At 57.7% G+C, this 123631-nt stretch overlaps 8 protein-coding genes and 1 long non-coding RNA gene across 15 annotated transcripts; 6 read left to right on the top strand and 3 right to left on the bottom strand.

Moving 5' to 3' along the window:
* Window positions 1–1228: 1228 nt before the first annotated feature.
* Window positions 1229–10096, bottom strand: CCDC137 (coiled-coil domain containing 137). Of its 2 annotated transcripts, XM_032456560.1 has the most exons (7): window positions 9908–10096; window positions 9416–9549; window positions 7815–8037; window positions 6343–6425; window positions 6123–6202; window positions 5747–6003; window positions 1229–3801 (listed from the first exon to the last, which is right to left on the bottom strand). In XM_032456560.1, coding segments are annotated over exons 1-7 (915 nt in total). In that variant the 5' UTR covers window positions 10045–10096; the 3' UTR covers window positions 1229–3800. The 2 variants fall into 2 exon arrangements, with proteins under 2 accessions (XP_032312451.1, XP_032312450.1); XM_032456559.1 differs by having other exon boundaries at window positions 1236–6003; window positions 9908–10095.
* Window positions 10097–10157: 61 nt separating this feature from the next.
* On the top strand, window positions 10158–16375 carry OXLD1 (oxidoreductase like domain containing 1). Its single transcript, XM_032456564.1, has 4 exons — window positions 10158–10310; window positions 11166–12310; window positions 15337–15377; window positions 15805–16375. Exons 1-2 carry the CDS (start codon window positions 10251–10253, stop codon window positions 11565–11567), a joined length of 462 nt encoding a protein of 153 aa, XP_032312455.1. The 5' UTR covers window positions 10158–10250; the 3' UTR covers window positions 11568–12310; window positions 15337–15377; window positions 15805–16375.
* PDE6G (phosphodiesterase 6G) lies at window positions 12169–16375 on the top strand. Of its 2 annotated transcripts, none has more exons than XM_006173155.3 (4): window positions 12169–12310; window positions 14700–14905; window positions 15337–15377; window positions 15805–16375. In XM_006173155.3, the coding sequence occupies exons 2-4, from the start codon at window positions 14760–14762 to the stop codon at window positions 15879–15881; spliced, it is 264 nt and encodes an 87-aa protein (XP_006173217.1). In that variant the 5' UTR covers window positions 12169–12310; window positions 14700–14759; the 3' UTR covers window positions 15882–16375. The 2 variants fall into 2 exon arrangements, with proteins under 2 accessions (XP_006173217.1, XP_032312456.1); XM_032456565.1 differs by having other exon boundaries at window positions 12310–13325.
* Window positions 16376–16867: 492 nt separating this feature from the next.
* Window positions 16868–21184, bottom strand: TSPAN10 (tetraspanin 10). Of its 2 annotated transcripts, none has more exons than XM_032456569.1 (3): window positions 20606–21184; window positions 19097–19677; window positions 16868–18200 (listed from the first exon to the last, which is right to left on the bottom strand). In XM_032456569.1, exons 1-3 carry the CDS (start codon window positions 20771–20773, stop codon window positions 17084–17086), a joined length of 1866 nt encoding a protein of 621 aa, XP_032312460.1. In that variant the 5' UTR covers window positions 20774–21184; the 3' UTR covers window positions 16868–17083. The 2 variants fall into 2 exon arrangements, with proteins under 2 accessions (XP_032312460.1, XP_006173223.2); XM_006173161.2 differs by having other exon boundaries at window positions 17236–17841.
* Window positions 21185–24560: 3376 nt separating this feature from the next.
* Window positions 24561–67903, top strand: NPLOC4 (NPL4 homolog, ubiquitin recognition factor). 2 transcript variants are annotated; one of them, XM_032456570.1, is made up of 18 exons: window positions 24561–24774; window positions 28107–28187; window positions 32803–32915; window positions 36189–36365; window positions 37803–37851; window positions 39219–39313; window positions 40969–41092; window positions 41963–42142; window positions 44395–44481; window positions 46357–46428; window positions 46824–46950; window positions 51113–51273; window positions 57861–57932; window positions 58845–58979; window positions 60396–60491; window positions 61578–61694; window positions 62900–63002; window positions 65602–67903. In XM_032456570.1, exons 1-18 carry the CDS (start codon window positions 24760–24762, stop codon window positions 65757–65759), a joined length of 1962 nt encoding a protein of 653 aa, XP_032312461.1. In that variant the 5' UTR covers window positions 24561–24759; the 3' UTR covers window positions 65760–67903. The 2 variants fall into 2 exon arrangements, with proteins under 2 accessions (XP_032312461.1, XP_032312463.1); XM_032456572.1 differs by lacking the exon at window positions 58845–58979 and having other exon boundaries at window positions 24563–24774.
* Window positions 67904–70564: 2661 nt separating this feature from the next.
* On the top strand, window positions 70565–80180 carry FAAP100 (FA core complex associated protein 100). 3 transcript variants are annotated; one of them, XM_032456566.1, is made up of 10 exons: window positions 70568–70832; window positions 70969–71087; window positions 71846–72795; window positions 73892–74048; window positions 74639–75411; window positions 75505–75641; window positions 76825–76941; window positions 78802–78888; window positions 79300–79437; window positions 79733–80180. In XM_032456566.1, exons 1-9 carry the CDS (start codon window positions 70668–70670, stop codon window positions 79429–79431), a joined length of 2637 nt encoding a protein of 878 aa, XP_032312457.1. In that variant the 5' UTR covers window positions 70568–70667; the 3' UTR covers window positions 79432–79437; window positions 79733–80180. The 3 variants fall into 3 exon arrangements, with proteins under 3 accessions (XP_032312459.1, XP_032312458.1, XP_032312457.1); XM_032456568.1 differs by lacking the exons at window positions 78802–78888; window positions 79300–79437; window positions 79733–80180 and adding an exon at window positions 76369–76484 and having other exon boundaries at window positions 70565–70832; XM_032456567.1 differs by lacking the exons at window positions 78802–78888; window positions 79300–79437; window positions 79733–80180 and adding an exon at window positions 77137–78794 and having other exon boundaries at window positions 70566–70832.
* Window positions 80181–82037: 1857 nt separating this feature from the next.
* FSCN2 (fascin actin-bundling protein 2, retinal) lies at window positions 82038–88995 on the bottom strand. The gene is given in 6 exon segments (XM_032456573.1): window positions 82038–82281; window positions 82397–82564; window positions 82934–83055; window positions 83330–83486; window positions 86715–87105; window positions 87107–88995. Coding segments are annotated over 6 exon segments (1479 nt in total). The 5' UTR covers window positions 87542–88995; the 3' UTR covers window positions 82038–82075.
* LOC116656695 lies at window positions 88443–94054 on the top strand. The gene is made up of 3 exons (XR_004311580.1): window positions 88443–88524; window positions 93181–93240; window positions 93869–94054. It is a non-coding gene; the product is annotated as an uncharacterized LOC116656695 (long non-coding RNA).
* Window positions 94055–102033: 7979 nt separating this feature from the next.
* On the top strand, window positions 102034–104862 carry ACTG1 (actin gamma 1). Its single transcript, XM_032456574.1, has 5 exons — window positions 102034–102188; window positions 102549–102917; window positions 103193–103631; window positions 103719–103900; window positions 103989–104862. The coding sequence occupies exons 2-5, from the start codon at window positions 102555–102557 to the stop codon at window positions 104130–104132; spliced, it is 1128 nt and encodes a 375-aa protein (XP_032312465.1). The 5' UTR covers window positions 102034–102188; window positions 102549–102554; the 3' UTR covers window positions 104133–104862.
* The last annotated feature ends 18769 nt before the right edge of the window (window positions 104863–123631 follow it).

A 123631-nucleotide genomic window follows, 5' to 3' on the forward strand; every position in this document is an offset into this window, starting at 1 on the left:
CTGGCCGGCGTGGGCTGCTGTAAACCACGTCCACTGCCATCTGTGCATGGGACAGCTCTGAGCACCGCTGTCCCCGTTAGAGCGTTTCTCTGACACCGTCCCAGACACTGTAGCCTTCTCAGCGTTGAAGATCGTTTCACAGCCTTCAGCCATCGGGGCGGCGTTAACTTGGGTCAGGGAGCAAGGCAGCAGACACCCCCCGAGTGGAAGCTCCCTCATCCAAGGTCCCAGCAGCCCTCGTGGCAGGTGCTCACGGGCTCTTGCCATGAGCCCCAGTCCAGACTCCGCCCAGGGCCAGCACCCCAGCTCCTACTGAGCCAGCCTCACTGGTCCCCACTTAGCATGTCCTGAAGGGCAGAGCTACACGCCCTGTTTTACAAGACCAGGTGTGGGAACGTCCCCCAGCCAGTCAGGTACAAGCTTCACCTTGGTTGATTGACTTAACTGTCACCCCAAGCGGCTGCTGGTTGGGTTTCTCAGTGCAGTCTCTGCCTTCTGGCCTTTAAATTTCTCCAAAATGGGGTAAACGGAGTGGACTTGTTTGGGGCCCTTTAATGTTGGGGGCCAGCAGAAGGCCCCTTTGGCTGCCCAGCCTAGGCAGCACTCTATAAGAAGCTTTGCTTTAACCCTGTCAATGTCTGTTGTATTCATCACGTTTCTTAACAACCGCCCAAACATTCCCACCCTGCCCCGAGTCCCGTGCCCTCCCGCCCCCTCTCCGTGCTTTGTCCGTCTCATGTCTCGACAGCCCTGTAAAGTTTTCTACTGTGTTGAGACAAGTCCCTGGACTCTCCCCTGGGCCTCTCCATCCTCCTGTTCATTAATGCCCTGTTTTTATTAGCATCTGTGAGACCCAGGAGGGGAAGCTGAGACAGCAAATTCCTTAAGGCTTCCCAAACTGTTCTTCCATTTTGCAACAAAAAGGGGCTGACCATGTGAAAGGAGCCCCTTAAAACACAGCATTGACACTGTGACCCAGGTAACAGGCATGTCTGGTGGCTGAATATCCTGGGCATCACAAAGCCAGTCCCCTGGGCGGCACACAAGTCTGCCAACAGCTCCACCTGGGCCGTGGCAGGTGGCGCCCACAGGGGAGTGATGTTTGGATATGAAACACAAACATGTATGTCATTGTTTCTACTGATTTTTCTTTTATGGCCACTGACCTCCCCCCCATTAAAATCAGTTTTCCTAGGCCAAATGTTATAGGCTTTAAAAATTTCAAGAACATTTAATTTTTTGTTTTGTTGGCTCTTGAGGGTTTTATTTTCATTTCATTTTTTGTATTTCTTTTTTGGTTCTCAGGCAAGATTTTGTACTTTCCAGGATTCCCCACAGGACAGGATGCCCCCCGTGGCCTGGGGTTGGCTGTTTCTGGCGGCACCCCGCCCCCCTGCGTTGGGTAAATGCTGACAGCATGTAACGTCGCTGATGACCCATGAGAAGTCGGGGACAGCTTTCATCGTCAGGGAGACCTGTTCCGCCCAGTGCCCCATGGGGTCAGGTGTTACCTGTGCTGAAAAACCAGCCACAAATCAGCTTCCCCCGACCCCTCCTCAGGTCAAATGTACTTGCTAGAGCAGCCCACAGAACTCAGGGAGGCGTGTTCCTTACTAGATCCCTGGTTTATTACAGAGCACGACTCAGCCAGGTGGAAGGATACACAGGGCAACACACAGCAACAGGGCAGAGCCCCAGGCCCTCTCCAGTGCACTCCTCTCCCCAGACCTCCATGTCCGCCAACCCGGAGCTCTCCAAACCCTGTCCTTTAGGGTCTTACGATTGAGTAAACCACTAATCCGACCTCCAGGCCCTCTCCCCTCCCTGGAGGCTGGGTGGTGGGGAGAAGCTGGGACTGGAAAGTTCAGACCCTCTAATCACCTGGTTGGTCCTCCTGGCAGCCAGCCCCCATCCTTAGGTGGAGTCCAAAAGCAACCCATTCACCCAACAAGAGACACCTTTGTTGCTCCCATCACAGAAAATTCCAGGGGTTTTAGGAGCTCTAGGCCAGAAATGGGGATGAAAACCAAATATATACCTACTATACATCACAATATCACAGGCCAACTCGACTGTTTTTCAGAATTCTGGTCTCCCAGTGGATGTGGAACCCACCAGGGCAGCCTTCAACTCCACGTTCATTAACAAGGATCAGAACAGAACGGAAAACTAGGCGCACTCCAGACTTAGCTATTCTGGCACACCAATTAGCCTGCACTCCAGATGATTCCAAGAAAATATCCAGCTTCCCCAGAGTCACCTCAGCAGTTCTCCCAGCCTGTCACTGCTGTACGAGGCCAGCACACTGGGAGAAAGACTGCTAGAACCCAGGACGCTGCAGGCACCTTCAGTCACCCAATGTCCTCCCACCTCCCAGGGCCGGGACTCCAAGGAATGAGGAGCTTTTCCAAGCTCCCCTCTTCATTGGCGCTGAGAAACAACCCTCCAGACTGGGGATGAATTTCTCTCCGTCTCTGTAGGTCCTGATGCCACTCTCGGGGCTCAGCCCCACTACTATACAACGGCCCTGCCTCGGGGCACAGAGACGATGCCAGCAGCTGGATCTCCAACCAAGCTCGGCAAGCCACGGACAAAGAGCCTGGATCGGCGATGCTCGGTGCCCTTCCCACAGGGCGAACAGGCCATGCCCTCCTGCCCAGACTGCGGGGGACATGAGGGGCAGGTGGACACGCTGCTGCTGTGAATTTCAGCACCAGTGTGCAGACGTCCATGCTGCTTTCCCAAGTAATGGATTCTCAGCAGATGACATCAGATAAACATCATGCAGCATTGTTGGATCCAGGGTTGGTGTCATGTTTCCAAAATACAATCCAGAAAAACAGTCCACACTGCTCCCTCCCAGGCACTCCAAATTGCCCGGTGGGCCATTTGAGGTTTGGCAAGTGGGTTTCACAGAGCTGCCCACCATCCCGTGGGTATAAGCATGTCTTGGCAATGGTTGGCGTGTTTTCTCACTGAACGCTTTTCCATCTGAAGCTTTTCCAGAGACAGGCCACTGCCGCCTCCGTGGCTAAGATCCCACGGGAAAGGAACACTCCCTGAGCTTCAGAGCTGTCAGGAAACGCACTGTATCGGTCAAGTGTTTCAAGTCTATGTCGTTTGGCCAGTTCTCATCAAAACCCAGCTGGCCTTTCCCGCTTGGGTCAGAGTAAGCGCCAATGAGCACATCAGAAATCTCCCCCTAGCGTCAGGGAGCTCTGCAGCCAACAACCTGCACCCGACTCACTGGCTGACGCAGTTTCAGACACCCACGCAGCCCGACTTCCTGCCTGCCGAACAAGGGGGCATTTGCGCGATCGCAAACACCACCCGGACAAACACCTTTGGAGAAGCAGAAACCCAGTTACACAAGATGACTCTCCCTGGTCCCGTGATTCGTCCAGCTGGCTACCTTCAGGTCCAGCGCCACGGTTTGGAACCATCACACAAATTGGGTGTCCTATTACTTTTCATTCTGCTTTGCCCAGTTATTTTAAAATTTGTACCTGTTGCTTCTCAACCCCCTGCAGAAAGGACACTGCTGAAGAGAGTGCCGGCTCGATGCCCTCAGATGGCTGCTGATGCCTGGACCTTCACAAGGCAGGACTTTCAGAGTGAAAGTTGCTGAAAGCCCCCTTTCTGCCTTCCTTGTTACTCAAACGTGGCTTCATGTGGCTTCCAATCACCATGCGCTTCCCTCTGACGTGGGACATGCCATCCAGGAAAGGTCCTTCCTGGCTGGCGCTGAGGGACGAAACTCAGTTCTACTAAAACTGATCAGGGATGCTCTCCAAGAAATATCTTGATCCAAGGGGAGCAATGTGGAAATGAACAAAGGAAAGTTAAATCAGAATGGGGTCGGGAAGCCTCGAAGGGAGGGCTCTGGCACCCCTCGCCACAGCTCACAGACCCAGCAGCAAAAAAGATTTCCTTCAAGCCAGCAACAAGCTGCCCGCTGACTGTAGCTGATGGAAAACCGCCACAGCCCTCCAACTTCCTCCAAAAACCTAATAAAGGCTGACCCTCCCTTTGTCTTCAACTTGCCAGTTTGCTTGTTCCAAACTGCAATTTCTCTCATTCCAAACAGACTCATTTTCGCTGAAGAGCTCATTTAATTTTTAAGGTCAACACCGTTAATCTGGGCTGGGCGTCGTGAATGGTTGATCCCACCTGGGCTCTGTCTCGGAGTAACCCTAGTCTGGGCTCCATTTCTGAGCGGTGACATCCAGCCTGGGGTCCAGCTCTGAAGGGTGACCCTGGCCTGGTGACGTCTCCAATGGAAAAGCCAGCCTGGGCTGAGCTGGCCAGTTTTAGGGACACTCTCGCAGGGGCCTGAGGTGACATAATTCCCCTATTTCACGTAACCAGAGGCAAACTTCCCTCACCAAAACCTGCTTCCTCACCCCCACAACCACAGCACACCTGCAACGCGTCCAGGAAGCAGAGGCGTTTCTCAGCGACCCCCCTCACCCCTTGCTCTGGCTGCCCTGCCCACCTTGGAGCCCTAAAAAGGATGCCAGCACCAAGCAAGAGGCGTGCCGCCCACCCCAGCTGCCACGTGACGGGGGCGAGTCCTGGGCACTGCATGGTAGCCAGCGCCTGGCCACCCCAGGCAGGGGCCAGGACCACCTGCCACCAGGAAATACACCCCTGAGAGGGCGACGGTCCTGATTCTAGGCACCGCTTCACAATTAAATCTTTGAATTAGAAAATAAACTCCACTGCATAGAACGCAAACTCGGGGAAGGGTAAGAGCCCACAGAGCTCCACACTCATCACGCAGGGTTGCCCCGGCCAGCGCCGTGGCCTGGCCCTGACCCAGCTGTCTGCGCCCCTCTGCCAGCCGGAGGAGCCCGAGCTGTTGCGAGCGGGGAGGGAGCCCGGGGGCTGTTCTTCTCCAGCGGGGTTAAGCACAGCCCAACTCCATCCCTCGATGCTGGACTGCCTGAAAGCCTCACCTCTGCTCTCTTGCCGGCACCCACATCTGGGCAGGATGCTGAGCCCAGGCGCGCCCTCCTCTGGCATCAGGGGGAGAAGCACACCTCAGCAGGCCTTGCCCTTGGCAGGGCCTCACGTGGCCCTCCAACCACAGGGAGTCCCAGGCCGGGTTCCCGTCCTCGCGGACGGGCCCGCCACCCTCCCCAGACCTCGGTGTGGCTGGCGTCAGTCTCCACACGGAACAGAAGCTGGTGTGGCTCCAGCTGCCTCCGCAGGGGCTGTGACGGCAAGCGCCTGTGAGCAGGTGGAGGCGGGGCAGGTGCTGCCCCAGCCCCGTGGGTGCACGCTGCCTGCCTGGCCCGGCCCGGCCCTAGGCCAGCTGCTCTGCCAAGTCCAGCAGAGCCTCAGCTGCTGATTTAGTCAGCCTGCGTCAGCAGTGCCTACAGCTAACTGGCGTTTAAGGGACAGGACTGTGGGACTAGCGCTCCCTAAAGCGGCCCTGGGTTGTCTCAGCCTGGACCTGTGTGTTCAGAACAAAGCTGTGAGCGACGCTAGGCTCAGGAGAACGATGCTGGCTACATCCCGCCTCAGCACCGTCCCCACCTACAGGGGCTCAGGGGACAGACAACACCCGATGTGAGACATGGGCCTGACAGATGGTCACTCACGAAATAGGAATCTTTACGGAGAAAAAAACAGGAGCCCTCTCCCCAGCTTGAGGGCCAGGATGTGTTCCAGGGAACGGACACTCGACCACAGGCACCTGCCTGTCTCGCCCGACCCAGGGGCAGCAGCTCTGGCCCCTCACCACCGCAGGCGTGCCTCTGGCGTCTTCCTGGAAGCGGGCCGGGGCGACCCCGATGGCTGAGGCCCCTGCTGCTGCCGCTGCAGCCGCTTTAGCGCCCTGTAGGCCTGCACGGCCCGCTCTCGCTCCTGCACGACGATCCGCTGCCGGGCTGGCGAGGTGCTCTGGGGCTGGGACGCGGTGCCAGGGCTCAGGGACTTCTCCAGCATCAGCACTCTCCCGCCAGGCTGAGAAGCAGAGCCAGGGAGGTGGAGGCACAGCTGCAGGAGGGAGGGGAGACAGCAAAGGCCCTGAGCCCAGGGACAATGCGGCCCAGGTCCTGTGCCCTGGGCCACGCAGCACTAGGGGGCAAACAGGCCAGCACCCCGCCCCTGCTTACCTGGCCCCTGCTCATGCTCATCCTGGGCTTGGCAGTCAGCTCTGGGGGCTGCAGCACGACCTCACCAAACTTCACCATATCTGGAGGGGCAGAGACAACCACTGCAGTCCTGGCACCTGGCGCCACTGTCTGCCCAGCCACCAACCCCGGGGAGACACAGGCACCTGCGCCCCACCCCGGCCCCCAGAACCAGGGCTGACTATTGCCTCGGGAAGAGCACCTTGGAGCAGCTCCTGCTCCAGCCTCTCTGCGGCCTTTTCCTCCCTCCTCTGCCGGGCCTTCTCCAGCCGCCGCTTCTGGAACCTGGGAAGAGAGCAGGGCTGTTCACACTCCTCTCATCTCACTGGACTCAGGAGGAGGCAGAGATCACCCCTGCCCACAAGGGACGCCCCACAGCAGAGCCCAGGTGGCTGCCTCCAAAGCCCATCCCACTACCACCCCACAACCCACAGAGAGGGCACTGAACCCAGCAGGACCCTCCAAGGTTCCAAGTCAGGAATCCTCAGTGGGGACAACTATGTCCCCAGGGCCCATCTGATAATGTCTGGAGACATTTTGGGGTGTCACAAAGCAGGGGGTTGGAGAGGGACTCCTGGCCCCCCACAGGTGGAGGCCAGGAATGCTGCCCAGTGCATAAGATGGCCCCTGCTCCAGTGTCACCTGTGTTGCTGCGTCTAAAGGGCCCCCGCACGTGGCACATGTGATATGGCCCCTTAATGTGACTGGAATCAACGTTCAATGACAGTTTTGGAGATCACTGTGGCTTTGGGTGGTACCCGGGATGCATCTGCTGTGCTGGAGTTTTCATTGGCTAATGTGACTACACGTATGATTCAGACACAGGGAGAATCCACAAAGCTGAAAACAATCCAATGTTCACAAGTTTTACAGAAATTTCTGGTGAAAGCTTGGTCTGGTTCATGTCAAAAGTTGCAGTGAGTGGGGGGCGGGTAACAACTCAGTGGCAGAGCACACGTGTAACATGCAGGCAATCCTGGGCTCAATCCCGGGTACCTCCATCACAAAAAAAGAGGAAAAAATGTTGCAGAAAAGATAAAAATGCATCTCCAAAAGCACTTGTTTGCTGAGACCACCACCCCAGCCACCACCCGCAGGCTCAGGGAGGTGGAGACTGGGTTGAGGGCAGAGGTGGGCCGGGGAGCTGCAGCTCGCGGAGGGCTTCCTCCTGGTTCCGACCTCCGTGAGCCCCCAGGTGCAGGTGCCAGTGTCTCCACTTCTCCCACCAGCCGAGTCTGAGAGGTCACAGAACGTGTGCACATGACACAGCTATAGGCTTTCAACGCTCTTTAAGGTGAAACGTGAACCCTGGAAACCGACATCCCCCCGTGGCCAGCAGGCCCTCCCGGGAGGGCACCAAGCCCCACCTGCTACTGGTTCCCTGTACCCGGCCTGCGTGGACAGCAGCCCTCGGCCTCTCTCAGCTCGTAGACCCCTGATGCTTTCCAGAGAAAGGCACAGACAAAACCAGGCCTTTGGAGTTCCGTGGGTTCAGAGCCTTGCTGGAGCTGAGATTAAGCAGGTCCCGTGCAGAGAGAAACGCTGCTGACTGCCAGGTCTGTGCTTTCCCTGAATCACGTGGTGGAGAAGGGTGCCCACCCACAACAAGATGCTGTCACTGCAGGAGACAGTCGTGCACGCGGCTGGACCCCCAACCTCTCCAGCCCCACTCACGCCTTCTTCCGCTCTGACTTCTCCTTCCGGGGAGCCGCCCGCGCCTCGGGCTGCCGGCTGGCCTGGTTCTTGCTGAGGAACAGCACGTGCTGGGCCTCCTGCTCCATGCGCCGCACGTAGGCGCCGTCGGACTCCCACTTCCTCTGCGTGAACTTCGGGACGGCGATGTCCGGCTCCTCTCCCTTTGCTTCCTTCTCCAACGTCTTCCTAAAGGCCACCTGGGCTGAGGACACAGGGAGACTTCAGAAGGGCGGGTCGTAGGGGAGGAGGGAGCAGGTGGTGCCAGGCTGGCTGCCCAGGCTCACCTCCCCTCCCGGGGCGACAGGAAGGGCAGACTAGGCTCAAGAGGGAGCTAAAAAGCATCCGAGCCGCCAGCCCGGGGCCCCCGACAGGCCATAGGTGTCCCCCGCAGCTCGGCTGGAAAAGGAAGCAAGAAACAACCTAAGTGTTCATCAATAGGTGGCTGAATGAGTGAATTCCCGTGTTCACCCAGAGACGTCACCGCTCCGCTGCCAAGGAGCAGGGCAGAGCTGGGGAAGGGATGTGGAGGGATCTACAAAATCCACTGGAAGCGAAAACCCAGGACACCAAACAACGCACAGAACTAAGGTGCAGCTTTTACACAGTGAATGTGTGAAAATACACACTATTTCCTCTGGGACGGCTCACAAGAAGACAGACGGGGAGGGAGCAAGACTCAGAGACAGGGCCGGAGGCTACCCCTCACCTCATACCGCTCAGAACTGTTTAATTTTACCAAGTGTGTAAGCCTTTATCTTTTAAGTAACTTAACCAGGAAAAGGGCTGATTCAGTAGAGTGCGATTCAGAATGTCCCCCTCCCACCTGGGCCAGCGACCTCCTCTATCCCTCCCCGTCCTCAACTCTTCATTTCACTATCCCTTTGGCAGCCATCTAACCCTCAACGGAAAGCCTAAGGTTTACAGAGACATTACAAAACCCCACTGTTGCAAAATCAGCCCTACATTTGGGAAAACAAACACCTATACATGTACACAAAACGCAAACACGCTGGACTCCATTCCGCAGCAGCCAGGGTGTTACCCCTGGCAGAGGCCGACAGGTGGGCACCCTGCCTGGCCTTGGGGGAAGGGGGCACTTCTCAGGGCGTCTGCTCAATTCCCTCCATAACCTCTGGAAACCATCCACTTCTCTCCACCATCGTTTCTGCCCTCTGGTCCATGGGACCACCATTTCTCACTTGCAAGAGCCTCATCGACCTGCAGTGTCCAACCTCACTCCCTCACTTGTTACACAGCGATTTTTTTTTTTTTTTTCTACTAAGTCTGAATCTACCATCCCCTCTGATGGCTCTCCAGCACTCCTGGGAAGGAGAGGGGAGGGGAGTCAACACTCCCACCTCTGCCCATGAGGCCAGGGGCTCCTTTTGGAGCCTGACCTGAAACCACACTGCCACCTGCCGCCAGCCCTGACACCAGCCTTCCCTCAGTCCTCCGCAGGCTCCTCGGATTGCTGGGGCCTGGCCGACTTCCTCTGCCTGAAATGCCGTTGAACACTTGGGCAATTAAATGGATTCGAACACATAAGGCTTTATTACCCCCGGCACGGGCCTGAACATTACCCTCTTTCTTCCTCTTCTTGTTACTGATGGGGTTTTTCATCTCCTGGCGGATCCTCATAATCTCCCGGAGCCGGAAAGGGATTTCCTGTTCGTCCTGGTTCTTGGGTTTGCAATCCACTTTCTTCTTCTCTTCGCTGGGAAGGAGAACACGAGGGTGAGACACATCCCAAGTCAAGCAAAAGCAGAACCAGAGAAGCCGAAGCTGGGCCTAGACAAAGAAACTTCACAGGCCACCCTGGCCGCTGTGGTGCGTGCGGGTCAAAGGAGCACGACCTCTGCTCTCGTCCTCACCAGCCCGGAGGCTGTCCCTGAACTGGTTCCTCGCAGGACCCTGGGCGAGGCGCTCCCGGACCTCGTCCAGGACGGCACTGACGGCACCTGGAAGGTGGCAAGCGCCACCCCGTAGACTCCCTCGCACCTCCGCTCACCCGGCTGCCGCCGGCCGCGGGAAAGGCCCCGGGGAGTCTTCAGTGCGCTGAGACCTGCACCCACCTGCGCGGCCCCGGCCGCGGCGCCGAGCGTCGCTTCCCCAGCTGCTGCTGCAGCCGGCCCTGCCGTCGCCCCCGGGTCCCATGCCCCGCCGTCCCGGCGGGCGCCGCCGCTTCGCGCCGGGCTCGCGCCATTTCCATGCCCGACACCCCGCGGCGAAGCCACTTCCGCACTCCCGCACAGTCCCGCCCGGCCCCCGTCACTTCCGCTTCCTGCGCTCCGCCTCGCGCCCTTTGAGGGGGGCGGTGCAGATCCCGGAGGGTCAGGATTGGCCAAGGCGGCCACCGTTGACGGCTTGGGCGGGGCCGACTGGGGCGCGCACGCGCTATGGGCCGCGCCTCAGGCGATGCTGCTACGGAGCTTGGCCCTGGGAGGCCGGGCGGCGGCCGCTGCTGCGCGGGGCCCGGCAAGTACCAGCAGGAGCAGGGCAGGGGCCGGGGTTGCGTTCGGGAGGCCGGGCCCCACAGGGACCGAGTAGTCCCGGCCGCCTGCAGGGACCGCCCCCTGCCCTTTGTGTCCGCGCCTGGGGTGCAGGAGGGGCGCTCGGCCGCTGGGCAGAGCCAGGGTGGTACCGGCGGGTTCTGAGCTCGTTCTCTCGTGCGGCAGTACCTGTTGAGCGCCTGCTGTGCGCGAGCCCTTTGGGGGAGCCGCAGTGAACAAGGAGCTGACGCTCCTCACAGGAGGAGTTAGAGAAATAAGTGTGGGCTGTGTCAACTAGTGTTCAGTTCCCTGGAGACAGTGCAGGGAAGGGGGCCGGGGCTGGAGCGGTGAGAGGGCTGCCCACGGGACCTTCATGGGTAGACTGGGAAGGGCTGCCCACGGGGCCCTTGAGGATGACCTGGGGGCCTGGGCTCCTCGTGTTACAGAGGGAAACAGGGATGAAGGGGTGATGTGATTAGTCAGGACGGTTAGCGAGCAGGGGTGCGACCATAGTGGCTGGCCAGAGAGGCGGCTGTGAGAGCTGGATCTCCTAGGCTTCCACCACCACGCAACTGCAGGAGTGCACCCCCAGTGCCAGGCCCCGAACCCAGAGCTCCCCATGAATCCTACATCACCTTGTACCAACAGGCACTTCCATTTTACAGATGAGAACCTGAGTCTCGAGGTGAAGTAACTAGTCTAAGGTCGCACAGGAACTGAGGGAGTAGAAAAGGCCATGGAGCCCCCTGCCAGTGTCAGGAGGCTGAAACTTCCCCAGAGCTGGAGACAGGCCGGGCCTCCCCAGCTTCCTGGAGACTCATGTGCTTATCTGCATCCTTAGGGGCCATCCTCCAGCTGGGACTGGTGCCAAAGGCTGCTTAGGGGCGGCAGCATTCTTCACAGGATTGGAGTACATGAAGGCCCCAGAGAGTTCGGGAAGGACTGTACGGAGGTGGGCTCCCAAGCAGGTGCAGCAGACACTGGGCAGCCGAAGTCCTCCCTGCCTGGCGGGGGCCCCTCTGAGCCCCGGTACCCACCGCCGCCTGAGCTCCAGCCCCCCACAAACTGCTGCATGAGCGGCTGCCCCAACTGTGTGTGGGTAGAGTACGCAGACGCGCTGCTGCAGCACTACCAGGACGGCGGGAAGCGGGCCCTGGCTGCCCTGGAGGAGCACGTGGCTGACGAGAACCTCAAGGCCTTCATCCGGATGGAAATCCAGCTCCGCGTGAGGAGTGGAGGCTGAGCCCTTACCCGGACAGCCTCCTCCCAGGGACGCAGCACGGCCTCCTTCTTCCGCGGCCCCTTTGTGAGGGAACGGGAAGAAGTGTTTGTGGACTTTCCGTGGGAGTAATTAAGTTCTCTGAGGTGGTTAGACAGGAGGCTTCCGTGTCGTCCTCTGTAGGGCTTGTGTCACCTCATTGGGGAAGGCAGGCACACTGTCATTGTCAGCCCACCGGGCACCTGTGAGGGTGAAGCTGGACCCATTTCCTTGACTATTCATGTGACAGTTACCCCAGGGGTCCCTTCCATGGCCCAGCATCCCAGCAGTCCTGCCCAAAGGCCAGCTCTGGTTACTCTCAGTGGTGCAGCAGAGGGAGGACCATCTGGCCCGGTGAAGTTGCCGTTGGCGAAACCCTTGGCAGACAGCCTGGGAGGCGCCCCATTCATCCAGCTGCAGGCAGTCCCTCCCCACCCACCGGCCCTTCCAACCCACTTAGCAGCTCCCAAGGCAGTTGGCCGGGGCCAAGGGACCGGGAGGCCTCAGGCGTTAGCCCTGGAACCAGCCTTCTAGCACCAGACTGGTCTGGTCCTTGACTGCTGACTGGGCCACTTAGACCATTGGTTGGAGTAGGACTTTTTCTTAGGGCCCTCACTGCCCAACCCCATCTCCTGCTCACCCTCAGCCATGGAAATTTTCCCACTTCATCTGCCTCCACCACCCCGGCACCCAACAATTCCAAGCTCTGATACTGGTGGCCTGGACAGGTAGGGGTTAAAGGAATTTATGCTTGTTTTATTTCCTCCCATTTAAGGGAAATGACTTCACAAGGGATTTGAGCTGATAAACAGGCCTTCCCAGGTAGAGACCTTCAATATACAGCCAGCGTTTCCCACGGAGACAGATCTGTGGACAAGGGAACGAAACCACACGGCCACGAGATGTGCCACCGTGCTAATGCCTGAGGACAGACACACCCAGCAGCACAGGCTGTCACCTTGGCTAGTTAGTGGGTATCACCCAGAAGGAGAGTTTTGATTGGTTCTGAAAAATGTGATTCTGGTGACAAGTTGATTAGACCCGAATTCAGAGCGTCTGCTATCCTCCAACAGATTTGAAAATGACCCAGGAAGGGAAAGGTTTTCCCCACAGACAAAAGCACAGCCAAGCTTGGTGCACTTAGGGCCCCAGAAAGAATCTGCAACATAGAGGTGGTTTATCTCAGAGCTGGGCAGATTTCTGAAGTCCCAGGAGAAGGGAGCTAGGGGAAAGGGGAGAGGTGTACAAAATGTAGCATGTGGGAGCAGCAGGTGCAAAGGCCCTGGGGTGGAAGGGGCTTGCTGGAGCACAGCAAGAGGGAGGGATGAGAAGTGAGGCCAGAGAAGTGGATTGGACGAGGCCATGCAGGGCTTTGGGGGCCACAAAGGCAAGTCGCTCAGCAGTCAGGACTGAAAGGGGGGAGGTCCAGCACAGCGGCCAGTGCTGTTTTGTCTTCACTCAGAGATGAGAGCTCTTCCTTTCATCCGTCCATGATCCCATGTCCCTTGCCTGCCCTGGCCGTGTCCCTGGCTCGTCCTTCCTTCAGGCCCTTGACCTCACTCGAGCCCCTCCCCCTGTCTCAGGGAGTCCTCTGTGGGGGTGCCCACCCCACAGTCTCATTAGTGTGGTGTCAGGGCACAGCCCTAATCAGCTTACCCAGCAGCAAGATAAATGCCCTGCCGGCAGCTTGCCGAGGGAAGCCTGTCACACACCTGTGGCCCCCGAGACCTGCCTCAGTACCTGGTGAGTAGTGCCTTTCCCAGGTTGTCCTGACGGCCACTTACCCAAGGGCCTCTGCCCAGTGGGTGGGAAGCTGGCGGGCTTTTTTCCGTCATTCTGAGGTCAGGCTCTGTGGGAGTCCAGCTACTGCCCTGTTCAGAGACGATGCCCAGCCTGTCACCTCCTCTGTTCCCCATGTTGAACAGTGCTGCTGCAGGCTGTCCCCCAGACCAGCAATGGTCTTGGGGCCTCGGGCCACACACGCTCAAGCAACTTGAGTGGGCTGAGACCTGGGCCAGGGATAGGTCAGGCAGCGGTTTCCATGGGGATGGGTTTCCATGGGGACAGCATCTAATAGTTGGAGCTTCATCAGGGCCCAGAACTGTCCATACCAGGCCCATAGCCTGGGGCTGGGGAAGGGGTCCAGCTGGGCCTGCACTGTCTGGGTTACAAGGAGTGGGTGTCATGGGTTTTGAGCCGCCAGAACCACCAGGCCTGCTGCCGTCCCCCTTGGACACCTGTGCAGATCCAGCTCCCCACCCCTGGTTCCTTCCCGGCTTCTGTTGGTCCTGGCACAGAGGCTGAACCTTAGTGGGGGAAGGACCGTGGGGGCCTCCTGGTTGGTCTCAGCCCTGATGCTCCAGCGGGCAGCTGGCTGTGGCCCAAGGCTGGAGTCAGGCATTGCAGCCCACAAACCACAGGCAAGAAAGGGGACCCAAGGGGTGGAGCCTGGGGCATCCAGTGCTGGGGCGGCAGCTCGTGTCCGTGTCACGTAAGTAGCCCTAGAACCTGCTGGGCTCCCAGTGGCCCCTGAGGGATTAGTCTCCCTCTGCTGCTAATAGGCTTAGAGGAGTCTGAGCTATCCCTGCAAGGGTCACTGGGGCTTAGGGCATCCGGGCAGAGGCGCTAGGGGAGCGGGGCGGGGGTCACCCTGTGTGGCAGGTGCAAGGACAGTAGCAGGTGACTCTGGCACCCAGAGCTAGCTCTGAGCACAGTGAGCGGCAGGGGGTGGGAATCTACCAGCAGAGGGAAGACACTGCTCCTGCAGCCTCGGCTGTGAGCCTCATCCTGACACAGGCCCCTCCCCTGCCCAGGCTCCCCACCCTCCTGTCTCTCAAGTCACTCTTACTGTTACCACTGGGTGAGACCTAGTGTCCCACCCCAGGGATGGGGTGGGGGATGCAGAAGGGGAGACTGTGGGGAGGGGTGCACCTGAGGGCCACCCAGCATTCTCTCCTGTGCCTGGCTCCAAGTGGAGCCCCACGTGGAGAAGGCAGGGGCTCCCCAGGGCTGGGGTCTTACGGGGGTTCAGGGGGGTCTCATGTTTCAGGGCTTCCTCTGCTCTGGTGGGTCGGAAGCAGGAGGGCTGACTGGGACCCCGGCCTGGTCTGCACGCAGCCCACAGCGTGAGGGAGTCCAGAAGCCAAAGGTCACTGCGGCGTCTCTGCCAACCTGGCCATGAACCTGGAGCCACCCAAGGCCGAGATCCGGTCGGCCACCAGGGTGATTGGGGGGCCCGTCACTCCCAGGAAAGGGCCTCCCAAATTTAAGCAGCGGCAAACCAGGCAGTTCAAGAGCAAGCCCCCCAAGAAAGGCGTCCAAGGGTAAGCAGGGCTGTGGGCGGGGCGCCTGGGGGTGCACCGCAGGGAGCGCGGCTGGCTGCGGGTAGGGACCGGTAGGGACCGGGCTGGGCTCAGCCATCCTCTCCTGGCTGAAAGTGGTCTCCTCCTCCTGAGTGGGGGTCGGTTCCTAGGGGCCTGAGCCGGGCCTGTCTCCGGGCGGGGGTCGTGGGAGAGGAGGCCCTTTGCTGTTCCTGCCAACAGGTCTAGAAAGCACACCTACCCACTGCCACCCGGAGACTCAGCCGCGGCCCCGCTGACCGCCTTGCGTCCCGCACTCACAGGCACAGGCCCCCGTGGACACACCCAGGGCACACTCAGACACTCCACATTGTCGGGAGCCTGCACTCAAGTGCCCGCAAGGCCCCGCTCGGCTCCCTTCCCAGCCACTGTCCCTGACTGCTCTGTCCTTGCAGGTTTGGGGACGACATCCCTGGAATGGAAGGCCTGGGAACAGGTATGATGGCCACGGGGGTCCGCCTAGGTCCCCCCCCCCTCCACCCGCTGCCCTGCTCTCTCCAGCAGAGGCTCATATAGGGTCCTGCCCTCAGCCTCTCTTTCCTTTTCTCCCCCGTCAAGCTCAGACACCACAGAAGCGGGTGGTTCCTACGCAGCGGGTCCACCACGTGCTTGGGGGCTGGGAAGGAGCAAAGCTCTTGCTGTGCCCCCACCCCAGCAGCAGGAGCCCCCTTCCTTCCCCCGCGCCCGGCCTGCTGCACCCACTCTCTTCCTGGGCAGGGCACCCCCCAACACCCCCCCAGCTGGTGTGTCCTGGTGGAGGGGCTCTGCACTGGGACTTGTACTCTCACCGCTGGGTCGGCAGGCCCCGAGGGGATGGTAGACCAGGGGACACCCCGGGACCCACTGGCCCCCTCACCCTGCAGACATCACGGTCATCTGCCCGTGGGAAGCCTTCAATCACCTGGAGCTGCACGAGCTGGCCCAGTACGGGATCATCTAGCCCTGGATCCTAACCTGGGCCCCTACCCTCCGCCGCCGCCCGCTGTGACCGACCCCTGCTTCCTGCAAAGAGGCCTGCCCCCCAGTGTCCAGATGACCCTGTGTCTGGAGACCCTTGCAGGGCGGTGGCTTTAGGCCCCAGGAGCCCACCCCCTCCACACAGGACGCCCTCTTGGGGTGGCCAGGCCCTGCTTAGCTCCGCGGACCCTCTCCCCCCATGGAAAGGGAAAGTGAGGACAGGGCCTCCCAGGAGTGTCTCCCACACCCTGGCCCCTGTCCTGCCTGTCTGGGGGTGAGGACAAGCTGCCCCCACTGACCCTGTCGGCTGAGGCCCTTGGGCCAGCTTGGCGGGAGGTGGGTGGCAGGAGTCCTGTGGGCATCAATGGGAGAGCGAGGCCTCTCCAGACGCATCGCACCAGCAGGAAGCTTGACCTTTCCAGCTCAGCCCGTGCTTGCTGTCCTTGTTTCAAATAAAATTAGTGTCCTACTTCCCCACGGACTCGTCTGGGGCCTGTTGTCTGGCGGGGCAGGGCCCGAGGGTGGGGTCTCTTCAGCAGGAGTGGCCAGGTGAAGGCGCGGATTGGCAGGGGCTGCGGGGCCTGGCCGGCTGAGAGGGGAGGAAACCATGGGGCGCTGAGCCTGGGCCGGTGACGGCTGGACCCAGGCAAGGCGGGCAGCACTGCACACACACCTGTGTGAAACTGTCCCCAGCAGCAGTCATCTTCTGGGAGCTTCCCAAGAGCACGTCCACCTGGACGTAGGGGTCTGTTCACACAGCAGTGACCAGAGTGATTCTTGGGACGGGGCCTCTGGGATCTTGTTTATGTGAAGGCCAGAAAAAGCCGTAGTAGCCAAAGGCAATGAAGGCCGAGCAGCAGTGGCCGAGGGAGGGGTCAAAGGACCTGCTGGGGCCGGATCTAGACCTGGTGGCGGGTCCGCAGGCGTGCAGATAGGTGAGAACGCCTCGTGCTGCTGCTCCGGGTTGGTGCAATTTATTGTATGAGTAACACGTCTCAGTAAACCTCACTCCCCCCAACACACACACACAAACACTAGAAGGAGAAGCCTGGGCCTCGCCCCGGACCACCACCGTGGACAGGAGAGGGGAGCTGCCCCGGGCGAAGGCAGGTGCCAGGCTGTGGTGAGGACGTGGGGCCTCAGAGGCTGGGCTTGTGAGTGGGACTCCGAGGTGGCTAGAAGTGATCAGGGGTGAGGGTGGGAAGCGAGGATTGCGGTGGGGGTCAGGTGGCAGCATCTCACCCAGTCCCCCTCGCCCCCAGCTCTCCTTGCTGGCCAGGTGGCTTTGCCGGGCACCCTGTGTGGAAGGCAAACACTGACCAGGAAGTCGTCAGGTGGGGGCTTACACTCGGACAACAGACCCCAGCAGCGCTTGCAAGTGAGCAGGCAGTGCAGGGGAAAGGGGACCCTGGGGAGCTGGGGCCGGCAGGTGGAGGAGGCCTGGGGGTCCAAGGTGGGCATCCCCAAGTGCCCAGGCAGGTTACTCTGACACCTTCCCCGAGAGGGGCAAGGAGGCCTGCAGCCCCAGACTCCGTTCCAGTGTCCTGGTCTTTCGTCCCATCCACCAGTCAACTGGGGGCCCATTTGGCAGAGGGTGGGGTACCAGGCCTGGGGGTCTAGAGGGCAGGCCCGCCCTCCCAGCTGCCCCCTTGTGGACAGCCAGGGCCCGCACCAGCTGGATGGCCAGCAGGAGCTCTGCCCCCTGGACCACCACGACCACGATGGCATATTTGCCCGCGGTCCAGACGTGGCTGCGCAGCCACTGGCGGAGTGGGGGGCCACAGCCCTGCAGGTGCACCACTCTCTGGGCCGCGTCCTCGTCCAGGCCCAGCGCCCTGAAGCCACACTGGTCGTTGACAGAGGCTCCATCTTTCCAGGGGTCGATGCAGCAGGAGGCAGGAAGGCTGCAGGCCTGGACTCCAGGGGAGCTGCAGTTAAAGTGCCTACCAGGGCCCAGGGGGCGTCAGTCCAGAGGGCAGGGCTGCGGGCCTGGGACCCCAGTGCCGTGCCGAACGTCTCCCACCCGCCTTCAGACCTCCCAGGGCACACATGCTGTCTGTGCACACGCTCACATGCACGCGTGCACGCACATGTGACGCACACCGCATGACTCCACACCGGCACGCAGGCACCCACGCACACGTGCACACACCTGTGCACACACATACACACACATACGCACGCCTCTGGGCTAGAAGGGGTGTACTGCGTGGGACGCTGGAAGGCGGCAGGCATTTGATGGGGGCTGGAAGCAGGAAGGCCTGGCCCCACGGACGCTGCTGAGTTGGCCTGAGCAGCAGGGCTGGAGTGGGAGAAAGTGGCAGAGGCTTTGGTAGGGTCAGCGGGTCGCGCCGGGGCATGAGGGGCAGCGCTGGGCAGCGACGGGAGGCGGGAGGCTTGGGAAGGGCTCCCAGGACCTCGAGGGGGTGCTGCTCTTGTCACCCACCTCAGGGAGCCCCCAGGCGCGCCTGGCCTTTGGCACCCAGGGCCCTGCGACCTGCAGGCTTTCCCCTCGCCTTGCCCTCGCGCAGCCTCATCTCCTGGAAGGGTGGGCCTCCCTACAGCAGGGGCTCAGAGGCCAGCAGGCTGGGCGGCATCACGGCCCCAGAGGGGCTGCCACCGGCCCAAGTCCCCCGCGGCCACCAAATGAGAACAAGCTCCTACAGTGCTTGGGGCATGGAAGGAAGGGCCAGCACGTCTCTTGGACCACTGGGGACAAATGGCTGGTTTTCAAGAGTCTCCCTGTGACTCTAAACACACACGTACAGAAACGTACAACACGTACACACACACACACTGCACACACGTATACGTACACACACATGCACGGGTACACACATGCACACACGTACACAGTGGCGGGAGAACGGTGACGTCATAGTTCAGGACGGTGTCTGAATTAATCTATACGTCATTTTCACTTGACACTGAGGCGTCTTGTACAATGTCCTTACCGAACCAACCCCACCCAGAGCGACTTTCTACGTCTGCTGGCTGAGCTGCTCTGTTAAGACCGCTGCCTGACCACCAGGTGTGTACATGTGCAAGTGTGTGCCCCTGAGTGTGTGCACACAGGTGAGTGTGTGTACCAGTGAGTGTGCGCGTGCGGAGGTGTGTGTGGCCTGCCTCCCCTCCAGCCCCAGAGAGCCTGCCGGCCACCGCGGGGCTGGCCGCCTCACCCTGGGCCCCAGGACTCACAGGTTGTGCTGCCAGTCCTGGTAGGAGGCCGCCCCGCAGCACTGCAGCCCCAGCTGGACTTGGTCGATGAGGAAGCACAGGTCGGGGTCGTCCTGGTAGTGGGTGATGGCCGCACGCAGGACGTGCTCCAGGCCATCCTGCAGCCGGCCCCAGAGGGCCACCAGCAGGGCCCCGGCCATGGCCTCCAGCACCAGAAAGGCGAGGACGCCCCCAGAGAAGCAGTGCAGCAGAAAGGCGTTCTCGCAGAGGGCACCCAGGCAGCCCGCCAAGCTCACCACGCTGACCGCCAGCCCGCCCAGCACCAGCCCCAGCATCAGGTCTGCAGGCAGGGGGCCCCCCCAACTAGTCCCCAGAGATCCCTTAACGGCCAGGCCCCAGAGCCCGACAGCCAGGGCCAGCAGGCTGAGCAGAGAGAAGAGGAAATTGGACAGAAAGATCAGGCCCTTGAGGCAGGGGAGGGAGTGGGCCAGGACTCCCCCCAGGCCTTCCCCCCGGGCCTGGTCCTCCCATGGCGCTGGCCCCGGGGGAACTGGAGTGAGCGGGCTGCTCCTGGTGAGGGCTGGCTCCTGATCCCTGGCATCCTGCAGAAAAAGGAGGAGCAGAGAGGTCTCACCAGTGAACCCTATTCACTCAGACCATGTGACAGTCATCAGGGAGGAGACCTCATGGAGGGATGTCAGAGTCTGTTGGGGAGGAAGCTGGAATGGACGGTGGAGGCGGAGGGGGCGCTCAGAGACTCTGGACAGCCAGGGTCATGGCAGCCTATAGGCCAGGCAGCAGAGGGGATGGTGAGGGCCCTAGCTCCCTTACAACAGGGGTCAACAGCTGCCTGCAAGTCTGTGGTAGGAAAAAGGACTACCACAAAGGCACACCTCTCCCTCCTGCTGTGTGATGGAGGGTGCGGGTCAGGGCCCCCGACTATCCTGCAGGACAGTCATAAGGCAGGTGGGGCCTGCTGCCCCTGAGTTTGGGAGTTTGGAACTGCATCTGTGTGGGTCGGTCTGCACACATCGTCACGAGAGGGGCTTCTGCATGCGGGCCAGGAGGGGGGGCCCACCAGGAAGAGGGGCCAGCCCAGGGGCCTGCCCTTTCTGCCTCCTCCTGTGATCCAGCCCAATGTCCCAGGAGCAGGTCAGCCCTACTAAGTGAGTGTAGATCTGTGCTGGGCCAGGCAGTGAGGGGGTCCTGGGATAGGGGAGGAGCAGCCAGACCTGGGTCTGGGGTGCAGGGCCTTCCAAGGGACTTAGCCCAGGCTCGGGGTCCCTGGCCTTACCAAGGAGAAGAGTAAGGGGGCTGAATGTTGGGGGGCCCACCCTCCCTCTAGGCTCCCGACAGAAGAGTGGCTCACTGATCGTGAGGTTTGGAGAAGCTTTAAGCCCTTTCCACTTGCCCCCTTGAGGGACAGTCTCAACATCAGATCTGCCTCCAGCCCCTCCACCCTGCCCCAGGCCTCCTCCCACAGCCTTCTGAGCTGCCTAGAGAGCCCTCCAGGGCCCTGGCACTGCTTACCTGGGACAGCAGGGGCCTCCTCTCCCCCTCGTCCATCCTCTGCCAGGACAGGTGCACGGGTGCCAGGACAGGTGTGTGGGTGCCCCGCTGGCCTCTGTGGCTGGGACACAGGGGCTGGTGCTGCCCGTGCTCTGGGAGCTGTGAGCCCCACCGGGACGCCACAGTCATGACCCGATCATGTGAGGAGTTGTATTTTAGGGCTTAAGAGGACAAGCCTCTGCTGGCGAGATGCAGGATCCTCCTTCGGGAGCCCGGATTCGGCCCGGCTCTGTGCAGGCTCGACGTGGGTGAGGCTGGTGGGGGGCTGGCCTTGTGGCCAGTGTGGGCCTCAGCCTGGCAGGTCCAGAGGATCAGACCCCTGCGAACTGGCTCTGGTTCCCATAACCATCCTGGGAGACCTGCCCACAGCTAAATGTGTTTATCCCGACTTGTCCACGGCAAGAAGGAAATCCTATGCATATATGTATATTTGAAGTGCCTTTCTTTTTCACAAACCACTGGCTACTAACCACTATATATAAAAATAGATGAAAAACAAATCTCTTCTGTACAGCACAAGGAACCATATTCAACATCTTGTAATAACTTTCAGTGAAAAAGAATATGAAAACAAGTATGTGTATATGTATGCATGACTGGGACATTATGCTGTGCACCAGAAACTGACACACTGTAACCGACTGTGCTTCAATTAAAAAAAAAAATTACAATGGGGGAAGGTATACCTCAGTGGTAGAGCACAAGCTTAGCAGGTACTAGGTCCTGGGTTCAATCCCCAGTACCTCCATCAAACAAACAAACAAATAAATAAATCTCATTACCCTCCCATCTGTAAATAAATAGATGAATAAATAAATAAAGGACCACACAGACTGCTGGGCTGTGGGCAGAAGGTCAGGGCCAGGCCTTGTGCAGCCACATGGTGGCTCACCTCTTTGTCTGAGAGGACACACCCAGCCCTGTCAGTTACTGCATTGGGCTCCCAAGGTGGCTCTCAGGGAGACAGTGGTCACCTCTCTGGCTCCATCGCAGCCCTATTCTGATACTGGGTAGCCTTTACCAGCACTGTTAGGGGCTGAACTGTGTCCCCTGCAAATTTATATTTGAAGTCCCAGCCCCAGCACCTCGGAGGTAGGACCTTTAAAGAATAATTAACTTAAAATCAGGCCTTTATACACAAAAAAATGCTCAAAATCACTGACTATCAGAGAAATGCAAATCAAAACTATAATGAGGTATCATGTCACACCAGCCAGGATGGCCATCATTCAAAAGTCCACAAATGACAAATGCTGGAGAGGCTGTGGAGAAAAGGGAACCCTTCTACACTGCCTGTGGGAATGCAGTTTGGTGCAGCCACTGTGGAAAACAGTATGGAGATTCCTCAAAAGACTAGGAATAGACTTACCATATGAACCAGGAATCCCGCTCCTGGGCATATATCCAGAAGGAACCCCATTTCAAAATGACACCTGCACCCCAATGTTCATAGCAGCACTATTTACAATAGCCAAGACGTGGAGACAGCCTAAATGTCCATCAACAGATGACTGGATAAAGAAGAGGTGGTATATTTATACAATGGAATACCACTCAGCCATAAAAACTGACAACACAATGCCATTTGCAGCAACATGGATGCTCCTGGAGAATGTCATTCTAAGTGAAGTAAGCCAGAAAGAGAAAGAAAAATATGTGAGATCGCACATATGTAGAATCTAAAAAAAAACAAAACATAAATACAAAACATAAACAGACTCACAGACATAGAATACAAACTTGTGGTTGCCAGGGGGGCGGGGGGTGGGAAGGGACAGACTGGGATTTCAAAATGTAGAACAGATAAACAAGATTGTACCGTGTAGCACAGGGAAATATATACAAGATCCAGCGAAAAAAATGTGACAATGAATATATGTATGTTCACGTATACCTGAAAAATCGTGCTCTACACTGGAGTTTGACACAACATTGTAAAATGACTATAACTCAATAAAAAAATGTTAAAAAAATAAAATAAAACCAGGCCTTTAGGGTGGGCCCTCTGCAGTGTCCTTGTAAAAAGAGGAAACCGGGATGCAGAGAGACACTAGGGATGCACCTGCAGAGAGAACAGACACAGGAAGAAGGCAGCTGTCCGACTGCAAGCCTCAGAAGAAGCTAAACTCTGTCACCTGAACTTGGTCGCACTTCCAGGCTCCAGAACTGTGAGAAAATGGATTTAAGCCACCTGGCCTGTGGTGTGTTGCTACAGCAGCCCCAGAAGACAAACGCAACTACTCATATAGCTTCACAGAATCAACATCATACCTTCACAGTCACGTGACGGAGATGAAGAGGAAAGTGGGGTTCGGCAGGACCGCACGCCTGTTGTCAAGCAACGCTCACACATAACTCCACTGGGAGACAGACGTGGCCAGAAGATGCAGCCCTGCGCTTCCATGAAGGGATACACGTGCTGATAGGAGAAGCAGAAAGAGTCCGTTCTGTACGGGAAGAATGTGACAAGGTGAGAGCAGGATGTGTCAGCAGAATGAAAGCCGTACACCAGTCCTGGGAGCAAACCTCACAGCTCTTCCTCCGTTTGTCCAGGATCCAGCCACCTCTCGGCCTTGGCTGCCCTCTGGACTATTGCATCAGCCTCCCCAGGGGTCTTCCTGCTTCTCCCCTGGCCCTTTCCCCACTGTCAGTTCTCTGTTCAGCCTCCAGAAGAAGCCTAAAATGTAACAGAGAGCCTGCCTCCTCCACCTCACCTTTCCAAAGGCCTCCTAACACACTTAGACTAGAATCCAAAGGCCTTTCCCTTTGTGGCAGGGTTCTTCATGACCCAGCCCTCCCCACCTTCTCTCTTTGCACTCTCTTTGCAGACTGGCCCCCTCAGCACCTCTCAGTCCCCTGGACCTTTGCACTTGCTTTCCCCTCATCCTATTCCACCCCTGTCTCAGGTATCTGCATAGCTCACCTCATCTGGGACCTGCTCAGACCTCACCTCCTCAGAGATCTTTCTTGACCATCCTACTCAAAACTGCGTCTACCACTCTCTGTTCCTCTCCCCTGCTTTGGCACTTGTCACCCCCTCCCATGTTACATATTTACATGTTTATCTCTGTAATCTGCCTCCTGCTGGCAGCTTCCCCCAGGGTAGGGGGTCTCTCATTCTTGCTCTGTCCCCATACCACACACAAAGTAGACCCTTAATAAATATGTACTGATGTAATAATGAATAAGCCAAGTTCAAATAATTGCTGAAACAGGGGTTAGAGAACAGAATGGTTTAGAAACTGACGTTGGAACAGTAATAACAAAATCAGTGAAATTAAGATAGCGGGAAAGGGAGGAAGTGAGAGTAACGACTTCCCACCTGTTTTCAGCACAGGAGATAAACACAATCCGAAATTGAACCAAGGGCTTAAAAAAACATAGGTTAGCCTCATGGAGGTTTTCGTAACGTTTCCCCCACAGTCCCGGGCAAGGTCAGGTCCAAAATGTGCAAGGTGAAAATGGGGAGCTCCTTGTTGAAAAGCATTAAAGATGTCAAGCCAGAGATGGCGGAGCGTTGCACTCGGCGGGCGCCCATGGAGCTGGCCCTGGGGGCATATTCCAGGATATTACATCTCTGCAGCAAAGAAGCGTTTATCTAAAATGCAGCCTAAATTCATTTGTTCCTTTTGTGTTAGATTCAGGGGAAATGCCTTATTTAAAAAAATGTACCACGAAGCTCTGATGTTACCTTCCTGAAACTATTTCTCTACTTCTGTGCGACCAGCGAGGTGCCTGGGACGCGCGCTCCCCGGCTGCTCCGCTCGGCCTCCCTCCGCTCGGGCTCTCGCGTCTCGCCACCGCGTGGCCAGAGGGGGCGCCAGTCCGCGCGCACTGCCGCGAGGTCGCCTGCGCATGCGCGGGCCGTTGTCAGACCGGAACCTAGTTGCGCGGCCGGAACCCGGTTGCGCGGCCTCGCGGCCCGGGGGGAGCGCGTCGGGGGAGGCACCGCACGTCGCGGCGGTGGCGGCAGGGCGGCGAAGCTGGAGCGGCGGTGGCGGCGGCGGCGGGAGGCCGGGGCTGAGGCCGAGGCCGAGGCCGGGGCTGCGAGGCCCGCAGGGCGGCAGGCGGCGGCGGCGGCCCGGGGCTTGAGTCCGGAGACGGGAGCGGCCGCCATGGCCGAGAGTATCGTGAGTGGGGCGGCCGGGCGGGAGGGCGCCGGGATGAGGCAGCAGATTTGCCGGCGCGGCCTGCGGGGAGGGAGGCGCCGCGGCCCGCCCGCCTCCGTCGGAGCTGGCCCGGCCGTCTGGGCTCCCGACCTCCCCTCCCCCGGCTCCTTTCGGCCCCTGGCCGGCGGGGGAGGCCGGGCGGCTCGCGGGGGAGTAGGCTGTCGCGGGGGGCTCGCCGGGCGTTCTTGAAGGGCTCCGGTCTCCCCTCCTCATCTCCTGTCGGCCTTTCCTGCCTCCTCCCGTCGCCTCAGTAAGTGCCTTGTCATGAGTCACCAGAAGGAGAGCACTTTCTGCAAACAGGGACCTTGCGGGACCCCCTCCCCGCAGAGGGAGCAGCGAAGAAGGGAAGCGGCGGCCTGGGGACGGCAAGGAGCGTTTGACAGTTATGTGTCTGTAAAGGAATGTTGTGAAGGTTGACTTCACTTGGTACCTGACGTTAGGGATTGACACACTCCCTTTTACCCACCTTGAAGTTAAAAAAAAAAAAAAAAGCCAATGAAAATCAGAAAAAACCGGCCAGGCGTTAACTTATGGAAAGCTTCCTCTCAAAAGTCAACGTGAGGGGGGAAAAAAGTCTATGTGGCAGGAAGAAAACCCAACAGACCAGTTGCACAGAGGAATTTTGGTCAACATTACGGAATAATTGGGATTTCCTGGGGGAAGGGAAAGCAGTACCCAGTGGCAAGTGATGTTCCGAACCTGGCTGTGCAGTGGCCTCTGCGGTTTTGCCCGGTGTCCAGAATGGCGTTCATACTGCTCTCTGGATGTCCTGGGGCTGCAAGACCTCCAGCTGTGGCCTTTCAAGTTTTCTTCTAACGACTTCTCCTTACTCAGCTCTCCATTCAAGGGCCCTGCAGCCCCCTCCTTGGTTCCCATCCTGCAGATGAGCAAAAGGAGTAAATGCCCTGGAAAAATGTGCCATCATCTTTTAAAATAAGATTTGCTAGGGGGAGGTATAGCTCAGGGGTGGAGCGCGTGCTTAGCATGCACGAGGTCCTGGGTTCAATCCCCAGTACCTCTGTTAAAATAAGCAAATTAAATAAAAACCTAATTACTCTCCCCACCAAGAAAAAGACTGATTGAAAATAAATAAATAAAATTTAAAAAATCAAAATAAGAGTTACAAATCAATTGGTGACTCATCCTAGAGTTAGCACTCAGATCTGCTTTCAGACTTTCTCTTCACTGATGTGTTTAACTGAGTTGAAGTAACCGTGGACAGCAGAGTTGTTTTGGAGAAGGCTGTGTTTTTCCCAGTGTGTGTATCAGGCTGTGCTCTCATTGATAGCATGACTGCTTTGGCGAATTTCTCAGATTGTGAGGAATTAAAACATCCTTCTTCTGAAATTTATTATTTATTAAGAAAGAGGTCTTCTAAAGATTTCTGTGGGCTAACTGGTTTTTTAATTTTCACTTTTTTGGTGGGGGAGGGAGAGAGTGTGGGCTAATTGATTTTTATCTCACCAGTTGTTCGATTCCCCCAGGAAGTATTCTGGGCTTATTTTCTTATAAATAGGGAAACCTAAGTTACCAAGAAGTTGTGTGTCCTTGTTGCCAGGCCAGTCTCTTCTTGGGTATTTTATTTTATAGCTCATGTCAGAGGCCAAGCCAGAACTTCCTTCAGTATGAGTTCTGTTTGTCTCTTGGAGTTAAATACTGATCTTGTCTTGGAAACCTGGACTGCCATGCCCTGTTGTAAATAAACGAGGAGAATTACCTCTTAAGCTTTAGAACTCTCCAGACCGTTAGCTCCTCAAGGAGCGGAGTATCATGCTCATGGTTCTGAGTGAACAAAGGAATGATCACAGAACCCCTCAAAGAGAAGGAGATCTCTTTACTTCTTAACCTGCCTCAGTGTTGGAGACAGATTTCAGAAACAAATAAATGGAAATTTCTTAATGCCCAGGAGGCTGATTTCTAGGTGTTGAATCCAGAGTAAAGTGTAGCAGAAACCAAAAGTCAAAAGACTTTGTGTCTGCAGTGCATACAGATGAGTGAGAAAGCTTAACAGATGATATTGAGAAGCAAAAAAAAAAAAAAAAAAATTATCCTTTTAACAATTGGGATATCATGAGGATTATTTTAAAAAATCTTAAAAATTGAGAAAATTATGAGGGTAAAGCCTTTCCAGTCAAGTGAAAGTTATTAGTAAATGAGACAGAGTCAAGCCAGGAAAATCTAGACTGTTCTGAATTTGTGTGATAAAAGTGGACAGATCAAAAGCCATTGTGGCATTTTGTCATGTGTGTCAGTAAAAGCCTTTTCAAAGACAACTGCTTGTGCAGTTTCCATCTGTGTAGTTTTGTTTTAAATACAACGTACAGCGCACTAACTGCTGAGAGGAGAAATTACAGCCTGAGAACTTTGTGGCACTTTCTGTCCATCATTCCATCCCTGTGGCAGGCGGAGCATCTTGTGTCTAGTTGGTGACAGGGCTTGCTGCCCCATGCTCCCTGGCTGAAGCAGGACCTTGTGCAGCTGGCCAGGCAGACCAGCTCACCTTCAGCAGGGCTGTGACCAGCCTAAAAGTCAGGTCTAGAAAGTGGCGCTCTTTGTCCAGTGTCTTTAGGCCTGGCACCTGTTTCAGGCTTGCTGTGAAAGTATTTTTTTTAAATCCTGCCAAGTTTGACCATGGTATTGAACACTTTTATTTCTTTTCTTTTAATCTTTCTGTTGACAGTAAATAAACTAGAAGATGTCCTGTGATTCTTTTAAATTAGTCTAACCTATGTGTGGATCCTAGAACAAAGTGAGATCTTTTCTAATGAACTTGGTCATTCATGACTCATGGTGGGTTTTTCCTGATTTTTTTTCCTTTTGGTACATCTGAAGAGAAAGATGCTAGTGTTTCAGATATACTCACTTTTTAAAAAATACATATTCATTTATTTATACTGAAGTATAATCAGCTTACAACGTTGTGTCGGTTTCTGGTACATAGCACAATACTTCAGGCACATAGGAACATACATGTATTCATTTTCACATTCTTTTTCAGATGTACTCTTAATAAATGAATAAATAAGGGTTAAAAATTGAAGTTGTATTTTCCTGAGTGAGACAATGGGAGTTGAGAATCGGGCTGTACTCTTAGGATGTCCTCCCATATGCTGGTGACTGTACCTCTGCTTCATCTTCTAGAAACCTTGGGTTGGGTGTTGCGAGGGGGAAGGGTAAATTTTGGCGTTAAGTCTCTGACCCAAACGCTGAAGGACTGCAGGTGCTAGTTTCAGAGATAGGTCGGGAGGACCTCACTAGTCTGCACAGTAACCATCTCGTTTCATTTACGACAGATAATTCGTGTCCAGTCCCCAGACGGGGTGAAGAGGATCACAGCAACGAAGAGGGAGACAGCTGCAGCGTTTCTGAAGAAGGTACCTGTGGGCTGTCCACCTTCCCGCCCCACTGTCGTCGCCTTCCTGCTCTGTGCTTGTCTCTTGTCCTCACCTCCTGGTTCCACCCCCTCCCAAGTTCAGCCTCTTGCATTGCTTTTCTCTCATGATTGGTGGGGTCAGATGTGTCACAGCTGACCACTGCTGCCCTTGTAGGACCAAGAGCCCAAGGGTAAGTAGAAGAGGATTCCACAGGAGTAATATTTATAAGCATGAATAATCAGAGAGTGGAGAACTTGAATTGTCCATCAAAGGGGAGTTAAAAATGCGATTCCAGTTCGTTCTAGAAAATATTAGAGCCGTGTGCAGCACATCTATTGTGGGAGCACAGAATATGATTTGAAAGAGCACAAGCGAGGTTCAAAAGGGGGAACACCTGGAAGGAAGGCCAAAGCGAGGAGAGCGGCTTTCGCTCTATGCCTCGTAGCACAGGTCAGCGCGCCGCGGCGGGGGCCTGGCCTGCTGTTTCTGTTGGGATGCGGCCACGAGTGCTGCTGTAGGTGCTGTCTGGCTGCTTTTGAGCGCCAGGGCAGGGCTGAGTAGCTTGACAGACCCCGTGGCCTGCAAAGCTGAAAATATTTACTGCCTGGCCCTTCACAGAAAGAGTCTGCCAACCTCTATGCATTCTTGATTATTTGAATTTATTGCAAGCAGGTGTTATCTTTGTAATGATAAAAATTAGTGTTCTTCATTTTTCATGCTTTCCCCGGTCATTTAGCATTTTATTTTATTCTTACATGAAGTGCTTTTTAAGGCTGATTTGGAATCGTGTATGATACAAACATAAGGAGGAGAATCCAAATTGAATTAAGTGGGTAGGATCCCTTTGTGACACTTCGTTCAGAGTCCAGCCTTCCTGAACCATTTTTTGCCTCAGCTGTCAATGTCCTGTCTTGAAGGGGTCCTCATCTGCCCTCTCAGGAGAGTCAGCGTGCCAGCCGCCGACACCTGTTCTGCAGGTGCTGCTGCTGGGTTCCCTGCATCTCACCCGTGGAGCTCAGCAGCCGAGATCGCCATTCCTTCCGTGACTGATCATTAAATGGCTTGTTTGGTAGAAATATTGAGGGGTGACAGTTGTTCAGCTTCTTGGGTGACAGGTCTGCGTGAGTCCAGGCAGTGACCGGTGTGTCAGCCCTGCTAAGATGCTGTTGCTGTAAGAGGAACCCATTTCAGAGATGTGAGATCTTACCTGTGATCGTTCGTAACCCGCTTTTTTTCACTTGATGATCGGTTATGGACATGGTTCTATGTCAACAAGTGTAGGTTTACATCCTTTTTTTTTCCAGTAAGTTATTTCCTTTTTATTTTTGCAATGTCATTCCATATCTTTTTTTAATTGTGATTTTAAAAAAGCATAAAATTTGCCACATAAACCATGTTTCTGCATACCGTTCAGTCGTGTTAAACATACTCACGGTGTTGTGCAGCCGTCACCCCCACCCGTCTCCAGACTTTCTTCATCTTCCCAAACAGAAACTCTCTCCCCATTGCACTGACTCCCCCTCCCCGTGCCGTGGCCCCCACCATTTCTGCTTTCTGTCTTCATGAATTTGGCTCCTCCAGGGACCTCATGTAAGTGGACTTATGCTGATTTATAATGACTAATAATGTGGCTGTGCATTTGTGCCCTATCGTTGGACTTTGAAATGGCCTCCCCGTCCCCTCACAAACCTGTCTGCAAAGTGTGTGCTGGCCTCTGTGACATTGTTGTCTCTCGGTTGCTACCCCCATACTTGACAGCCTTTACCCTGCTTTAATGTGTGGCTTTATGCCCTCTAAGGAAGTTGGTTCTGCAAGTGTGATGAGATGGCTTGTGTCAAAACTGTCTCATACAATTTTGATTTACTGATTCCTTTGAGACCATCTAATGCTTCCTAGTCAAGAATTCCTTCTCTGTGCATCATCGGACCACAGACCCCTCCCAGACAGGCTGTCTGTCGCTCGAGGGCACCTTCCCTCTCCTCCAAGACCCAAGGCTCTGCTTCTGCTGTCGTCCCTCCCATGAAATGGCCCTCTCTGAGTCACCCTGGACCCTACCTGCCCAGGCTGGTGGCCGTGCTCAGTCCTAGCTTGATTGACCTCTCAGCAGCAGGGGACATGGTGCCTTCTCCTTACAGTACTTACACGTTAAAAAAAAAAAATTTTATTAATTATTGTATTATTTAATTACTTTAATTTTAGGGGAGAGGTAATTAGTTTTATTTTTGGAGGAAGTTCTGGGGATTGAACCGAGGACCTCCTGCATGCTAAGCATGCGCTCTACCACTGAGCTATACCCTCCCCCCTTAAACTTTTTTTTTTTTAACAGTGAAGTAAAATACCTTCTAGGAAATGCTTGAAAATGTGAACAGATTGATGATGAAGCAAACACACAGGTCCAGGTGGAGACAGTGCCAGCCTCCAGAAGCCACTGGTCAGCCTTCCCACTCTCTCCCCTGCCTCCACCCTCTCCTGCCCTGTTGGGTTGTGCCCACCTGTCCCATGTTTCGCCACTTCAGTACACGTTCCTAAACCCTGCATTTAGTTTTGCCTGCTTTGGAACTTAAGATAAATGGAACCAGGCCATACCTTCTTTTTTGTTACCTTCAACTATAAACATTTGTATTAATTTTACTCCATACCATGTTTCTGGTTTCGTTATGCTAGTTACACATCAGGATTACCTCAGGTGTGAAATACAGTTCTTAGGATTTTAGTCATGCTCTTGTAAGACTCTGCTGAGGTTTTTAGAAAATGCTTGTCACCTTAGGTTTCTGTACCTTTAGGTAAAGACCTCACGGAGTTTACGGGAGCGGTTAGTTTCACAGCAAAGAACCTAATACATACATTTCTGTGTCTCGCAAAAGTGAGATTCAGTCTATGTGAAGTACTGTTGCTGGTTATCATATTTGAAAAGGTAGCTGCATCTCAGTCCTGATAGAAAGGGCAGAACTGGGTCGTGTGGTCACCGGGGAGTCCCCTTCGTTCACGCGGCGGCCACGCAAGACCGCATGCTGCTCTGGAGGCTGCGTTTCTTTCTTCCCAGGAGTGTTGCAGTAACTCACAGCTAACACTCCTGGAACAGGAGTTCTCGTCCTTGGCAATAGCTTGCCGTGCTTTGTCTACAGAAAAACGTTGTTTTTGCAGAATAGATAAAATGCCACAATTTGTAGTTGGAATTTGACACAACATTGTAAAATGACTATAACTCAATTAAAAAAGTTAAAAAAAGCCACAATTTGTTAATTTCCATTTGTATCTGTTTCAGAAAAAAGTCAAAGAGATTCTTTTTAGTCTCTAGTCTCGCCTCTGTTACTGCACTTGAGAATACAGATTCCATGGTCTTAATTTCCTGGTACTTAATTTTATTAATGCCACTTTTAGCTTGGAGAAAAAAAAATCCCATGCTATCAAATATTTGTAATACATGATACAAAATCTTAACTTTGTCTTAAAGGCTATTTTTTACTGTCATTTTCAGAATTTGAGTAACAAGGTGATTTGGAATTACTTTTAATCCATTTTTTTTAATCAGTAGAAAATAAGGTTAGCGCATCAACTTAATCATCAAATCAACTCTTGTTTTCCTTACAGTAAGTAAACACTAGGCTTTATCAGTAATCCCGTGTTAAAGGACAGATCAGCCGTAGGTGAAAAGCAGCAGGTAGAACCAGGTGTACACTAGGGCTGAGCCGGACGTGGCCTGCTGCCAACCTGTGCCGTCCCTGCCAGGCCCCTCTGTCAGCGGCTGCTGCCCTGCCGCGCGACTCGGAGCTGTTGCTGTCGCGTGTCCCCTGGGTGTGCGCTTCTGCCTGGCGGTCTTCAGCCTGAGCGACGTTGTGGGGGACGCCTGCCGGCAGCGGACACACTCAGGTCTTGTTGACCTGAGAGCCTTTTCACTTTGTCCTTGTATTTGAAGGGAATTTTCTCTGGAGTGAGAGTCCTGAGTTGGCAGGTATTTCTTCCCGCCTCAGTCTTTCCGTTGTCTCTGGTCTCCACTGATCTCTGGCTGATAGTGGTGTGAGGGCAACTTGCCTGACGTAGCTTTCTTTTTATTTATCCTTTGGCTTTGCTGAACTTCCTGGATTTGTTACGCTTATGCTTTGCATCAAATCTCAGGGTTTCGGCCATTCTTTCTTAAAAGGTTTTTCAGTCCTACCCCTGTTCTCTTCTCTTGAGGGTCACTTGATACTGTCCTGGGGTTGATTTTTCTTTCAAATCTCTGTCTTCCGATTGTGTTGTTTATGTTAACTGTCTTTAGGTTAATTGGGTTTGTTTTGTCATCTCGCTTCTGCTGATAAGTCCACCCAATGAATTTTCCACTTCATTTATTGTATTTTCAGCTGTAGAATTTCCCCTTGATTCTATTTGATCGTTTATGTTTCTCTGCCGAGATTCCCTGTCTCTTTTAACTCTGATGACCCTCCAGCTCTGGCCCCTCTCCTGGTCCCAGACTCGTTTCCTCATGAGAGAGCAAAATGACAAGAGAAATTTGATTAATGAGAGTTTCTAAATTTAGTGAGTGTTTGAGTAACGTCTGGTGTATCTGGTGTATGTGGTCTGAGTAGCAATACTTAAATATTTTATTAAATCTCTGTTGTTTTGGGGCTTGTTTTAGGTCGCAAAGGAGTTTGGCTTCCAAAATAATGGCTTCTCAGTTTACATCAATAGAAACAAGACTGGGGAGATCACAGCATCATCCAACAAGTCTCTCAACCTGCTGAAGATCAAGTAAGTGTCCAGGGGGCGGTGGGGTCGGGAGGCCTGAGGCCCCAGTTACCTGCCTGGGGCCGCCCAGCGCTCTCTGAGCTCCTTCTCGTGCCACTGCATTCACGGTCCTGTTTGCCAACCCAGTGTCAGAGACTGTGCTTCTTGCCAGGTGTTTGGCAGCTACACTGAGGCTGCGGGTACTGGTAAGCTGATTTGACTGACTTGCAGAATTCGGGAAGGGTGTTGCCGAGGAGTAGGAATTCCCGTCCTGGGGCGTGTGCAGCTGCACACTCAGCTGCTTCTCTGCAGGGAAGGGCCTTGATCAGAGCTCTGTGCAGAGTTCTGCCTCGGGGCCCACTGGGCAGATGGGGGGGCAGGGGGTGCAGTACAGGGGCCCTTCGCCCATGCCGTATTTCTCACTTGCAGGAGCCCCTGGAGTGCCTTAGAATTGATGGGTAGTGTCAGAAGGAGTTTCTGGGATGCCGGGCCTGCCACCCCACTGTATGTTCTTTTGCTTCTGTTGGCCCACAGCCACGTCCATTCATTTATGTGTTTGCACGCCACGAGGCAGAGCTGAGTGATTGTGACAGGGACTGTATGGTCTGCAAAGGCTCTTTACAGAAAAGGTCTGCTGACCCCTGTCTGAGCTGCCTGGGCCCACATGCCCACAGATCAGTGAGCAGGACCCTTTAAGTCATTTCTGTCCTTGGGGAGCCGGTGGGGAGCCCGCTGCTGTGGCCCCAGCTGAGGGTGGGCCGGTGCCTTTTGCAGTCAGAGTGACGGGCTGTTCTGTCAGTTTGTGTGTTCGTTTTCAGATTCAGGTTTAGTTTACCGAGGGAAAAGGACTGGGTGAAAGTGTCAGTTTGCCTGTCCTGCAGCCTGCTCGCTGCCGCCCCGGGGCCAAGGGGCACCCTTCCTCCAGCTCGTGAAGCGCCTTCGTCCTAAGAGTCACTGCTCGCTGAGTTACACAGGTTTGGGCTCCCACCCCGCTGCTCGCTGGCTGTGTGGCCGGGGAAGCCATGTCACCTGATGGGGCCTCCCGCCCTTGTGCGCAAGGGGGTCGCGGCGCCTCCTTCCCGCGGTTGCCCCGCGGTGACGGGCACCAGGTGATGGACACCGCGAGGGTTCTAGCTGTGTTTCTAAAGCTGTTCCAGTGGCCGGACCAGAAAGGGGCTGCGCAGTGAGACAGCTGGGAGACAGACCTGAGGTGTGCTCACGCTCGGAGGGCACGCCTTTCTGAATTATCCTTGAGCTTGTCTTTCCAGTGATAGTCGTGATGCTTACTGACCAGCATGGGTGTCAACTTGAGAGCCGCCTTCTGTCACTGCCCACGAGTTACTTGGCCCGTCTTTAAGGGGGGCCCCTTTGGAGCTCGAGGTGGGCCTCACTGCACTGTCTCGCTCCCACTGCCGCAGCTCAGCGGTCTGCTCTAGTTCTGCGTTCACGTGTAGGCTCTGTTTTTGGTTCCCCCAGTTGCTTTTAAGCTCTGTTTGTTTTGGGGTCCTGCGGTTTCTGTTTAACCTGTCTAGGTGTGGGTCCCTGGTTGGTTGGTTGAGATGCTACCTAATGTAAGATGTATCTGCAGATCAGGTCTAGAAAATTCATGGCCCTTATCTCTTTAAATATTTCCTCTCCCCCCATTCGATCTATGTTTCAGTGGTTGCATTTTCACTTTTTTCTCTGAGTCTGTCTGATTCCTCCCAACCCTGGCTGTTAGCGCTGGTGCTCAGGGCTCCTTCCGGGCTCCTGGTCTGCACGCACTGGCCCACCAGACTGCCTGTGAGGACTGCTGGTTCCCCTGCCCCAGGTCTTCTGCCCGGGCCGTCACTCACCTGGTGCTGCCCTCCTGAGTCCTGAGGATCCTGTCGCAGTGTTGCCGGTGCTTTCCGTGGGTTCCTGTGTTGTCCAGCCTGTTCATCAGGGGGATTTGGAAGAGCCACTGAGTGTGTGGCCCCGTGCCTGCTCCCCAGAGTCCCCGGACATTTCTGGACGCCTTTTGTTTGCATTCTTCTGATCCATTTCCAGTCAACGTTCCACGCATACGTTTATGTTCTTTGTCCTGAACGCCACAGCTGGAGCCCCTGGTGTCCACACCTGGCAATTGTTGTCTACTGGCTCTTACTTTGGTGGCTGTTTCTCTTGTTCGCTTGGTGAGCTTTTTTTGAGAACTTGCATTTGATAAACTTGGTCTTGGGGGCCCTGAAGGACCTGGGCTTGGTGGCTTGTCCACAGAGAGGCAATTGCTTCTGTCGGCACAAGGGGGCGTCGTGGGCCCAGCCCTCCTTGGGTTAATTTCTGTCTCTGGTCTCCTGAACCAAGGAGCATCCCTGATTCCACCTGGATGCGTGGCAGAGCAGGCCTTTGGTTATTGACTCTCAGAGGTGACTGTTTCCCCGCTGCAGAGTGGATGGAGGCAGGTAGGATTCCTCCCTGGTTCCTGTTTTCAGCCGGTGGATTCTTCCAGCTATTGAGACATCCTTTGGACGTCTGGCTTTGTGTGGAGTTCCGGGCTCAGCAGCCCACCTTGGGCAGGTGGGCTCAAGGCCTCGTCTCCCATGGATCCAGAGACTGGCTGTAAGCCAAGCTCAGGTTCCTGTGAGTGGCCAGCCAGAGGGCAGCTCTGGGCTGTGTTCTCCCACTGTTCTTGTTGAGCTGCTGTGGGTTTCTGGGATCCTCAGGGGATCCTTTCTTTATGGTCCACAGTGCATCTTGGAGCATATCTGTTAGAACTGATGGGCCAAGAGTCCTGTAGCTAGAGGGTGAGCAGCTTTGCTGCGAGACGTCTATTAGATGTAGACCATGTCCAGAGGGGTTTGTAGGGTATTTGTCACCGAAAGAGAAAAAAAAATGCAAAAGGTGTGTCTCTGATCATCTCAGTTTGTGAGTTGTGGATGTCCCTCCATGTCGTGTGCACATTTGTGTGTGAATGGAGAGAAGGAAATGGAAGGATGTGTCCCAGGGAGGTGAGTCGGGGAGCCGGGCAGCCCCACGGTCCATCCTGGGACCGCACGTCTTCTGTGCGGAACCAGACGTGTGTGGACGCGTAGCGTGGACTCTGCCGGGTTCTTGTGGAGAAGTTCTATTACAGTCCAGAGAACCTGCCGCCGGTTCTCTGTGCGGGGAGACGGGAGAGAGAATCCTGGTCTCTTAAAATCACAAGCCTCGATACTCAGGCCTGTGGAGCGGCTGGTGTTTGCAGGTGCCAGAGATTCTCACGTGTCAGCTGCTCTCCTGTGCAGCTCAGGCTGGGAGGGAGGGCGGCCCCGACTCACGGCTGGGCTGTCATTGGAACAGGCACGGAGACTTGCTGTTCCTGTTTCCCTCGAGCCTTGCTGGCCCCTCGGCTGAGATGGAGACATCGGCCCCCGTGGGGCTGAAGGCCTGTGGCGCTCCCCATGTGGTGGAAGACGAGATCGACCAGTACCTGAGCCGGCAGGACGGCAAGATATACAGAAGCCGAGACCCGCAGCTGTGAGTGCCCGGGCGGGGTGGGGGCCACGGGTGGCCGCGGGTGGCCAGAGGAGGCGGCAGGAGCTTTGGGTTGGACCATCTATTTTCAGCTTGCATTTCAGTGCTAGTTACTTTGTGAGCTTTCTCTCATTGTTTGAATCTTAGTGTACGCCCCACGTGGACTTTAAGGTTTCAAATGTTGGAAACTATGAGATTTGAAAGAAGGGAGGGCCTTACACCGAGTCCTCACCACGAGTGCCCCGAGATGCCTGGGTGCACGTGCAGAGTGGGCCTCCCGCACGCGGCGGGACAGGAGGAGGGCGGGTATTCGCCACCTGCTGGTGCCGGGTCTGCGGCCGTGGTGCCTCGTTTGGCGGCGTCTCTGCGCAGCACGTCCTTTCTGCCGAAGATGCTGCTCCTTCCCTGAGTAGCCGCTTTGCTCCTGGTTGTGTGAAATACTTAGGCTTGTGGACATGTGTGTCTTTTAGGTTCTGTGCTGTTCTTTTTAAGGAGACCAGGTAGGAAAGGCTGAGCTCACACTCAGTGACATGAAATCGTCTGAGGGAGGGTGGTTGGTCTCGGCAATGGAGTCTTTGGTGGCTGTATCCGTCTGTGAGGGTGACGGGTGCTGCGTTAGCAGCTCGTACGTCTTAGGTTAGAGCCCTGAGGGGTGCCAGGCTGCAGTTGGCGTGGGGCCACTTCCCGGTCAGGGCCGTGGGCTGGCTCACGGCCTCCATCTGCAGTCCTCCCAGGACCCAGTGACCGTGAGGCTTCACTGGGTGTCCTCCAGAGGGTGCACGTGTGTGCGCGTGTGTGTGCTCGTGCTCCGACCTGTCCCCCGGCGGAGCCTGCCTGTCAGGAGACACAGGCCCTGTCTACCTGGAAATGTAGAACGCGGTGCATCTACGAGTTGTGACTGCATGTGGGAAGTGACCTGATGGAGCCTGCCACCGCCCTTGCCACCTGAGCATCACCTCCCCATTGTCACACTGTGTGTGCGGAGCCGCCGAGGCTCCCTGACCAAAATGTCGGAAACTCACAGAGCCAACCATCTTTTATGCCCTTTTTACTGAAATGTGCACGAAGTGGGTGTTTTCCACACTTGAGTTTCTTATGTATTAGGCTCAGGGTTTTTGCCGTGTTTATGTACCAGCTTAGTCTTTACATAACATTCCTATTTAAATTGGCTTGATACTCACTCACTTTTGTATTTAGTCAGTGTCATTTAAGCAGTTAATACCCATGAGATCACAGGTTTGCTGTGCTGGTCAGCGTTTTCTGGTACACACCAAAATGCTAAACTGCTGAATGAGAACGGTTCACTGGGCACCACTACAGGGAATTTCACGTGCATAGGGAAGCTCTCTTAGTACGACGTGCATTTCAAGTGTCAGCCCGGAGTGGGCAGCACCAGCAGGGCAGGTGTGCTGACGCAACGTTTCTCTCCTGTGCCCTCAGGTGCCGGCACGGGCCCCTGGGGAAGTGTGTGCACTGTGTTCCTCTAGAGGTGAGTCCTCGCTCATGAGTCCCCGTCTGGCGTGACGCACGGCTTTCCGGAGCTGACTAAGCGCTTTTGCTGGGTCCCTGCATTCCCTGGGTCCCTGCTCTCCCTGGGTCCCTGCTCTCCCTGGGTCCCTGCATTCCCTGGGTCCCTGCTCTCCCTGGGTCCCTGCATTCCCTGGGTCCCTGCTCTCCCTGGGTCCCTGCATTCCCTGGGTCCCTGGGTCCCTGCTCTCCCTGGGTCCCTGCATTCCCTGGGTCCCTGCTCTCCCTGGGTCCCTGCATTCCCTGGGTCCCTGCTCTCCCTGGGTCCCTGCTCTCCCTGGGTCCCTGCATTCCCTGGGTCCCTGCTCTCCCTGGGTCCCTGCATTCCCTGGGTCCCTGCTCTCCCTGGGTCCCTGCATTCCCTGGGTCCCTGCTCTCCCTGGGTCCCTGCATTCCCTGGGTCCCTGCATTCCCTGGGTCCCTGCTCTCCCTGGGTCCCTGCATTCCCTGGGTCCCTGCTCTCCCTGGGTCCCTGCTCTCCCTGGGTCCCTGCATTCCCTGGGTCCCTGCTCTCCCTGGGTCCCTGCATTCCCTGGGTCCCTGCTCTCCCTGGGTCCCTGCATTCCCTGGGTCCCTGCTCTCCCTGGGTCCCTGCTCTCCCTGGGTCCCTGCATTCCCTGGGTCCCTGCTCTCCCTGGGTCCCTGCTCTCCCTGGGTCCCTGCTCTCCCTGGGCCCCTGCACTTGGTCTGGGGTTAAAGGACCTGCTTTGTTCCTTGCCCTGGGCCACCTGTCCCCACCATTGCCGGCTGCCCTGAGAGGACAGGCCTTTCTTTATGGGAGCAGGCTTCCTGTGGATAATGGAAGCTGCGGCCTCGGCGCTGCTGTGATGAAGGGCGGCGTTTACCCCGGGCCCCCAGACGATCTTTTGAGCCCCACACGAAGCCAGGCCTGCCGTTTTCCTGCTCGGCACTATTGTGATTTACTTGGCTCTGACTCTCACGTCTCCTGTACCGATTCATTCTGGTGAGACTGAGAGTCACGGTGATAGCGCCGATGCGGTGGGCGAGCAGGGCCAGCCTGGCTTTCTGCTCAGCTCCTCTGGTGCTTTTTTCTTTTTTTGCAAAATGTACCTGACATTGACCTGACTTAGATCCTTTTGTATTTAATAGAGATTCTCTTTGACTTTGAAAAGGTGACTGGTACCCAGAGAACTTGGCTCTGACCTAGAATGATAAGTGGGGACCCAGTGTCTGCTCCCCGACTGTGCGCCACGGCGCTGGCCGGTGAGGCAGTGGCAGCTGCATCTCCCTGTGCGGAGCTGCCCAGTGCCTCCGGCCTCGCGTGCCCAGCAGCAGGTGCTTGACCGCGTCCACTGTGTGTTTTGACAGCCATTTGACGAGGACTACCTGAACCACCTGGAGCCTCCCGTGAAGCACATGTCCTTCCACGCCTATATCCGGAAGCTGACCGGAGGGGCCGACAAGTAAGCAGCTGGCTCGCAGGGGCGGTGCTGACAAGGGTCGGGGCACGGATGTTTGTTCTCTGTCTCTGGCACATGCTGCTCAAGCCCCTGGGCATGTGAGTGAGAGAAGTAAAGATCAGAGTCTGGGCACAAAGCGTTTGAACATGTGAGTTTTGCCCCAAGTCTAGAAATGGGTGGGGACTCTGATGACTGTGCCCAGGCTGGGCAGGGGCCAGGCTGGCGGGGCCGCTCTGGAGGCCCTGGGACACCTCGCCAGCCTTCCCTCGGGCGTGCAGTGCCCTGGCAACTTACTGCCTATGAAGGTGGATGAGATAAAGTGTGGTGGTGGCCAGTCGTATGTCTAGAGTCTGGGCTCCCCCTCTGTTTTGTGGAGAGCCTGAACTAGCCTGTGGTCATCCTGGCTCCGCTTCACAGCCGCCATCAGCCCTTTGCCCTGGAGCCTGCTTCTCCATCCGCTTCATGTTGCAGCCACACGGGGTTGAGTCAGTGGCCTCCCCCAGCCTGGCCTTGCCAGGTCTTGGCATTGCCATCTGTGGTCTCAGCCGGGCGGGCAGCTGGGGCAGCGGGGGCGACTGTCTCCTGGCTGCTTGGGTGCAGGCTGTGACAGTGGCCAGACAGGGTGAGCTGAGAGCATTTGACTTCTTTGGAAGCATGTCACGTCCTCGCCATTGCAGGCCCTTCTGTTGCTGTTCACCTGACATTTCATCCTGTGATTTTATGATCCCATCCATGTAACAAGAGGGGACGGCGGCTGAACCTGAGTCAGCAGCATTTTGTAAAGAATGTCGTGTTGGCCTGCTTGTAGTTTTTCTTGGGCAACCTGCTGACATCCTAAAATAACTTTTAAAAAGTTAGATGGGGAAAAAAACCTCAGCAGAAAACCCATTCTTTCCCATCTGTGGGGTAAGCTCCGAAACATTCTGACCCAGAGAATGAGCTTGCTGGGGTCTCTGGCTTTTTGTTGGTCTAGGTCGAGGCTCACTTGTCGCTGTCAGTGACGTGCAGGCTTGGTAGGCGTGGCCTCCCAGGTGCCCCCCTTCCAGCACGCTGCTGGCTTGGGAAGACAAGACTGAATCGTTGGACCGTTCTGTGAACAGGAAGCTGGCAGAGGGTGAAGTCACTTGTGCACGTTCACCTCAGGTTCAGAGTGGGGCCCAGGGCTTCCTCGCTGGCCATCTTCCGTCAGTGGTTTTTATCTTAGCTGAAGGGAGAGTGAAGGTATCTTTGTTATGTGTCCTAATCAGGATTTTACTACGAATGAGAACTTTATACAGAAGCCTGAGGACTAGACTTCTAACGTCAGTGTTTCTGAGAAGCTGATGAAACGTGGAAAGAGCCCCGTTTTCTCTCAGGGCTCAGGTTGGGTCGGTAGATACTCGGCAGTACCCTGGAAGATCCCTGTGGGTGTTGGTGATGGTGAGGGTTAAAGCTGTTTTGTAGGAAAATCGTTCTGTAGCCCTGTGCAGCCCAGGGGCTGCGGAGAGCAGCTGGAGCCCCAGGAGGACGGGCTTGAGCGTGTCCCGTGCTGCTGCCGCCGCGTGCTTAGCGCCCGAGAACTCCGTCCAGGAGGAGCAAGACATCTGACGTTTTATTTCCTGCCTTCTGCTAACCTTTCACCACTGTAATGTTTAACTAAGTGGCCTTTTCTCGTTCAGGGGTAAGTTTGTTGCCCTGGAAAACATCAGTTGCAAGATCAAATCAGGGTGTGAGGGGCACCTCCCGTGGCCCAGTGGCATCTGTACCAAGTGCCAGCCAAGTGCCATCACGCTGAACAGACAGGTGAGACGCCACCGGGCCTGCCAGCGCGGGAGCAGTGGGTTTGTGTTCACAACTGAGAGGCGCCGCGTGCGTTGCAGGTGGCGGGGTCTCGGGTGTTTTCAGACTGACCAACTGACCCTTCTGTGGAACTCACACACAGAAGGTGTTATTTATAAGATCTCCAGCTCTGCCAAGCGTAGAGGGGAGCCTTCGGTTTTCTGTTTTGTTGCCTTGTGTGGAAGCAGAATTTTCTTGGTGATTTTTTAAGATGCTCGGTGGTTGTGACCTTGCCTTTTAAGAAACCGGGGCTCTGGCAGTTGGTAACAGAACTGTCCTGGGAGCAGCTCAGGGCATCTGTCTGGGGCCAGTTAAGAAAGGGGCTGGGCTTGGGAAGGAGGGAGAGCATGAGGGAGACTTACGTGAGGCTGCTCTGGCCGCTTCCACTCTTAACGCCCGGCTCCCCTCTCCCTGCCGCCCTGCCGCCGCTTAGCTCCTCAGAGAGGGCCACTGCGCCCTTGGCCATCTGAGAACTTCTTCCTCTTCTTCCTCCCGTTCCCTCCATCCATCCCTCTCCTCGTTTTCAACCTCCCTCCCTTCTTCCTTCCTTCCATTTCTTTTACCCTAGAGATTGTGAAAACTTGTATTTTAGGAGAAATTCCACTAAGAATAATCTGAATTAATTTGTTGAGGAATCCCACTCCAACCCCTCCTGCCCTCTGGAATCTGAAGTGGCCTTAAGGGCAGAGCACACTCTTAAGTGTGTGTGTGTGTATTTGTGTGCACACACACACGTGGAGCTAGGTAAAAGGTATTTACGAATGATTTGTGCTAAACTAATTGTATATTTTTGATGGAGTGTTTTAATTTAGCCCATTGTTGTTAACTCTGCAGAAATACAGGCACGTGGACAACATCATGTTTGAGAACCACACGGTGGCCGATCGCTTCCTCGACTTCTGGAGGAAGACGGGGAACCAGCACTTTGGGTACTTGTACGGACGGTACACGGAGCACAAAGACATTCCTCTCGGCATCAGGGCCGAAGTAGCTGCCATTTACGAACCTCCTCAGGTAGCTGTGAGCAGGGTTACAGTTTACGGGCCTCTGGGTTTCTGTGTTTCAAAGGCTCTGCGGGGGGCGGGGGCGCTTCTCAGAGTGCACATTGCTTCCCTTGCTGTGTCCTTTCCCCAGTCTCCATCTCTCTGCACACGTAGACACAGACACAGACACACACACACAGAGACACAGACACACACACACACACACACACACACACACACACACACTTGAAGGGGTTGTTTTGGTGGGAGGTGGAGGTCCCTAGGGTGTGTCCCACTGGGGACCAGCAGTTGGCTACTATGTTTTAAGGTCCCATGGAAGGTCTTCTCTGAGTGTGCCACCAGCGAGTTATGTTTACTGTTTTATTTTCAGTACTTAGGGATTGGTTTTACATATGCGTGCTTTTTAACTTGGTGTACAGTTACGTAAGCTATTTATGTGGTTATATGGTGTATGTCATGTAAAATATTTATTTCATTATATAAGTTTACTACAAAAGTGGAGACCGGAGCCGTGTTGAATGCTGGTTCACGCCGCGCTGAGATAGCTGGGGAGGGGCCTGTGCCTGCGGGTGTGTGTGGATGCAGCAGAACCACGACAGACCGAGGCTGACTGGGGGGCAACCAGAACGTAGTGAATGTTAAACATCTGAGCCTTGGTGGTGGGTTTGTGAACATTCACTGTAGAAGTCTTTAAACTTTGCTGTATGTTTGAAATTTTTCATTTAAAAAACAGCTGGAAAAGAGAAAAACCCTGCACATTTGCAAAGGCAGATGTGCAAACAGTGTGTTCCCCTTCATCCAATTTCCTCTCCCCTCCCGGGGTCCCCCCTTTAAACAGTTTTTGGTTTAGACCTCTAAAGTTTGGTGTTTTAATGTAGGCGGACCCACAGATACTCATACTAGCCCCTCCTTTGCCTGTTCGGGGACCACAGCGCACACACTTGTGTCCCCGGGCGCCGTGTGCACGGGGTCTCGCCGTGACGGGTCTCCTCCCTAAACCAGCCAGGCTCTGGGGCTGTGGGCCTCGTGGCCGTAGCTGGTGCGCAGGCTTGTGGCTCCTGCACAGATGCCTCGTCTTTCCTTCCCTGGCTGTGTTTATGCAGGTTTTGTGTGGTCTGCCCACCTTAGACATCTTCATCGTGTATTGAGAGCTGCAGTTGAAGTGCAGGGCCTTTTGTGATGGTTCAGCTCTTGGAAGCACAGGATGCTCAGTGCGGTTTTGTGAGGGTCCCTCTCGTGAAGAGTCTCAACAGTTCTATGCAGACTGTGATTGAACAAAAAAGTGGGACAGAAAGCTCTGGTGTCCAGGCCACTGACAGTAGCATCAGAGCTTCCAGTCTGGGGATCCTGGAGGTGAAAGGAGTTGACCTCTGATTACCCCCAGCTCGTTAGAGCTCAGCGTGCACGCTGCCACACGTCATGGGACAGAGTCCTGAGGTCTCTCCTGAGTCTGTACTTGGACTGTGCTCTGGAGGTGGTGGTGATCTCCCACGGGTAGTACCCAGAACGTGCAGTTCTTCTGTTGCTTTGCCAGAACTGGACAGATGTCCAGGGATGTGCCCAGTTAGCACAGCTCGACTGGGGATCCCCGTCACTTTCCTGTTCTACCGCTGGGTCTTCGGGTCGGTACAGCGCCAGCCTTAGTGACCACAAGCTGGCTTTGTCCCCTGCAGGAAGGGGTCCCGTGGCCAGTGTAAGTTGCGTGCAGCCAGCCCACGCCTGCCTGCTGCCCTGAGCCCAGCGCTGCGCCCGCCGCTCAGCAGGGCACCGACGTGAGGTGCCTTCAGTTGGCTCAGGGAGTGTGTGTCTGTTGCTCTGCAGCCCTGCTTGCCTGGAAGCTAAGCGCTGTCCCCGCAGGAGCTCATCCAGATTTCCCAGGGCTGTCTTCTGGGCACGAATGTTACCTTACAGCCCTCATGTTGCCTGATCTAGCCAAGCCTATTTGGAGTGAAACTATTTATACAGGGAAGGTTTGAAACTAACTTGTATCCCCGAGGAAGGAATCTTAAGCCTTCCTTAGTCCTGAACGACCCCACGTTTCACACAGAGCTGTCCGACATGAACTAGCCCACATGTCGCCTTTTCATGGCCTCCGGGAATCTTGCTTGAAAGCACAGTGCAGTCCTGGCAGGGAGCAGCTGGAGGGCTTGGCGTGTGTTACTTGGTTGTCTGGGGCCTTTGCTGCTGCCTTCTGGCCCGGGGCAGTGCAGCGTTCTTTCTCTGAGCCCACTCCTCTAAATGCGTCTCTTCCATGCCCAACAGATTGGTACACAGAATAGCTTGGAGCTTCTTGAAGACCCGAAGGCCGAAGTGGTTGATGAAATTGCTGCCAAACTTGGCTTGAGGAAGGTACTGAGCATCCTTGCCTCTGAGGGCGGGTCTGGGCTCCGTACTGGGGACGTCTGGGGGATGGCATGGCCAGGCCTCATCTGGGGCTGAACTTCCAGCTGCACAAGGTCGGGTGCAGACCCGAAGCCTCGCTTGTGTTGATGGGTGCCAAAGAAAAGGGTCCCAGTGCAGGGGCTGTTACTTTCCAGTCCACCAGCCATACTTCATGAGGGCTGTCTCAGAGTGGGAGGGAAAGAAACCGTGGAGGCAAGACCCCTTCCTCCTGCCCGGGGTGGGGACCTGGATGCCAGGCTGTGTGTGCCACCACCCCCCACCAGGGTAGATCCTCCTGGGTCTCTTCACGCTGACCGTTCTCTGTCCCCCACACTGGGAGCTGCTTGTGGTCCCTCTTCAGTCCTCACTCAATCTCCTGTTGATGGTTGAGGCTTCGGAATACGTAAGCCTTCCTAGTTTTACCGGGCAGTTAGAAGTCCGGGGAGAATTTTCATTTTGAACCTGTCGATCTAGTTTATCTGACACCCTTGAAGAAGTTACCAGGAACCTTGCAATTGAATTCTTACAGGTAGCGTTGATCTGGGGATTTGAACGCATCTTAGAAGTTCACTATTAATAGCTGCATAAGTTTCATCTTTCATTTCCCAATCAATTTAGACAATGAAAAATGACTCCCTACAGATAAATGGGGGAACACTGGAGACGTACTTTGTATTTATACCCCAGGAATGCTGTGGAGCAAAGTCATTGTGTCGTTTTAAGAAAACAATTTTAAGAAAAAACAATGTTTTATTGTTCCTAACAAGGAGTAGGCATCTTGATTTAGGGTCATATTTTGGTTTAAATTCTGGAAGTTTCTCTTGTTTGAAAGAGAAAGTGATGTAATTTTTTTAAACCTGTGTTTGCTGTAAATGTTTGGGTCGCGACAGGTGTAGTCACAATAGAGGATCTTCAAGTTACTTAAATGCTTTTCTGCAAACGCTGGTTCCTTAGCCCTTACTTTTCTCACCTTGATTTTGGTTCTGCCTCGTTTGCTGCTTAATTACATTTATCCTTCAAGTCTCATTCTCTCCATCGCCACCCTCCTTGGGGGTTTTATTCATTTGGGCATTTTTAGAGAAGATGAAAGTCTCCACCTTTGTTTGGTCGTCTCTGCAGGAGAGGGAGCTGAAGAGCGGGGCCGAGGCTGTGCTGGGGGGCGGCGGCAGCGCAGCAGGCGGTGTGTGCCTGGACCCCAGCCCGCCCTTACACCTCCCGGCCGGCTTCTGGTTCTGGAAGGCCGACTGGTTACCCCGTGCCCGGGAGGCCGAGCCGCCTTGAGCTCTGGGCCGGACGTTTCCAATCCCAGTACCCTCATGTGCTTCCGTCAGTCTGCGCCTGAGCTCAGAGCGGCTGGGCGAGGGCTCTGTTCTGTCACTCTTCTTTATTTTAAGTAAATGCCTTCTCTAGGGAGTCTGCTTTCCTGTGTCACAGGGAGAGCCCTCGCGTCCGGAGCTGCGTTGTCTTTCTCTGCTTGCTGGTTGTCTGCCTTCCTCTTGGTGTAAATTCCCTTTTCTCTGATGTGCTGCTCCTCTGGTTCACGTGGGCCCTGTGCTGGCATGGAGGTGGTGCCGAGGAGGGTTCCTGAGGAGTAAACAGGCTCTTCCCGTTTGCACTTGTCCCCATCCGGCAGGACTGGGGGTGGTGGCCATTGTCCACGGAGGAGGGTGTGAGAGCCCTGGTGTGGCTGATGCTGGGTTGAGGAGCTGACTCACTTGGGAGGAAGGGACCGGCTCCCAGGGGCCCTGCTGAGGACCGGGGTCTTAGCTCAGGGGCGGAAGCTGGAAGACAGTCATCGTGTGTTTCAGGGAGAGACTCAAGGCATTTTTCTCTTGAATGCAGGTGGGCTGGATATTCACAGATCTGGTCTCGGAGGACACCCGAAAGGGTACAGTTCGATACAGTCGAAATAAGGTGAGATGGGGCGGGGGTGCCCGCCCGGTACCACGCTGCTGTGGCTCACGCTCCCTGCACAGCTCGCCTGGCTTTTAGGCCGCGCTGTTTTCAACACCACGTTCTTGATAAATGAAGGCTGGGTCTGTTCGTTCTGCCTCGTAGATGAAAACCTACCTTGCCTTGGTAAACCAGTGCTTTTTGGAGGTTGGCCTGTGGGGGTGGATTGCCTAGTGCTTCTGGCCTGACTAGTCCCGCGTGCCTGTCTGAGGGGTCTGCAGCAGGCAGGGGGTGCAGGCACTTCTCTCTCCGCAGTTTCCGGCACGTTACGGTTTCGTTCTTACTGTTTCCTGTCGAAGGAGGAGCATATTTTGACGTGGCGCTGTAAACCTGACATGCTGGTTCTCTTGTCTTAGGACACCTATTTCCTGAGCTCAGAGGAGTGTATCACTGCAGGAGACTTCCAAAATAAGCACCCCAACATATGTCGGCTCTCCCCAGATGGACATTTTGGATCCAAGTTTGTTACTGCGGTGGCTACAGGTATACATGGGGGCAGGGCTATATTGTAAATATTACGACCTCGTTAACATGTTTTGTTCCTCTTTCAGTAGCTTTGCTTTCCTAACTTAAGTTACAGTAGGTTTTACTAAAGGACCTGTGAGACATAAGATTCTTCTTTTTCGTTTGTGGCAAAAGTCCTGAATTTCTCAGCATCACGCAGAGTTGTAGCATGGGAGTGTCAGCATCGCCCCGCTCTAGTCCACCCTCTTGTCCTCATACCGAGTTCTCTTGGTTCTGGACCGGAGTTCAGGTCGCCGTTGCCCCTCTCCAGTAACCAAAGGTGACTGTCTGGCTTTGCAGGAGGAGAGCCACTGTTCCTGTTACTTGTTTGTTTATGAGTGGGCGTGTCATTTTAAGAAACCATTTCCATATGGCTTTCTTGGAGTGATGCTTGTGTGTGAGAGATGCTGTATGTCATGTTACATGTTATGCAGGTCATTGTGTGTCATAAATACGCATGTATGTGTATGTATGTCATAGGTAGTAGTAAAGGCTTGTGGCCCGTAAAAAAGTGCCACCAAACTTTTTATAACATATTTGAGATGCTGTCCTGGAAAAAAGCCAGGGAGAGGACCATATGACTGAAAAAGAGTAAGAAATTGAAACTTTGGGAACCAAGTCATAAAAACAGTCTCTGGTCAGTTTTTCAAAGTAAACACTAACCTGGAGCCTGTGAAGACCTGGTTTCTACCGTCCCAGAGATGATAATCTGGTTTGTTCATGGTAACATGCTTCCTCAAGTTGAGAAAACTCCAGTACACAGTCAGCCCAAACATGTCAGCACCTGGAGCCTCGCTGGTCCCAGTTGGCCTGTCCACACTGTCGTGGGGGCCCTGAAGGAGGACACCGTTCGTGCTCTCTCAGTTGTTAAGATCCATTTGATTTGAGAGCCACTTAGAGTGACAGGCAGCTTCTTTTTGAAATGCAGGTACTTTTGGGGCGTGAGAGGCAGCGGCAGCATTGTCCATGAACCAGTGGAGTCAGGTTGATCTTCCCGGGTCGGTGTCGGGTCAGCTGTTTAAGGAAGTGGATAGGAGTTTTGAGTGGGACTAACAGAGGCAGAGTTCCGTAGCATAGAGGCCCTTCTGCAAGGGGAGACCGGGCGGGGCTGCCGAGATGGGAGACTGAACGCTGAGGAGCAGAGCAGAGCCATGTTGTACGTAACTCAGGATTTTGCCAAGCCGGCTTGTGTCTGAGGAAGGGGAGAAAAGTATTCTCTTTCTTGCCCGGTTATCAGCAAGCCTCTGCCCCCCATTGTGGGTACATGCATTTCGACTGGTGGTTCCCAGACCCGTCAGACTGGATGCCCTGTTTAGAACATTTGTGATACCCCTTTCCTGCCCAGAAAATACAGCTCATAGATAATACACTTGCCCACACAGCTGGCTGTGAAGAAGAAGGTTGGGTAGTGGCCTGACTGAGAGAACGGTGGAGAAGCGTGTGTACTAAGACGGGATGTTGCAGCAGGCTGGTGCGTGGGACCCACCCCTGCCGAGGGCCGGCGCGGGGCTGCACTGTGTGGGACGCCCTCCGGGCCTGGTTCTCTCCACGCAGCTTGGAGCCTCAGTTCAGGCCGTGTCACGCTCCTAGGGAGTCCACCGTGTGTTAAAACTGCATGGCTGTTTCTGGGGTTGTGTATAAAATACAGTTGATTCTAATCCCAGGTCGTCACAAATGGGGGTTTTGCCTACACGCATGTGCAGGGGACATTCTTGGCCCCATGGGATGTGTGTCCCCTGAGCACAGCAGGACATCTGGCATCTTCGACTCCAGCTGAGACTGGCAGCTGCCCGCCCCACCCCGTCCACCTTCACTGGGACAACCGAATGTCACCCCTGGAGATTTCCAGAACTGCCCCTCGTGAGAACTTCTCAGTCTTCCATGGGCTCCCGGGGTAACCTAGCCCTTTTAGTTACTGTTTCCACGGGTAGTAATTCAGTGGGCCACAAGAACTGGCCCCAGCAGCGTTTTTAGAATTATCGTTTGTAACTTAGGGGCTGCCTGCACCTTCAGTTAACGAAGGTGCCTCTTCTTGGGAGTTTGGAAATTAGAGATCGTCTGCGGAATTTTTGCCTCTGAAATCGGCACTTTACTGAAAGGTTTTAGAACTATAAGGCAGTAACTAACTTATGGTAAAATCTGCAGTTAGAGTCTTCACGTTGGTGCTGAGTTGTTCCTCTTGGTGATGTGAATCCTCAGACTCATAATCCCTCCTTCTCTGGGGCCGGCGATGGCAGGGCGGCGATCTGAAGTGTTGTGGACATTCCAGCTCCACATGAACTGTGCTCTTCTGCAGCAGGGCTCCCAAATGGGGACCCGTCGTTCCCCTGTGGAGCTGTTTGAGGTGCCCTGGTTGGAGTCCCATCCCTGAGGCCCTGATGGGACAGGAAGGAGCAGGCCTATGTGTGTGTGGCCATCTCCCCGGAGATGGCAGCTGTGTTCCAGGCCTCCTGTGCTCCGCGCCACCTGCTGCCAGCCGCGCCCAGGGCTGCGGCTGCAGCTGCAGGCTCCGTGCTTCCCTCCTGTCTGCGCTCCCTCCCGCCCTGGCCTGGGGCCCCCGGGGGGAGGGCGGCGGTCACGTGTGCTGTTTGCTCAGGTGAACGTGAAGGAGCTTGTGGGAGGAGGCTCGCCACAGCCCCCATCTGAGCTCCCTGCGCCACGCTGGCATCTGTGTCTCGGTCACCTGGCACGGCCACGCCCGCTTCTCGGCTGGAAATGTTACTTTCTGGGGCAGCCTGTCAGCCTCAGTAGCAGCTGAGTTCTTTATCCCGGCCCCTTCCCGCTGCACAGTGGGTTTCCTGATGGGCTGGTCTGGGAAGGGAGCAGTGGCTAAGTTACCTTCGCCGCTGGGCTGGTATTAGGTTTCCAGCACGGTTAACTGAACCCCTCAGGACCTGGATTCTCGCTTTTCCACGTGGAAAAGGGAAGCTTGCGGTTCGTCTGAGTGACTTTGTCTTAAGAGCCTTCTGTTTTACAAACAACGTTTTGATTTTTCTCTGATTCTCACAGGCCAAATTTTCATTGCACGATCAGTCTAAAAACCAGTGCAGGTTCCCAGGGCGCACACGGGCAGCTCCTCCACGGCCCTGCCTCGCCTTCGCCTCTGCTCCTTTGACACCACACGCTCACTGTGGTGTGACATTCGTTCCCGGAACACACTGGCGGTTGACGGTCCTGTGTTGGCTGCCTTGACGTTATTTGGTGGCCACTGCCCAGCATGTGAATTGAGGGCCTGAGAGAAGGTGTGAGGGCTGGTTGTGGACGGGCCTTCGGAGCCCAGCGTGGCTCAGCGTTGGAAGCCAGCTGCTGTTGGCCTCTGGTGTGCGGAGTCACACAGATGGCAGGCCTGGCCTGTCCCTCAGAGGCTGGCCCTGCCCCGCCCTTCACATTTTCAGATGCCTGACCTGCTTTTTGGTAAACGTTTGAAGGCTAGATGGAGCAGACTTAAGCTTTCTGATCAGTAACTTACTCTGATTCTGTCAAAGAAACTAAGACAGATATTGAGGGCTCTTTAAAATCTCAAAAGCTCTGGAAAGTGAGGGTGTTCAGAGGGGTCTGAGTGCTTGCCAGGTTCTGCAGCCCTTCTTCTCTCGTCCACCGCCTCTGCCCTTGTCCCGGCTGTGAGTCCCTTGCAGCTTTTTGTGTGCGGTGGGGAGTGGTGCGTGGTGCTGGGGGCCCCGCCTCCCGAATGTGGCGGCTGTGTAGGCAGCTGAGGTCGGGGCTGCCGTCCACACTGTGCGGCTACTAGTGTTGTTTTTGCCAAAAATGGATTCTGTCTTCTCCCATCCACGGCGGCACGTCTCTTGGCCTCCACAGACGAACTCATCCTGTGTCCTGCACTCGAGAACAGAATTTGTTGGAGTGCAGGCTCACTTAGCACCTGGAGCCCGAGGACTGAGTGGCACCTGGAGGTTAACGGCCTTGCTTCAGATTCTGAGAGAACGTGTGGGTGGTGGGAGCTGTTTGAGGCGCCGCAGTGGCATCTCTGTGCCCTGCGTTCAAGGCCTTGTGCTCAGGGCCCCGTAAAACTGCCACCGGAAGGTTTTCTTACATAGGACATGCTCTGGAGTTTGTCTGTCTTGCTGGCCCAAAGGGAAGAACGTCATTTGGTGGATGCTCGTTGAAGGTCTCTCTCTTGCAGGTGGCCCCGACAACCAGGTCCACTTTGAGGGGTACCAGGTGTCCAATCAGTGCATGGCGCTGGTCCGGGATGAGTGCCTGCTGCCCTGCAAGGACGCCCCCGAGCTCGGCTACGCCAAGGAGTCCAGCAGCGAGCAGTACGTGCCTGACGTGTTCTACAAGGTAACAATGGGAGGGCTCCGAAAGCGCGAGCTGGACGGGGTGCGGTGTGGACACGACCTGTCCTGGATGCCGCTGACTTTGGTGCTCTCTGGCCACGCAGGCTGTCTGTCAGCCGTGCTCGTCCAGAGCCCAGCTTGTGGGTAAAGGAAACCATGAGTTTCCAGGGCTGCTCGTTAGCTGCTCAGGCGTCGTGCTGTTAGGGCCCGTAACCAAGAGACGGTACGTAGCACAGTCCAAACCTGGCAGCACAGACAGCGCCCGCCTCTGACGAGGAGAAATGGTGTCCGCGGGGCCGCGGCTGCAGGTGGGCACGCTGGGCTCCCTGGAGGGGACCCAGTTTAGGCTGACTGCTTAGACAGTCGTCCGTGTCCTGTGGAAGCTGTAAGATGACTTGTGCTGGAGACTGGCATGGTGTGAGCACTTGGGAGTCGGGTGCTTCCCCGTGGCCCAGTGCGGCTTTCGTGCTCAGCTCGGGCCCATCCTGGCCCACTCGGTTCCCATCCGGCGCTGCTCCGCCCGGAGGACTCATTCAGTGTTTCTTGCAGTGTGGAGCTCCTCTTGTTCGTCCAAAAAGTACCTTGTCTTCTTTTCTGAAGGATGTGTTCACTGCGCAGGGTTGCAGGGTGACCGGCCTGCTCCCCTCTTGCCTGCCTCCCAGTGGCCGGCGGGCAGTCAGCTGTCACCCTGCAAGTTCCTCTGTCCGTCATGACAGCGCCTCTCTACCGCTGGCCTCAGCACCTGGTTCTTGACCTGCCTGGTGCCCCGGGTTTGGGGCTTGCCGGGCTCCTTGGTCTGGGGGCTGGCGGGTTGTGTTTGGCTGTTGTGTGTGTTCCTGTTGCTGCCCTGACAAATGGCGCAGGCGCAGTGGCCGCAGGATGGCAGCCCTTTATTGCCTCACAGCTCCGTGGTCAGGAGTCTGGGCAGAGCTCAGCCACGCTCTCTGCTTGGGCCTCTCCGGGCTGCTGCAGTGGTGTCAGCTGGGCTTTGATCTCGTTAGAAGCGTGAGGTTCCAGGCCCCCAGGCCATCCCTGGCCTGGCATCTTCTCCCCGAACCCGCGGGAACATGCCTCTGGCTTCTGCTGCCACCGGCCTGAGCCTCATGAGGGCTTGTGTGCCCCCCCCCCCCCGTGGGCTCTTCTCCCTCATCCTCCTTCCTGGGTTGGTTTCCCTGAAGCAGGTGTCGTGGGTTTACGTGGTGGGCTGGAAACCGTGCTCTTTCTGCCCTCGGAGACTTACCACGTGCACTTACCTTGAGCGGCCCCAGACGCACCTCCCCGGCCGGCCGCGGGCGGAGTCTCGCTGTGCCAGACCTGCACCAACCTGACCCTGAGTGCGGTCAGAGCGCTCTGTCTTTGTTATGGGCCCTCCCTGCCTCCTGTGAAGGCCGGCTCACGTCCGTTCCCGTTCCTCCCTTTTCTGCCTCCTGACCCGGACATTGGTGACAGCTCTGCATGCGGCTCCGGCGGTTGCCTCTTCCTAGGAGGGTCCGTTTCCCTGGGTCAGCTTCTTGACTCGTCTTTGTGGTTTGGTGTCTTGAGTCATGAAGAAAGTCTGTTGTCTTATCTTCCATGAGGTTCATGGCTTTGTCTCGCATGTTGGGGTTCCTGGTCCGCCTGGAATTGTCCTACGTGTGTGGTGTGAAGTAGGGGCCTGGTTTTTCTCGAGTTTTCAGCCGTGTGGATGATCGGCTGAGCACCACTTACTGCAGCTAGCCCTCCTTGGCCTGCTGACCCGTGGCACTCCTTTGTCGTCACTCGTGGCCGTGGTCACGGCTGTGTGTCTGTCCTCTCTTCTGGCTGCTGCCCGGGCTCCGCAGCCGCACCAGCGCCAGAGCGGCGGCGTCCCTGTTACTGTCCCTGTTACTGTCCCGCCCCCGCCCATCAGGGCCCCGCCTGCTTTCCTCAGGAGCCCCGCCCGCTCCAGGCCTGAGGGCGGGCTGTGGGCTGCCCGTATTTTCTGGTCTTTGACATTGCTCAGAAGGTTAGGGGTCTTCTCCTTGAAGGTTTTTCTGCCATTTGCTAGCTTGTTCTGAGGTACCTTATGGTTTCTGCATATCATGAGAAGCATCTTTTTTAAATGACATTTTCAAACTGTTGCTGCTGGAAACTGGTGAACGCTTGGCTTTACTGTTCGCTCCCCTGACTGTGGGCTCCTGGGTCTCTGCACAGACTGCCTGCTGTCCAGGAGCAGGAGCAGGGGCTCTGGCCCTACCCCCCCGTTGGCTCCTTGTGCCAGCGGGGCTTCTGGAACAGGGTCTGGTGGTTCATCGCAGAGGGTGCGCTGTGGGGATTTCATCATTGACTGTGCTTGTTGTGGGGCTTTTGTGTTGTGCAATACCTTTTATCAGGTGAGAAGTTTGTGTGTTATTTCCATGTTTTGTAAGTTTCTTGCACTGAAGGAGAGCTGACTTCTGTCACAGAGCGCGTGTCACGTACTTGCTCTTGCTCCTGCTTCCTCAGTTTGCTTCCCTGCCCGTGAGTGAGAGCCGGCCAGCAGGGCTTCTGAGGATTGTTTGTAGCCCTGTAGGACTTGAGACACTCATCTCTCATGTGTTTCAGGAAAATACCAGTTTGAGCAAAGAGACCTTTGAAACTAAACATTTAAGTAGTCCTTGTAGTCCTCCTGTGGGCTTTGGGGTCGGGTTTAAAATGTGCCTTGTAAACAGGACATGCACCCGTGTTGTCTAAGGCTGTTCATCGTGGTGTGATCCTTGGGAACAGAAACGCAGAGCGACCCAGCAGTCCAGGGACAGGGGCGTGAGGCTGCAACGCATCTGTGCGGGGGGCGTTCTGTGATCGCTGAAGTTGTGGTGTGGAAATTGTTTGAAGACATGAGATAAGACTCACTGTAAAATTTTAAAATGTGCCTGTGCACGCAGCACACTCCCGCCTCTCCTTGCTCTTAAAGGGGCACGTGCACACATGTGTGTGCATGGAGGGCAGGCCTGGGACACGCAAAGGTCCACTCTTGTCTGCCGCTCTGTCTGTCCTGGGGGAGCACCCGCTGTGAAGGTGGGGCGAGGGGCACGTGCCGGCACCCTGACGCTGAGGTGCCTGGAAGCCTCTAGACGTGCTTGCTGTGGGTTGTTTCTGGAAGCCAGTGCTTTCCCTCAGGGCTTCGGTGCCTCGTGGGGCACCTGGGCCTCCAGGTGGTGGGAGGGAGGTCTTCTGCCTTTACTTCTTCCCGCCTGCTCTGCGCCGGCCCCACCTCCAGTGTGGTCCTTCTGTGATGTGAGGCAGGAGCTCCTGGTGCTCACGGTAGCCGAAGGCAAGACGTGAGGAAGACCTGTGCAACGGTAACTGATAACCCAGTAACCACTGCTGGCGGCTGGCATGGTTCCTTCACGTTTCCTCTTCTGTCATGTACAGATGCGGCCTGAATGGGTCCACTCACTGACTACGTGGCTGGATCACGATGTGCTGAGTTTGGCTTCTGCTGGTGGTGTGTCGGTGCGACTCGGGGCCTGGTACCTGCGCCCCTGCCGCCGCCCTGACCAGGGAGCCACGTGGGCCCTGCAGGTGGGAGCTTGGAGGCTCAGTCTGCTCTCAGGAAGCCAAGTTTTTGGCTGAGGGTTAGGCAAGAAGCAGAGGTGCTGGAGGTTTTTGAGGCGAAGGTCTGGGTGAGGGGACGCCTGGGGCTGGGAGCCGGGCCTCATGGTGTGTGGTCACCACTCAAAATCCCGTGTGCGTCAGGAGCCCAGTTTTCCAAACATTAATGTGTAGACTTACTGTTGCGACACGAAATATCTGTTTATTTTGGCAAGTCAGGAATTCTAGGTTAATATGAAAAAGGGAACCCCACACCCACCTTCACCTGCCCTGGCAGCACCTGCCCCCCTGCACACGGATGCCACTGGGTCTGCAGCCCCTGCACTCGGTCCAGACCTGGATGGGGTGCTGCGCCCGTCCTGTCCTCCCAGGCAGTCTGTCTAGGTATCACCCGAAGAGGGTGAGTCATCTGGGTGGGGAGGGAGCCGTCCGAGGGGCCACACGTCTGGAGGGCATGTCCAGGGGGCCCAGGCCCCGGCTAGCTCGAGTGCGCCTGTGATGGGGGTGGTGGGCGGTGGGGAGCCACGGAACAAAGGACAGAAGGTGGTTCTGGAGTGCTCCTGCTGGATGTGGGGTGAAGGGCGGTCTGAGGCAGGAGGCTTTGGCAGCAACCTGAGTGTCAGAGGCCAGTGGCTGAGCCAGGAGGGGCAGCGGGCCTGCTGTCAGGACCTGCAGGGCAGGATGGGGCTGGATCTGCCCGCCCGCAGGCGCGGCTGCCCTGCAGGAGCAGAGGCGCGAGTTCTGATGCCGAGATCCTGAGTCGATGTGCACGGACCGGCGTTGGGCTGTTGGATCTCGGGCAGGGTGACCCCTCGTAGCCCTCTGTGTTCTCCTCTTGTGATGGGGACCCCGTGGTCTTGTGTTCGCAAGGAGTCTGGCCTGGCCCAGGCTCTGCACGGGCCTGAGATGTGTCAGCTGCGGGTGCCCGTGGGCAACCGCCGACCCCGCTGTTTCCCACACGGGGACTCTTTTGTGCCGAGCCGTCTCCCATCAGGCTGCTGGTTTCCCTTGTCGCCTTCTTGCCCTCTCTTTAAGGAGAACAGCGGTACAGGAGGGTCTCGTTTGCCTTTTCCAAAGCAAGTGGCGCCAACCGGTCAGTGCAGTTTGCTGCTGTCATGGCACAGAGCCCACTTGCCGGTGAGATGGATGGACGTTTCCAGACGTGGCTGATAGCGGGTTGAGAGGCCTTGGGGACCTTGAGTCCTGACTCCCAATGTCTTACTCCAGGTGGAGAGAAAACTGCTGACGCTTGGGGGCTGCCAAACGTAGGACTACGGCGCCTTCTCCTCGTGGGTTCTGCCTGACATTTGCTCAGCCCGTAAAAAGTCAGTGCCTTTAAGTGGTGTACGGGGTAGGGGCTGGCTGGCAGGAGCATTTGAGTGAAGGCCTGGGGAGAGAGAGAATTCACCTGCTTGCTCCCCAGGGGAGAGCCGGGACCCAACACCTTTATTATCTTGGGGAGCAGAAGAGTACAGTGGGGTAGTTAAATTTGAAAGAGAATGGCACGACACACACAAAAGAGAGAGGGGGGCATTTAACCAGAAACCTCCCTAGAGGCGAAGATTAAAGCGAACAGGTGCTGGGAAATGTCTCTGCGTGTTAGAGCCTAATTAGAGCTGAAGATGAATTCCAGACGGGCTCATTCCGTGTGAGTTGTTGCAGGGTGTTTCTTGTAAGGCAAGCGTGTATTTTTGGAAATGGTGATTTAGTTTGATTAGATTTGATTCCCACCTCTCACCGAATCTCCTCTGTGGCCCCAGGACCCACTGAGCGGGCCTCACGTCTTGGGCTGCTGCTGTCAAGCTGGTGGGGCCACAGAGAGCCGGGCCCAGCTCACCTGCGGTGGGGACGAGCAGGTGAGGGACGAGGGACCCACTTCAGAGCGGAGCGTTGTTTCCAGGGATGGGCTTGTGCTCCATGTGTGGCGGCTTCACGTGTGTGGACCATTTTCTGAGCGGTAGAGGGGTGGGTTCTTGCTAGTGGCCCTCTGGGTTGTGAACAGAGAAAAGGTAGGGAAGGTGTGAATTATCTGAGATGCGCTGCAGACCAGAGAGTTTACTTTCCGAACTAAAGGAGCAGGGCCACGTGGGGCCCTGGGTGTCCCGTTAGGATCACGGTCTTGGCTCAGCCTGTGAAGGTTTCCCGAAAGACGGCGCGGCCTCTGTCGTCTCCGGAGGGTGCCCTGTGCGGGGGTGGCCTTGCATCACCCTGCGTGCCTTGGGGGAATCTGCTTGGCCTCCATTAGGGTCTGAGAGCTTTAATAAACCTGAACTTTTATGTAAGGCCTCATAATTGGAAATTATGGATGTATAATTTATATACGACTACGACTCAGTGAATGGTTTATATAACGTTAAGTGATGATTTAGATAGAAAATATGACCCCCTTTTGTAGAATCTTTAAAGAAAAGCGTTGGTTCTTAATTTATTTCTAGAGCTCTGTTTGAACTCAGCATGCTTGACATAAATCAGATCTAATTGTCATTTTATGATTAATGAACATATGTTGGCCGTTTTCCCTGTAATTAAACTTTATGTTCCATGCATCTGACAAAGCAAAGCAAGTTCCGACCTCGACAGGTTGGCGGTAGGGGTTTCTGTGTGTGTGTGTGTGTGTGTGTGTGTGTGTGTGTGTGTGTACACGTACGTACGTACTCATTTGTTTGTGTGTTTATTTTACTAATGGACAAGGATTAAGTTTCCAGAAAGTTGAGTTTTCAGACGTGTGAGTGAGGCTCTTCCGAGTCAAGATTCAGATATGAGGCCGAGAGAGCGTGTAGAGGAGGATGGGGCACAGGTGGGTGCCAGGGCGCAGGGGCCCTGGGTCTGTGTCCCACAGCTTCGGCGCCGGGCGGGGCAGAGGGCGGGGCAGAGGGGGAGGCCTGCCAGGGGTGCCGGAGGGTAGAGTCACTCTTCTCTCTGCCTTTCATGCGCCTCAGCAGGAGTTGTAGTTCGGGGGTGACGTGAGCATGTGAAAGGAGACCTGTCACTGCTCAGCTGCCCTGAACTCACGCCCTGGACCACTGTCTCCTGTTTCAGGACGTCGACAAGTTTGGCAATGAGATCACCCAGCTGGCCCGGCCCCTGCCCGTGGAGTACCTGATCATCGACGTAAGTGTGCGTCCTGGGCCGCTGAGCTCAGGATGCTGGGGCCTCCGGCACCCGGAGGTGTTTAAATCACCAGGCTCCTGGCATCCCTGAAAAGCTCAGAATTTTAAGGGCTCTTTCTTTGGTTTTTTATTTCCTTAAAAACAACTGGAAGCACAGCAGAGGCCCACCGCCTGGGCCAGGCAGCCTCTGGGGGTCAGCGAGTCTCTCCCTGGCTCCAGGTGCGGGAGCTGCCGCAGCTGGGCTCCTGGGGCCACTCTGAGTCACTCCCCAGGGATGGGGCTGTGACTCTGTTCTTGAGAGAGGGCTTAGGGTAGCTCTCCAGGAGCCAGGAAGGAACCTGGGACTGACAGACACACCTTCCCCAAGTCTCAGCTCCTCCCAGGAGTGGGCTCTGCTCCCGGAGGTGTGGCCGCAGCGCAGGGGCAGGGAGGGCCAAGGGCCGAGAGCGGCATGTGTGTGCAGCAGTCAGGGCTCTGTCCGGAGGGCACGGGGGGGCTCGTTTCCTAACTGCTGCCTGCCAGGATGAATTCGGGCTGCACCTGGACTCGGGATGGGCATGTGGTTCAGGCTGTAAAATGTGATTGCACTCGGAGCAGTGGGTCCCCGTGAGCCAAGCCCGTCGATGCTGCATTCCGGCTGACAGCTCCCAAGAACGTGTCTGTTACCTTGGCCTTAAAGGCATCTGTTTTTAGACCACCTAGGGTGTCATTAAGATGAGAACAGATTGATGGCACGTGCACTTACGAGGGTCTGCGTGACTGAAAGCCAGCTTCCTAGGTCTTCTCTCCCAGTGGCCTCCCTGCCGTTCCCTCCGCGCAGGAGCTCCCATCTCGCCTGCGGGCTTGCCTCGGTAGCGTTTGGTTGATGAGGGCGCACCCTGCCCTTTGGTACCCATGTGCTGTCTTCCTGCAGAAGGAGGTTGGAGCCGGTGACCACACGGGTGTGCTCAGCTCCTCATCTGGCCCTGGACCCTGCCTGACCAGCAAGTCTGATGGTGTCACACCTTTGACTGGCTGCTTGTTGCAGCTTTTGTGGAGGGCTCTGCAGGTGGCCAGGCGTCAGCTGTTGACCAGACGGACTGGGCTGGGAGAGGGTTTGAGCACAAGACAGGGCGTCCAACGCCCTGCGTCCTGTCCCCCGAGCGTCTGGGGTGTTCACAGACTGCCCTCTGAACTTTAGTCTTGTCGCTCTCCAAGGGGCGGTCGCAGGTCTGCGGGTGCTTCCCTTAAGTCCGTGTTTACTTGCTAGTGGGTATCCTGTTGCTGGGAGTCCGCGGAGCTCTGCCTCTGCAGCGCAGATGGCCCCTCTGCCACCCTGAGAATCCCGACAGCCGCTGGGCCTGCGTCCCACGTGTGCCGCCCGTTCCGAGGGCCCGACGCGTGTGAACGCAAGGCTGCCCTCGCGGCAGCCTCAGGAGGCGCAGGTGCTCTGTCATCCCACCTGTCAGATGAGCAGAGCGAGGCCTTGGGCCGAAGCCGTGGAGGCTGCACAGTAGGACGTGGCCCCACGCTCCAGTCCACGTCCTGTGGCCCGAGACTGCATGGTCTCCCCAGTAACAGCCCGGCGGGGCCCAGCGTGCCATTCGCAGCCCTGGCCCAGTCACAGCGGGTTCTGGGCCAGCCAGCTGGCACAGCTCCTGCCTTCCCTGATGCAGAAAACAGACCAGAGCGACATTTCCATTCCTTAGAAATAGTCCCAAAGGGACCAGAATAGCTGCCCTAAATCTGGGTGAGGTGAATTGCTGCCGCTAGTGTCACATTGCAGAGGAGACACTGCGTCAGCTGAAAGGTGGTTGGTAGCTCACATTTGGGTGCTTTTGTGAGGAGGGGCACCTGCCAGGGAGAAGGGAAATGGTGTTCGTACTGGTTCTTGCACACCTGCCGCTGTCCGGCAGCTCCCATTGGCTGTCGTTGGGTTCAAAATGCCCTGTCGCTACTGAAGCACGTCTGAGCCGGGGGAAGGGCTGAGGCTCCCCTTCGGACTTGATTGAGCTCTTGATTCAGTCGCTTCTGCAGCCCCCGGCTTCCCCTCCTGCCCAGATGTGCCTGCTCTGTGCGTGCATGGTGCCTGGGAGCCCAGAGGGGCCTCAGCCCACTGGAGGGCTGGGCTGCACATGCCCCCAGCCAGGCCCTGAGATGGCGCTGGTGCCCCCGCTCCGCTCCCGTGGCCCCTCTCCAGCTCACCTTGGGCATAGGGAGGGCAGCTGTGTGCGCGGCTGTCCGGGGGCTGGATTTAGGACACTGCCCACCGGCACTGAGATCTCAACCGATATTAAGGATGATCCTTTAGTTTGTCCCGGAGTCAGGGTTTCAGAGTTTTTATCTCGGGGCTGTGCTGGTGGACACGCGGTCCCTCAGCGGGAGCCGGCGTCACGAGTAGCTCGGGGCTCTGGGAGGGGTGTGCTCAGCCCACACCCTTTACAGCACAAGTGATTTACCATGGGTTTGTGTTTCTGTCCATTAGATCACAACAACTTTCCCCAAGGATCCTGTTTATACTTTTTCTATTTCACAAAATCCATTTCCTATTGAAAACCGGGATGTGTTGGGTGAGACACAGGTAAGCTCTTTATCTTTAGAAACATAACTTAAAGTAACTGCTGCTTGTTTGTCTAGTGACACTATTGTTTTCTAGAAAGTCCCAAGGTTTCTGACTCTCCTGACGTGTCCTTGTGACAGAGCCTGGCTGGGCCTTTGTCTGAGACGCTGTTGATCACACGAGCCCCTCTGGGGCGAGGTGGTGCAGGCCGCGGGAGGTGAATCCCCTTAAGTCAGGCCTGGGGCCGGGAGGACCGTTCTCAGGGGCTGCTTCCCTGCGCAGCTCGTGTCCTCTGACAGCTGTGTCGCTGCTCAGTGGTAACGGATGGCCCCGTCTCTGAGGCCGCATGCTCTGCCCCGCCTCGTCACCCCGCCATGTTTCTCCCACCATCGAGCTGTGGGGCCTCAGGCGGCCTGGCCACCTGGGCGCGGGGGCACGCGGCGCCGACCTGCTCCCACCTGCACGCCAGGCCAGGTCAGGGCTGCTGGGACTGCCTTGTGGTGCCACAGCCTGAGCTGTTAACGGGCATCGCAGAGAGGGGCCTGGTGGGAGGACGCGCGGTGAGGTTTCCTTCTGAAGCGGCAGTTGGTCTACGGAAGCTCTCTGGTTTCCTCGCTGCCCCTCCGCCAGGTGCTCGTGGGGGTGCGGAGGCTCTTCCTGGGGGAGGGTCTCGAGTCGCTTGTTTCGGTCCTGCAGAAAGCGCTAGTGTCACACACCCCAGCCCGCCCCTCAGTGCAGCACAGCTAGTCAGCAGCAGCGTCTGGACAGCCGGGTCTGTCCCCGCCCCCAGGCGCCCCCCCGCGGTCTCCCCCACCTGGAGGGAAGTCGGGGCGTGTCTCACAGCTGAGCCAGCTTTATGAACATGCGTGTCTTCCATAAGTCAGGTGTGCGGAGAGCGTTTTCCTGGGAGATGAGGGCAGATTCTGCAGCTCTGGGCTCCTCTGTCTCAGGGTCCCGGCCAGTGGTTCTAGAAGGAGAGGGCAAGGCGGCCGTCAGCACTGAACGTGGTCGGTCTCGTCTTCATAGGACATGGCTCTCCCTCGGGTCTGGCCCTGGGGACTGTCATGGAGTGTTTATGTCTTTCTCCTCCCTCGCCCACCTCTCCAGGACTTCCACAGTCTGGCTACCTACCTGTCCCAGAACACCTCATCTGTGTTCCTGGATACCATCTCGGATTTCCACCTCCTGCTGTTTCTGGTCACCAACGAAGTCATGCCTCTGCAGGTGCGGGCCAGGGTGGGAGCATGGCTGGGAAGCCGGGTCGAGGTCCCCCTTATTAACCTGTCCCCTGGGCAGCAGCTTTGCACAGGGGCCTTGACAGAAAGGTGAATTTTTCACACTTAGCATTTGCACTGAGACAGCTTCTTGGAAGGTGCAGGATGAGGCCGGTTCCTCTGTTAGAATCGTGTGGAATGCAGAGGCCGCTTAGCTCTGTTTCCTTCTAGTGTGGAACATTAGGGATCCAACAATTTAAAAAATTCCTGTCTGAGCAGTTTCAGAATTACAGCCTCTGCTTCATCCTGATATCTCCCCTCCTCCCAAATCAACTCCGGTTTATTGCCTTGGCCCAGAATGTTGGCCAGCATCCAGGCCCCGGTGCACAGCTGCACAGCTAGCGTTTTTAAGACTCACTGTTGTTGGGGGGGAGGACTGGTCTCGGATGGCAGCTGCCCCCTGAGCAGCACAGGGGCAGTGGATCCAGCCAGGAGGCCCCGTGCATGGGCTGTGTCGTGGATGTCCCGTGGATGTTTCCTGAGGTCACAGCGTGGAAAGGAGAGCCCCCACCACTGCTTCCCCGTATCAAGTGGTTCTGTAGCTGCTCTTGTGTCCTGCTGGGCTTGTCTTGTGTCTGTGGTTTGTCCCAAAACTGCCCACTTGTGACATTTGACACCAGGCACCCTGAGTCTTGCCGCTGGCTTTGCCTTCCCTGTTAGGCCCAGAGAGTTGCACCTCCGCCTGGGTTCGAGTGCCGGCTGGTGGGCCAGTGGTGGAAGCGTAGGGCCTCCTCACTGCTAAGTGTGTGCTGTTTCACTTGTTCGGAGGCCTTTTCTGTGGGTGTCGTCTGAGTGTCCCTGGAAGGCTTTCTTCATCTCCATCGTGTGAACTGCTTAGTTCTCTGCACGTGGACCCGGGAGGCCTAGGATGCAGAGAAGACAGGGAGCCTGAGGGGAGCCTGAGGGATGAAGGTGGACTGCACGGCCAGGGCCCCGTCAGCCACCCAGGCCCTCGGGAGGGGGCCGTGGGCCCAGACGCCCCGGGTGACAGTGCTCCTTACAGACCTAAGTGTGGGGGTGATGTCTCACAGTGATAGTCTGGGGTTTTTGAAATTTTCTCTGAATTGTGTCTTGATGTTGGGTGGGGAGAAACTGTGAGCAAGTCTGTTTACTGTCAGTGAAGCGAGTTGAACTTCCTTTTTTGGCTTCTTGTAGGACAGCATCAGCCTGCTGCTGGAGGCCGTGAGGACCCGGAACGAGGAGCTGGCCCAGACGTGGAAGAAGTCTGAGCAGTGGGCCACCATCGAGCAGCTCTGCAGTGAGTGTCCTCCGCCGGGGCCCGGGTCGTGCGGGGCCCGCTCCGCGTGCACAGCAGCTGTGCCGTTCTTCAGGCATCTTGGGGGCAGTCTGGAAGTCAGCGTTTTAGAGAAACGGGAGCTTGAGGTCCACACGCGTGTCGAGTGCAGGCTGTTCTGCCCCCTCTCCCTCTCCGTCCTCGGCTTTCTGGATGGATGAGGAGGAGCAGAGTTAGGGAGTGTGGGCTCTTGTGTCTCCAGGCCCTGAGCCTCCGTGCCGCCCAGCGAGAGCTCGCCCGTCAGCCTGGGGGTGTCCCTCGCTGCCTGCACCGGGGCTGCTGACCCCCCACCCCCGGCTCAAGAGGGCAGGCGGCCGTGGCGGCCCTTCCCTGTGGCCTTGAGAAATACTGGCACACCCCCTAAGGCAACCCTGAAAATACACACAGAGAAGTATTCCGGCCATTTTCTCAATCAAGGGGGAAGATACTTGAGCCAAAATCAGGAAAAACCTGATGGAATCCAGGCCACGAGGGAGCCCAGTAGGCTCTCTCTTGACACGAAGTGCCTGGGAGCTGAGTGGTTGGGTGCTGGGCGGGCATCCTGCTGCTCCCCCCTCTTCAGTTTTCCTTTGCACAGTTCTGACGGCCACGCTGGGAGCGTGGCTGGACGTGCCGCGTGGTCTTCCTGCTCCACGTTCTGAAACAGAGGACACTCTGTTCCCGCCAAAAGCCTTACAGTGAAGCCCATGGCCTCGTGTCCTTGCGTGGACAGTGGTGCGGTGCTGCCAGCAGTCAGCACCTGGTGCAGCTCTCACACCCCCAGCACAGCAGCCCTCCGGCTCAGGTGCTTCCCACGGAAACGCTGCTGGCAGCAGTTTGGAGCCCTGTCTGAGCCCAGAGAGTGTGCACGGGAAGGCTGGGAGGTCGTCCTGGACAGACATGGGCCCGTCAGGGGACAGGAAAACCAGATCAGAGGAAGTTTCAGTCTGAGCATTTGGCTCACTTCTGCCATCCCCACTAGACATGAGGGAAGAGCCAGTGACCTGCAGGAGCTCATGCACAGACGGAGTGAGAAGGAGCCCAGGCCATGGCAGGCATCAGTCCCACGGCAGCAGGGCGACACGGTCTGGGCCCACTGCCTGCAGCCCCTATGGGAGAGGCCCCGGTGGTCCCTGACACTGCTGAGAGGGGCTGCGCGATCATCAGATGCGCTGCGGTTGGTGACACAAGTCAGCGGTAGTGCCACACGCAGAGCGTCGCGGAGCATGAGTGACCTCACGGGTATAGGAAACGGAAGTCACCAGAAAGCTCTTTGTGGGAGGCCAACACTGCAAAGGAAGAGCTAGCAAACAGGAGAGAAATAGCATCGTCCTCGCTCGGAAGACAGTACAGTTCTAAGATGTCAGCTTCCCCCAAATTGATCGGTACAATCAAAAGCCCCATAGGCTTTTTTTTTTTTGTGCAGGGGGAGGGAAGGTAAAAAAAGCTGTAAAATTTGCCCAGGAACACAGAGGGCCCAGAAGGCAGCGTGAGGAGAGAACAAGCCAGAGGATGCGGTGGTGCGTGTGCTTGATGTGTAAGCTGCCGTGAGCAGGCGGCGCTGTCGGCAGGAGGACGTTAGACCGCCGGGCTGGGTGGGGGCCGAGCAGTGACAGGAGGAGGCGCCCTTTTCAGAAAAGTGCAAGGAAACCGCTGGGGATCTGCGTGGGTAGAATGAACCTCGACTTCTATAATACACACCCACGTCAAAAGCAACTCCGGACGGGTCAGAGACCTCGCGGTAAAGGCTGCAACTGTAAAGTAAGACTCATGTGAAAAAACAAAGTTAAATCTATTCAAGACCTTGGGGTAGGACAGAAGAACACTGACCGGAAAAGACTGGTCAGCTGGACTTGATCAGAATGAAACACTTGTGCCCACCCAGGGATGCTGTCAGCACACGAGAAGGCACTTGCCACCCCTTCTGTGACGTGGGACCCACATCTGATAGACACAGCGATCCCAGCACGTTGATGATCAGAACCAAGGGCACGAGTGAAAACTGGGCAAATGGCTTAGACATTCCCCACAGAGAGATACAGGACGGTCACCACCAGTCGTCAGAAAAATGGAAATTAAAGGAGATACCATAACATTGTGAGTGTGAAATGAAATGAAAACCCCAACCTCACAGAGCGACTGGAACCTCACACACGCTGGTGAGAAGGGAGGCCATCTGGCCGTTTCTCAGCCGTTCACTTACCCTAGAACCCAGCAAGCGTGCACCTACGTTTTACCCAAGAGACGTGGAAACATGGATCCACACAGCAATTTGTGCAAGAATATTCATGGCACCTGTGTTGAGAGTCGCTTAGAACTGGAGGGGGAGGGGGGCCACGGTGCAGCTCACAGGAGCACTGCCGCCCACCAGCACAGAGGGGGACCCTGACAGGCGGGCGCGGGCTCAGCAGGCGGACTGATGGCCGCAGGCGACGGCGCCCAGCTCTGCAGACGTGTCTGTCGGGGTTGTGTGTGTGAGCGGGGGGCCAGTGGCGGGGGTCTGGCGCTGAACCTGCCGCTTCTACCCGGGGCGGGCGGCTTCGCTGTGCAGAAATGACACCACTGCTCTCTTCCCGGCCCACAGGCACCGTCGGCGTGCAGCTTCCCGGCCTCCAGGAGTACGGCGCCGTTGGGGGCTCCGTGCACGCCGCCTCGGCCGCCGTGTGGGCCTGCCAGCACTGCACCTTCATGAACCAGCCGGGCACCGGCCACTGCGAGATGTGCAGCCTCCCCCGGACCTAGGGCTCCGCCCCCTGCTGGCGGGACTGGGCCCACCCCAGCCCTCTCTGAAGCCAGGATTGTAACCGTGCCCTACGCCGGCAGCCATGTAGGTGGGGCGGGGGCAGCTGCCCTGGGGTCTCTGGCCCACGAAGCTTCTCGGCACCAGACTTCCCTGGAGGCAGGGAGCCAGACTGGTGCTGTGCAGGCTGCAGTCGGTCTCCTGGTGGGGGCACGGCCCTGCCCCGCGTGGACGCAGTGCAGCAGCTCCCCGCTGCGGTCAAAGGACCAGGTGCCTCTCAGTCACCACCTGGAATCCGGGGGCGGGAGGGCTTTTGCCGCCATCCAGCTTTCTCTCCTTCTTTTTGGATGCTTTTTGTTCCTGCCCCTCCCATGTTTTCGGTTGGGAGCTCTTGGTGGCCTCTGTACCCTGTTGCTCTGGGGCAGACCTGTCCCCTCCCAGTAGCCATCGTCTGCCAGAAATGCGTGGCCACGGGCTCGCTGGCCTCCCGTCCGCTTGGTCTGCAGGCGAACCTGCTGCCCACCCTTCTCTGCTCTCACCCAGCGTCCGGGGGGATTTTAAAGTCTGCATTGGTTATAGTAACAGTTAGCGGCAATTCCTGCCCAGAAGACTTTTATTTATTTTTTTCAGATAAAAACTGCATCAAAAGGGCGTGAGAGAGACTAGTTTTCACTTCCTTCCCTCCAGTGAGGCCCTGCAGGTGTGTGCAGGGTGGGTGAGTGTGGACGGGGGACCCATAGTTGGTCTCCTTGGAAGTAAACCTCAGTGCCTGAGACTTTTCCACCAAGCCGCACAGCTGGGACAGCTGCGGACACAGGTGGTCCGAGCAGGAGCCTCGTGGTGGCTCCCGCCAAGGAGGCAGCCCCTCCGGGCAGCCGAAGCCTCTGACCAGGCCTGCATGGGGTGAACCGGGTAGCCCGGGCAGGACCAGACGCTCCAGTCCCCTCTGGCCCATTCCTTCCTGTTGCCCGGCCCAGGCCCTGGCCTCTGGCTCAGTGACATGGCCACGAGACAGGCCAGGTGAGGGAGCAGGCACTTGGCCTGTTCTGAGGGCCGAGTGGGGCTGCTGTGGGGACCTGTAAAGGTTGACACCGGGCTGAGGTGTGGGCCCAGGCCAACTCTGGACAGAGGCTGTGGTCAGACCTTGCACGTGCCCTGGGGTGCTGGCGTTTCCCTCTGGCCGGCTACAGTCTGGCCCTTCCCCAGGGATTTTGTGGACATCTGATGCCTCTTTGCCTTAACAAGAGCTGTATCTCTGAGCTGCATTGCACCCACCTGCGGGAGAGGCCAGCCCAGACACAGACTGCTTGGGGCCTGTATGTCTCTGTCCTAGGGGCAGGAAGCAAGCCTGTGTGACCGTTCTTTACCTGCGAGCAGAGAACACCTGGGGGTGGCGTTCATCTGTGGCCAGGGCCAGCCTGGCACCTCCAGGTCCACCTGGCGTGGGACACCAAGTGGCCGACGGGGTTGCATCTGGCTACGGCGGAGCTGTCTGTTCTGGGGGCAGGAGGGTGTGGAGCAGCCAGTCTGAAGCACTGGCTCCCCAGCTCACCTGCCGAGGAGCTGGGAAGACGATCTGGTCGTGTTCCTGGCAGCTGCGCTGGCTGGAGCTCTGGCCCCGCGTCGTCTGCGCCTGTGTTCAGATGTGAGGCTGCGGGGGATCCTGGGGAGCCGACCTCGGACTCCGTGGCCCCCCGATTCTGTCCTCGCTCTTGTCTTCATCCACCGAGCTAGTTTCCTTTTCTCCAATCGTATTCTGCTCACTCTGGAGTTCTGGCATCTGCATAGTTTGTTTCCTTTTGTCTTTTAGCTAAAGAAAAAGTGTTGTGATTTCTCTGCTTCTGGTTTTGAGTCACTCTTTGTTCAGTATTGCACTTTATTTTATTGTCCAAAGAGAGTCGGAGCTCAGCAGAAGTGGGGGGACTTGCCAACTGCCTCAGGCACAGGGGGGAGGCCCCCAGCCCCACCTGCATCCTGCCAGCCCCTGAGGGGACTGTAACCCAGTGAGGGTGACTAGGATCCCGGCCTGTGCCCGCCAGGCTTCTGGTGCTCCCGCCTGGGGCTTCCAGGTGTGGCTGTGGGGGCTGCAGCAGCATCGCCTGGACTCCAGCCCTCAGGTGGAACCAATAAAAGCACCTGAAGCGCGGCCAGCTCCCTGTTTGTCCTTCCTGCGCCCGAGGCCGCTCCCTGCCCGGAGCCTTGCACCTACTTTGCCAGGTGACTTGACGACGCCTTCCACGTGGCGCTGTCCTCTGCTGACATGCTTGGACTGTTGGAGGGTAGAGACCCCACGCCCCTGCCCAGGCTCCTCGGCCCTGGGCCCCAGGGGGACGTCCACGTGGAGAGCAGAGCCCGGCTCCTCTGGGCCCCTTCTGCCCCTTTCTTCGCCTGTCAGCCGCGTTGCTGCTCCCGGCCTCTGCTAGGTGGGTCAGGTCTGCTCGGCCAGGCGGCGGCTAAAGGATGAGGCCCGGAAGCCCTTGGATTGCACAGGTGCGGAGGCGGGGTGGGAGCAGTGGGGCCGTAAGTACTGGTCATGTGACAGCCAGGACGCGTCCCTCTGGTGTCAAGGAGTCAGCTTTCACACCCACCTCTCAGCCCACTCTGTGCTCTGGCCCCTGACTCGCTCTTTGATCAACTACATAGCAGCGCCTGCTGATGTCCACAGGGCCCCGGGGTGAGGCAGGCCTGGCCTAGCTTCTGGATGGGGGTGGGCAGGCCCTCAGTGGCCAGCTCCAGTCCTGTCCCTGAGCTGGCCTGCCTTTACCAGCAGTGCCCTGCCCTCTGCGGCTCAGGCTGCTGACTTGTTGGTTCTGTGAAGTGATGAGGTTCTGGAACAGCCCCCACCAAATCAAACAAATGGAATATACTGCTTGGAAACAACTCGGGGTTCTGCCACCCCCTTTCCTGGCACGCTGAACATGTTGGTGGGCCTTGATACCTGCAAAGCACATGACAGTCTGTGGCTTCCCTACATGAACTGTGTCCTGGTCCCCCCACACCCGCCCCATGCACTCTGGTGGTAATTTGTCCTTGGGAAGATGACAGCCTCCACGTGTGGCGTGGAGACCACAGATTATCAGCACCATACTCTGCTGTCTCGCAGGCCTCCACCAACACAAGGGGTCCCCTCATTCCATTTCACCCCTGAACCGTCTAAGCCCTTTGCTCATGTCTGTAATCTCCAGGGCCTCCTCACTGTTTAGATGGACTGTTGATGGTCATAATTTCCTGTATCACTGAGTGTGGGACTTGCCTGGGCTTGGGGCCAGGATCCTGTGAGTCCGTCTGAGCAGAAGGGAGTGGACAGAGGAGTGACCAATGTAACAGTGCCTGGCCAGTCAGGGCTGAACCTGGGAGGTGAGGCCTGCCCAGTTCAGCCCACCTCCTCCCAGCTCCCTTCCCCACGTGGCCATTTCCTCCACGACATTTCTGGTGTAGTTCTGTTGGTGTCGGAGAACAGTCTGGCAGGACCTGATGGGAATCAGTATGGGTGTGTGTCCCACGAGGACCGGTGGTCAGAAGGCCAGCCGAGAACACCCGTGCCCTCGGGGACTTTGGAGGGGTGTCTAGACAGGAGAGTGTTCTCACTCCCGACTGATTCCAAAGGCCAAGTGGAAGCTGGTCTCAGGGCAAAGGACAGAGTGCAAATGCCACACTCGTTCCAGTCCAACCCAGAAACGCTGGGACAGTGGCTGTCCCTTGCCCTGGGGTTGAGTGCCCACCTCAGCTTCAACCACTGTGCTAGTGGTTGTGTTTTGGAAGATACACCAGCCTTGGTGAGGTGAGCTTAACACCCAAGCCCAGAAAACACTTGGCAGCGGGGCCCCTTCAACTTGTCTGTCCAGCCACGACCTCCAGAGGCCACTTCTGTTCACAGGTGTCTGGCCTTGGCGATTTTCTCATTGGTGTCTTACAGGAGAGGGACGTAACAGACCAGCCTGCAGGCCCCTTTCAGGGGTCTCGGAGTCTGTCGTCCGGAGAGCTCTTGGCCTCCCTCTGGTCAGCACCAGTCTCCAGAGCCTTGGAGGGCAGGGATGGAAGCAGCCAAGATGAGGGAGCAGAGGTATCCTGGCCTGGCTTCACCCTGACCCCCAGGCTAACTGCTGGTGAGCTGGCCCCCTTCCTGAGGCCCAGCCAGTCATTTTCTTTGTGGTCCTCTGCCCTCAACCCAGAATTCCTCTGGCTGACTCTGTCCCCATTGTCCAGTCAAACCAACACACTCACGGACAGCTGGTGTTCAGGCATAAAGGGAGGGACACATCTGTCCGCGTTAGGCTCAAACACGGCATGTCCTGGGGACGGTGTAGGCGTGGGGTAGCTCAGAGGAAGGAGACCCGCCTCTGGGCCGAGAGCCCCTCGGCCGTGGAAATGGCCAGACCAGACACTGCCCGCCCCGCTCCCGGACTTCGCGGGTCCAGCCCCTCCCCCAAGCCCTAGCAAGTCGCTTCAGGAGCGGGCCGCGCGCTAGGAGGAGATGCGCTCTGACGGGCCCCCGCTCGGGGGGAGCCCGGGCACTGGCTCGGGTCCCAGCACCGGCCCGACCCTAGGGCGCGCGAGGGGGTCCGATGGAGCCCGAGGGCCCCCGCACGGCGGTGGGGGGCTGCGGGAGCCCCCAGGAAGGCGCCTCGGGCGAGCGGCGAGGCCAGGACCTCGGGCTTCCGGCCTTTGGCTTGAAACACGCTGGCCCTTTGCCAAGCCGCCGAGCCCACCAGCTTCCCCGCCGCGCGCGGCTCTCAGCGAGGCGGCCCGCGCGCCGGCCCGGCCCCGCCCCTGCCGCGCCGCTTTACGGCGGAGGCCGCGAGGCGACCTGGGCCGCCGTAAAGCGCCCCGCCCCCGGCGCCGGCGCCGCGAGGCCGACCCCGTTCCCGCGGCCGGGCTGCCCGCCTGCCGCGCGCCCCGCGCCCCGCGCCATGGCCAGCCGCGCGCCGCGGGTCGAATACTTGGCGGGCTTCCGCTGCCCGCTCGGGGGCCTGGCGGCGGGCAAGCCCCGCGTGCTGTGCCACGGGGCGGAGGTCTTCCTGTCCACCGGGAGCGAGCTGGTCTACGTCTACGACCAGGAGGGGCGGCTGCTGACCGTGAGCGCGGGGCGGGGGTCTCCAGAGGGATGGGCCTGGGTTTGCACAGAGGGGTCCGAGCGTTCGGGGAGTTTGTCCTCCGCCTCCCCGGGCCCCCCGCCTCCGGCCTGACGCTGCCTTCTCCCTGGACGTCCAGGCTGTGTACAAGTTTCCCGGTCAGGTGTGGCACCTGGAGCTCCTGGCCCTTCGCAAGGCGCTCTACGTTTTGTGCGCCCAGAGCGGCATCTATTGCTTGTCCTTGGACCAGGCGGGCAGGTGAGGAGTGGTCGCTGGGCGGCCTGCTTTGGGAGGGTCCACACTGCCCTCCCCGTGGTTGAGGCTGACCTGGCCTCATATGGGCTTCTCACTGCATCTGACAGGTGCTTCCCTGCTCTGCCTCTTCACTCCCCGCCCCTGTGACCTATGTTACCCCTGGATTGCATTCAGAGTGAGCACTCACTGGCCCTTGCAGGTGGGGACGGTGGGCTCAGGGCCAGCTCTGGAGTCTGGAGTGCTTGTGCCCCCAGCCCCATTGTTCTCTAGCAGGCTGCTGCTTACAGAGAATCTTCAGTAAACGGGGTCCAGGCAGCTGAGTCTGCAGCCCTTGAGCCTTGGTGGGGGTCTGTGAACCGTGAGTCAGTGCTCAGAGGACCTGGCCCCCAGCACCAGTGCAGAGCCTAGACATGACATCTGCTCATTGCTGGTTTAGAGGATAAGAAGTTAGCAGGTGCGGTTCCCAGCTGAGGCCTCAGGGTCCAGCAGTCCTGCACTGATGAGGATTTTCTGAGCCCTGTTTCTGGAAGCCCTGTGACATGCGTGTCCCTGGGTGACCAAGTGCGGCAGAGCCGTCCCCGCAGCAGGTGGGGGGCACTGTGGCATGCCAGCTGCTCCCTGATGAGCCTCTCCCACACCGCTGAGGGTCACTGAGGCCACTCCCTGTGAAGACCCCAGACCTGTCATGCTCAGCGGCAGGTTGTTGCGAAGAGAGCTGGTGAGGGTTAGTGCTGTGACCGTGGCTCCCTGTATTCTTGAAGGTCCGTGAGCCAGGATGGTGGGGACGGCGGGGATAGCCAGGGCACTGAGGACGAGCAGGACGGGGCACCTCCCTCCCCCGTCATCCCCGTGGACCCAGGTGCCTGTGTCCTGCCTGACGCCACGCTGTGCGCCTTCACCATCCTCGATGACGTCCTCGTCACCCTGGCACAGGGCCCCACCCAGTGGAAGGTGCAGCTGTTCGAGCGGCCCTCACCTGGGGAGGACCCCAGGCCCGGGGGCCAGATTGGCGAGGTGCACTTGTCCAGCTGCACCCCCACTGCTGGGAGCCCAGGAGAGCCCGCAGCCCCCCACTTCCTCCCCGTGCTGTGCTGCGCATCACCGCCAAGTTCCAGGGCCCCGCGCAGCTCCCGGGGCTTTGCCCTCGAGGGCGCCCTCTTTGGGCTGCTCTTTGGGGCTGGTGCCACCCTCCTAGAGTCGCCCGCGATCCTCTGCGGTCTCCCTGATGGCCAGCTCTGCTGTGTGGTCCTGCAGACCCTGGTCACCTCCAGGTCGGCCCCTGGCGACCCCAAGGCCCTTGTCAAGATCCTCCACCACCTGGAGGAGCCTGTTGTCTTCATCGGGGCCTTGAGAACGGAGCCGCTGGCTGAGGACGTGGAGGACGAGCATTCCGACTGCCTGGTGGTGCTCGGTCACCACGGCCGGACGCTAGCCATCAAGGCCAGCTGGAATGAGGCGGGGCATCTGGCGCCAGAGCTGCGGGAGTACCGCCTCCCGGGGCCTGTGCTCTGCGCAGCCTGTGGTGGGCACAGCCGTCTGTACCTCAGCAGCCCCTCAGACCTCTGTGTGGTGGACCTGGCCCGGGGAGGCTCCCCCTGGGACCCTGCACAGCCCGATGGGGCCCTAGGAGGCCTGCCCTCTCTGTTGTGTCCCACCAGCTTGAGCGTCTGCAGCGTCGTCACCCTCTCTGTGTCATCCAGGACACCTGAAGGTACGAGCCTCAGCTTTAACCTGAAAACCACAGCCCCAGGGTGGGTGGATCCTCCATTCTGGTGTCCTTTCTCTGCCTCACCCGTGTTCTCCATAACCCTGCCCGGCAGGCCTACCCTCAGTTGACATAGCTCCTTGTCATGGGATCCTGCGTGTCCTGCATGTCCCGCGTGGGTTGTGGGGGTTAGGGCGCCGCCTGCCTGGGTGGGGTCTGCACCTGGGCGGCCCAGGGCAAGTGTGTCTCCGTGATGGATCTCCCATGGCAGGTAGTCCAGGGGAAATTCAAGTCGGTTCAGGTTAGGCCTTTACCTCTCTTTTGAAAGGGATAAAACTTACCATGTGGCCTCCAGTAAGCCCATCCTGCACTGAAGACGCCATCCCCAAACTCTTGTGTGTGTGTTTTCCCTGGACAAGGCCGGAGAGAGTTTCAGCCATGTTTGCCCAATGCCAGGGGCGGGGGGTAGATAGATGCCCCCCACCAGTGGATATTCCCATTAAGACGGCCCACGAGCGCATCGTAGGTCTTGCCGTGGACCAGACTTGAAGGGGAAAGGCTGTTGTCTCTACTGCAGGGAGAGGGCCCCACCTCTGGCCTGGCTCAGGGACATGGGAACCAGCAGGTGGCAGGAGGTGGAGCCGGTTTCCCGGGGAGCTTCCTGGTAGCCCAGGAGCAGAAAAGGGGGCAGAGCTGGTAGCTTCCAGAAAAGCCCCAGGGAGAGCCAGCCGGGCCCTGGAGGAGGCCAGGGCCTGCGTGGCGCCTGCCTCTCTTAGGAAATCTCGGAGCAGCTGTGCTCTGGAGGGCCTATTGGAGGGGGGCGCCCCCGGCTGATGTGGTGGCACCGTTTAGTCCCGTCCACGTACAAGGTGCAGCCTCTGCCTTGCTGACACCGTCTCCCGGGGACAGCCCTTCCCGACGTGTGCACTGGATGAACACGGCAGTGAATACGGCTCTGCCCGGCCCAGGGCATGGCCCGGGCTCTCCTCACCTGGCACTGTTGTTCTGCCAGCGCTCATCAGGAGTCCCGGGAACTGCTGCACCTTCCCAGCAGCGGGCCCTCCCTGCCTGTTGACCCAGCCCCGCATGTGTCCACCTGCAGGTGGCACTGAGCTCCTAGCCCTGTCGGCCAAAGGCCGGCTGATGACCTGCAGTCTGGACCTGCACCCTGAGACGCCTTGCCCCACCAGCGTGACCTCGGCAAACACTGGCCAGAAAATTAAGGAGTTGTTGTCTGGCATTGGCACCGTGTCTGAGAGGTGAGCAGCTGGCCATGGCTCGGACAGAAGCTGGCATGGCATCCACTGGAGGAGGCGTCCTGAGTGGTGGTGCTGGGCCGGGCCGGGCCTGCTCCTTTGCCTCTGGCCCCAGCGGTGGCCCCAAGTGCCATGCTGCCGGGTCAAAGGCGGCACTGAAGGCCAGTTGTAGGTGCCGAACCCTTGGGGTTTAGAGCCAGTTTCAGGCTGCCTGCCGCCCCCTGGGCTGTCACAGTGGCACCGCAAAGGGACTGACTTGGAAATGTCCGGGGCACGGCGGGGGCAGCCAGCCCCACCACAGACACCACCTGGCCCGTGCGGCCCTGATGGGATGTAGCTTTGTCAGCCTGGTGGTCTGGGCCAGGCTGCCAAGTGCAGGCTGCCCCAGGTACATCCTCTGCCCTCGTTTCTCGGTTGCTGGAGAGGAGGGTGGGGTCAGACGGTTGCAGGGCAGGGCGAGAGGTCCCTGAGGTGGGGCTCCTTGCTGGTGTCCAGGAGTAGCAAGGCCTGGTCCCTTCCGGCGTTGGGAGTGGAGAGGTGGCACCCAGAACGAGGGCTCCTCGTCCCCCACCAGTGGCCACATCTCCCTCCAGAGTGTCCTCTCTGAAGAAGGCAGTAGACCAGCGGAACAAGGCCCTGATGTGCCTCAATGAGGCCATGAACGTGAGCTGTGCCCTGCTGTCCAGCCGGGAGGGCCCCAGGCCCATCTCCTGCGCCATCACCACTGCCTGGAGCTGCCTGCAGCTGCAAGACGTGCTGACGGCCACCTGCCTGCTGGAGAACAGCAGCAGCTTCAGCCTGGACCGGGGCTGGGCCCTGTGCGTCCAGGTGCTCAGCAGCTCCAGGGCCTTAGACCTGGGCTCAGCCGGCTCGGCCGTCACCTACACCATCCCCGTGGACCAGCTCGGCCCCGGCGGCCGGCGGGAGGTGACGCTGCCCCTGGGCCCCGGCGAGGACGGCGCACTCGACCTGCCTGTGACCGTGTCCTGCGCGCTCTTCTACCACCTCAGGGAGGTCGTGGGCGGGGCCCTTGCCCCCACAGACCCTGCCCAGGACGCCTGGCCGGATGAGTGCCCCCCCGACGTCCTGCCTGAGCAGGATGGCGTCTGCCTGCCCCTGAGCGAGTGCACGGTGGACATGCTGCAGGGCCTGCGCTTCCCCAGCCTGTCTGTGCCCCCCATGCAGGCCCTGGGCCCGCTCAGCCCCGCTGGGGACCCCATCCACACCTTCCTGGGAACTTGCCGTGGGCCAGGTGGGCAGCTGGCAGGACCTTCGTCCCTGCGGGCCAAGTACCTGCCCCCATCCGTGGCCACCATCAAAGTGTCGGCAGAGCTGCTCAGGGCTGCCTTTGGGGATGGGCATGCAGGTTGGTGGCACTGACTGGCTTCGCTCTGGCCTCAGAGCCGGCCCTCCCACTCACAGATCTGCCCAGCCTCACAGCCGCACCTCTCCCCTCCAGGCATGTCCCTGGGCTGTGCCACCCTGCAGTGGCTCCTCGCTGAGAATGCTGTCGGGGACATCGTGAGGGCCCAAGCACTGTCCTCTGTCCAGGGAGTGGCCCCAGATGGCACTGAAGTCCACCTCATCGTCCACGAGGCAAGCAGGGGCCAGCCCCCCTGCCCTTGGGGAGACTGGCCTCAACGGCAGTGGTTCTGAGCGGGTCCCCGGGCGCCTGAGAGGAGTCAGACCTGTGCCCCCCCCCCCAGAGGACCCGATGCGGCCAAATCTGAGGCAGGCTGTGATGGTGTGGCCTTGTGGGGCTGGAGGCAGTGTCACCCTCCCAACTGAGTCCCGTGAGGACCAGCCCAGTCCAGTGCTCTCCACGTGTGGTCCCAGCCCAAGGTGGCTCGTCGTTTGTGCCCCGGGAGCAGTGTGAGCACCGCTAGACCCCTAGAGCACCAGGGAGCCGGGCCCTGTCGCTGAAGCTGCTTACACGGGGGCTGATGAGACACCAAGATGGGGCTTGGTCCTCCAGCCCTGCCCCTACGCACACCTGCCTTCCCGACACCCTCGGCGGCCAGGGGTCTTGTCCAACTGTCCTTCGTGCTGCAGCATGGAGGCTCTGGCAGAACAGCCTAGGCAGCCAGGACTCATGTTGCCAAGGGTGGTGGGTGGAGGCTGCCCACGAGATGGGCCTTTCGGGTCAGGCCGGGACTAGGCACTGTCAAGGTTGGAGTGTCCTGGGGCCTGGTGGTGGCTCTGCAGGTGGTGGACAGGGGTGGGTGCCCCAGCACATCCTGCGATTCCAGAAGGAAGAGCCACCAGGCCTTCCCGAGGCCTCCAGGATCTTGCCTAGTGTCTGACACTCACCCATCTTTCCCAGCTTTCACGTTTGGCTGGAGAGCGCCAGGCTGACCTCGGCTGTCCAGCCCACACCCTGTTTTCACACCTGGAACCCTGACCCTGCTGTCAGGGGACCCAAGATGCCCAGTGTGGCCCGTGAGTGTGGGGTCCAGCCACGGGCTGTCCGTGGTGGTACACCCACAGCAGTCCTTTCCAGAGTGGGCGCCACAGATCTGCATCCTCAGGGAGCGCGGTGCTTCCTGGACACGTTTCCAAATGAGCAGATTTGCTGTTGCTTGGCTAGCTAGTTCTTCGAGTGGGAACTCATGTTGGATGTGGAGAGACAGGCCCAGGAGCCCACTGAGCTTGGCCCACGCTAGGACAGGGCAGCCCAGGCCAGGGAGTCAGGTCCCCCGGGCCTCACACACCCCTGCCAGCTCGGGGCACCCCGAGGGCTGAGCTGCCCCACTCCAGCGAGGTCCCCTGTGTGTTGCAGGTGGCCGTGACCGACCTGTGCCCAGCAGGGCCCATCCAGGCTGTGGAGATCCAGGTGGAAAGCTCCTCTCTGGCCAACATGTGCAGAACACACCACGCTATCATTGGGCGTCTACAGGTCTGTTGGCCGTTGTGAAGTTTCCATGTGGTGGGGATGCAGGGCTACCTGGCTGGCAGTTGCAGGCGAGCTGTGGGCATTTGGGAGGTGGGTGGGGGACTTGCTGCTCACCCTCTTGGTCTGGGCAGTAGTTCCCAGTGGCCGTGTGCGCGTGGCCTGAAAGCTAAAGGGAGCCCCGCTTGTTCCCTGTCCCAGTCACCGTGAGGTCTGCACTTGCCCGGGCGATCGGAGGCTGCGTGGAGAGGCCGTGCCCCCGGATCAGACACGCTGGGCTCGGTCCCAGAACAAGGTGTCTGCTTGTTTGAGCCTCCACATCTTTGCTAAGATAGTGGGAGCTGGCAGCCAGCCCTTCACACACGCACAGGCGCGCGCACGCACGGCCCTGGGGACCTCGCTGCTGCTCCTGCAGTGCCATGCGGGGCACTGGGGCCACAACTCTGGGACCTGCGGGAAGGGCTTCGTGCTCCAGGTGGAAGTCTGTCAGCTGGTGCCCTTGGCAGACGGGGCCCAGGGTCAGCGGCCCAGCGCCTCCCGCCTGTTCTGAGTGTGCGGCCTTCGCTGTGCAACAAGTCTGCAGTGGCAGCTGTCAGCCAGTTTCCACAGTTTCCCCGAGCATGGACTCTGCGTGAGCCTCACTGGCAACTTCTCGGTGCACATCCCCAGTCTCCACCCCAGACTCCAAGTCAGGGAACCTGCAATCCGCGTTCTAGACTCACCAGTGCACCCAGGCCAGCCTGGGGGCCAAGCCATGACCAGAGGACCCTTAGCTCAGTGCTGTGGCACATCTGTGGCTTCATGCCCGGGCTCTGTCCCCAGAGCAGAGCTCCCACCCCTCCCCGCATCTCCTCCCACCCTGGGAGAGCACCCCACTGTCGCTCTTGCCGTGCTGAAGCACACAGGGCCGTCTCCAGACCTGCCAAGCGTGGCGGCCAAAAGGTAGACAGTGAGTGAGAAGCCCAGGGGAAGAGCGTGTTGACCAGACTCCCAGCAAGAGGAGGAGTTAGTGTCCTGCTGCTGCTGGGACAAAGTGAGCAGATGGGACCCGGGTGTCAGCAGGGCGGGTCCTCTGGAGGCCTCTCCCGGAGCGTGTGCGGGCCTCACCGGGTCGTCCTCCGCATGTCTGTGCCCTGATCTCTTCTGAGAAGGACACCAGTCCTGTGGGATTAGGGCCCATGCACGTGACCTCATTTTACCTTGGTCATCTGTGAAGGCCCTCTCCAAATAGTCGCCTCTGAGGTGCTGGGGGCTGGGACTTCCACATGAGAACGAGGGGGGCATGATTCACCCCGTGACAGGGTGCTGCCGACACTGTGCTCGTGGGACGGGAGTGTCCTCGTGCCATCCATTCACCTGGCCGCTCGGGGTCAGATGTGTGGCTGCTGCCAGTGGCCAGCACCTCCTGCTGCCCCTCAGTGTCGGGATCTCTTCTCAGTGCTTCGCCCCAGAGGCCAGTGGTAGCCTTGCTGCCTGGATAAGTCTGGGAGCTTGGACCTGAGCCCCGGGGCCCACCAGGCTGTCTCCCAAAGCAGGACACTGAGCAGCCCTGTTGTGGGCCATGCGGAACCACGCGAGCAGCAGCGTGGTGCTGGGGCCTGAGGCCAAGGCCAGTGGGGAGGCAGGCAGTGGAGGGGAAAGGGCCTGCGAGAAAGTTACTTCTAAGTAGACAGCCGTGAGGCTGGGGCCCGTGTGCCCTGCCGCCCGGGGTGGAGATGCTGCAGAGGTGAACTGGGGGCGAGGTGGGGAGGCCAAGATGGACGGCTTGGGGACTGGGACGCGCCACCTGGCCCTGAGGGCTGGGAGACAGGTGCCCGGAGCCCACAGGAGCACTGTCTCCAGCTGCCTGCCCCTTGCTTCCCCCAGAGGATGGTTGTGGAGCAGGCTGCCCGGGGCTCCAGCCCACCTGACCTCCGCCTGCAGTATCTCCATCAGATCCACGCCAACCATGAGGTGAGGCCCTTCAGGGCTGCCATTCCCTGCACCTTCCACCAGCCTGGGGAGCGAGGACTGTCCCCGGCCCTCGGGGGACACACACAGGCACTTGGGTGCCACCCAGCCTGGTGGAGCCTCCCAGTCCTGACAGCCAAGAGTTGGTCTAGGCTCTTCTTGCCAGGGAGGGAGTGGGGGCGGGGACAGGGACAGCGGGCATGGCCCCACCCCTCCAACTTGCCCCCCCTTGGCAAGGACACTCCTGGGGGCAGGAGGTATGTCCCCCACATTAGGGTCACAGGCAAGTGTCTTTCCTGGGTCAGCTACCATGTCCCGAGTGGGACCTGTGCCTGGCGGTGTCCCCCAGAGGGACCCGCTGACATGCCCACTGAGAAGGTGGGGGCCTAGCCGCTGCCGCCCCCCCACCTGTAGACGCTGCTGCGGGAGGTGCAGACCCTGCGTGACCGGCTGTGCACGGAGGACGAGGCCAGCTCCTGTGCCACTGCCCAGCGTCTCCTGCAGGTGTACCGACAGCTCCGCAGCCCCAGCCTCCTCCTGCTGTGACACCAGGTGGGCCCCCACCCCGCCCTCTGGCAGCTCAGTGCCTTCGTGGTTTTACGGAGAAAACCCGACTACTTCTGGGTCCTGACCCAGAAGGCTCTGTGGGCCTGGTTGCAGCCAGGGAAGGTTGGCCACTGCGCAGCCGAGTTCAGCCTGCCCCGCAGACGGCCACCTGGCGCCCCCTGGGTGGGTGGGTGCGCTCAGAGGTGGTGGCGGCACAGCGATTGTGTTTGGGCAGCAAGGCGGTCTGTGACCCCGCTGGGCCTGCTCATCCCCCCTGCATCACTCCTCTCTCCTCCCGCAGCCACCACGGCCTCCGCACTCAGCCTCAACACTGCCGGGCACCCCCTACCCAGAACACTGGGGCTGGATCAGCGATGTCCCTGCATTCTGACTCCGGGTCCAGACCCCTGAGCAGGAGCACTCTTGCCCGTGCGGCTTGTGCGGCCAGGGAGAGGGGCTTCTGGTTTGAGACTCGGGCGCATCTGGGTCAGTGGTGTCACATTCCCACCGCCACGCCCAGAGCCCAGGGCTGCCCCTCTTGGTGGCACCACAGCCCACCCACAGACCTCTTGTCCAGCACCTGCCTACCGCCTGACTGGGCGCCTCGGCCCTGCTTCTCTGCGGCTGCTGGGGTCACCGGGTGGGAGGTGCTCCCTGTGACCAAAGCACAAAGATGGGGTGGGGGTGTTCCCTGCAGGTACCCTAAGACCAAAACACTCAACAACTGGTGCCTCCAGCTGGGGCCACACCCAGCATCCAGCACTGTGCACTGTTTCCAAGGGTCCCTCAGGGCGGGCAGCCACCCCCCTTGGCCCCGGTGCTTTTGGGGAGGGTGACTCCCTGGACTTGACACGGTGCTCTCCTGTGTGTGCAGGGCCTGCGAGGCACCCTGCCTCAAAAAGTGACCCTTTCTGTTGCAATGCCGTGGCCTTGGCTGCTTTTTACCCTCCCCACCTCGGTCAGATGGCAGTTTCCACCTGGATTGCTGGTGCCCCCCGCCCCTAGCTCTGCACCCCTGCCAAGTCTGGTGGCCTCTGCACCGCCCATCCTCTGCACGGAGGCTCTGCTCTCCATCCCAGGGGCCAGGGCAGCCTACTGCCACACCAACCCCACTCCTGGAGCCCCCCGAGTACTCTTCCCTGCCTCTCTCTCCAGCTGCTGCCCCGGGCTCTGGGGGCTCTGCTGAGTGTCTGAGGCCAAGTGCACTGGCGAAGCTCAGCAAACAGAAACCCCTCTTCAGTGCCCCGTGGAGTCGGGGAGCCCTGAGAGCACCTGAGCGCTGCACTTCTGGTTGTGCCCGCAACTTTCAGGCCAAGAGTGCCGCCCCAGGTGGGCCCCCAACCCTCCTGCCCCAGGTGCCACCAGGGGGCAGCACAGGCCACAGCTCAGGCCAGCTGCCCATTCCCACCTGGCCCCTGGGCTCCCATGTTGTGCACTCCAGGTCAGTGGAACCATACCTTGAACTGGCTGGCCGATGTGGGTCCTGGCCCTCCTCTGTCCCTAAGGTTGGCGAGGCTGGGAGTCAGCCAGGAGGACCCTGGGGAGACTGAGGATGGGTCCTAGCTGGTCCTCCCTTCCCAGGACACCTCATGATCCCTTCCTGTCCTCCCTGGCCGTGTGTGTCCCGTCTCCTGGAGCCTGCTCTGCACCTGCCTCCCTACTGCCCTCCTTTTGCAAAGTGCCCGCACTGGCCAGACTCACTGGAGGGGGCTTCAGGCCCCAGGCAAGGGAGAAGGCTGCCCAGGGTGTGGGAGGGGCTGTGGGGCCCAGGGGAAGGTCTGGTGAGGTCATCTATCCTCAGTCTTGCCCTACTCCCGGCTCCTGCATCACCCTGGTCTTCTAGGTCCAGGCCAGTCCCAGGGGACACACCTCCCACCCCACCTCTACTCAGGTCACCCAGGCCATCCAGGAGGTGTTGGCCTGGGTAGGGGTCCTCGCAGGCTGGGGGTTTTGGGTGCCGGCTGGTTTGGGGAGACACGTGGATGGACCATGGACCTTGACCCGGTCATCCACCCTTCCTAAGCTGGGGTGGGGCCGGGTGGCAGCAGGCCCGTGCAGAGGCTGAGAAGGGCCCTCTCCTCGTGGCTGGCCGCACACAGCCCTGTTTGGGAAGGGTGGGTGTCACTTCTCCATCAGGTGCTTCCAGGATCCCCTAAGACCCTGCCCCTGGGGAGGGGAGCAGTGATGTACCCTCCAACCCGCCTGACTTGCGGGGTTTGGGTAGGGGGCGGGGGCCAGGCGCCCCACGGCGCACCCCGTCCTGCTGCGTTGGTGGGGGAGTCCTTTTCCCTGGGCTTGGGGAGGAGCTGTGTGCCAAGGAGCGACAGCCCGCGGGCGGGGTGGGGCAAGAAGACACCAGGACTGGCTGTCCAGGATGGGACTGCGGGACGCTCAGTCCGCTGGACTCTCCTCCGAGGCAAGCGGCCCTTGGATTTTCTAGGCACCAGGGGTGGCGGGGCCGAGCGAGCATCGCATGAGCCCCAGGGCGGAGGGACGAGGGAGGGCCGCGCCGCAGCACCCGAGCCGAGCCTGCGGCGGGTGGTGCAGGCCCTCGGCGCGCCCCCCTCCCCACCGGAGCGGCGCCACGGACACCGACGCGCGAGCCGCCGCGTCGCAGACTCGCTTTAATGGGGGCGGGCGGGGCTCAGTACTCCCAGAGCGCGACCCCGGCCGGCGCGTCCGCGTCCGCGCGCAGCAGCCCCGAGGCGCCGCCGCGCAGGTACTTGCCGCTCCGGGCGCGGATGGCCAGGCGGCCGCGCTCGCGGAACTCGAACAGGAAGTCCTCGGCGCGCTCGCCGTCGCTGCACACGCTGCCGTGGCTGCCCGTGTGCCAGAACCCGCCGCCGCGGCCTGCGGGCGGGGATGCGCGCGGGGTCGGCGGGGCGCGCGCTCCCCACCGCGCGGCCCCCCGCCCCGCGTCCCGCGTCCCGCCCCGCGCGCCCCCAGCCCGCCCGGCCGCCCGCACCTCGGATCTGGTAGGCTCCGTCGCTGAAGCTCAGGTGGAAGACGTCGTAGACCGAGCGGTTGGTGTCCAGCTGGTTGGAGCCGCGCCGGTGGCAGACGAAGCCATCCAGGCCGCGCAGCACGAGGATGGGCCGGTTGATGAGCTTGAGGGTGAACTCCTCGTCCTCACCTGGTGATAAGACCGGGGCTGAGGGGCCGGCCCGGGGGGGGGGGGGCGGGCCGCAAACGGGGCTCACCCCGCCCAAGAGCTCCGGCCCGGACTCGCCGCCCCGTCTGTGTGCCTGCATCTGCCACTGCCTTACGTGACCTTGGCGGGGGCCCTGCAGCCGTGGAGCCCCCAGTTCCCCAAAGGTGCAGCAGAGGTGAGGGGCTCTGGGCTCTAACTGCTCCCTACACGAGGAGCAACTATCAGGAACGGCCAGGGTGGCCGCAGCTCGGGGCAGGGCGGATCCTGGATGGACACAAGGTCTCTGAGCTGCCACTGTCCCTGGGCAGAGGGCCCAGCCCCGGCCCCCCAGGGCAGCTGAGGAGTGCTCACCCACAAAGTCGCTGATGGCGGCCAGCTGCCCATTCTTCTTCATGCACACGTAGCGCCCATTACTGGCCTTGAGGGCCACTCGCCGACCCCGCCACTCCGTCTCAAACATGGTGTTGGCTGAGCTGGAAGGGGCAGGCAGGGTCCCCTCAGAGGAGCAGGACGTGGGAGCTCAGGTGGGCCTCCCCATCCTCCTCCAGTCCAGTACCCCCCCCTCAGTGGGCGTTTGGCCCTGGCTGGGCTGCTACAGTGGGCCCCATGGTGGTGGATGGTGATGCAGGTGGTAGTGGGGATGGAGGTGGTGATGGTGATGTGGTGCAGGTGGTGGGCGTGGGGGCGATTCTGGAGGAGGTGGTGGTGGAGGTGCAGGTGGTGGGAGAGGTGGGGTGCTGCACTCACACTTGTGTGGCTGTGGCCTGGATCCCCCCGTGGGTGACCAGGGTCCAGTAGCCGCCAGTTCTGGCGTAGAAGCTGCACTTCTTCGTCTCCTGGTCGATTTGCATCAGGAAGGTCTCATGATCCAGTTCTTCGTCTTGGTTGGCTGAGACATTGACCCCTGGAGGGAGGAGATGGGAAGCCGTCGCACCTCACCCTGAGTCGGGTGGGGAGCAGAGGGATGGGGAGGCATGCCCTTGGGGCCACTGTGAAGTCAGCGGTGTCTTATCTGGAACCCTCTGGACTTGAGAAGACACTTGGAAGACACTTCTCAGGGACTCCAGGAGCTCTGCCACAGGGCCATGGGGTCACATTGTGGACCCCAACACACGGTGCCCTAAAGGCATGTGTCCAGCGCCTACCACGGCCCCAGAAGCCGGACCTTCCGTGCCGGCAAATCCTTGGTCTCTGCTAATCACTAGGTAATCTGCTTGTTTCTGCACTCTCGACCCAGAACTTACACCAGTCTCTATTTATAACTACCCCCTAAGCCACTGGATGCACACAGCGGAGTCCCTGTCCTTTCCCAGTGTGGCCCCTGTCCCCTCCCCAGCCCCCGACTCATGTGCGTGGTCTCCCAGGAGTGCTGAGGGAAGGCAAGGCCACTTGGAGCTCTGCCTGGGACCCCTGGGACGGGGCCAAGGAGGGCATCCACGACCAGGGAGGGGCCCCAGGCAGGCAGCGGAGCCTCCCCAGCACCTTCCCATACTCTGTGTCCCTCTTCTACGGCAATCAGCCACCCCAAGCGACATGGCAGATCACAGAGCACCCCCGAGGCTGGGCTCCAGCAGGGAGTGGGACAGAACCCCATCAGGGCCTGAGGGTCGGGGCTCGGCCTCTCCTGCCCTGCCCTGGGGAAGGGAGGGTGGAAAGCAGGCAGGGCCAGACTGGAGAGGGCAGGACCTGTCACTCTTCACCAGTCGCCAAAGGCTGCTCCCTCCCACCCCACACCCCCCAGGCTGGGGTCTGTCTCCGCTCTTACATGGATCACCACTCAGAGCCCAAGAAGGTGGCCCAGCCTTCCCACCGCCAACCCCACCATCCCATCAGCCACACTGGACAAAGTAAGCGTCTGTTGCCCTGGGCCTGCCATCCGCCGTAACAAGACAGACAGCGATCCGGGCCCTCCCAGCGCTGGTCCACTGGGAGCAGTGGACAACAGAAAGGGTGTGTCTGACGCCTGTGGATGCTGTGGGCTTGGACCAGGGATGGCCTCATGGAGGAGGCGACGCTGAAGCAGACCCCGAGGGTGAGGGAGCGCCCCTGTAGGGCCTGGGGGGGCCTAGGCTGTGGCTGCACACCTCCACCCTATCTCCGAGGCCAACTCTGTTGGTGTCCCCAGCATCGCCCCAAACACACCCCCTACAGACGGTTGTGGCCCAGGGGTTCCGTCTAACACACCATCTGCTCCTGGGGCTGCGACCTTGAGGCTGGAGAGGCTCATGGAGTCCTGGTTAGTGGCAGCAGAGGGTGCGGACCCTGCCGTCCCAGCAGGACTGGTTGAGTGTGGGTGTGCGAGCGAGAAGGAGAGCGAGGGCATTTACGGAAGGCTTTCCTTACTCCTATGAAGACACAGAAGAGTCAGTGCCTCTCTTTCCTTTGGGCTTTGTCCACTCTGGATGTGAAGCCTGGAGCAGCAGCAGCCATCTTGTGCCCGAAGGCAGCAGCCTGAGGTCAGAGCTGTCCCAGGAGAGTGGTTCCTCGAGGAGGAAAGAGCCAAGGACCCTGGTGATGCTGCTGAGCCGGCGGTGGTGTCCTGCCTGGTTCCCCACCACCCCCGCCTGCGAATTCCACTCCTGGGAGATCGTCAGCGTCCTTATAGCGTAAGCCAGTTTGCGGCCATTTTTCTGTTACTTGCAGCCACGAACGCTGCCTCCTGGGCTGCCTGTCAGCAGCACCACGCCGGTGAGGGCCACAGCGGAAACAGGCAGACTCTGGCTGGTGGAGGCAGCCAAAAATAAATCAACATCACAAGGAGAAGCCAGGGTGCTCACAAACCCCTGGCAGGGAGGAGGCCGGCTTGGGGGCTGCTTGGCCAGCCAAGTGGCGGGACGGAGGCACCACCACTCTGCCGAAGCTGCCACTCCAGCTGTCTTGGAATCTAGCGGCACCACCTGCTCCTCTCCCAGAACTGAGATGCCACACTCTGCTTCGTTGAATCACTGGTAGCCAAGTCAACATCTGAATATATGAAGGCCAGGCCCCATGCCCTCAGGCTCACTGCAGGGAAAGCCGGGAAGCGAGTGTGGGGTCCTTCCAGCCTCTGCAGTGAGAGACGTAGCTGGTCCTTCGTGGGGGAGTCCCCCATCAAAGGGGTGGGGTCAGATGCAGGGCGGTCCAGGGAGTGAAAAGTGGTTTATACAGCCGCCATCCCTCAGCACCGTCACCATCGTCTCTGTCACTAGCGCATCTCTGTCCCCACGGCCACCCTGGCCGTCATGCCACCGCCACCGCCTGTCCCACCAGCGTCGCCTCCAGCTTCACCACCACCGCAAGCCTCACTCGCAAGCCGACCGCGGACAAATACTTCGCATCTAGCATCTCCTGTGACTCACGGAGAAAGCTGCTTCACGCCGCGGCCTGCCTTTTACTGCCAAGGCAAGCGTGTGAAGGCGGTGCGGCTGGACGGTAGGGCCTGCGATGGGAAGGGCCTGGCTGCTTCCCCTCTGTCATTCCCCAGGGCCTGACCACATGCCGCAGGCGCTCAGGGGTGTTTGCTGAATGCTGGTCCCTTCTCTGCACTGGCTTGAAGACCGGGACTGCAAGCAGGGGCCTCGAGAGCCACAGCTGGACCACCCCTCCAGGTGCTCGTGGCTGGGCCTGGACAGGAGAGACCCCAGGCCCCTCCCCACCTCACTCTTGGGGCCGGACGAGGACTCCCACTGGTCAGGCACATGGAGCTGTGGGAGCAGTTGCTCTGCCCTGCCTCCACTCCTGCTGGATTCCTGCCCTGCCCCCCATTTCCTTTAAAGTTCAGAAGTGGGGTGGTGGAAGGGAAGGGGAGGGCGGTGGGCAGCCCAGTGTGGGCGGGGCCTGCCCTCCTGCCCTCATGGCAGCAGACTTGGCCTCGACCACGTCCCGCTACACACTGCCCGTCCCGCTACACACTGCCCGTCCCACATTCGGCAGCTGCCCAGCAGGCCCGAGGCTCAGCTGAGACCTCCCCCAGCTGTCCCGAGAACGACCCCCTTTCTAAGACCCTAAAGCCAGCAGCCCTGAGCGGAGACTCCATCTCTGGCCCCTGGCCCACCCACCCACACTGCACGCTGCCACTCCCCAGCCACAGTGCCCCTCCCTGCACGACCCCCACGCTGAGAGCTGAGAGCGAGGCCAGCCCTGCAGCCGTTACCTTGCCGCACGGACACGTAGCGGTGGTTGGCGGCCACCAGCACCACCTGCGGGTGACTCTCCTCCAGGTCGAAGAGCTCATCCTTGCCGGGCCGCGTGTTCCGGCCAGCCCTGAGCGTGCCTGCCGGCCCCACGGGCGCCAGGTAGCGGCCGTCGCAGTCCTTGAAGGCCAGCTTGCCCGCCTTGAACTCGAGTGTGTAGCAGGCGCGGGCCTCGGGCTCCCAGACGAGGTGGCCATCGCTGCGCAGGAAGCGGCTGTCGCAGGACTTGAGGCAGTACTGCCGGTTCTGGAAGATGAGGGTGATGAGTGCGTCCACGCCCCACGGCGTGTTGCTGTCCGCCGCGATCTCGTCCTCCTGCGGACACAGGTGCGCGTAGCGCCGCCGGCTCACTGCTCAGCAGGTGGGCCTGCGGGTGGATGGCCAGGTGCACAGTCCACAGCTCGGCCGGGGTGATGGCCGTGGCGAAGCAGGAAAGCTGGTCCTCGGTGCCGCCGAAGAAGCGGCCGTGCGGCTCCGACTGCAGCGCCCAGCGCCCGTCGGGCTGTGGCAGCACCAGGAAGCAGCAGTCGCGGCCCGGCCGCTCCGCCTCACAGGCCACCCGCCCGTCCTCCTCGGCCGACAGGTAGCGGCCCAGGTGGCTGCTGCGGAGCAGCACGGCCGCGCCCCGCCCCGGCTCAGGCTCTAGCACCCATGTCTGCTTCCTCTTGAGGCTGGGCGCCGAGGCGTTGACCTTGAAGCCGAAGCTCTCAGCTGTCAGGTAGCGGTCGGTGTCGTTGACAAGGCCAAACTGGATCTTCAGCACCTGGTGCAGGCCATTGGTGGGCATCTTCGGGGCTGGCCGAGGTCCCCCAGCGGGGCCCAGGAAGCGCTCTCTGTGCTCACAGTCCCCGCCGTCCCCCAGAGGCCCGGCTCAGCGGGGTTGGCCCGCGGCCCCCGGACCCGGCCGGCGTCATGGACCCGCTTGGACACGGCCTCTGACCAGCGGTCTCAGGCCCGGGCAGCTCTTACATGGCCAGCGGGCAGCAGAGGGCGGGTGGGAGGGCGGATCAGAGCTGTGCCGGCTTAGGAACAGCGGTGGCCTTTTGTTACCCCAGCTTGGATTTCAGCCGCTCCCGTCGGCCTGGGGGCCAGAGCCCGGGGCCCACAGGCTGGAGCGTACCACCCGCTGCAGGGCAGACCACCTCCTTGTCCTTGCTGACGGCTGACTGGCCCCAGCTCGGGAGCTGTGCCCTGCCCTCTGCCCCCTGCCCCCTGCCCCTTCTGGTCTCTCTTCCTTGCTCCCCACCTCGGGTCCCCCAGACCCACTGCGCAGACTGGCCAGCCCAGCCCAGCTCTTTCCCGATGTGGAGAAAGCCGCCTGGTGGAAAACTTGCCTGTGGCCGCAACCCGATCGCAGCCCTCCACCCTCGGCCACCAGATCTAGTTACTGCTTCTCTGATTCCTGCTGCCAGGAGTGCCGCAAGGCCCCCCACGGGGCACCTCAGCAGCCCCAGGGCACAGCCTGCAGCCCTGGGTCCGGTGCCTCCCAAGGGTGGCCCACAGCTGGGAAAGTGGCAGGCAGGGATGACAGTGCCAGTGTGCGGGCCAGGCACCCCGATCCTGGCACTCGCGTCACCCAGATCCGAGCCAGGCGTGAAGAGGCAGCTGCCTGGCTGCGTTCATGCTGGCCAGCGGCCTGGCTGTGCTGGGCCCAGGGGAAGGGCTCCTCTGTGATGGGGACTGTGATACCCACCTCAAAGGTCGCACAGCAGGAGGGTGACGTTGGAGCATGGACGTGGAGTGGACGTCATCCCAGTCGCTGGACCCGGGGTAAGAGGGCCGGGCTCTCAGCCGACTCCTGTACTCTGAGCAGCTCTCGGGGCCATGAGGTTGCCCCTCCCTCTGTGGGTGAGCTCAGATGAAGCCAGCCTTGATGGGCGGCCTTGGGGACCCCGACCTGCTGTCCCATCTCTGGGGGGAGTGGCTTGACTACGGGGTCTTCCTGAGTCAGGTCTCAAGGCCACAAAAAGCAAAACCTTCTCAGCAGAGGGATGAGGCCAGCAGGCTAGGAGAAGCCAGAGCTGGCTACCTCTGACCCCAGCACCTCTCAGGCCCAGCCGCTGGGGCAGCCCAGTTACATCCACTCTACCCTGAGACCGAGGGGGCTGTCACTGGGGGCTGCAGTGGGCCTGCTCAGCCTCACCCTGCCTGTCTGTCTCTTGCACCTGCCTCGGGGGCCAGGAGCCAAGTAGTGAAACCAGAGCGGCCCGTGCTGGGCCATGGCCAGCCCTGGTGTCCTCTTCCTCATCACAGCCTGTGACCCTCGGGCCTCCCTGGGGACCAGGACTGGAAGCCACGGGGCACGTCCAGCTGTGGCCTCCAGAGTCTTGCCCATCCTCATGGGCCCTTGATGCTCTGGGCATTATCCCTCCATCCCTCTGGAGGCCACGTGGGGTCCAACAGAATGAAAGGGCCTTGGGGTGGGCATGCATGAGCCCCGGGGGGCAAGTGGGCAGACAGGCGCGTGGGTCCACAGCCAGGCAACGGGCACGGGGTCAGAAGTCCCTCCCCCACTCTCCAGGCCCTGGGCAGTGACCTTGCCAGGCACATGTGGGTGCTGAGGGGAGACCAGGAGACCTCCCCTCTCACTTGGGGGGTTCAAGTTGGGGTTTGGGGAGACAGGCCTGTATACAAACCCCCATGACAACGTGGCACCCTCCATGGGTCAGCTGAGCGAGGTGCTGATCCTGGCTCTCCCTGCAGGCTAGCATCGCCCACCTCTGTCACACACGTGTTTATGGGGCCTCGAGTGCGTGCCTGGCTGGGCTGTGTGCCGGGCACCTCGTGGTCATGAGATGCAGTCTGGGGTTGCACCCCATCTCTGGACATGATGCCCACAGAAATCTCCCCAAATTCCCAGGGGACTGGGGGCCCAGGCCTTGATGCCAGAGAAGTGTCCTGGTTTGGGGCTCATCTGTGCTGGGGGGCCCTTGGGCAGCTGTGCCCGTGGCCACCCCTAGGCAGGGGCACTGGTCACTCCTCCGCACCCCCAACTCCCAGCCAGGCTGCGAAGGAGCCCAGCACATCCGGATCAGTGTGACGCTCTTGTTAATCAGCACTGGCGGGTGCCGGCCAGGCACTCGTGGGCATCACATGCCCAGCGGGAGGAAGCCCAGCGCCGGGCACTAAGCCGACCTGGCTTCAGGCAGCCTCTCAGCGGCAGAGCCAGCTGTGCCTGTGGCCTCTCAATTCCAGGGTCCCACAGCCCCAGGTGAGGGTGGGGTGGGGCTGCCTGGCACTGACCCCGGGCATGAGCCATGAGGTGGCCTTTCTGGCCCCCAGGGGACTCTTAGGGGTGGGCCTTCTAGCCCAGGAGGGAGGTGGTTTGTACAGACATGGGGGGACGTCCTTGGAGGGAGGGGGTTTGCATGGAGGTTCCCCCCTCTTCAGGATCTGAGGTCCTTGCCCAGCTGCCTGCTAGGGTCATGGACTCCCTCTGGGTTCCCCGCAGGGTCCTGGTGTTTGATGTGTGGGTTCCTGTGTGATGGGCTGAGCCTCTGCAGATAGACGCTGCAGTGAGCATGTGAGTCTGGGCCTGTGTGTGTGTGTGTGTTTAGGTCAGGGGAAGCACACACGGACAGGGACCGGGCAGAGTGAGCCGCGGCCACGTGCTGGGCCAGCCCCAGCCTGGAGGTGCTACCCTGGGTCCCAGCCTCAGAGCGCACTCGTGGCCATCCAGTGGGCCATCAGGCTGTGCACAGCACAAGGGATTCAGTTTCAGGGACACCACTCACACCCAGGTGTATACAATTATGAGAGCCTGGGGTGGGCTGGGAGCTCCAGTCCCGTGGCAGCATCCTCAGGCAACGGGGGGTACCCCTCTCGTAGGACCCCAGGCAACCCTTTGGCCATGCCCCCTGCCCAACCGCCACCCACTTGGGGTGCACAAGCCTGCCCACCACTGCCCTATGCAGCCGGCACTCTGGAGCATCCAAAGTCCCTGCCACTCCGGGAGCCCCTTTCACCTGCCCCTGCTCCAGTGGGGACACGTCCCCAGTGTGCGCCCACTTCCTGGACCAGGCTTGGGCACAGATGTCAGGCCACCCAGCACGCCAGCTTAATCACGTTTTGGAGAAGTGTGCCTTTTCCTGAGGCAAGCAGCGCCTCTAGCCCCCGCTTCAGGGAGTGGCTGCCTGCAGACGCACACAGCAGATGGGCCCTTCTGGTGTCCGGGGGTCCAGAAGGTAGGGTTTGCCTCAGCTGTCAGAAGCCGCCAGCAGACAAGGCCTCCTGCCCCTCTTAGTGTCCAGCCGGGGCCAGGAGCAGAGAGGGCCTTAAAGCCCCTGGCATCCGGCCCAGAGCTCGCGGGAAACTGTTCCTTACCCGGGGTGCTGGGGGATGAGCAGGCCTGGCCATGGAGGGTCCCCCTCCCACTCCACCCAGTCAGGCCCCTCTGGGGCCACCAGGGAAAGGACCCCCACCCCTGCATGTCCAGACCACTGGCCCTAGATGCTAGAGCCCAGCCTGGACTCCTGCCAGCACGCTGCTGGCTGCCATGGTGACCAGCTCATGCTCGAGACTCGGTGTCCCAGCAACGCCGACGCTGGTTGTGAGCTGCACACGCTGTGTGTGTGCGGGCTAGGGGAGGGGCCGCTCCCCACCTCCGCTGGCCTGGAGCCCTGGAAACTGGGAAATAGCCCAGGATGGAGGCTGGGGCGGCCCCACTGGCTGAGGGACCTCCACAGGCCACACCTGTCCCAGACTCAGGTCTGGGCCCCCTACTCTGAGCAATGGCCAGACAGACCCTTCCCACAGGGCAGTGAGTCTCTGGGAACTACTCCTAGAGGAAATCCCTGCCCCCTCCCCAGAGCCTGCGCCTCAGCCCCGGGCCCTGACCAGCTGCTGCTCCAGCTGGCACTCCTGTCCACCCCACCCCACCCCAGGGGCTCTGCCCCTTCCATGACTGGCTCCTCTGGCCAGCCCCCTGCTGGGCCCCTGCCCCCGGGCTCCTCGTGCCACAAGGTGACGGCCACCCTGCTGGTCCCGGTGCTGCTGGGCACATCCCAGAGCCCTGATTTCCTCACCCGTGGGCCCATCACCTGCTCCCGGGGTCCAGCTTGGCAGGCGCCCAGGGCCCAGCCTCCTGCCTAGTTCCTGAAACAGTCCCCCAGCTTGGTGTCCTCATGATTTTTTCATGGCGGAGCGCTCTGCTGCCCCGCAGTTCCACTTACATGGGCGGGCGGGGGCCGCGCTGCTTTTACTCAGGCTGGGGTTGGTTTACCGGAGGCCTGCAGGCGGTTTAGGGTGACAGCTCCCCTCAGCAGGGCAGAAGAGAGGGGGCTCCCGCATCTCAGGCTCCCAAGACCCCTCCTGCCCCCCAACCTGTGCTCCCCACCCCACCCCGGCACGGTCCCACCTCCACGCATGCGCGCGCGCACGCAAACATGCACACCCATCCTGGCAGGGCATCTCCTTGAAATCCTCTCCACCTGGTCTCCCTTCCCCTCCAAGCTGCTGGCTGGGCTGGGGAAGCCCCCTTTAGGGCTGTCACAGTGGAAATCTGGTGCAGTCTCCTGGCTTCTGTCTTGTAAAACCTTAAGGCGGGGGCAGTGACGGAGGCTGTATTTGGCAGGAGAGGAGGGAGAGACCTCAGGCCTCTGGGCCTCAGCAAGCCTGAAGTTCCCTGAAGGGAGCACAAGGACAGGCTTGAGGGCACCTCAGCACACCCAGATGCCCCATGACCACTGGGCAACTTCTGACACCCAAGCCTCGGGCCCTTTGCACGTTCTTGGGATAAGAGAGGAGCGGTCACAGGAAGGGAGGGCAGAGCGCATGCTTAGCACACACGAGGTCCTAGGTTCAACCCCCAGTACTTCCACTGTAAACAAACAAATAAATAAACTTAATTACCCCCCCCCCACCAAAAAGAGAGAGTAGCATTCACAAGAATACCTGAGACTGAGTCCTTGCTGCATGGGGCAGAGTGAAGACCAGGTCAACTCCAGCAAAACAGATGGCCATTTACTGCCCACCAGGCTTGCAGACACAAGGTGCACAGCCAGGATATGTCAACACCTGGCAGGCAGAGTCAGGAAGCTCACAACTCTGCGGGCGACCATGGGAGCCACGGCGCAGCCCCTGTCTGTGTGCACCTTCACGAGAAAACACACACCTGCCTGGACTTGCACACACACATACACACACACAGACACCCACGCACAAGGCCAAATCTACCTGCAGAGGCTCAGCCCATCGCGGAAGAACCAGACCTCTCACATCAAATAATTACAGCAGTTATTAAGTACCTACTCTATGCCAGAAATCTTGCTAGGGGTCCAACAAGGAAAAGTCCATCTCTGACTTCTGGGACAAAGCAGAAACAGACTGTCACCTTGTCCTACAGTCAGACAGGCCCTGCACATGGTCATGTTTCTCTGTGGGGCAATAGTGCTGGCCTGCTTCTAATAAAAACTTTCTCACCTACAGGTGACGCTCTGAATGGTACAGAGAACAAGAGAGAGACCCTGGGGATTAAATATATTACAGGTAATGACAACTGAATGCAATATGGGATCCTGGATTAGGCCAGGAAAAAATGCTACAGAAGACATTGGGACAACCATCGTCACTGAAATGCAGACTGCAAGTTAGATGAGTAGTGTCAGATTGATGTGAAGTTGCCTGCTTTGGGTCGCTATACTGTGGTTATACGAGACAATGTCCCTGTTCTTAGGAAAAAGACATAGAAATATGAAGGGGTAAAGGGCAGAATGTCGGAGACCTACCCCCAAATGGTTTAGAAATGAAAAGTGGAAGTTAAAAAGGAAGTAAGGCAGGTGTGACAAACGATCAACATTCAGTAAGTCTGAAATGATCTCAAAATGCAAAGTTTAAAAACTAGAACAACTAGAATTTTAAATCCACAGCAGGGTCAGAAGAAGTCAAATAAACATTCTAGAAAGTTAAAGGAAAAGACAGAGATAGTAGAAAGAATAAGAATACTAAAGGATTCAACTGGGAGATGTGAGCAGCCAGTTCTGAGACATCCCAAAACAAAAGGACAGAGAAAGTAAAACAGGAAAGAGAGACATTGTGAAGGAAACAAGAAAATCCCCAAGAACTGATGGCTATTGAGGGCCTGGAAGCAGCCAAGAATGAGCAGTCTTCACCGCAGGTATGCCCAGGAACTCGAATCAGCTGGAATACAGGGAAAACCGAAACGCTTGTGGAGAAACACGAGAAGTCATGGGCGCTGGATCCAGACTCAGGTGACAGCCATTTCCCAAGGGCCACAGTGGAAGGAAGAGCTGGCAGTCAGGCCTTCCAAACGGGGGGGAGCATTTTCATCCTGATGCCCCTGACTCACCGAACTACCTGTTGTTCCCAGGTGGGTAAAACACGTGCAGATATGCAAACTCCAACTGCCACTTACAGACCCCAGGCCTGCCCCTTCCCAGCTGGTGGCCCTCCAAGCTCCTGTGTAAAGTGAGGAAAGAGAATGCTGCGGGGACGGCAGGCGGGGCCTGGGAATGACCTCGGCACTGCTAACCTTCAGGCTGGCTCCTGTGGCTGGGGCTGCTCTAGGGGGCAGGCTCCCTGCAATAGTTCACTCGCACTGTCCCTGGTGGACACATGGGTCCGGGACAACCCACCTGTTACCCAGGGAGGCAGAGGTGCGGCTCTAGCCGCCTGCCCATGGCAGCATCTGTCCTTTCCCAGGAATGACCTAACCCCAACCTGGCCCTGTCCCCTGACCCATCCCCCTTCAGGGTGACCTCTGGAGCCTGCCTTCTGCTCCTCACCCACCTACCCCAAGGCTGGCCTGATGTGGCACTCTGGGGCCCCCTGAGGCTATCCCCCTGCCAGTGCCCCCTTCCACCTTCCTGGGACTAGCTCAACCCCCAACAACCTAGGCCCACAGCTCACAACCCTAGGAGGGCCCCTGGAAAAGTGGAATGAACTTACACCCGTTTGTCCCCTAACCCTGGCCTCCTGTAGCCAGCAGGGTGTGCATACATGGGGGAGGGGGCTCAGAGTCCCACCCTCCAGTCCTGCTGTGTGACTTGGAACCAAGCTCAGCCTCTCTGAGCCTCCCTCTCCTTGTCTCTGAATTGGTCATCTACCCAGGTGTCCTAGCTGTTGAAATAACCCAGGGTGCCCGGTGAGCAGACAGGCGGGGCAGCTGGCATCAAAAGCCGCCCAGGGAACTAGCTGTGCATTCAACAGACACACCCAGGTCCAGGCTCTGCCCAGGCTTTGGGTCCCTCTGGGGGTGCTGTCTGCCCCTGAACAGAAGGTACAGGGACATAGGGTGGGCTGGCCCAGCCTGGCTGAGTGGGGGCCCTGGCCCTCCTCTCCTCCATTGCCCTGGGTGCAGGCTGACCCCATCCCACCTTGTCTCCCTGCGTCAGCACTGGCTGAGGTCACAGGCCACTCCCCAGCCACTCCCTGTCACCCTTGGGCAGCAGTGACTCAGCGGCCACTGGCAGCGCCCTCCCCAGCCCAGGTCAGCGGCTACAGGGGGTCCCTCTGGGCGCTGGGGAGGGCGGGGACAGCTCAGTTGGGGTCGGGGCGGGGCGGGGCAGACAGGTGCAGCCCGTACTCTTCGCCCGGCCCTGGCACCTGGCCTCCATAGCAGGACCCACCTGGCGGCCCACCTGGGAATGACACCGGCCGGCCTCGGAGCTGGGCGCTAGGGGCTGCCGCGGCTGGCCACAGCGCCATCTCCTGGCTCAGGCCGTCAAGCTCACCGCCCGGAGGGGACGGCCTCGCACCCACGCCGTGCCTGACCGCGAGGTGCGTGCTGAATCCGGGCATTGCTCCCGCCTCCCCAGGCCGCAGGGCCTCCGGTGCCGTGCCCTGCCCGCACCTCGCCGGGACAGAGGAGATGCGGATTGTGCGGTGGGGGGAAGGGGGCTGTGGCACCAGGTCTGACACCACCTAACAGCAGGGGTGCCGAGTGGCCGCGGGTGGCGGGGCGCCCCAAGCCTCCGGCCCCAGTTTGCGCTGCTTCGGTGGCAGCCTCTTCCGCACTCCCTCGGCCTCCGGCTGGATCCCGTCTCTCCGGTGCTGACCCCGAAAGGCTCAGGGAAAGCTGGTGCCGGGATCGAGCTCCTGCAGGCGGAGGCGGACCTGGTCAGGGGAGGGGCGCGCGGGGACCAGTGGCCCGGGAACGGGCCCCGGACCAAATTAGGACATGCGGCCCGGTTTCCCCCACGCCCAGCCCGGCAGGATCAGACCCGCTCCCCGCGGCGGTGTGCGCCTAACAGGCTGCAGTGGGCGGGGCCGAGTGCAGCAGGCCCGCCCCCCGCCGGGCGGGTACCCGAGCGCCGCTTCCCTGGGAAGTCGGAGCCACACAGAGGGCGCGGGGAGGGCCAGGGTGACCGGTTTGGAGCCCGGGCTCGACCCCAGCCTTGACCGTGCTTCTCTCCACCCTGCCCACCCCAGCTGCAGCCTTTGGAGCGGTGGCGGGGAGGACACAGCGCCCAGAGCAGCGGCCTCCTGCCGGTATCTCGCCATGCAGGCCTCCGGTCCCGGGATGGGGACACCTGTGGCGGCACCCCTGACCTAGTCTAGCTCAGGAGAGTTCTGCTGGTCGGGCGCGCCCCCCACCGCCCGGGGCCAGGGCGGGAGGCACAGCCGTGAACCTTCACTGTGCAGGACCCACCCCACTCTTGTCCCGGCAGTCCTGCAGGCCTACCAATTGCGGGGCGGGGGGAGGGTCCCTGGGGGCGGTCAGGCTTCCGGGCTCCTTCCCTCTCAGCTCTGGGGCCATGTCCTCCCTTGGCGTATTGGAGTCAGGGCTGGGGTGACAGCTCCGGCATCCCTGTCCCCCTCTGACTCTCAGGGAAGGCCCTTCCCTCCTCCACAGGTGGAGCCCCTCTCTCCACTCCTTCTCCCTCCACTCCTGCTTCCCTCCCATGTAAAGGTGCAGTGGATACCAGCTTCACCACTGTGTTAAGGACAACCTACTTTCTGGGGCAGAGGGCAGGGACAAGCTGAGTAACCAATATTCAGGTGGGAGGTGGGGACTTGATCTGAGGCCAGGGGATTACCTGGAGGCCTGCAGGGAGGAGGCAGCCAATGGGAAAAACTTTCTGGGAAGGTGCTGGTCCTGAGCTGGAGGGCAGAGAGTGAGAGGGGCAGTCAGTGAAGGGGTGGAGGGTCAGGCAGAGCCGCCAGCACAGGGGAAGCGGCTCACGTGTCTCCAGGCAGGGGGTGTCATGGGGAGCAGAGTGGGACGATTTGTAGCATTAATTGTGGGGAATCAGACACAGGTCAGAGACGTGCAGGACATGCTGTGGTCTGGTGGGCATCCTGGTTTCCCGCTTTAGCCACATGTAGGGCAGGACTGTCATGAAGCAGTGGGAGGTCTGGATGCCTGGGCTGAATCCTTGGTTCCCCTTTGTAATCTGGGAACCCATCTCACTGAGAGTAAGAACTATGCAGAGGTGAAAAGGTCACCCTCCGGGTGAGGGAGCTGTGGGGCAGGGCCCACATCGGTGTCCGTGTTACCACTCCTGGCAGTGTGCCCACTTCTGGACCACCGTTCTGGGTCTGTGGTGTTGGGAGTGGTGTCGCTGTCTGCCGAGACCCAGGGAAGCAGGCCGGGGGCTGCACCCTGGGATGCGGGGTGAGGAGGCTGCTGCTCCCGGAATCTCAGGTCTGACACACAGAGGTGCTGAGTGAGTACTTAATCATCACAGAAAACTGGATGCCTGGGGACATGGAGGCCAGAGGTCTGGAAAACCTGCGGTGAGGCTTGGAGAAAGTTCACTGGGCCATCCAGTGGCCTCCTGTCCCCATACCTGCACCAGTGCACCAGAGCCACCAGCCTCGGAGCCTCTGATGGGCCCCACACCCTTCACATCACTGGCCCATCTGCTGTCTTTACAAAAATTGAGGCCCAGAACTCAGGTCCTGACTCCCAGCCCAGTGCTCCTCCAGGAGCCTCCCGGGCTCCTGCTGCACCTTAGCAGCGTCTGAGAAACTCTGGTGAGGCCTGTCTGCAAAAGGCCTGAAGCCCTTCTCTGCCGGAGCAGTGAACCCTTGGCTAACTCCCTTTGCAAGGACACACACTGTGAGCCTCAGCTTCCCTGCCTCAGGCAGCAAGGACCGGATGACATACTTAGAGGCCTGGCCAGGGGCATTCCGGCCCAGGACACATGGCAGCGTTGAGCACTGAGCACCTGACTCAACTCACAGGTGCCTGAACGTCCAAACAGCTGGCCAACACAAAGGTCCACGGGGCTTGGGGCTGGAGCCCCGGCCTCCGGGTGTGCCTGGTGACTGCTGGACCTCCCATGCCTGTCTGTAAAGTGCTGAAAAGCCGCTGCTGGGCACTAGACCAGAGACAGAAGTGTGTGGCTTGTCCTTTGACCTGAAACTCGAGAGGTGGGCATGTCAAGCCAGCAGAATCCCGGCCTTGCCTACCAGGGCAGCCTGGGGACCACTGTTCCAAACAGACAGCCACTCTGGGGGTTGCTCCTGTGGGTGCCAGCCCTGTGTCCAGGAGGCCTTAGGTGGCAAAACAGTCATCTTGCATTTGATCTGGCCACAGGCCTGGGAGAACAGGACAATGAGCTGAGGGTAGGGAAACTTTGGTTTTCCTTGGCATTTAGAAAATAAAATTTTAATTATGAGGTAATTTTAGATTTACAGAAAAGTTACAGAGACAGTTAGCATTCCTGTAGACTCTCCACCCCGTTTCCCTAATGTTAACATCTGGGACAGTCATGGTACAATTGTACTGAGAGATTGACTTTGGTACTTAGTATTAATTAAATTTCATGAGTTTCTCTGCTCCTGCCCTTTTTTCTGTTCCAGGATCCAACATTGCATTTGGAGGGAGGTGGGGGTAAGGCATTCCTGGCAGGTGGAGTGGCAGAGGCAAAGGCCAGAAGCAGGGACTCATTACCAAGTTCCCTCCCCTGTCTGCCTGACAAAGAACTGGCTAGATGGAAGGTGCTGAGAGGTGGGAGGCAGGTGGGGTGATGGGCTGGGGGTCGGGTGCAGAGGTGACTGGGATCCTGGGAAACATCCCTGGAGGTTGGAGCAGGGAGATGACAGGCTGACGGAGGTGTCAGAGGGGCGGAGCAGGGTAGGATCCTGAGCTGGGGTTTCCTGGCAGTGCCCAGCACTGGAGCTGGCCTTGGGCTGAGTCTTAGCCCCGCCACACTTCCTTGCAAGGTGATGTCACCTCCCTGCACCACTGTTTTCTCAGCTGTTAAATGGATGGAAGATGAAACGAGATGCAGCACAGCCACAAGAAATCCACCAAACCAACACAGAGCTAAAAAAAACTTTAAAAATTCCCATCAATTCACATCATTGCTCTGAGCCCCAAGTCTCCATCCTCAAGATGGAAAGGACACACCTGCTTCTGGGCAGAAGGGCAGCTGCTGACTGTCCCTCTTCCCAGGGCCTCCCTGAGCACCCCTGAGCCAGGGGCTGCTACATCCCTGCCACAAGGGGCTCCTGGGCCTCTCCAGCTCCAGGACGGCTGGGGGCAGCCCTGCGCTTCCAAGCGCACAGCCCTAAGGTGACCTTGGGAGAAGGCCTTGCACTGCCCAGTTGCAAAACAGAAAAATCACAGCGCAGAATGCGGTGTTCCGCGCCCCCTCCCCCAATCCCCTGAGCAGAGTTTGGAGGCCTCGCTCTGCCTGGGGCCAGGCCCCTGGATCCGCAGCATTCACTTACTCCAGATTCAGGGTGATGCCTCCCAGGCGGGTGGTCGCCCCCTCTCCACCCACGCCAGGCCTCCAGCTGCGCTCCCCCCACCCCGCCGCCACCAGACCTCTGGGGCCACGTGCACCCCCACCCTCCACTCTCGCGGCCAGCCGTGACGAGGTGCAGCCGGGCCTCCTGGACCCCCGAGGGCCAGGGAGTCGGGGGGGGGGGGGGAGCGGCGGCCGGCCCCCGCCCCGCCCCGCCCCCTCGGAGGCTCCCGGGCCGCCCCGCCCCCGCCCCGGCCTCCCGCCGCCGCCCCTTTGTTCCGCCGGCCAATCGGCGGCCTCCTTGACTAAATAAGGCGAGGAGGGCGCCCGGCGCCCCCTGTCCGTTACTTCCGCCCCCCGCCCGGCCGGTGACTCAGGGCCGGCGGCGGGCGGAGACGGGGCTGCCAGGGCTGCGGCTTCCCGGGCGGCGGGCGGGGCTCCGGCGGCGCCGAAATGGCCAAATATGGCTGCGCCGCGCGCCGCTGTCCCCGACCCGCACACCTGCGGCCGCACCTTGACCCACTCCCCCCACCCCCGCCGGGTGACACATCCGCGGAAGCAGCAGCAGCTCCCCCACCCAACCCCGCGCCGGCTGACCGAGAGCGCCCGCTCCCCTCCCCCGCAGCCCCGGCCCTGCCGGTTGGGGGCTGGCAGCCTACCGAAGGGGAAGCCCCGGGAATCTCGGGACTCCAAGACCCCGCCCCCTCCCCCCCACGACCCTTCGCCCGTGTCCCCAGCGCCTTGCCAGGTGGGGAAAAGAGCAGGGGGGACGGGGACAGAGGTCCAACGGCCTCTGCCCCCTCCCAATCTGTCCCCCGAGGTAGCCTGGGCACACCAGACAAAGGAGTGCCAGAGCGAGCTGGAGCCCGAGGAGAGGAAGCCCCCGCAGTCTAGGGGGCCTGACTGGAACGTGGTGTGGGCGGACACAGGGCGCGAGGCCTTGGATGCTGGACACTTCCCACTTCGCGTGTGACATCTTGGGACCCGCGTGTTGCAGGCGTCCTCGCACACTGACGCCCCCACCTGGGGGTTGAAGGCCCGTGTTTGTGCCCAAGGGCGCCAGGAAGTGTGGACTTTCCGGAGGCCCATCCCCAGGCTCTCCATGGGTGGGGCACACATCTGATGGACAGCAGCCTTGCCTAGCGCCCTGGAAAGTAGGGAGTCGGGGACCCAGCTAGGTCTGGTGGCAGGAGTGGCCATAGGCAAAGCCTTGGCGTCTGCGTGCCTGCAGTCCGCTGGTGAGCTGGGCGGCTGCTTTACCTGCCTAGCCCAACGTGCTTATCCGTTAATGTGGACACAAGATGACCTTGCAAGGATCTTGGGACGCCCGGCCTCGCCCCCTCACCCCCATCAGACACCTGCTCCGGTCCACCCCACTGGGGCCTTGGACGCGCCCCCACGTTGACTCTGCCTGACCCACTGCTACTCCTCTTGGGACAGTGCTCTTCCCCCATACCGCCTCTAATGTTTAATTCTGTTCTGAGCAATCCTGAAAGCTTACAAGTCAGTCCGAGGAAACCAGAGTACCTGGTTCCCTCGGGGCATAACCAAAGCACTGGCGGTGGCAGGTGTGACCAGGACCCTGCCAGGGATGACAAGTCTTTTAGCACAGGCTCATGGGGAAAAGGGCGCGCCCCGGGACCCGGGAGAACTCGCAGCCCCAGGCAGCCAGGGGCCAGCAAACCCACTTCAGCCGCGGCCCTTTCCCAAGATCATAAACAGAGAAGGTGAGCCCCTCAAAGTCTAGGGAGAGCTGACTGTTCGGGCAGTCTGCACTACCCTTCTCTGCCTCAGTTTCCCTACAATGCGCAAAGGTTATTAAAATGAAACGAAGTCCCACCCCTGCCCCAGCGGATGAGGGGGGGACCCCAAACCCGGAGTGGAGGCCGCGCCTAGGAACAACTGAGCCTACGGTTAGACGAGCAGGATACACAGGGTGTGGTAGAATCGGGCCTGTCTCTGGACCGTCAGGGACCCCGGGCAGGGCGCCCCAACTCCGGCGGAAGGGCCTACGCGGTGGTGGCCGCGCTGGGGGACGGGCAGCTCCTTCCCATCGTGACGGGGGCGACGGCGAGGTCATGGCTCCCCGGCACTCCCGCGGACCGCGGGGCACAAAGTGCCGCAAGGGCGGCCGGTGTAGGACCCCCCCCACCACTCTTCCCTCCCCTCCCCCAGCCCGGGGCCGGGAACCGGCCTTCACGGCCCGGGATCTCTGCAGGGCCTCAGAAAGAAAGCTCGCAGGGGGCGCTTGGGGACCAAAGTACCCCCTGCAGGGCCGGACAGCGGGGAAACACCCGGCTCCGGGTGCCGCCCAGCCCCGGGCCAGGCAGTTTCGGGGTGCAGCAGCCGGGCCCTCCCCCACGGCGCGCGGCAGTCCCGGGGCGGGGCGCAGCCTCCACAACGACCCCCGGGGAGCGCCCACTCTCCCTGCCCGCGCGCCAACCCGCGCCAACCCGCGCGGGGTCCTGCTCGGGGGTCTCGGGTGCGCGGGGGTGACACGGGCGGGGCGGTTGGGGGCGGTGCGGGCTGGGGGCGGGACCGGGCGCGGGGCCCCACGTGCCCTGGCCGGACGGGCCAATGGGCGCCCGGCGTTCGGAAAGATCGCCATATATGGACATGTTCTGGGGCCGCGCGCGCCGCCGGTCCGCGCGCGCTCCCCGCTCCGCTTAAATACTGGCGGGGGAGGCCGCGGTCGGTCTCACTCGCCGCAGCCGGCCCGCGCTCCGCGTCCTCTCGCCGCTCCGCCGCTCGCTCGTCCGCATCCCGCCGCCTCCGCCGGTAAGTGAACAGGTCTTTGCGGCCTAGTCCGTGTCAGTGTTCCCTCGCTCTTTCGCGGGCCCGCTACACGCTCCTGGGCCCGGAGGCCGGGCCGCGCCGCCGCCAGGAACAAAGGGCGGCCGGGTGGCTGGGCTGGGATGCTTCCCAGCGGGGCCGTGGCGGGAGTGCTGCCGGGGGAGGGGTCCAGGGCGGGGCCGGGCCGCCCCGGAACGACCGGGGAGTGAGGGCGTTACGTAAAAAAGCCTGCCTTGGTTCCAGGCGGTTATTCCGCTGCCAGGACGGCGGGCTCGGGGGAGGCGGGCCTCTGCAGGGGCCGTCCCGGCGCTGGGGAGCGCCTGAGTCGGTCGCCTCTTTGAACAGATCGCGATGGAAGAAGAAATCGCTGCTCTCGTCATCGACAATGGTTCTGGCATGTGCAAAGCTGGCTTTGCTGGGGACGACGCCCCCCGGGCTGTCTTCCCGTCCATCGTCGGCCGTCCCCGACACCAGGGCGTCATGGTGGGCATGGGGCAGAAGGACAGCTATGTGGGCGATGAGGCCCAGAGCAAGCGCGGCATCCTGACCCTCAAGTACCCCATTGAGCATGGCATCGTCACCAACTGGGACGACATGGAGAAGATCTGGCACCACACTTTCTACAACGAGCTGCGCGTGGCCCCCGAGGAGCACCCTGTGCTGCTGACCGAGGCCCCCCTGAACCCCAAGGCCAACCGTGAGAAGATGACCCAGGTAAGCTGCGCGGAGTTGCCTCGGCTGGTATATCTGTTTCACAAGTCATTTTGTGCTGTTTTTTTCTGAAATTCAAGTGTTTCTTTCGATATTTTCAGGGTTCTGTTCTTCTCCTGGCATTTCCTCCCTGAAGTCTCAAGGTTTCTTATTTGTGTTTCTGCCTGCTTCCTTTTCTTTTCTCCACACATCACATTTGTGGCATGCCGGCATGGTGTGTAAGCATGGGGTGGCTCTGTGTCCCTGCCCTTGACTGAGGAGCCCATTGCTTTCTCCAGATCATGTTCGAGACCTTCAACACCCCGGCCATGTACGTGGCCATCCAGGCCGTGCTGTCCCTGTACGCCTCTGGCCGCACCACTGGTATTGTCATGGACTCTGGGGACGGGGTCACCCACACCGTGCCCATCTACGAGGGCTACGCCCTCCCCCACGCCATCCTGCGTCTGGACCTGGCTGGCCGGGACCTGACGGACTACCTCATGAAGATTCTCACGGAGCGCGGCTACAGCTTCACCACCACTGCTGAGCGGGAGATCGTGCGCGACATCAAGGAGAAGCTCTGCTACGTCGCCCTGGACTTCGAGCAGGAGATGGCCACCGCCGCCTCCAGCTCCTCCCTGGAGAAGAGCTACGAGCTGCCCGACGGCCAGGTCATCACCATCGGCAACGAGCGCTTCCGGTGTCCAGAGGCGCTTTTCCAGCCCTCCTTCCTGGGTAGGTGTCAGGCGGTGTGAGGCTGTCGAGGGCCAAGGTGCCTCTCAACTTGAACGCGTGATCCTAAGGGAGAGCTTTGTCTCTTAGGAATGGAGTCGTGTGGCATCCACGAGACCACTTTCAACTCCATCATGAAGTGTGACGTCGACATCCGGAAGGACCTGTACGCCAACACAGTGCTGTCTGGTGGGACCACCATGTACCCCGGCATCGCCGACAGGATGCAGAAGGAGATCACGGCCCTGGCCCCCAGCACGATGAAGATCAAGGTGAGTCCAAGGTGGCTGTGGGCTTGGGCCGGGAGGCCTTGCTGGGAAGACTGTGCCACCGACTAAAATCACATCTCTGTCTTTGCAGATCATCGCTCCTCCTGAGCGCAAGTACTCCGTGTGGATCGGGGGCTCCATCCTGGCCTCACTGTCCACCTTCCAGCAGATGTGGATCAGCAAGCAGGAGTACGACGAGTCGGGCCCCTCCATCGTCCACCGCAAATGCTTCTAAACGGACTGCGGGCAGATGCGTAGCATTTGCTGCATGAGTTAATTCAGAAGTATAAATTTGCCCTGGCAAATGTACACACCTCATGCCAGCCTCGTGAAACTGGAATAAGCCTTTGAAAAGAAATTTGTCCTTGAAGCTTGTATCTGGCATCAGCACTGGATGGTAGACTTGTTGCTGATCTTGACCTTGTATTCAAGTTAGCTCTTCCCTCGGTGTACGTTTAATACCCTGTGCATATCTTTGATTTAAACCCCTAGTTACATGCGGCTCCGTCACTTGTCGTGGCTGAGGTGAGAACATGTTTGTGGAAGAGAAACTCGTTGGCTTGATGTGAATCCGGGAGACCCCGCGTCTCTTGGTTGTGCAGGGTATTGACGTGTGAGAGCTGCCTATTCCAGGGTTCCCTCGAGGCTGCAGGAGTCCTGAACCTGTTGTCATTTCTGTCCCGCCAGCCTGACGGGCTTGGGAAGGTCCCAGCCTTAGGACCCACTTTCCTTTCTCCCCCGGTTTTCCCGCCAGATCACCAAGGGTCGTTCCTTGCCTTGAGTTGGAAGACGGTTTGCATTCACACCTGTAAATTTATTCATCCTTTTAATTTATGTAAGGTTTTTGTACGCAATTCTCAATTTAAGAGATGACAACAAATTTTGGTTTTTCTACTGTCACGTGAGAACATTAGGCCCCAGCAACGCGTCATTGTGAGGAAATAAAAAGTGCTGCAGTAAATCGATCAGATTGGTGCCTCCTGCTTGGGGGGTGGGTGTCTTCGGGGGGTGGGACAGCAATGGGGCAACAACTCGTGGTTTCTCCCAAACCAGGGGTGTGATTGTGTTTTCAGAAATTACGGTCCTAGGAGGTCTTGGCACAGCTGGAGTCCCTGTCCTGGTGGTGTGGCTTCTAGGAAAGAGGGCCTAGGCCGTGCAGGACAGTGCCCCCTCCCCATCAAGCTGCTGGCAGGAAGGGGTCTGCAAGTGGCCTTGCTTGGCAGCGTGACCTCGGGTACTTGGCAGGAGCTGTGCCGCGCACCGGTACTTGCAGCTGTGAGGGGGGGTGGCCCTCCAGCGCACAGGTGCTGTGGGGCGGGGCTTCTCTGTAAACTCGCCAGCCTGGAGCAAGCTTGGGATTGCATAGAACCCGACGTTCTGGGAACCTTGCCCCCCACTGTCGACTGTCACCTGGTGGTGTGAACGTGGCTGGCAGGCTCCAGGCTTCATCCTCCGCCTGTCGGTGAGGAAGGTGTAGTTCTGCTCACGGTGGGCAGAGTCTCCCCAGCTATTTCAGATTTTCAAACTTTATTCTTTGCAGGTGGGGTCTGGGAGGTGCGATTTCTTCACTAGATTGAAAATGCTTAAGGATCTGGAAGAACTTGAATTTGAAACAGAGAAGAAAGATTTAAAGCCTGTGCTGTTGGGAATTGTCTTGGGGTCCCGGGGAGGGAGGCTGTGGTGTGGGGTCAGGAGCAAGGGGCCCCAAGAGCAGGACTGAAGGAGCAGAAAGTGGGCCCTGCCAGGCCCGGGGCTCCATCCTGCCTTGGCCCTGTCCCCTTGCTCCCAGGGACACTGTGACAGCCCCTGCCCCCACCTGGGGAACACAGCGATGGGTCAGAAGCCACTTTTTTGCCCTGGGCAACATTCTTCTTTCAGTCAGGACTAGAAAATCTGATTCGAAGCATGAGTGGTTCCAGGGACCAGGATGGGCCGGGCTCACGAGGAGAGAACAACTTTCTTAGGACGTGGAGGAGAAAGGTGGCTGCCTGGTGCGGCCACGCCGCCTGGCCAGATCCCGGGTCCATCCACCCTTCTTGGCATTGGGCCCGGTGGGCGAGTCCATCTACTCTGTGCCTCTGTCCCCTTTGCAAAAGGGACACGGAGGCCCAGACACCTCTGCACATGTGGAAGGGGCACGTGTTGGCCCACCTCCTGCTCCTGGGGGTAGCGAGATTGCCTGCAGCATGGAGACTCGCCTCCCTTTGTGGCGCTCTGGGGACAGTAACCGATGTGAGAACCAGTCACTGAACTCACCGGCTGAAGGAGGGTGGCGAGGTGGTCTGGCCGCGGGTGCCCTGGGGAGCTGGGCACACTGCCCTGTGCCCACAGGTGGCACTTCCTCACGTCCATCAGAAAGAGGCTTAACTGCCAAAGAGGGTGGCCTCTCGCCTCTGGATGATCTCACCTCTGTTGGCATCTTTTCTTCAGGTGGCTCTGTACCAAGTGCACCAAAACGCTAGGCTTTGCAAAAGGAGATGGAGCTTCAGAGAAAGACGGACTGTAACTATTGTGACTTGAAAGTGAATCTGCTCAAACCAAAGCAAGACTTGGACAGTTCTGCCCACTTCTACAGAAAGAGAAAGGAGCGCTCTGCAGGAAGAACCCCACCAACAGAGCCAGCAGGCACTTGGGGTACAACGTCCTCACAGTGGAAAATGGGATTAACCTCCAGACCATGCAAAGACTGCAAATTAGCAAGAAAAGGTCAGGAGAATCTGTGGACAAGTGAGAGAAAAACATTCAAACGGGCCACTTAGGGAAGATGAAATCTCAAAGGCTAATGATCAGCTTATGAATGGAAGCGTCTGGAAGAGATGCCTCCTTGGAGAAGTGTCTCATACCCTGGGGGATACCATGGACAGCTGCCCAGGTAGTGCACTGCACAACTCGAGAGGGTGTTGCTCGTATATACGATGATGCTGTATCAGGCAGGTGAGGCTCAGTTATGCCCCTACAGTGACCCCACAATCTCACTAACTTACAACAATTAGGGGTTCTTTTTTGCTTACACTGTATGTCCATCTATGTTGGCTCATTCAATTCCAGCCTGTGTGTACAGGCAGACAGGAAATATTGCAGGTTTGGGTCCAGACCACCACAATAAAGCAAATATTGCCATAAAGAGAGTCACATGAATTTGTTGGTTTCCCAGTGCACATAAGAGTTAAGTTTATGCTGTGCTGTAGTCTGTTAAGTGTAGGATGGCATTATGTCTTAAAAAAAAAAAAAAACCCAATGTGTATACCTTAATTAAAAAACATCTTACTGCTAAAAAATGCCAACCACCTGAGCCTTCAGGGAGGCATAGTTGTAACATCAAAGATCACAGATCACAGGTCACCGTAACACACGTGACAATAATGAAAAAGCCTGGAATGTTGTGAGGATTACCAAAATGTGTCCAAGAGACACGAACTGAGTAAATGCTGTTGGAAAAAGGGGGCCAACAGTTTTGCTTGACACAGGGTTGCCACAAACCTTCAGTTTGTAAAAAACACAATAAAACGGGGTTCTGCCTGAACCATGGTTTCAGAATCGGCCATTACCGGTGGGAAACAACTTTACCAACCACAAGTATAGTCCAGGGCTCGTGTGCTGTTCTTCTGCCTCCAATCTTGCAGACCCCTTATTCCCAAAGTTACTTAGGTCAGCATCTTTCCCCAGGCCTCTGGGTGACGGCGGTTTCATACATTGTAAGAGTTACATTCTTTTCTCCCAGTCTGCATCCCTTCCTGGGATCCTCTGATCTCCTCAATGATTTTTTTTTAAAGCCTGTGTACGTTGTGGCTCACTTTTTCTGCTATATAGTTCTCCAGGTTTTGACGTTACATAGTGTCAGGTGTCTACCATCACAGGACTATGAAGAATAGCCTCCCCCCAAGCCCCCCAAATGCCCTATGCCTCATCTGTGATATCATCTCTCCACCCCCAAGCCCTGCAACCACTGACCTTTTTTTTAATTGAAGTATGGTTAGTTACAGTATGTCAGTTCCTGGTGTGCAGCACAGTGTCCCTGTACTGACTTTTTTCTGTCTCTAAAGTGTCGCCTTTCCCAGAAAGTCGTGTTGTTGGAATCACACAATCTGGGGCCTTTTCAGATTGGCTTCTCTCACTTGACAACACGCATTTAAGATTCCTCCCTGTTTTTGTCCTTGTTTAAGACTGCCTTCCTTTTTACCACCGAAAAGGCATCAGTTGTCGGATATTCTAGTTTGTTTAACCTGTGGAAGGACATCTTGGTCGCTTCCAGTTTTTGGTAATTACAAATTAAGCTGCTGTAAACATTTTTGGGGAGATTTTTGCATGGACGTAAGTTTCCAGATCAGTTGGACAAAAATTCTAGGAGCATAATTGCTGGACTGTATGGTAGGATCATTTCTCTTAGTGAGAAATGGCCAGACGGTTTTCACAAAGCAGCTGCACCATCCTGCGTTTCTGCCTGCAAATGGAAGCAAGTTCCTGTTGCTCTGAGTCCTCGCCAGCATTTGATGTTGTCAGTACTTTAGAATTTTAGTCATTTCCTAGCTATCAGTGGTGTCTCAGTGTGGTCTTAATCTGCGTTTTCCTGGTGAATAATGATGTTGAGTATGTCTTTATGTGTCTATTGACCTATTCTACCTCTTTTGTGAAGCATATGTTCTAATTTGCCCATTTTTATTGAGTTGTTGGTGTTTTTATTATTGAGTGGCAAGAGTTCTTTATATATTCTGGATACTAATAATTTGTCAGATGCATTTATTGCAAATACTTTCTCTCACTCTGTAACTTTCCTTTTCTTTCTTTGTTTTTTTTTTTTTGCCATGCCACAAGGTTTTTTGTTTTGTTTTTCTTTTTGTTTCTGTTTTGTTTGGGGGCCTTTTCAATTTTTAATGGTGTACTCGGAGGACAGAAGCTTAAAGTTTTGCTGACATCCGAGTACCCGTCTTTTCCTTTTATCATTGTGCGTTTTGCGTACTGCTGTAATGTCATCAAGATTTTCTCCTGTTTTTTTTCCCCCCCAGTAATTCTATGGTTCTACCTTTTGCGTTTAGATCTAGGATTCAAAGTGGATTTTTGTGAATGGTGTGAGATAAGAGTTCATTTTTCTCCCACAAAAGTATTCAGTTGTTCCAGCACCATTAAAAAAAAATCTGTTCTTTTTTTAAAAAAAAATTTATTTTAAAAAATTTATGTATTTTTTGGGGGTAGGTAATTAGGTTATTTATCTATTTATTTTAATGGAGGCACTGGGGACTGAACCCAGGACCTTGCTGCATGCTAAGCATGTGCTCTACCACTGAGCTGTACCCTCCCCCTCCAGCACCATCTGTTGAAAAGACTTTCCTCTCCTTGTTGAATTGTCAAAAATCAACTGGCTATATGTCTATCCTGTCCCATTGACCTATATACACCCTTTCATGCTCATGCCACACTGTCCTGGTAATTTTAGCTTTGTGTATGTATTTAGTCTCGAAATCGAGTGGTGTACGTCCTCCAACTTCATTCTTTTTTCTTAGAATTGTTTTGGCTGTTCCAAGACCTTTGCATACCACGTCCATTTTAGAGTCTGGTTGTCATTTTTGTGCAAACAGAAGCCTCCTGGGATTTTGATGAGGACTGCATTAAGTCTACCGTTCAGCTTGAGAAGATTTGCCATCTTAACAATACTGAGGCTTCCGAATAATGAAGTTTTCTGCCCCTCTGTCTATTTAGGTTTTCTTTCATTTCTGTCAGTCAGATTTCTCAGTTTTCAGTTGAGAAGTGGTGCGCAGCTTTTCCTCGGTGCATTCTTAGGGATTTGATGTTTTTGGCTGCACTGTAAATGGTATTGATCTTTTCACTCTGCAGTCGCTCACTGCTGGTTGGAGAAGCAGCAACAACACATTCCGCGTGCGGGCCTGGCATCCCGTGATCTTGCTAATTCTAGAAGCAGGTGTTCTGCGTGTAGGACGAAATCCTGTGAGTAAGGAATGCTTCACTTTCCCCTTTCAGAGATAGCTGCCTTTCATTTAACTTATTATTTTTGTCTTATTATGCTGGCTGGCATCTCCAGTAAGATAACTCACCAGACTGAACAGGAGTGAGGAGGACAGACACCCGTTCTCACGTTGCGGGGAGAGCTTTCTGCATGCCATTGTTCAGTGTGGTCAGCTGCGGGGTTTTCAGAGCGTGCCCTGATTTCTGAGGGGGAGGTAGTTAGGTTTCCCCACTGATTTCTGCTTGGAGGAGGTACCGGGGATTGAACCCGGGAGCTCGCGGGTGCTGAGCATGCGCTCTGCCGCTTGAGAGATCCCCTTCCCCCTGGGGAGTCTTCGTCAGGTTCAGGAATCTGCCTTCTATTTTTATCTTGATAGGAGTGGTTTTTTTTTAATCATAAATGGGTGTTGAATGTTGTCAGCTGATTTTTCTGCATCACGGAGAGGACCTGGGTCCGCCCCCTTCGCTCCGTTGCCGCGGTGGCTGACGTCGAGCGGCTTCCGAGGGTGACGGCGGCCGCGTGCTCCTGCGTGAGCCCTTCGCCCCGCGCTGCGGCTCTCCTGTGCGCTGCCGGTTCACTTGCTGGTCTGTGAGGCGTTTCTGCACCAGCGCTTCCGAGCGATGCCTGTTCGCACGCGGCGTTCTTCCCTTGCGGTGTCTTTGCTGACTTTCGGAGTCAGGGTTTGTGATTTCTCTCTTTTTCTCCTTGAGCGGTTTTATGAGTTTGTTAGGGCTGCCCCAGACTTGAGGTGGGGTGGGGCTTAAGCAATGAACACTCGTTTCCTCACAGTTCCGGAGGCTGAAAGTCTGCGATGCAGGCGCAGGGTGGTTCCTCCCGAGCCCTCTCTCCTGGGCGTGCAGACGGCCCTCTCCTCCGGGTGCCCACGTGGGCGTCCCTCTGGGTGTCTGTAACTTCATTTCCTGTCATAAGGACACAGTCACGTGGGATTAGGGCCCACCTACATGACCTCATTTTAACTTAATTACTTCTTTAAAGGCCCCCATCTCCAAATACGGTCACGTTCTGAAGTCCTGGGGGGGTTAAGACCGGCACACGTAAATTTTGTAGGAGGGACACAATTCAGCCCATAATACCCAGTGTAGCTAAAGGTTTATCCACATTATTCAAGTTCTCAAAGAACTAGCTTTTTCTTTCATTGATATTTCTCTCCTGCATATTTATTTTCTGTATCATGTTCGTTGATGTTTGCTATTTTCTTTGCCTTTCCTTCTATTTTGGATTTATTCTTCTCTTCTTTCTTCTATGTCTTAAGACAGAAGCATTGATTTTGGACCTTTCTTTTTCTTTTTAATTTTTTAAAAAATGTTACTGAAGTATAGTTGGTTACAACGTGTCAGTTTCTAGTGTACAGGAGACTGTCCCAGTGAGGCATATGTATGTGTGTGTGTATATATATATATATATTTGTTTTCATAATCTTTTCCATTAACAGTTATTCAAGATATTGAATATAGTTCCCTGTGCTGTACAGAAGAAATTTGTTTTTTATCTATTTTTATATATAGTGGTTAACCTTTGTAAATCTCAAACTCCCAAATTTATCCCTTCCCATTCCCCTTTCTTCTTTTTTAAAATATAAACATTTAAAACTATCTACCCTCTAATCACTATTCTAGCTGCATCCCCCGAATGTTGATATACTGTGTTTTTGATATCATTTGGTTAAAAGATGTTAAAATGTCCCTTGTGATTTACTCGGTAATCCATGGGTTACTTTGAAAATTGTGGTTTACTTCCAAATAGTTTAAATTTTTACAGACTCTTTTTGTTGTTGTCTACGTTCATTCTCTTGTGATCAGAAAACATTTTGTATTTTTTCAGTCCTCAGAGCTTATGAAAACTTGTTTTATAGTCCAGAATTTAGTCAATTGTAAATTTTCTGTGTGCACTTGAAAAGCATACGCCTTCTGCCACATGGGTATAGTGCTCTATAATGTCAATCACGTCAAATTTTGATAGTGTTGTTCAAGTCTTCTGTGTCCTTACTGACTTTTTCTCTAATTGTTATTTCAGTTTTGAAGAGAAAATTGTTGAAATCTCCAACTCATGAGTTTTCTGTGAGATTTCTGTCTCATGTATTCTGGAGCTCTGTTATCAGGTGCATATACCTCTAGGATTGCGTCTTTAGCTCTGGTGATATTCCTCATCCTTCAACTAACCTTGTCTGGTATTAATGTAGCAATGCCCCTTGCTCATGTTAGTGTTTGCATAACATAACAGAGTCCATTGTCTAACTTGGAACCTGTTTATATTTAACGTGTGTTTCTTGTGGGCATCTGTTCTTTTGGTCTTGTTTTTTTTCATCTAGTATGTTGATTTCTGATTTTAGACCATTTACATTTAGTGCAACTCTTGATATGATTGAGATTAAGTTCTACCATCTTGTTACTGAGTATTTTTTAGTTTATCACTTAATCTCTATTGACCAATTTCTTCTCTCTCTCTCACTCTCAGAGGTTTACTGTATATATTTTAAACGTATCACAGTACACACATAATGTGAGAACCTTACCATCATAGACTTCTGTTTCCATCCTCATGTATTCATGCTGGTTTTGCCATGTGTCACTTCTGCATGTGTTAAAGCCTGACCATGCATTGCTATTCATTTTTGATTTAGAGTCAGTTATATTTTAAAGAAATTAAAAACAGAAAAAATCTTTATCTGAATATTTCTCATTTTTGGTATTCTCTATTTCCACTTGATATCAATTTCCTTCTGTTTATAGCTCTAACTTTAACATTTCTTCTTCGTTTGCTGGCCATAAATGATCTCAGCTTCGTTTGTCTGCAAAAGTTTCAATTTGTTTTCATTTTTGAAGAGCATTTTCTCTGAATATAGAATTCAAAGTTGATAGGGTTTTTTTTTTTTTCCCCCTTTTAGCTATTTCAACATGTCATTCAATTGTCTTCTGGTTTGCACTGTTTCTTGCAATAAGTCAGCAGTCACGCTTACCTCTGTTTCCCTAAATAAAACAAGTGTTTTTCCTCTGGCTGCTTTTAAGCTCTTCCCTTTATCATTGGCTTTCAAAATTTTGATGCAGGTGTGTCCTTATGTGATATTCTTTATCTTTACCTGGCTTGGGATCTGTCAGATTTGGGGATCTGTGCTTTTTTACGGTTTTCAACAAATCTGGAAAAATTTCAGCCATTATTTCTTCAAAGATTTTTTCCTGTCCTCTCCTCCTATCCTTCTGGGGTTCAATTACACATAAGGTAGGCTGACTGCTATCGTCCCACAGGTCACCGAAGTTCTCTTCAATTTTCTCACTTCTTTTCCCCTCTCCGTGACAGCTTGGATAGCTTCTCTTGGTGCATCCTCAGCTCATGGGCATTTTGCTTTGCCTGTCTCTCACTGGCAAGTCCACCTGGTTCATTCTTAATTTCAGCTGTTGTATTTCTCAGGTTTAGAAGTTCCATTTGGCTCTTTTATGCCAACTTTCTCTTTATCATGTTCCTGTTTTGTTGTAAATCTGTGAACAAACGTATCTATTTTAAAATCCTTGTCTGCTAGTTCCATCTTCTCTGCCACCTCTGGGTCTGTTTCTGTTGACTGATCTCTCTCTGGTATGGGTCATAGCTTCCTTCTGTACATGTCTAGTCATTTTTCATCAAAGTGTTACGTTGTTGAATCGCTGGACTTCACGGTCCTTTTGCTTTAGAGAGTTGGAGTTTGTTTTCACAGAAAGGCCACTTAGTTGCAGACATTTGATCTTTTTGAGGTAGTTTTAAAGCTTCATTAGATGGAGTCTAGATTAGCCTTTGATTCTGATTTAGCTCTGCTACTAGTGTGACTCTCACAGAATCTCCATGAAATTTCCTGGGTACTTAATGAGGTCTGCTGGGAACCCAGATGATTCTCCGTCGTGGGTTCTGGGAATTGTTCAGCTTCACAGCACCCCAGGGGCGGTTCTTTGCTGAGTCTCGTGGGGTTTCCTGAACGTGTGCACAGGTTACCATGTGCAATTAAGGGGACCTCCGTATGGGTTTCCAGAGCTTGTTCTCCGCAGAGCCCCCTCCTCAGGTGCCCTGCTTTGGAAATTCCAACCATCTCAGCATCTCCACACTCCGACCTCCGTGTCTCAGCTCACAGGGCCTTTGTGTTCTGTGCCTCAGTCCAGAAAGTCCCTCCAGACAGAAAGCCAAGAAGCCATAGGGCTCGCGTCTGTTCTCCTCCTCTCAGGGCCCACCGTCCCGGACTGCCCACTGTCCAGCGTCTGACAACAGCTGCTTCATGTCTTTTCTTTCCAGTTTTCCTTGTTTACGGCAGGAGGGAAAATCCCAGTTACCCCACGATGGCCAGGAGTAGAAAGTCCTTCTATCCTTTGTAATGTGTATATTGACATATTTCTACACATAAAGGGTATAGTCTCCCATGATCTGATTTTTCTTTCATTGACATGTTAGTGACGTCTTTCAAGTAAATGTATTTAAATACACCTTCTCACTGGCTACGTGCTGCTTTGCTGTAGCGATTTGCCGCCAGTTAATTACCTCTCCACCGATGGCTACTGAGGTGACTCTGAAGTTCCTCACGGTTGCACATAACACAGCGAGGGCTGTTCTTACTTTGGGTCTTCGTGACATTTTCTTGGGCATGCTCACTTATCTAAACCTCTCAGCCAACCAACACTGAGCTTTCTTCAAGGGCATCTGCGATTGAAGTCTTTTCCTACTGTTCATGGGGAAATTTCTGTTTAAATGTGGAGACTCTTCCAGACCTTTCTGCCAACTAGATTCAAGTCAGGCAGTCCTGTGCAACTGGCTTCTTGCTTTCAGTACATAATATTTCATCAGACTTGGCCAGGACAACCACGGGTCCACCCTGCTCTTTTCACTTGGTATTATAACCCAAGCATTTCCCCATTTCCCCAATTCATTCCATATTCCTTGGAGGATGGCTGGGCCAGGAGTCACGTACTCTCCTCATCGCAAAAGGTGGATGCTGCCACAGGTTGTGGTTATAATCAGCCCCGTCGTGATGACATGAGTGTTAGAGGTTCCCCATCACTCCGACCTCCTTGAGAGACGATACCTAACATGAAATTACTGGGCCACAGGGTGTAGCTACTTGTCATCTGTTCATACACATTGACAAACTACTTTCCAAAAAGCTGTGCCCATTTCCGTCCAGCAAGTTATGGAACCTCCTTCTTAGCTAAGGTTAACGGCCCAGGCTCCAGGAGCCCAGCACACCCACCACCAACCCTGAATCACACTGGGAGGAGAGGCGGCATAGATCCCGCTCGCGCAGTGGGCGCTGACAGGAGGGGGATGGCAGGGGTGGCAGCGGGTCTTGTGGATACTTGCTGTGTGGCACCGGTGGTCTTTTGCTGCGCGGAGGTGGCTGGAGCCAGCTCTGCAGCAGGATCTCGGGTGTGCTCCCCAGCGGCACAACCCCTGATCCTGACTCCCCCACCCCTGGTAATCTGTGAGCCTCCCAGAATCTTGTTAAAAGAGTCCTCTTCTGCTTGGATATGCCAGGGTCTTCCCACCTGGGTCAGGCAGGCCTGCTCTGCCCCTCCCCGATATTCACTCGCACTTCTCCTTTTGTTGGAGGTGCCAAGCCCCAGGGACGGAGCACGTTTGGCCAGTGCCAACCATGACCAGCCGGCTCCCTGCTGCCTCGGAACCCCTCACAGGGTGGGAGGTCCTGTGCCCTCTTCTGGTCAACAAGGCCTAAGGGGGAATCCGCTGCAGGGGCTTCTGGGAGAGGCTTCTTTCTCCCTAGAAGAGGGGACACATGTGACTGGCATGGCCTCTTCTTCCTTTCTTTGGCCTTGACTGTGGAAGCATTTGTGGTGTGTGGCATTCCAGCAGCCACCTTATGAACCATGAGGACAAAAGCCCAAGTCCACCTGCTGCGGATGCGGGTGCAGAAGGACTGGCAGAGTCTGGGTCCCTGATGGGGACAACACCTCGCCTCTGGGCTCCTGGTTATATGAGGAAAATAAGCCCCTATGAGTTTAATCTCCTGTTAATTGGATATTCCATTACTTGTATAGGAATTTATTCCTAATACCCCATTTTCACCTGGACACGCCTTGGGTTGGCCTCTGAAGAAATGTGTTTGTACGATGCTTACAAAGGCTCACTTTGTCACCACAGCCACTTCTAGCCGTATCCTCAGTCAGGATTTTTGGCAGACAGCGAGATACCCAACCCTGGGAACAAAGTGAGAAAAGACAGTTTGGGGGATGAGATCAGACAGCCCACCAAAGCCAGAGGAAGACTGAGTGCCATTCCCAGCAGGTGGGCAGGAACCCAAGGAAAAAGACATCCAGCCTGGGCGCACCAAGGTGGTCTGGTTGTGGAGTCTCCTGGCATTGCACCCTCTGCTGTGGGGCAAAAACTTTCAGTGCATTCACTGATTGAAAAAATCTGTGTCTTTTCTCCTGTCACTACCTCAAGATACAAGGTCTCAGTGAAAACATCTGATCCGCCAGCACAGGCTGGGCTGCGTGGTGGGAGTGGGAGCTTGTATTTGGCTCTTGCATGAAGCTTCCTGTAACTAACTGTAGGCTTCAGGCAGTTTGATCAGGGTGCCGCAAGATTTCTGTTTTCTCAACTCTGCCGATCCCCAACGTCCGCTTTGTGCTTGCACTGACCTCTCTCAAGGTGGCAATGTATCCGCATCATCTCCAGATCCGCACCTCTGCCCCACACGGCTCAAGAGGACCAGGGGTGATTTGATCCAAACTCACTAGCTCCAAGCGGATGTATGGTCAGAAAGAACTGTTCTGATTGGTTGAGGCCTGGACTACCTGACCAATCACCTGGAGGGGAGGCAGCATTGATCTGATTGGCTGTAGGCCAGAAGTCCATCACTTTCAGCCTCTAACACTGGTCGCCAGGGCTGCCCTGGACCAGTGTGGGAGGGGACTAGGGGAGTGAGGACCTGGAGGTGGGGCCCTTGGGCCGTATGGAGGTGGCCCACCGCAGTTCGCTGCCATTGTGTGCGTGTCTGCTTGTCTGTTTGTTTTAAAAGCTAATTAGCCAGTTTTATTCCTAAGATGCCTCAAGTCCTCTTAAAGTAAGCTGAGGCTCTTCTGCTGGGATTCTTCCGGAATCCTTTGTTGGGGGGTCCTTTGGGCTCAGATGGCCTCAGCCTGTCCAGTTTAGACAAAACAATTCCCTTGGATACTTCCTCCTGATTTCTCTTTGCTGAAAATGCTCATTTGCTTCAAATAAATCCCTTTTTGTGATCTTGCCTGTCGTGGTGATTTAGGCAAAAATATAATCCAAAGTAGCCCCGCAACCTTGTCAGGCCCAAGGAGGGGTGAGCGACCCCACCCCTACCCCAGCCCCGAGACCTCCTGTCTCCCTGGGAGGCATGGACGAGATGGACGAGAGAGGCCCAGGCCAGGGCTGCCACCTCACGCGGCTTCCTGGACTGATGGGTGTCCACGGCTACAGGGAAATGAGCCACCTGCCAAGGACAGCACCAGCTCTGATGTCACCACACAGGGAGTGGCCCAGAGCCAAATGGAGGCACACCAGGAGAAGGGGACCCGGGCTTCGGCGCTGGGGACCCATTACATCAGCCACCCAGGGTCAGGAAGTAATTTGTTAGCTCTCTGCCTGACACAGCCCCTGTGGAAATCAAACAAGCAGTCTTGCCCATTTTTAAAAATAAATGCATCAATACAAAAAATGTCAGGCAGCAATGTGGAAGGGAGAGGGTAGTGAGGTGGATGGAGCCGTGATTTATTGGCTCTTTAATAAGCATTTCTGGGGCTGCTCTGGCAGCCTCCCACCAACCACACGGTGCCCGAGGGCCCCTTCCTGGAAGTCATGAGCGGAGCCAATCCCCCACCTTGGTACCCACTGGCCAGGCTGGAGAGGTGTGCGTCCTCCTAGCTGGTGTCTGGGAATGTGGAATACAAACTGCACTGGGGAAGAGACGGGAAGGAGCAAGGGGCAGGCAGGAGGGGGCCGTCCTGGCCCCAGAAGATCTCACCAGCTACGTTCGTTCGGGCCAGGCCAGTCTCTTAGGTGGTTATTCTGCGGGGGCCTGAGCACAGCTGGGTGGAGAGGACCCCCAACCAGCTGTGCTCTCTGGGGTCCTAAGCAGGAACATGCAAGGACCCTTTGGGGGCCTCTGCCCTCCTCCTTGCTCCCTCCTACTGTGGGCACCTCTTCCCTGCATCTGACCCACACCAGCTATGACCACCCTGTAATGTTTGCCAACATGGTAGGTGAGAAATGGCACTTCCTGGTTGTTTGAATGTGCATGTCTGATTTTTGGAAGGCTGGAGCATCTTTTAGTTTGTCTGGGGCCATCCTGGATGCCTGATCATAACTGTTGCCTGTTTCCTATGGAGGTGCTGCTGTCTTTCCTTGATGGTTAATAAAGCCCCTCTGCTGTGTGGGGAATGTTAACGTTGCTCCACGTACCTTATACACGGTGGCCTAGTCTATTGCTGCAGCACTGGCTCTGGTGTGTGTGGGGGGGGAGGTGAGGGTCGACCTTGATCTGTAAGGGGGTCTGCAGATTTTTTGGATTTACAGTCACTGCTTTATTGTCCACAAACACTTCTAGAGGGCCTCCTGGGAGCCAGGCAGGATACAGCCAGAAACACAATGGGTAGAAAGAACTCACACCCTAGTTGAGGGAAACAGACTCTTAAAACAAGGAAACTGCAGTGCACTGGAGGGGGAAGCTGGCTGCAGAGAGGCAGAGCTGGGCCTGGGACAGAGCAGGCAGGGAGTGGGGAGGGGTGAGAAGTTTAAACGGGTTTAGAGGAGGCCCCTCTGAAAAGACAACATTTGAGCAAAGAGTTGAAGGAGGAGATTAGGGACAAAAGAGTGATCCCCAGAGAGATGGGCGGTGCGAAGGGGCGAAGGCCCCGGGGCGAGCTCAGGCCTGGATGTATCCTGGGAAAGACAAGAAAGCCAGTGGTCCAGAGGCCTAGGAGTTGGGGGCCATGAGCTGCTGGTGGACAGAGCAGAGAGGGGGTCGTATTAGGCGAGGCCTGTGGGTTCTGTCCAGGCTGATGGGCAGGCTGTCAAGTCTCTAGCAACAGTCCAGGGAGCAGAACAGGATTCCCAGTTTGGGTAGAAGTCACTGAGGTTGGGAGCAGAGTGACTCACAGGGGTTTACAGAGACAGAGGCCGAATCCCGCCCAGCCCTGGGCCCACAGGCCCCTCTGAGGGCTTCCTGATCTGCCCTCCCTCCTCTCTGGGAGTTGAGGTTTCTGATCCACACCCAGGCAGCTCTTGGGGAGCAAAGGCCTAGGCCTGGTGACAGGAAGGGTAGGGAGATGGCGGTGAAGGGTTCTTCCAGTCACATGGCCCCACAGCTGTGTCTTGCTGGCCCTGCCACCCTGGCCCTCTCCAGCAGGGCTCCCTGGGAGGAGGGAGTGGGGACAGCACCTCTCACCAGCCTGCTCCCTCAGCCTCTCCTTTCTGGAGGCGCCACTGGACTGGAGGGTCCACTAAGGGCTGCCCCGCGGCCTCACTCATGGTCAGCTGGGGCCCAGACACAGGCTGAGGCTGCGGGTCCTGGCGGCCTTTGTGCAGAGCCACGCCCGGGCCACCTGAGCAGGCCCGAGGCGGGAGCTGGGGGGTGGCGGTAGGGGTGGGGCTCCCCAGGGAAGGGGCAAGATCGTGTCCTGGAAGATCCCTGGTCCCCGAGGGCCCTTCAGAACCAGTGATAAGTTATCTCCGCAGAAGGGGTGGGGGTCGCGGCCGCCCTTGATTCTATTAGTTATTCCCCAGAGCAAAGCTGACTTAACGAAAATTCTTCCGAAGCCTTTTCTCTTAACCTTGCCGCTCGGCTGCGAGAGGGGAGGGAGGAGGGAGAAGGGGAAGGGGGCAGGGAGGGGAGGAGGAAAGGGGGGAGGGGAGGAAGGACCTGGAAGAAGGGGGAGGGCGGGAGGGGGAGGGACAGTACAACTCGGGGATGGGGCGGCCCCGCCCTAAACTCCAGGGGGAGGGGGACGCGATCCCCGCCGAGAGCCCGCCGCCCCCAGGTGCCGCCTCCCCGAGGCCTCCCGCAGGGCTGACAGGGACCCCCGCCGTTGCGGCCTCGCGGGCCCGGGGACTCCTTTGTCTCTGGATAAAGGGACCCCTCTCGCAGCCAGATGTCGCCCACGGGCTCCGAGGGGGCCATCCCGTAAATTCGGCGTCTCCCTTTTGTGCTGAATCGTTTATTCTCTCACAATGACAGTTCTGCGGCGGAACAGGCTTCCGCCTCCCGGACCTGGGGGGCGACCGGGAGGCGCGGGATGCGAGGCCGCGGGGGTGGCGGGCGAGCACCGACCCTCGGTCAGGGCGAGGGTCTCCGCACGGCCGGGGAGGAGCGGCGCACCTACAAGACTCCCTGCCCGCGCCCGCCGGGACTACAGCCGGGAGACAAGACTCGCGCACCCCCGCCCCCAGGACCCCAAGAGAATCTGGGGCCGCAGGAGGCGGGGCTAAACGCCCGAGCGGCAGGGGCGGGGCCGCGCGCAGGGCCCAGTGCGCACGCGCCCGCCGGGCCCGCCGCGCCCCCATTGGGCGCTGAGCCGCCGCCCCGTGATTGGCCCGGGCGGCTGCACTCTCTGCCAACCGGCGCGCGGCTCCCGGGGAGCCCGAGCGCAGGGTTGATGGCGTGGGACGCGGGCGGCGAGTCTCCCCGGGGCGACCTGCACGGGTCCTGGCGTCTGTCCTAACGCTCCTTTCTCCGCCCTTCAGTAAAGGAACTGAGGCTGCGAGCGAGCTCGCGATCCTAGTCGCCCCCCAAATAATGGACCTGCGCACAGAACCGCAGTCTGCCCGACGTGAAGCCCCTTCTGCGGCCCCCCCCCCAACCACGCCGGCCGGCGAGGGGGTTGCCCTGGGCCTTAGAAAGCAAACGAGCCTACACTTGTAAAAACCAACAATATCACAAAAAGTTAGCTGTGGTCATCTCCAGGTGGTGGGGTTGGAGGTGAATACCAAGTATTTCTTCTCCGTAGTGTGTAAGTTATTTTCAACAAATACATAGCTTGTAATGAAAATACTACTTTGAAAAAATTCATGCTGTATGATGTTGATGGAAGTAACAAGTGTTGGTGAGGCTGTAGAGAAATTCGAACCCTGTGCAATCCTGGTGCAGCCTTATGGAAGAGTTCCCCCAGTCTGAAAGTGCTGAAGACCTACTTTCCTTTCACTCCTAGGTACACACTCCTCCAAAGCACGGCTCGAACAGAGATACTTGTGAGCCAGTTGTAACATTATGCACAATAGGGAAAAAGTCCGTCATCAGAAGAATGGATAAACAAACTGTGGTCTATCCATACAAAGGAATACTACCCATCAGTGAGAAGGGATGAAGTTCTGACACACGGTGCAACATGAGTGAACTTGGAACACACTCTGCTGAGTGACAAGCCAGACACAAAAGGACAAACACCGTATGACTTCAATTATATGAAACATCTAGAGTACGCACATGCCTAGAGACAGCAGACTAGCGGTTATGCGGGCTGTGGGGAGTCACTGCTTAACTGGTACGGTTTCTCCTTGCGATGATGAAAAGCTTCGGGAAAGGATAGTGGTGGTGGTTGCTGAACGCTGTGAATGTCCTTAATGCCACTGACCTGTACACTTAAAAATGGTTTTTAAATGACATATTTTTGTTATATATATGTATTTACCACAATTTTAAAGTTAATAATGTAATGACACCAAAAACCATGGAATTGTACACTTGAAACGGATGAATTGTGCGGGGTATGTGAATGATATTGGAAGCAGCGTTTGCCACCTCTTTGCTCCGAAAGTGCTCTTGGCCTGGGTGTGGCAGGACTTGAGTTCGGGGGTGTCGATTACTTTCAGGTGGGCTGGAGCCCCTGCTTTACTAGCTCTGTGTGCTACGCTTCTCCATCCCACGTGGTGAGCTGTGAGGGGCACTGCCTCATGGGGCAGCTCCCCTTTTAGTTCCCCAAGTTACCCCCGTGAAGAATACGGGGCGCCGAGAGGGGTTGGGGCGCTGTGCGGAGGCGGCAGGGTGCGGAGGCGTCGCGAGGCCGGCCGTGGAAGGGCGGCCAGCTTTCCCCACAACCCATGAGCTCCGCTCGCTGCGCCGTGGGTCCTCAGGTCGGGCGCCGTCCCGGCCGCGGCCGCTGGAGGGCGCCCCCGCACCGCTCCTGCCGGCCGGCGGGCTCCCGCGGAGAGAGCCCTTGGCGGCGCCAGAGGTTGATCTCCTGGTTCACACCAGGATGGCAGACGGAGGAAGGGAGCGGGAGGGCGGCGACGTCCGGCTCCGCAGCTGCACCGCAGCTCGCGAGGTCAGGGCCAGTACACAGCAAACGCTCAGCAGCCGCAGGGGTCGCGGTTCCTTCCTTGCGGGGCCCCGCGCCTCCCCATTAACTGCTCCTCTGCAGGCCAACCTGGAATGATCCCCCCTCCTGAGGGGGCGCCTGCCACGAGGCCTGAGCTCTCACTTCCCTTAAGACAAGGCACTGGAGGGCCAAGATCTGGCATCCGTCTCGCGTCCCTCTGGTCCATCTTCAACACCTTCATGCCTCCAAACGGCCCATGGGTGATGTGGGGGTCCTCAGCAGGTGACACGCAACCCAGAACCAGTAGATGGACCATCACCCTCTCCCCACCCCTCCCTGCCTCTCCTCGGGCGGCAGGACCCCTGGCTATGGCAGCCGGGCCTGGGATTCAGGCTGAGTCACACGGCAGCCTGGCCAGGAAAGGGCAGCGCCCACACTGACAGCCCTGGCCAGGGGCTGTGGCAGCTGCAGAGCTCTCCCCCTCGCCTCCCAGTGAATTAGCTGGTCCCAGGCTAATTTCTGGCACCCTCAGCCAGTCCCCAGCCCTGATGCTGGGCAGTGCCCATTCTCAGCCTCTGTCCCATGGCTCCTGAGTGCTGGCAGATGAAGGTCTCCCCCTGACTGCTCTGTCATCCATGGTAGTTTCTGATGAGACGCCGTCTGCCTCAGGTGGCCGAGTAACAGTCACTTGACATCAAGGGACAGATATGGTCTGGCTGTCCAGGGTGACAGTGAGGTCATCACCATCGTGGCACATGAACAGAGCAAAGGTAACTGGAGAGGGCCTGTGTCGGGGTGGCAGCTGGGTGGGAGTCCTGGCCCGGCTCACAGAAACCCTGCCCCCGCAGCCGCAGCCCAAGGAGATGCCCCTCGGCCCCCCAGGTCTTTTAGGAAGGGCATTTGAGGAAGTGGCCCTGTTGGCCTTGCTAGAGTCAGGCAACTGGGTGCAGCTCCGGTAGGGGCTGCTCTAGCAGCTGCTTGAGCTCCCAGGGCCGTAGCCAGCCCCGGGTCAGTGGGGTCACAGAGCAGCCGGCCCCTAAGTCATTCTGGGCCTGCCGAAGCCGGAGGCTTCCGCTCCAGGTGGGTGACCGGCAGCCCTTGCTATCACCTCCACAGTCTGTTTCCTCTCCCCTCTGCTGGCTCCTCCAGCCTCCCGGGGCAGCCTCCTCTCTCTGGCGGAGCCTGCATCTTCCGGAGGCCTCCACGTGAGAGCAACAAAACACCACTGACAGGAGCCTGCGGTGCAGGGAGAGGTCTGGCGCCCGAGAGCCTGTAGGGCAGCTGGCTGGCCGGGGAGCCCGAGGGCCCACATCCCGGGTGGAGCAGGGGTGTCAGGCCGGGCAGGGGGGTGCCGGCGCCAGTCCCTGCTGAGCTTCCTGCGTGTCACCCCCAACTTGCCCCAGGACCCTCCCTCCCTCACTGTGGTCAGCACAGAGGGTTCCTGTCCCCAAACAGCTAAGAAGAGGGTGCATCCAACTTGCCTCTTCAGCCTGAATCCTCACTGGT

Source organism: Camelus ferus, chromosome 16 (assembly GCF_009834535.1).
Source record: "Camelus ferus isolate YT-003-E chromosome 16, BCGSAC_Cfer_1.0, whole genome shotgun sequence".
Lineage (NCBI taxonomy): Eukaryota > Metazoa > Chordata > Mammalia > Artiodactyla > Camelidae > Camelus > Camelus ferus.

What these genes read in the sequence shown, in the direction of transcription:
- PDE6G (XM_006173155.3), top strand. Translation starts at nt 14,760, where the DNA reads ATGAACCTGGAGCCACCCAAGGCCGAGATCCGGTCGGCCACCAGGGTG. An exon ending in CCCAAGAAAGGCGTCCAAGG is followed by an intron (nt 14,906 to 15,336) that starts GTAAGCAGGGCT and finishes CTGTCCTTGCAG; the next exon opens with GTTTGGGGACGACATCCCTG. An exon ending in AATGGAAGGCCTGGGAACAG is followed by an intron (nt 15,378 to 15,804) that starts GTATGATGGCCA and finishes CTCACCCTGCAG; the next exon opens with ACATCACGGTCATCTGCCCG.
- CCDC137 (XM_032456559.1), bottom strand. Translation starts at nt 10,044, where the DNA reads ATGGAAATGGCGCGAGCCCGGCGCGAAGCGGCGGCGCCCGCCGGGACG. An exon ending in AAGTCAGAGCGGAAGAAGGC is followed by an intron (nt 6,426 to 7,814) that starts GTGAGTGGGGCT and finishes CTCTCTTCCCAG; the next exon opens with GTTCCAGAAGCGGCGGCTGG. An exon ending in TGAGCATGAGCAGGGGCCAG is followed by an intron (nt 6,004 to 6,122) that starts GTAAGCAGGGGC and finishes TCCCTCCTGCAG; the next exon opens with CTGTGCCTCCACCTCCCTGG.
- ACTG1 (XM_032456574.1), top strand. Translation starts at nt 102,555, where the DNA reads ATGGAAGAAGAAATCGCTGCTCTCGTCATCGACAATGGTTCTGGCATG. An exon ending in TTTCCAGCCCTCCTTCCTGG is followed by an intron (nt 103,632 to 103,718) that starts GTAGGTGTCAGG and finishes TTTGTCTCTTAG; the next exon opens with GAATGGAGTCGTGTGGCATC. An exon ending in CCAGCACGATGAAGATCAAG is followed by an intron (nt 103,901 to 103,988) that starts GTGAGTCCAAGG and finishes CTGTCTTTGCAG; the next exon opens with ATCATCGCTCCTCCTGAGCG.
- FAAP100 (XM_032456566.1), top strand. Translation starts at nt 70,668, where the DNA reads ATGGCCAGCCGCGCGCCGCGGGTCGAATACTTGGCGGGCTTCCGCTGC. An exon ending in GTCATCCAGGACACCTGAAG is followed by an intron (nt 72,796 to 73,891) that starts GTACGAGCCTCA and finishes GTCCACCTGCAG; the next exon opens with GTGGCACTGAGCTCCTAGCC. An exon ending in CTATCATTGGGCGTCTACAG is followed by an intron (nt 76,942 to 78,801) that starts GTCTGTTGGCCG and finishes TGCTTCCCCCAG; the next exon opens with AGGATGGTTGTGGAGCAGGC.
- TSPAN10 (XM_032456569.1), bottom strand. Translation starts at nt 20,773, where the DNA reads ATGACTGTGGCGTCCCGGTGGGGCTCACAGCTCCCAGAGCACGGGCAG. An exon ending in GGAGGCCCCTGCTGTCCCAG is followed by an intron (nt 19,678 to 20,605) that starts GTAAGCAGTGCC and finishes CTTTTTCTGCAG; the next exon opens with GATGCCAGGGATCAGGAGCC. An exon ending in CAGGACTGGCAGCACAACCT is followed by an intron (nt 18,201 to 19,096) that starts GTGAGTCCTGGG and finishes CTCCCACTCCAG; the next exon opens with CCCTGCTGCTCAGGCCAACT.
- OXLD1 (XM_032456564.1), top strand. Translation starts at nt 10,251, where the DNA reads ATGCTGCTACGGAGCTTGGCCCTGGGAGGCCGGGCGGCGGCCGCTGCT. An exon ending in CCGCTGCTGCGCGGGGCCCG is followed by an intron (nt 10,311 to 11,165) that starts GCAAGTACCAGC and finishes CTGCATCCTTAG; the next exon opens with GGGCCATCCTCCAGCTGGGA.
- NPLOC4 (XM_032456570.1), top strand. An exon ending in CTGACCGGAGGGGCCGACAA is followed by an intron (nt 39,314 to 40,968) that starts GTAAGCAGCTGG and finishes TTTCTCGTTCAG; the next exon opens with GGGTAAGTTTGTTGCCCTGG. An exon ending in TTTTGTGGAGGGCTCTGCAG is followed by an intron (nt 58,980 to 60,395) that starts GTGGCCAGGCGT and finishes TCTGTCCATTAG; the next exon opens with ATCACAACAACTTTCCCCAA.